Raw genomic sequence first — 144,179 nt, 5'->3', positions numbered from 1 at the left:
TCTCCAGCTATAGCACTGGGAAAAAGGATTAGGATTTGCCCTAGAAAGAGTTTCCATTTTCAAAAAAAGAAAGGACCTAAAAAAAGAAAACTTCTCTGATATCTGAAACACTGGGCAAGAAGATTAACACAGCAGCAATGGAAAATGCATTTAAGTTGAAAAGAGAAAAAATACAGCGACTGCTTGGGAAAAGGAGAATCTTCTAATGCAATAAACATCAGTGTAAGAGGGCAAGATGAAGTTGCACAATATTCTCACTCCAGCAAAGAGTCTGAGCAAGGAAGTTATTGATCATAACTGGACACCACCCCTGCTGTTATAGGGAATTGTTCTGAACATTTTCTGGTTAAAACGGTGTTATATTTGGCAGTTTATATAATATGCCAGATAGAGCTTGTAGCTCAAATGTTATTTCAAAGCACCAACATCTACAGACCTTACTCAGGCAAAAACTCCAAGTGTATCAAAATATCTACCTGTCAAATCATCTGAAATTTGACCACAAAATAGAATAACAATGGCTTTGTGTAATAACAGGCTTTAAGAAAGCACTATATTAATTTGATGAGGGCTTTTTAGTTGCTTGGCTAAATGAAATAACTGGAATGATTATTCTAGCTCTCTACTAAGTAAATCAGAAGTCTGATGAACATAGAGTAATGACTACCTAACACTTATTTCATCTGAGTTTAACTGAAAATTGATTAGGCAGCTGGAAAGGTGCTAGATATTAATAGTCATTTGATGAGTTGTTTTGGAGAAATAAGAAAATCTCTTGCAATATAATGAGGCTTCTGTGCTAGGGATAAAAACTATTGTCAGGAAGCCATCTATATCCTGATTCTGGATTTTTAGGTCTAAAGGCTGTGCCAACAGAAAATGGCCTAGTAAAACTAGTTCTTCTGGGGTCTTTTTTTTTTTTTTTTTTTTTTTTTTTTTTGCTACTGAGCTACTGACCTATTATAGTCTGTACATTTTTATAATATATTCCATTTCACAGTGTTACAGTCCCTTCACTCTCACTCAGGAACAAAACTTTTCCTTTTTTAAAATATTCTTTAAATGTCTTAATGTGCAGAATATAAAGCAGTGTACCAATTTTCTTTTACCTCTACTCTCTTGTAATGCTCTCATTTTCTAATACAGATGGAAATAAAGTACAAACATGTTACTCTTCCTTGATTTTGTGGGTCCAAGAGTAGATTTTATTATGGGTTTTCCTGCACTGGGATGCACGCTCAGTCTGAAAACAATCTCAAAATGAGAGTATGTAGTACTCATACCCCTAAATTGTTCCATCTTTCTTCCTGTTACCTGTTTTTGCCTAAGTCTGATGTTAATGGTAATTATTTACTACCTGAAACCCTTGGTAGAATTGAGGTCCTGTGCTCTTTATATTTTCATTAGCTTTCTCTGACAGGTTGTAAGGCACTGGGGGAGAGGCTGGGACAATTCAAGAGGACTGGTGGCTGTGCAAATACACTAACCTTAGCTTCTGTGAGTGCATGACCCTCAATTATTTCTGTAAAAACAGTGAAGTGGCTTTGTGTTTTCTCCTCATTTGTAAAAGTCTCTGTTCTTCCCTAAAAGCCATTTTGATTCAACTTTGCTGAAGGAATGTAAGGACAGCACTTGTCCTGTGAGTCGTAAGAAAAATCTTTCTTGCCTAGGGATATTTTCCATGGAACAGTTCACATTTGTGTTGATTTAGTGGTGTATCCTAATGATTTATAGAGGTCACAGTCACCTTTTCTCCCTGATTTTAATTTTATTATTGTGAGTTTTTAAATGCATGCCCCACAAAATTAGTATGGCAAGTTTCTTTAGCTCAAAGCAAGGAAAGAGTGTCCTGCCTCTTATTGAGCTGAAATTTGTTACTTTGCTAAAAATTGACATAAAATAATTTCCAGTGTATCTGTCAATTGAAATTCAATTTCCTTTATCTGCAAAATGAATTTCATTGCTCATGCATGATGAAAGCTGGGTTTACGTATTAAATAGTTTTTTTTAAAAACAAACTGTGATTTTACAGTTGAATGGATGTTGATGGAATATGGAACATATATATCTCTCTCTCTCTGTATTCAAAGGCCTCTGTTACAATGACCTTATTTTCAGCTCAGTCTGGTCAAACTGCAAATCCTGCCTAATGGAAAAAAACATCATGGAACAGTGATGTTGGCAATTACTGAAGTCAACTTCAATTATTGTTAATAGTAAGTAATCATCCTTCTTCTAAATAAGACTTACCTAGAAATCATTAAGCAAAGCCTCTATCTGCCATTAGTACAGATTCCTAACAGGTGAATCTACCTCATACTAACAAAGAGTTACCCTTCCTCAGAATATATTTTACTGTTCTAACTTAAGTGAACCTATGTATAATCATGAATAAAAACTATTCAATATTCAGATTAATTTGTGAGTTCTCAATTTGGGCAATAGGGTAGCTTTTTTGTGTGTGTTTAATTTTTATTTCAGATATCCTCATCTTGTTTTGCAGTGGCAGACTTATAATTTACGGAGTCATTTTATATAGGGAATTTATAGAATTAATCTGTGTCTAGTTTCTCCCTGTATTTTATATGACAGAAGTAAGAAATAATTTCTTACAGTTTGTGAGGTAGTGGTCTTTCTCCCTTCTTTTTAGCTTATAACACAATAAGGATCAAATTCTTTCATAAACTCTTTGATTGTGGCAATATACAATTAATAATAGTAATTTTTTTTTTTTTTGTCATACATAATCTAATAGGTATTAACAGAAGAAGATTTTTACTATAAGCATGATGAGTATTCTCCTTAAGACACTGTTTAAACTCAGTGCTTATTAATTTTTTTTCATGAGGACTGGAAGACTTTCCCGTTTTCAGTTAACTACCTTATTTATGATTTTTCCCAAATGACTTTGATGGTTAAATTTATATATAATGAGCAACAGTTATAATTTCTCTAAAAAGATCTAAAGATACCTAACAGCAAAAGCTTGCATGGAACAGCTGATTTTAAACAGACAAGTACAAATATATAAATGTTACATTGTTTGTAACAGGTTAATTTGTCTAAGTAAAAAACTACATTTGTGGTTTCATTTACGTTGAGAAAAAACACTTCTGACCATGCCATATTGGGTAGGAATGTGATGCTGTTGTCCATTGTGGTTCTCATAAATCTCAGTACGTAATACTTTCTATTGAGTATCAGTTGGACTGCATCTTTATTGGTATATCTGTTTGTCGTTCATTTGTCAAAGGCATTGAGATGAATGACAGAGACATTTGTATGTACTTCACTGCAGTGAGTTGATATGCTCTCCAGCTACCCCTTTCTCTCAACATTTTCCTGGCGCCATGGGAGTTCCCATCTGGAACAGCAAATGTGAGTAAAAACTCTCAGCCCATCTTGGTATACAGATCACTTTTGATGTTGGGAGAGCTTATGGTGTTGAAGAAGATTAACTACTTGCATGAACGTGGATTATCATAAATTTGAAGTGTTTTAGGTCTTTGGTCTCATAAAGGCAGAAGTCTCACAGATATGTTGTCTGGACATGTAGGAATGCTGTTAAGAAAGCTAAAGCTCAGCTGAAGCTGACATTTGTAAGGGCAGCAGTAACAGGTTTTCTAATGTTACATTTCTAGCAAGGCCGAATAAGGAGAAAACAGGTCAGTTGCTGAATAGCGAAGGTGATTCAGTGAACACAGTCACAGATAAGTGTAAGGTACCAGATACCTTCCCTGCCTTGATCTTCACCAGCAACATCTTCTAGGCATCTGTTTTTAGAGGCAGAATAATTACGAGTAGTAGAAGGGGATCTAGTCAACGATTACTTATGAGAACTTGACACACACAAGTCCTTGGGACTGGATAAGCTGCATCTGAGGGTGCGTCAGAGTCTAATACTCTCTGACCAGGTTTTTTTGGACATTTCATGTGTTGAAGTTGTAGATGTTTAAAATAAAATTTACTTGTTTGTAAACAGTTGATGTTACACAGGATTTCTGATTTAGCAACGGGATACAAAGTATACTGAAAACACAATACAAATATAAGTTACACTTAGCAAAAGTATAGTGATTACAAAACACAGTTTAGTCACAGTACCAGTGTGATTCCCATTACTGGTCTCTATAACATGCACACTGTTGTGACACGGGGCCTCCCCAGTCACTGGGAAGGCATACATAGGTTGAAGCCAGCTCAAGCCTGTTGCTGTTTTCAAAATTCTTTGGCTAGTTTTCTGGGTTTTATACTCTATGCTGGGCTGAGCCACATATTTACTCTCCCCATGCTGGTCTGGCTTACTCATGGAGACATTCAAACTCTCTTACTAAACTCAGGGAGAAAAATTTACACCACCACTTCATCCACTCAACTGTTTATAGCTGTCTACCTAAAACAAAGGGCACCCTCTGGTCCCTTCTGTGCGGAGAAAAAGTCGGCTTCTTTGCAACTGCTGTGGTCAGCCACACCGTGCGTTATTCCCTGAGCTTCATGGGCACATCACGGCTGCCCATCTCCTCTGAGCCTTCTTCCGTGGTAGGGGTTAATTGGTCAGTCACAGCAGACATGGATATTTTTTTCTTCTTTAATGCTTTCTCTGCTAAGCTAGAGTAGCTGTTGCATTTTGAGTTTTAATCAGCAAGAAGAGTAAAGATACCAGAAGAGAAATACCAGAACTCAGGAGAAGACAGGAAATCATGACTGTTGTTCGGGAAAGTGATGCAATGTTCAAAAGAAAACAAAAACATGGAAATGCGTGCGTAACATGGGGCGAGGTTCCTGGAGTGGAAGTATGATGAAAATACGGTGCAATGTCCTTTACCTGACAACTGTGTGAATTTCAACCTCTGATTACCAAATGTTAAAGGTTGAAAAATTCAGAAGCTGTCATTATAAGCTTATCTTTAAGGAAAGGTGGCTTACTACTATGAAAGTTTAATTTTTTTTTTTTTAGAAGGCTTTCCTCTGTTACAGGGGCTGGAAATGTAGCCTTCATTTTTGCTAGGTTAATGAAGGGGTTGAGATCGCCAAACAAAAAATGAGCATTATCTAATATTTACCCTATCACTAATCAATATATTTGTTGCTCTATTTTGCATTACATTCATTTTATAAAATTGGATTATATTCTGATAAACTTTTATTTGGGTTTTTGTTTTGATTAAGTTGCTTTAATAGCTATCAGAGAAAAGTATTACTTACTTTTACAGATCAGGGACAGAGGCAAAGAGCTCAAGACAAGAAGCATCCAGTAATTTAGAGGTGTGATTTACAAGACAGCTAACACCTGTTTTTTCAGATTACGTAGTATTGCATAATGCTTTGCATTATGTGCAAAGCACAAGGAACTGTGAATTAATTGCTAAAACCAGAAAATGGAACATGATATTTTAAAATGAAAAACAGGTCTACCCAGACAGGATTTAAAACCTACAATTTTCTTTCTGACTAAAAATATAAAATTGACAAAGTCCTAAAAATGAAGATTTCTAAATTGTCTTTTTTGATGAGATGATGATATCATTTTGCCATAAGCTTTCTAAAATGATGTTAATCTGATGATGGCTGAATGATGAGTGTTGCTGCAGGTCCTTCTACTTGGATGTTTTGTATAAATTTTGTCTGAACTTTCGATAAGAAGTATTGTCGTCTGCTGCCCCACTGGACATGCCAGCTTTTAGAAGCAATTTCCTACGGTAGTTTTTAAATGTGTTTTTAAAGAAGAGTAGAGAAGGAATAAACTACTTCTGATGTCAGGGTAACAGTATGGTCCTAGGTTGTGATTACAGATCAGAGAGGACAAGTTCTCGCTTGAAACAAAAAGCCATTCAGGCTGAATTCTGCCATCATTCGATAGTTGGCTGTTGTTAACTTGGTCTTTGCCACAAAACAGAGAGGGAAACTGGGGAAACTCTATTTCACCAGAGTGAAATAAAAGGGGAGAAAAGCCCCTCAAAAGAGGTCATTGATTCGTGTCAGACTGCTGTGGCAGATTGCATGAGAGCGAATATGAATTCTTCCCGAGCCTGAGGAGTGTGGTAAGACCCCGGGAGACCTCCCCGAAGGCGGCTGCTCTCATGCGTCGTGTGGGCTCCAGAGAGAGCCCGTGTCTTGCAGCTGGGTTCTCCTCCCAGGGCAGACCTCTGGCCCACTATGCAGCCCCAGAGCGGTGGGGCCTGGCCTGCTCTCGCTGCTTTCTGCCTGCCTGCCCACAGAGGCTCACCCGGCTCTGCTTCTCCCCAGGTTCCTGCTGCGTGCCTGAGGCATGCAGGATCACCTGTGGGCCTGGCACGGGGACCTGGGTCTTGATTTGGCGCCTGGCAGCAGCTCTTGGTGCCAAACCCAGCAGCTGCCTTCTGTCTCTCCCCTCATCTTGCGTGGCTGGCTTGGCTGCAGAGCGGTCACGGAGCGGTGCGTAAGAGGAGGGCGAGGGGCCCTGGGAAGCACGGAGAAGACGCGCTGCCATTTCTGCGGGGTTCACTCGCAGCAGAGAGGAGCTATGCTGGGGAAGTCCTGCAGAGGGCATGCGATGGCGAGGGGGTGGAGGTGGTGGTGAGGGGTGCTGGGGAACTGACGGTGCCCATCTGCCGAAGAGGGGTGCCTTCCAAGTCGGGGAGAAGAAATGTCAGCGCCAAGGCTGGAGCGGGAAGAGTGGGAAGAAAGCCTGTGCTCGAGGGCAGCAGCACGTTCATCTTTCTTGGATCGTGCAGGGCCTCTTTGCCCCGAGCGGAGCGCTGTGGGGCCTGGCCCTCTGCTCTCTCACTGCCTCTTTCCCCAGAGGCGAGCACCATGGGGCCTGGCCTGGGTCATGCAGGGCCTCTTTGTCCTGCTTCGAGTGCCTTGACAGTGCAGGAGCCGGGCCCCGTGGCAGCCTGTTCATGGGAAAGGGGCCCTGCCAGGCCATCGTGCCCAAATCAGGGCAGGGAGGCTTTGCATGAACGAGCAGTGGGCCAGGCCCCATGGTGCTGCAAGGCCCCCAGGCACCTAGATCAGTACTCAGGGGCCCTGCAAGGCCACACAGCCGACCTCCATGGCGCTTCAATCAGGGCCGAGGGGCCCTGCAAGGGCAGAGGGCCAGGCCCCATGGCACTCAAGTGAAAGGAAGGAAGCCCTCAAAGACCAGCGGGCCAGACCCTATGGGACATGACTCGGGGCTCAGCATCCCTGCAAGGGCACAGGGCTAGGCCCCAGAGTGCTCCAGTCCAGAGAAAAGAGGTCCTGCAAACCTGTAGTGCCAGGGCCCGTGGTGCCCAAATAAGGGCAAGCCCCCTGCAAGAGCACAGGGCCAGGCGCCATGACGCCCTGCTCAAGGGAAAGAGGTCCTGCAAGAGCAGCGGACCAAGTCCCGTAGCACTCAAATGAGGGGAAAGAGGGCCCAGCAAGACCAGACGATCGGACTCAGTGGCGCTCAGATCAGTGCAAAGAGGCCCTTCAGGTCCATAGGGCCAGCTCCCATGGCACTTGGGTCAGGGGAAAGGGCCACTGCAAGGGCACAGGGCCAGGCGCCATGGCACCTTGCTCAAGGGAAACGGGCCCTGCAAGAGCAGAGGGCCAAGACCCATGGTGCTGTGCTCTGGGGAGAGGTGCGCTCAGAGAGCACAGGTCCAGGCCCCACGATAGTCAAAGCAGGGCAAAGAAGGTGTGCCAGACCAGAGGGAGAAGCGCCATGGTGCTCTTCTAAGGACAAAGAGAGGAAACAGTGGGCATACCACCAGGAAAAGGGGGAGAAAGCAGCACGGGTGGGGATAGCAATGCCACCTGCATTGTTAGTAACAGCGAGACTTTTTCTGCAGCTTTCATGCCTTTATTTTCTTTGTCTGATTGTTGGCTCTAGACTACGAAGGAGAGCCTTCTGATCTTCCTGGGGGCTGGCACACACCCCAGCTGATGGCCCAGCCCTGGTTTCAGCGGCTCCTGGCATGTTCTTCTAGTGTTGCCAGTGGGGTGGCCTCTTGTTGGGTGGTGAAGAGGCCTCAGGGCTGCCGGCCCTCCTCTTTGGGGGTCGCCGTGGCCCCCCAGGGGAGCATTCCCTGCTGTGTCTGGAAGTGGAGGGACCTGGTGCAGCCTCCTCTGGCTCCTCCTGGGGCTCTTCTTGCTCGCCAGGAATGGGAACGGGGGCAGAGGGGGGGCTGCCGGGATCCCCACCAAGGGCAGCTGCGGAGGTGCTGGGGAGCTCGTCCACGCTGTATCTGGCAGGGCTGCCGGAGGGGGCTGGGCTGGGTGCGGGAGACCCTCCTCGGGAGGCAGTGGGGCTGAGGGCAGCCCTGCGGCTGCCCTCCTGCCCCCCGGCAGCATGGGCGTCCTCCAGGCCCAGCAGACGGCAGGCCTCCCTGCTGCACAGTCGCACGACGGCGTCGATGAGCTCGTTCACAAACGTCGCCGTGCGGTTATGAAGGAAGAGCCCCAGCAGCCGGACCAGGACATCTTCGTCCGGTCCAGAGAGGACCAGGCTGGACATGATGATGTCCTCCACGATGGCTGCCTGCAGACGGTCGTCCTCAAAGATCAGCCCCAGCACCTGATGCAGCCAGGGCAGCAGGGGCTCGAGGAGAGCTGGGTGGTCCCAGAAAAGGGTTGCCCAGGTGTCGGCCTGGAGGCTGCCCACTGGAGCACCGGGCACCTGTCCAGCAGCCCGTGGTGGGGATGCTGCAGGGCTGTGGGCGGCCGACGATGCCGTCGGTGGTCTGACGACATACTCTTCAAAGTCATCGTACGCCCGCACCGAGTGCACGATGGAGCTCACCCTCCTCCTGCAGAGGGGGCACTCGGGCTTGCTCTCAGCCCACCGCCGGATGCAGGTGAAACAGAAACGGTGGCAGCAGGGCATCACGTAGCTGGCCTCCTCCCAGCTGTCCAGGCATATGGGACAGCGGTTGTCCAGCTCCGTGGCCATGCTCTCCACGTGCTGCGGTGGGCTGGGGGGAGCTGGCGATGTCGAGCCGCTCCCTCTCACTGGCGCTGCAGCAGCAGGTGTCACGCTAGAAAGGGAAGAGAAGTCATTGCTGGCCTGGGCAGGGGGGGAGAAAATGTCAAGGTCCCTCAAGAAGGAAACCCTCCCAGCTCTCCAGGGTGAAGTTTCCCCGTACAGCTCACCTGCGCTGCTGCGAGCACGCCTCCTGGGTGCCCCGGCTGCCCGGACCTGGCAGGGCGGGGGAAAATCCTCCGATGGCTCTGGGAACGGGCACCGGGAGCTGCAGTCAACAGCTCTCCGGGCACGACACCAGCACCAACTGAAAGCCTCGCGCAACGCTCCAAACCTCGCGGACTCACTCAGCTGGAGTGGAGGCACGGGCTGGCTGGGTGGGACTCGCCACCCAGATATAAGCAGCGAGGGACGCGTTGTCACGGTCCATCCCTCAGTGACGTCAGAACCCATCGCTCAGGGACGTCACAGTCCATTCCTCGGGGACGTCACAATGGGCCGTCCTTGCCCGCGGCGCTCGCCCCGGCAGCGCTGCAGCCCCAGCACATGCGTCTGGGGTTACCACAACGCCACTGCCCACTCTATCCCCCCCATCTCTTGTCTTGCGCTCGGCACCGGTGTTCCATGCCAGTCACTGGGGTCTTGGCTGTGTCTTCCCAGGGCCTCGTCGGGTTGCTCTGGCCGTGGTACACATCTCCAGGCACACCCGGCAAGAGGGTTCATTTGGTAACATCCCATGTCTCCCTCGGAGGCTGCAGGACAAAGTCCCACAGGCTCTCCTCACTCCAGCACTGATGGCCAGCCCCCTGGGCTCCCCTGGTTCCTCCCATGGGGGGTCAAAGGCAGCACTTGGCTCTCTCAGAGGGATTTTCTCCCATCTTTCCCCCTTAGCCAGGGGGCGCAAGGGAGATCCCCTCTGCTCAGCACCCATCAGGCCTCATCCGGGCACTATGTCCTGTTTGGGGTCCCAGACAGGAGAGACGTCGGAGACATCAGAGGGGCTCAGGGGAGGCCACAGAGACAGTGGGACTGGAGGACTCACCCTGTGAGGAGGGTCTGTGGGGCTGGTTCAGCATGGGGCAGAGAAGGTGTCGGGGCACCTCACAGCACGCCCCGGTGCCTGTGGGGAAGGGACCAAGGGGCTGGGGACAGGGTCTTCCCAGAAGTGTCTGGCGGGAGGGTGAGAGACAGTGGCACCTCCTGAAACTCAGAGAAGTTCAGGCTGGAGATAAGGAAGAAAAACCAAAATCCCTGTGAGGATCATTAAGCACTGCAGTGGGTTGCCCAGAGAGGCTGTGGGGTGCCTGAGCCTGGAGGTTTTCAAGACCCGAGTGGGCACAACCCAGAGCACAACTGTCACTAGCCCATGAAGGGATGCTCTGTGAAGTCCCGGAAGAGAAAGCATTGCCAGCGGGAAATGTGGCAAAGGTTTCCAAAGGTGCAACAGCTTCCAGAAGTTGTGATGTCAGAAAACCGCTTTCTTGTTCATTCTGTTCAGCAGCTTTCCAGAGAATTTTTAAAAATCTGGAGGGGGATCTAGGGGGTAGTGGTGACTATTTCCTCATTCTGTTTTGCTTTCAAAAGAGGTTTCTGCAGCCAAAAAATCCGTGTTTGGGGGGCTGCTTCGATCTGACAGAGGAAAAGCGGTAAAAGCCACAAAAAGCCGTTCGGGATGAATTCTGCCATCATTCAATTGTTGGCTGGTGTTAACTTGATCTTTCCCGCAAAACTGAGAAGCAGACTGGACAAAAAAACCCAACAAAAGAAGAAAACTCAAATAATCAAAAACCCGCAGAGGGGTGGGATGGGAATTCAGATGTGGCATGTTTTAGTAGATGTGTTATAAACAGATGTCAGAGTCCAATACTCTCTGACCCGGTTCTGTTAGATAGTTCCCACCGTGGAGGGTGTAACGTTTAATATCCTTATTTAGTCGAGGTTACACGGGATTTCTGATTCGGTGGAGTGATACGAAAATCATATTGCGTAACACAATGGAGATGTGAGCAACTGACACAGCTGTCTACCTAAAACAAAGGGCACCCTCCGGTCCCTTCTGTGCGGAGAAAAAGTCGGCTTCTTTGCAACTGCTGTGGTCAGCCACACTGTGCGTTATTCCCTGACTTCATGGGCACATCACGGCTGCCCATCTCCTCTGAGCCTTCTTCCGTGGTTGGGGTTAATTGGTCAGTCACAGGGTGCTGAGAGTACATGGCTGATACCATAGTGAGGCCACTTCCTATCATCTTTGAAAGGTTCTGGACATCTGATGTCCTCAGCAGCTGGAGAAAGGTAAATTTGCACCAACCTTCAAAAAACGGCAAAAAGGCAGTCCAAAAAATAAAACCAGGGCACTCTGCCTCTCCTTGGTCCCTGGGAAAATCCTAGGGTGAGTCTTCTTGGAGTACATTTCTGAGCACTTGAAAGAGAAGTTGACTGGGAAGAACCAGCATGGATTCACCAAGAGTAAATCATGCTGGACTAACATGATTGCCATCTAGGCTAACTAGGCTGGATTTATGGAAGAGGAGAAGGTAGTGGATGCCATTTACCTTAACTGTAGCAAGGCTTTTGGCACTCGTCTGCAATATCCTTGCAGCATGTTTTGGTCTGGATAGATAGATGGCTGGATAAGTAAAAAATGAATGAAATGATTGCAAAGAAGAGCTGCTGGAGCACCCTACCAGGCTGTGCTAAGCTGAAACTAAGTATGGATATGTGTGCACTTTGGAATACCAGTCAGGAATGGGTTTTAGGCAGGCATGGGAAGACCTGGAAATAATGGAAGGGTGTCCTGGATCAGACATAAACTTTTTGCAAGCTGCCACTCTATATAATAATTTCCTTCCTGCTGCAATAGGAAAAGAATCAAAGTAAGCCCTTGTACTTAAGGCAACTTTTCCACGCTATTCCAAGTAACTGCTTTTTCTGAAACGATAACACTGAGCATTTGACATTGCAGCTGCTTTATTCTGGTGACAGCTAATGAACCTTAAACTTCCACTGTGCACTTTGATGACTGTGTTTTATATCTGTGGGGTAGTTTTTATAGCCAAATGCCCCACACCAAATAAATTTGTCTTGGCACCTTTCTCAATAAAAACAATGGGGTGATTTTTGTAGGGTAAAACAGCTGACTGGAGTAAAATATTGCAAAGAAAACAAGCTTCTTCCCATCCCCTTAGTTTTGACAGTGATTAGTTAAGAGTTCCTAGCATTACATGCTACTTCAAAGCATTGCAGAAATTCATAGATTCTTGTGCACAGAATTAATGCTATTCTCCAGCTCTGCCCTGCCTGGCCTTGGGCCCACCCACAGGACCCACGTCCTGGCCCGTCCCCAGGGAGGTGCCTTATTCCTGGGGCTGGGACTACCCCCGGTGCCCCCTGGCTGTCCTGCTTCCCAAACCCAAAGATGTCTATGCATACTCAGTTTCATTTTCTAGGTAGTAGACCACTGGCTCTCCACCATCGCTTTGGAATATCTGCAAAAAGTATTGTTGTGAAGTATACTGAGTAATTTTCAATAGTGATAATTTACAGAAATGATGGTTTCTCAATGTCTGGTGTAATATCTGTCACAAGCATCTATGCATTGCACTTACTGGCTTTTCAATTAAACATATAATCAAAATAGGGTGTGTATGGAATGGGGTGGGGAGATGGGGCAGCTCACCTGCAAGAGAAGTTACAAACAAAAAAGACAGAATGTGGTAGTCTGGGAGGAAAAATCTAATGCTGACTTTAAGTGAATAAGAGTGATTAAAACTAGGGCTCTTCCTTTTATTCTTCTTCAGTCTGATTACCTGAAGAAAAATGTTTGCCTAATGTTGATGAACTTTTCAATAAATCTATAAAAATGACCCATTTGCACATGGAAGGTGTAATTGCATGTAAGAAGCAGACAGTTTAATGTGTAGTTACCTGTTTTATGCATGTAAATGTACCACTGAGTCCCATTGAAATTTGACGCTATTGATGAAGCAGAATAAACAGCTGAACTTCTAGTAATCATGGTCTTTAAAAGATGTCTGCAGTTGAATGAGACTGCTTTTATGCAGCTGCCTTTAAATATAGCCTGCCTTTCTCTATTATATTATCTCAAGCCCCTAAGACTGCATTACAAAAGGTAATGGTTTCTCCGCTCCACTGAACTGCATGTTCAGCTGTTTTGTAGAACTACAGAGGAAAGGATAAATTTTAATTATTAATTGATACGTCTTTTTCATGTGCCTTTTTCTAATGCTATTTATGTGGTGCAATTAGTGATGGTGGTGAAGGGTTTTTCTGATTTTTTTTTTTTTAACCAATGAGGTGTATTATATCACGTTTTCATCTTTTTTTTTTTTTTTTTTGTATGTGTAGCTACATAACATTAACCTTAAAAGCACTCTTAGCTCCTTGGATGTATTGGCATCATTAATCAAGACATTACACAATTATTCACTGTGCTGGGGAGAACATCAGGTGATAATAAAGTTACTGGAAACCAAATAAAATATGTTTTTCCTACTGCTGATCTGCTTGTGTGAGGAGATTGGGAATATTCTGTTCCATTACTTTCTTAGCCATTCTGCTCCCTGTGCCTCTGATCTCACCTCTGGGGATCACAGAATGACTCAGACACCTGCTGTAGGTATAGGAGTAGTGAAATGAAACAAAGGAAAATTCTCCATTTTATGGTATATCCCCAGACTACAAGAAAGGTAAAATAAGTAGATTATTGTTGTATACTGAAAATGCAATTTCTGAGAAGGAAAATTAATAGTAAAAAAAAAAAATCATTCTGTGCCTTGTAAGCTGTGGCTTCACCTAATTAGCTGCGACTGCACTACCTTTTTAACCTTCCAGAAGATATCTTCAAAAAGTCACTTTTGGAACTTATGATATCTATAATAGCTGTACTGACTCAATGGTAACATAAGAAGCGAGTTAAAACCAGCACAAATGTACCATTAGCATCCTGTTCTAATTGCTTGGATGATTCTGTTAACTTTTTCATTATTATTTTTATACCCACCAGGGAAGATAGTTGCCTTTATCTACTCTGTGAGGCCATTGAACAACAAGTACACCGAATGCAATCATTACCTTTGGCGCATTCTGCTGGCATCTTGCTTCAGTCTCCATGAGTCAGTATAGCCTTTCTAGAAAGTAACCTTTCTTTTAATTTTAAAAGCAATTACCAATGACCTATACCTGAACATACCTTGTAATACCTCTGCTGCTGTTTTGGGTTTTTTTTGTAAGCTATTGTGTACAGAGGCTCAGCCATCCTCTTATGTCTCCAAATCCATCCTATTTTGTTCTATATTTGTTTATTTTTGGCCCAGGCCTTTTATCCAAAAAAGGGAATGCCAAAGCCAAAAAGTTCTTTATGTGACAAAGAAAAAGAAATCTCTTGTGAAATGGCTTTTCCTGTCTGATGCTGAGACATTATTTTTTCCTTTACATCTGACATGGTGTTCATTCATGCTTAGTCCATTTAGTAAGTAAACTAGCAAATGTGCCAAACAATGTGAAATACAGTAGTGAATTCTTTGGTTTTAACCTGCTCATTGCAGGATGGGACTGGATTAAAAATCATTCTGTGTGGTCTATGACAATAGTTAATGAGAATATTCAGAAACTAGATTTGTGAACTCCAGGTTTGGCATGGAAGGATGGCATTCTACTGTGGAGAAATACCACTGTCCGAGTATATGCTGATGCATTTTAACATGTCTACTGCATTTTCACCAGCTGTTTTGTTTGGAATCTGTAATGTGTGTGTGTGTGATTGCAGGCTGAGAAAGGGTGCAGGGGTGCTCCAGAATGTGCCCCAGATTTATGAGGAATGGATAGGGAGTGTTGCTTTCAGAGGGAAAATCAACCTTTACTGCTGCCATGATCAGAAGAGTTGCACTAGGGTGGGCTGAGTTTCAGCCAGCACAGCTAGGTGAAAAAAACCCCTGCTGTATTCACATCTTTTTTGTGCACAACATTCCTATACAGGAACAAGTTTAAAGAGAAGCAATCTCTCCCACCTCCCCACAATCTGGCTGATTGCACTTCAGGAACTTGTCAGCTTTCCCATCACTGTTAAAAACAAAACACAAAAAGTGCAGGATCAGGCTTTATAATTTAGATATCTTAGATGTTCATAGAGTTTCCCTGTAAGTTCCCTTGCTTAGTCTTCATGCTGGTGTGAACATAAAAACACAGAGTGGCACAACTTCAGCTGCCAGTTGTGTTTTATTACTTTAGGATTATCAGTGAGAGTTAGGTCAACAGTTAGCTATTTGTCAATATCACGGTAGATGTGAAAAAAAGCAGGTTTTTTATTTGCTTGTAATGGTGTAATTGCCACCACTATATTGGGGAAAACAAATGGTACACTTCCATGGTGTTAAATGGCTATGCTGTTGAAAAGAATAACTGAATATAATGAGCTTCGTTATTGCAGAATTTTCACTTCATCTTGGAGCTGACTGGGAATTTATGCTTTCAAGAATGCCACTTCTACCATTTCAATTCTGTGTGAAAATTGAATAATAACATATTATTTGTTTGTGCTCTTTCTATGAAAAGGTAATATTTTAAATTGTTCTTTTATGACTAAAATGTGCTTCAATTATTTATAATCTTCATTCAGTTTAGTTTTGTCTTTCTAAATTGTTTCCCTCCCCCCAGCCCTACAGATAGTTTTAATTGGCTTAATTGTATTAGGCAAATGATAATTGTAAAAACGAGTGATGAGCTTCTAATGAGATTGATGGCTAATTTTCATGGAATTAACAGAGCTTGTACTGGAGACTGCCACATGCAGTATCGCTTTCTAGAAGGGTGATAATTAAATGTAAGTTGTGTAGCTACTGATGCCTTTCATTTATTTTGCCTGGCACTACTTTCTGCTCTTTTCTAGGTGAAACTGTTCTGATGGAATTACCGACTAATGTGGTGATAACTTATAAATATTTTTTAATTGTATTACCCTATCTGGTCTCAGGCTTTAAGTACTTTTTCTAACCTCTGTCTTCATCAATGGGGATAAATAAATGAGATGTTGAGAGAGAGAAGCCAGAAGAGACTGCTCTAAGTTCCCAAGAAGAGTGAGAGTTATTTGCATGAAATAAATCAAATTAAAAATAAAACAAAACGAGAAAACACTTAAAATCTTAACTCACTGAAAGGCATGTCTCCCATGTGGTGAATAGTTTCCTCTTTTCTTTCACCTTTGAATTAGTAATAAACTTGTGGCTGAGAACATGGCATTTAGGATTCTTCATTTTGATGGAGGTGCTGTATAAAAATAAACACTTCATGTAACAAAGACATGTTTTAGAGCTTTTTTATCATCTCTTGGGGTTCTGAAATTATCACTGAAATTCAGAGCAAATGACAAAAGAATGGGATGGAGTTTTCTGTGGGTCTGCATTAGCTTTTAATGCAAATTGAGAGTAACTCCAAAGTATCTGATGTGCAAAACTACTGTAATGTAGAAAGAGAAGAGTTCTGGATTCATTTTTTTAAATTAAAAAATGGAAAATTCTTTGATAGTTAAAATATTGTATGTAAATATGTATCTCAGAATCAGCAAAATGGTATGTAATTGGTGGTCTTCAGCTTTAAACATTGTTAGAACTAAAGTAATAAAATTACTTAATCGAATTCCATGTAATGAGTGGCAAAGTTTAAATTATAAACAGCAACAACAATCAAATTGGTAGAGATGTTTCTGTCCTCCTTATCCATCTTATGCATATATACATTTTATTTATTATCTTCCTGATGTGAGAAGAAATGTCTGTCTCTGGCAGCAGAAAAAACATTTCTTTGGATTAGTAATATTACTGAACACCTTTCCACAGTGAATGCTTACCTGCTTCTTGGTAAACATGAAGCTGAACAAAGCCAGGCCAAGAATTAATTCCATTCTGAGAGAGAACTGATACTTGTACAACCTATCATCACATTTTTGTTAAAATACTTTTATTTGCTGATGTTCACAAACCAGCAGACATTTCTTGATAAGGCAGAACCTTTATGAGAATGAAAATCAGCAATTCCAATTGAAGAATTCAATGTTTTGTAGGTTCATGCCAATCTATCTGAGTCTAATTTTCTTCCCTGACACTGAGTAATGTAACAGTAGGATTATTTCCATGGTGAAGTATTACTCAGCATGAATAAGGATGAAAGAAATGGATCCTAAATTAATGTAATGTGAAGAAAATTCAAAAGGCAAGGGTGCTTATAACATGGTAAGACCTCAGTTTTCCCAAGCATCAGTAAGGTATGTATGGATGATATGTTTATGGATTTGCTGTAGGATCCATAATTACAATACTCAATTTTGATTTAACTGGGACCTGAGATTAACTGGGGCCTGAGATAAACAGGGATGTAAGGACTGTCTTCTGTGAGAAACCGCATAAGTTGCTTTGGTGGGTCTAACTCCATGCTTAGATTGGGTAACCTTTATGTATATGCTGTAATGCAGTGAATATATATTGCTTCAGATGGCCAAACCACCTTTGGGCTGCACAGGTAAGTAATCACTCTGTGACAGATAAAGATTAGTACAGAGTGCATTTCAATTTAGTCTGTTCAGGTTCTTCTATAACACTAACCACTGTGAGCATTTTCCAAGGAAATAGCGGTGCATGTTATTTTCAGAAAGGACGTGAAGAGTGAGAAATACATGAGGAAATACTACGTTATACATCAACAAAATACAGATTTGCCTGAGCACCCACCAGAGATGGAAATCAGGGCTTTTAAATGTGTCTGGATAAAGAAAAAAAAAACCACCATAGAAGCAAAGAAGCTGAAATCATGAGAATTTAATCTACTTGGGAAAAGATGGATAAGTTTTGTTTTGTTTTGCCTTTTTATTAAGAATTAACAGGAGCATTTAGAAGGCATGACCTGATAATGTGGAATTTAAGCTAAAATAGGTATTTTGGAAAGGACAGGAGAAAAGCCATGCTACCTAGTAACTTCCTGGAATATGTTAGGAGCAAACTTGTGTCAGAATGTGAAGGAAGTCCATAGAGGAATGCAGTTTACTTATGGTTTTGGGTGGAATGACACAGGCATCAGATGGTGGAGATACTTCAGATGGATCTTCATAAAATGAAGATTGTGACAGATGCAGAACTGAGGAACTAAATAAAACCTCCAAACAAAACATCAGCTAAAGTAGGCATTGAGATGCTGGGAAGAAATTTCAGTGGGAAGAGAAGCCTATAGAGAAGCTAACAGATTTTAAAGGCTCTGAGAGGCAAACTGCAAAAGTTTGGCATTCTCAGTTGTCAACTCTGATTTTTCTCTAAAGCCCACAAACCACATATGACAGAAGTGGGACATGTTTAGGTCTCAGCTTCAGCCAGCTTTACTGGTAGTTTGAAAGGAGATGGTAAATGATGGCTGTTGAAGTGTACACCATTTTATTTCATCCTCACACAGGTGACAGGACATTTTAGAACTGGTAAAATCTTAAGCTTGCACAGCTAAACCTGCTGCAATGTATCTGTCAGACCCCTATAAGAGTGGATGATAAAGGCTCAACAGAAAATAACCCCAATTCAGCAATAAATCATTAAGTACATATAGCAAAGACCTTCTGGATTGTGTAAACAGATCTGTAACTTGGAGAAAAGGAGGGAAACAAGGATGCCAAGAAATCAGTATTTTGTGCCAGGAATGAATACAAAAGAATAACACAAGCATAGGCAGAGAGAATCAGAAAAATGAAAAAATGTAACCAGCCAAGGATCATAGAAAAAACAAAATCTTTTATAAATATTAGAAATAAATATACAAAAGAAAGAATGGTTCAAAACTTAACAAAGCTTCTAAGTAAATGCCAAATAATAAAATAAGAAGCTTTTTGGGATAGAGGTAGGAAAGGGAAGTTTCATCTTGACTGGACTCTTAACACAGTTAATTTAAATTACAAAGGAATTGAAGATGTTGGCCAGAGTAGGGGAACACACTAAACAAGTTTTAAGTTAGCTAAACATGTTTAACTTAAATAGGATGGGTGGAAATTAACCTTAAGTACTTAAAGAATTTTATGGAACCATGAGCTGTTGTTTCTGAGAATTCATGGAGGGTGAGTGATGCCCAGAAACCAGAGAAGAGAAAGCACAGAGTATATCTTAAAAGGGGGAATGGAGATGTGTGCAAAATAGAAAAGTGAGCCTAATGTTACTTGCAGACAGATGCAAGCTATTAAACTGTATGTATGTTAATGAGAAGACGAGAAGAGCATGCTGGTTCTTTTAATATGTAAGTCAAATTCAACTTTTTCTTTGGCAGGATGTGGGAACTCATGAGCAATGGAGAAGCAGTCATAAGCTTCAGTAAGCTTTATCTGCTTTTCACATTCTCTCATGCAAGTTAAAAAACAAATACAGAGATGAAATTACTGTTGTGTGAGTGCATAGCTAGTTCAAAAACTATACTCAGTGTGTTGTCACTGGCGGCTTTCCGTCTAGCTGGTGGTCATGCCTATTTGGAAGGACATACCAAAAGAGGTTTCAGGGTGCTGTTCCATACTAATATATATAACTATATGTAACTGGATACACTTTTAAATTCGTGGTGGATAACAGCCAGATAACAAGGTTTGCAAGTGGTTTGAGAAACAAGATTAGAATTCAAACTGATTTTGATGCACTGGAGAACTTTTCTGAAGTCTGTGAAAAGGAATTCAATAATAGTAAGTACAAAATACTTGGTTTTAGGGGGAAAAAATTAAATAAAATATAGGTTTATTTTGTTTAACTCAAAATAAGATTATGAGGAAAGATTCCATTTTAACTAATTTGTCTCTGCTGTGTGATTAGCATAGGAGTCTTAATGCAATAATTAATTTGAACACAAAATTAATTTTTTGAGTACTGGCTTATCTGAGCTTCCTGTTACCTAGACTGACACATTCTCCACTGAATCATCCAACCACCATATGAATTTATTTAACCTTGTGTATTTAGCTCAAAAGAAAGACTGTGGCAACAACTGTGTTTTTTTCCTCACCATTTTTTTTCTACTTTGGATCAGCAGCCAGTGAAAAGGCAGAAAAATAGAAAACAGAGTTGGAGATGAGGAATTTCCTTAAATCATACAGTAATTTATTCTACCCCAAGTCAGGTTTAGCTACATCTGGAATAACTCAAGTTCATCACATTGGTAGACGTATTTTTATTTTTGAAGTTGCTAACAAAAGCATTCTGAACACTTAATTGTATTCACAATAAGTTTCCTTTTCTCTCTTCCTCTTCAAGAAAGAGACTAAATGAACTGTCTTGATCTTAAATTCCAAAGGAAAATTATTATGAAAAAATCTACAATAACATATATGAGGGCTCCAATAGCTGTCATTTTGAAACATGCTTTACAATTCTGAAAAAAAAATATTTTTCCATCTGCTGTTATCACCATTTTTGTGATATTTTTGATGATTTTTGTTTATATTTCACAAGATTTTTTTGTTTTTTTTATATATAACAGAGAAACATTTTAAAGTTATTATGAAAAAGTGGAGGTTTTAAGCCATGGTTGGGATAAGACTATATGTGGACAAAGCTTCCTCCATTGTAAATGTGAAATGGCTGGAGAAGGCATGAAATTGGAGCCAAGATATGGGATTACCATGATAGACCGTTTACCTTGGTAAATTTTAGTTTTGGTAAAATTTACTTTTTAGATAACATTTAATTTGCAAAAGTAGCTGACATTTTATTTTCCTTATGGAATCATTTACAATGAACAATTACACTGCATATTTTTCAGTATTTGAATGTGAAGAAGCAAATGTCATTTTGGGTGGTAATGCATAATATGATTAAAAACAGGTACCGACTATAAAACAAGGTTCAAGTTGCTGCATATCTTCTTTTTCCTAAAATATTTTTTTATGTAAGTCTTGTCTGCCTGAGTGCAATTATCAGTGATGAAGATGATCTTACCTCAGTAGATGCTAATGTTGCATTAGGTATCTTTGAGGCAATGTCTGCTTCTTCCCATTCATGAATGAACAGCAGGTAAATACCTTAAGTGGCTGCTTCACTGATATGGCATCACTCAAGGAAAGACTGTGAGGAAAACCTTTTCATGGCTGGACATTGAAAAGGTGTGTACAACCTGTGTGGCAGAAATCTGATCTAACACAACAGAATAGTTTCACCATCAGAAAAAAATTCTATTTACTACACAGTGTTTTTGTATCACTTTAAGACACCTTCTGTTATTCCTCTTTCTCATACTTGAAATTATTGGCTTCATAACAATAAGATAAATATCTGTGAAAGTAAAAATACAATTTTGATGCATTGATTTGGTCAATGCCTACCACAGTTATTCAGTGCTTTCAGACATGTAATAATAAGACAGAAAGAATATGCATGCAGAATGAGCACCTAAAGTTGGAATTATTCTTAATCTCTGGTATCAAATCTGCATCAAAGTTATTCAGTCCATTAAATTATAATTTGAAGCTAAATCAGCAATATAAGCATAAGGTACATAAGATTGCAATCTTAGAAGGTTAATTACCGGGATGGAATTGGATCATAACCTTTAATATGACATTTGGAACCGTAGCTTTCCCACTATGTGATTTTTTAAGCTGTTTTTACAGAGCAGATATTTTCCATTCTGAAGTGGAATTTCCATTCTATATGGCAAAAAATAGTGAAAGCAATGACTTTACATTCAAAATGCTGTAATTTCTTTAGCATAAAATATAACAGATTTTCTTCAGTAGAAAATATAACTGGTGATTAACTTGACCATAGGAAAACAACATTCATTATTATTTTTGCCCAGTAAGTAGGTTCTAAGGAACATATTTGCTGCAGGAGATTGTGCACATGAATCCTGATTCAAATCCCTAGAACATCATGGAAAGGCTCTAATTTCCTCGCTGTTAAAGACTGTGGGTAGCACACAGATTAGGAGGTGCTGCACTTAAGTTGGAAAACTCATGGATATACATAGATGCTCCTGCTTTTTTACAATTACAATACACCTAGTGCTGACAAAGCCTGTTAAAAGGCATTTTGTACAAATAAAATTTGCTGCAGCTACATCTGTCCAACCTATTACTTAAAGAATTCTGCCATGGTAAAGCAGGCAGCTGCATTTATGTAGAAGCCTACTGACTGACTTTGTATGAACTCTCCAGAGGCATCAGTGGAGTTTTCTGAGCAATCTAATGAATTCTTATTTCAGATGAGAAATTTTCTGTCTGCAGAGAGTATAGGAAGAAGCACAGAACTTCTAGGGATCTCTGCACCAAGAATAACTGTCATTATCTTTGGAGAAGAGGAGATGCAACTAAAACAAATGTACCTGACCAAATCAGATTTAGATTCCATACCACTTGTTTCCATATATTCTATGCAAATTAAACATGTGGTCAGAAAGACACATACTGACAAGCATAGTTGGCTTATACTAGGGAATAAACTTTCATCCTTTATGGTGAATTAATCTTGAGCCCCAAAGAACAACTTTCACCTTTGAAATCATCCTCCATTTACAGACATACAAACATTTTGAAAGAAAATCCCTATGTCATTTTGTAAAAATAATCACAATATATAAGATAAAATGTGGCATTTTTTTTCTCTCCACTCAGACTGAAGGTGGTCTTCAAATATTTTCAAGAATTGGAATTTTGTCAAAACAGTTTTTTCAGATTTAAAAAAAAAAAATTATCACATGGATGATTCTTAAAAGGGAGAAAATGCAAGGGCCTAGCAGAAGTGTTCCTGTCAAAGCAGTTAAAATTGGTAATTTTTGTGAGATGTTTTCTGTTATTGAAAAAAGCAACTGTAGCTGAGTCTGAAACCTACTTTTTTTTTAGAATGATTTGTGGAACAGCAGTTACTAATTTGGGGTACTGATGTTAGCTAAACTAACGGCAGTTAACTAAACTATCCATGTGTTGTGTAAATGACATATCATTAAGAGAAAAAGACAAATGTGAACAGTGCAGCATCTTGTCTATCTAGCAGGTTGGCCATCCAGTGAAGTGGTGGGCAGTAAGACAGACATCCTGCAAGCTATTCTGCATGGGGGGATCCAGGCAGCCAAAGCAGCATGTTAATTTTGACTTTCCTGATCTTCAGCCTTGTGCTGCTTCCTTCAGACTACTTATCCATGAGAAATAAGAGAGTACAATAGTTTTTTAACTCAGTCTGACCATTGGTTCCTAATTGCTGGCACCTTTACATTATTTAAATCTAACCTTCCTTTACTAAGGACTGTGAGGGAGAAATTTAGCTAGACATTAGTTTCAGCTGAGTTTTTAAAATACTTTAGATTTCACTCACCCTCTACAACATACTCTTCCAGGCTTTCTAATTCTTTCTCAGGCCAGAACAAGAAGCATTTGACAGCAGCAACTACTATTTCTGGATGTAATCATTACCTTCAGTAAATCCTCCACAATAACAGTCATTCTTGATATAGCATCAGACCAGACCCTAATTTATTATGTTATTGTGAGACATATGTCATTTATGAGAATCAATTACACAGAAAATAAAACAGGTGAACAAATTACTTTTGCTTTGTATGTAATCCTTTTGCTAAGATGTTAAACTACATCATGCTACTTTCTAATTCACAAACCAAACAACTCCCCTTTGTTTTAGCACTTCAATTCTGATGCTGTAGTTCAGGAATAATGTGGAGGTACCTGACACTAGTGACTTATGTGTAAAACATAAATATTCTTTTTATCATTTGTTTGGTTCTGAGTGGTGAATTGCTAGTGAACTGAATGTGGAAATCTGAAGGCATGCATTTTACATTATGCATGGCAGCATGGAATAATATTAGGAAGTGACTGCCATAACAGCACAAGTAAATAATAGCACTTTAGGGAACAGCAACTTCACAGCAAAAATCATTGCACCAAGAATCTGTGTGTTGTCTTCTTGACTTTTTTTGGTTATAACTTAAAGTGACTAAATAATTTGATTTCAGATTTCAAGATAGGAAGGTAAGAATTAATCCAAGATAATCAGATATCAGACGATATCAGCTGGCAAGAGACACAAAACCCTAAGAAATGTTGAATATAACTTTCCAGCTGCTGTGGTGCTCATTGCTTTTTGTTTCTTTTAATAGATTTGCAATACTTGGCTTTGCTTAGGTTTTGTACCACACTTGGTGCATTAGAGAAAGTAGAGTAAATCTGCAGAGCTTGTGCAAAGACACCTGGAATTGCTACGGGAGAATCATTCTTGCAAGGAGGAGTATTGAGTGGAGTGCAGTAACATTCAAATTGGTTTTGGAATAATATATAACCAAGGTCATGCAGATTTGTACCCATTATATCAAACCTAACAAGTTACATCTCAGGAAAAGACATCCAGCTTTTAAGTTCAAGCTGAAATACTTTTGTGGGCCTGAGCCCCATTGATAATGGATTGGACTAGCACTATGGATCTCAGTACCATACTCCTGTAATGTACTGTGGCAAGTGTTTTGTTATGATTGTAGTAAGAAAAGTACTTTGACTTCATAAGGCATTGTTTTAAAATCCTGTGTATTGAAGCTAACACTACAAGGAAAAAGAGTATACTCTTATGTTCTTTCAGGTGCTGGAAACCCTGACTTTTGCAGCATCAGACAGACTTCCAGTCAGGGTATGGCACACTGTACAGATCCTTTCCATGGAGGCATTCTTCGGCATTATGGTCTTTAGAGCTCTTGTAGGATTTTATTAGAAGAAAACAATCCAATTCATCTTTTCTATTGTTAAGAAAAGGATGTTCACATGAGATCATGCTGTTTCAATCTAAGATAAAGACAAGGACGTGCAGGTGGTGCCAAGTGGGAACTGCCTACAAACTCCTCCACTATGATTAGCTAGCTAATTTCATCCTACGGCCAAGAGATATCCACAACACAATGCAGGCATGAAGGAGAAGCTATGCATGCAGCATAGCACAGTGTAGCACAGTGCAGCAACTGCCTGTGCCTACTCAGGTTAACTGCTCTGTGATCAGTAACTGCTCAATGTACAACAACCTCCCAGCTAGGACCAATAAAGTTCATTACTCAATGCAGGCATGCCCTTTGAAGCCTTTGTAATCTCAGTCTGATTCCCCGTCTTCAGTCTGGCATGACTAGGGAAGGAGAAGCTGTGCTTCCTGAAGTATATTGAGAGACGAGTGTTTCAATTGTATAGAGCTCAATGATTGTGATGATGATACGGTTGAGTGTTTATGGGTAAGGATGAGGGGGAAGGCCAACAAGGCAGATATCCTGCTGGGAGCCTGTTATAGACCACCCAACCAGGATGAAGGGGCGGATGAAGCGTTCTACAAGCAGCTGGCACAAGTCTCTCAATCACTAGCCCTTGTTCTCATGGGGGACTTCAACTTCCCAGATGTCTGCTGGAAATACAACACGGCAGAGAGGAAGCAGTCTAGGAGGTTCCTGGAGTGTGTGGAAGACAACTTCCTGACACAGCTGGTAAGTGAGCCTACCAGGGGAGGTGCCTCGCTCGACCTGCTGTTTACAAACAGAGAAGGACTGGTGGGAGATGTGGTGGTCGGAGGCCGTCTTGGGCTTAGCGACCATGAAATGGTAGAATTCTCGCTTCTTGGTGAAGAAAGGAGGGGGGGCAGCAAAACCGCAACCATGGACTTCCGGAGGGCGGACTTTGGCCTGTTCAGGACGTTGGTTGAGAGAGTCCCGTGGGACACAGTCCTGAAAGGCAAAGGGGTCCAGGAAGGCTGGACGATCTTCAAGAAGGAAGTCCTAAAGGTGCAGGAGCAGGCTGTCCCTGTATGCCATAAGAAGAATGGGCGGGGAAGACGACCGGCCTGGCTGAACGGGGAGCTCCTGCTGGGACTCAGGAAAAAAAGGAGAGTTTACCGCTTGTGGAAGAAGGGGCAGGTGACTCAAGAAGAGTACAGGGATCTCGTTAGGTCATGCAGAGAAGAAATGAGAAAGGCAAAAGCCCAGCTAGAACGCAATTTGGCCGCTGTCGTTAAAGACAACAAAAAATGTTTTTACAAATACATTAATGACAAGAAGAGAGCCAAGGAGAATCTCCATCCTTTATTGGATGCGGGGGGGGACATTGTCACCGAGGATGAGGAAAAGGCTGAGGTACTTAATGCTGCCTTTGCCTCAGTCTTTAACAGGCAGACCAGTTATCCTCAGGGTACTCAGCCCCCTGAGCTGGAAGACAGGGATGGCGAGCAAGATGAACCCCCCATAATCCAAGAGGAAGCAGTCAATGACCTGCTACACCACCTGGATGCTCACAAGTCTATGGGGCCAGATGGGATCCACCCGAGAGTGCTGAGGGAGCTGGTGGAGGAGCTCGCCAAGCCACTCTCCATCATTTATCAGCAGTCCTGGTTAACGGGGGAGGTCCCGGATGACTGGAGGCTTGCCAGTGTTGACGCCCATCTACAAGAAAGGCCGGAAGGAGGATCCGGGGAACTACAGGCCTGTCAGCCTGACCTCGGTGCCGGGGAAGATTATGGAGCGGTTCATCTTGAGGGCGCTCACAAGGCATGAGCGGGACAACCAGGGGATCAGGCCCAGCCAGCACGGGTTCATGAGAAGCAGGTCCTGCTTGACCAGCCTGATCTCTTTCTATGACCAGGTGACCCACCTAGTGGATGAGGGAAAGGCTGTGGATGTGGTCTACCTGGACTTCAGTAAGGCCTTTGACACTGTCTCCCACAGCATTCTGCTAGAGAAGCTGGCGGCTCACGGCTTAGACAGGTGGACTCTGCGCTGGGTAAAAAACTGGCTGGATGGCTGGGCCCAGAGAGTTGTGGTGAATGGAGTTCAATCCAGTTGGCGGCTGGTCACGAGCGGTGTTCCCCAGGGCCCAGTTTTGGGGCCGGTCTTGTTCAATATCTTTATCAATGATCTGGATGAGGGGATCGAGTGCACCCTCAGTAAATTTGCAGATGACACCAAGTTGGGCGGGAGTGTTGATCTGCTCGAGGGTAGGAAGGCTCTGCAGAGGGACCTGGACAGGCTGGATCGATGGGCCGAGGCCAACCGTAGGAGATTCAACAAGGCCAAGTGCCGGGTCCTGCACTTTGGCCACAACAACCCCATGCAGCGCTACAGGCTTGGTGAAGAGTGGCTGGAAAGCTGCCTGTTGGAAAAGGACCTGGGGGTGTTGGTTGACAGCCGGCTGAACATGAGCCGGCAGTGTGCCCAGGCGGCCAAGAAGGCCAATGGCATCCTGGCCTGTATCAGAAATAGTGTGGCCAGCAGGAGTAGGGAAGTGATCGTGCCCCTCTACTCGGCCCTGGTGAGGCCGCACCTCGAATACTGTGTTCAGTTTTGGGCCCCTCACTACAAGAAGGACGTTGAGGTGCTAGAGCGTGTCCAGAGAAGGGCAACGAAGCTGGTAAAGGGTCTGGAGAACAAGTGTTATGAGGAGCGGCTGAGGGAACTGGGACTGTTTAGCCTGGAGAAAAGGAGGCTGAGGGGAGACCTCATTGCTCTCTACAACTACCTGCAAGGAGGTTGTAGCGAGGTGGGTGTTGGTCTCTTCTCCCAAGTAACTAGCAATAGGACGAGAGGAAATGGCCTCAAGTTGCGCCAGGGGAGGTTTAGATGGGACATGAGGAAAAATTTCTTTACTGAAAGAGTGGTGAAACATTGGAACAGGCTGCCCAGGGAAATGGTTGAGTCCCCATCCCTGGAAGTATTTAAAAGACATGTAGATGAGGCGCTTAGGGACATGGTTTAGTGGGCCTGGTGGTGTTGGGTCGACGGTTGGACTCGATGATCTTAGAGGTCTTTTCCAACCTTAATGATTCTATGATTCTATGATCATAAATCTTAGTTATGTTGTGCTTTCCTCCATGTTTTAAACACTAAAGCAGTTGGAAATAGTGGCATTTGCCACTGTTTCACAGGACATCTGAGATTAACTTAGATCCAGAAATTCAGACAGGTTTCAGTGCTTCAGTTACTCTTCATTTAGAATTCCAACCCTCATTCATCAGCTATGGTGTTTGGATTTGAATAAAGACACATTTCAGTCCATTAGAGGAGAAAGGCTACTCAAAGGCTACTCAAAGGCCACACCAAAGGCAAAATTTATAAGATGACCTACCAACACTGAAACAACTGAAGTACAACTGCTTCTGAAAGTTGAAGGGTTGCAAAGACAATATACAAGGTAAAAATGCCACACATTTTGCATATGTTTGCACATTTTAACCAGTCAGGATACCTATTCAGTAATAATAAGCAGTGAATCAAGTTGTGATACTATTTATAAAGCTTGGAACTCTGAAAAGGAAAGGAATCACTAGGCAAATTGTGTTTTGCATATAAAAATACATACGTTGAACAAATATTACTGTCAACAATCTTACTGTAGCATCATAGAGGATGATGGCATCTGGAAATGAATAGGTGGAAATTTACATTCAAAAACTCAAGGACTATTTACTGTCACATCTGAAAATCATGATTTATGTGATTCAGAGAAGCCCAGCCAAGGTTTTCCTTCTCAGTCTGTACTAGGACGAGGCTTAAACAGTCCCTCTTCTGCACTTCCGTGAACAAGATTTTCACGCTTTTTGAAGATATTTTTGTCCTCTTCTGAAGAGATGTGTTACAGCTATGTATCCACCAACTGATTTATAAGACGCAGAAGGTGGCTCTGTGATCATTAGCAAAAACATCAGTGAATATTTACAACATGTAGGAACAAATTCTGAGCCTGCAGCACTTCTGATTCCTTCCTTGTTCTGGGTACCCAGTGCAGTTGACATCAAACCGGTGTTGGAGCTATCGCCCAGTGAGTTTCACAGAAATTGTCAGGGCCCTGAGAGCATCTCAGCCCCACTACTGGGGCTCAGGGCCATATGGCAGTGATAGTGCAGCTGAGCGCTGCCCCTTCCCACTGGTGGTCTTGGAGAGAGACTCCCAGGCACCACTGCAGGGAAGCTGCAGCCAGGGGCAAGCCCCCATCCCTGCCTGTGTTATTGCCATGGCTGTCTCCTGGCTCTCCATCCCTTGCAGAGCAGCTGGCCCTCACTGCTCCATGACACTGGGGCCCAACATGTTGTAATTTAACATTAGTTTTCCTCAAAAACATAGAAGAAATTTCATTTTCCTAATGACTAGCCATGCCTGATTTGCTAACTACTTCTCTTATCTTTTCTCTGCTCCCTGTAAGATTGCTGCTCCCATAAGGAAGTAGCTGTTTCCTTCATTGCTGCTGCTTGACCCATTACATTTAGTAACTGATTGTCTGCAACAGATACTCCTAAGTCACCCAGTTTTTGATCTTCTTCAACCTGTTCGTAGTTTGGCTGTGTATGTGTAGTGCTTGGCAGAGAAGCCTGTACTCCAGGTGCATCTGGTTGTTTAGGGAACTAAGATCATTCCTCTTGGATATCTGTGTAAAGGGGTAGATGGAGCAAATTTGATCAGATAAGGCAAAGACTAGATTAGTTCAATGGGCCCTGCTAAAAATTCCTCTTCAATCTCAGCAAGTATGAATAGCAAGAAGGTGGAAAATAGATATTTCTAGGAGTAGGTTATAAGGTGATGGGAACTATAGCTTAGGGGTTCTTCAGGAAGGATTTCTGTGGTTCTATTCTGTGCTGGGAGATGTCTGCCTCTGTTAATACGGTATGTGCCCATGAGTGAGTGTGTACTGAACATACACGTGGCTCAGTGTGTTTGTACAGAATTTGGTGCTTGGGAGAGACACAGTCTGTTTTTCTTCATCTTGGCATTTATTGCCAAAAAAGTATTTTGGAATACTTACAATTCCTCTTTGTTAAATTAAATAAGGATTTATGCTAGTTATGAAAGTGAAGTTTTTATAGAGCTGGTCCTGCTCAGCTAGTGATTGAGGAATTAAGACTGGTGTAAAATTATGGAGAACATGGCAGCTCTGTACAGTATAAGGTGAGAAAATCACCTAATATCTACACTAACGCTGCCTCAACATCTCAGCAGAACTTGTATTGCAGGACAAAAGCAATAGTTTCATTAATGATTGGTGGCTGACAACATTAATACAGGATGTGTGTATCTACTAATAATTTACCACACTAGAATATAGCAGGCAAATGGTATCCCACTAGCATTATATTAATGACAATGTTAAGTTAATATGTTGGTTCTTTTTCTGAGAAATCTTTGAGAAGCTTTATAGCTATATCAGTGAAAAATAAGTTGCATTAAACGTAACAGTGAATTTGTTCCAATGTGACACTAGATCTCCGATTACTGAGATTAATTAAGAAAAACTTGAGATAGACTAATACAATGTTCTTCTTAGACAAGAAGTGTTAATTTCACCTCAAATGCCTTTTTTGTAATACCATGGATTATAATTATTGTATGAGATCTGAAAGTAGTAACTATTTTAAAGCTTTTTTTTCTTTTATTGGTGCAAAGTTGAAAGAACTGTTCAGCCACTCAAGCAGATTTTTACAAACAATGCTTGTCTCCTTTTCTGAGTAGGAATCCATACAGTTTTCATGAACTCTAAGAAAAGCTATCACTTGAACTGAGTGCCAGGCTATTGCTTCTCTTTTATAAAAGATAATGTGCAAATCACTGTGCTACATAGAATCAGCAGAGCAATTAATAATCCCAGTTTAATGGACTGTCTAGCTATAGTGAAATGAAACAGGCAATAATGATTACATGCAACTACAGACTGCAAGTGTTGTGGTAAACCATAACCATAAATGAAGGGAAGCACTACAGTAAGTGTATTCTATGATAAAAATGTAGATAATTAGACTCAAAGAGTCATCACTTTAATAAGCTTCCTAAAAAGTAATTAAAAGTTTTAAAAAAATATTATCTAAGAATTATTTTTACATTACAAATATAAATGTGGTGCAACTCTAATTCAGTGTGTGACTCCAGATTCACCAAATTGTGACTGGAAACATAGTTTGGCCTACTGAATACAATGAAATATTTTCTGTTGACAGTAACACTTATTTATTCTATTGAAATTCAGAGCAGTTTGCAGTCATCAAAAGCATCTGCACATAGTGATTAGAACCACTCTGTGTCAGGGATAAATAGGGGAATGGATTTTAAGAAAGAAATTCTCAATAATTCTGTAGAATAAAATTTATGTCCAATTTTTAATTAGTTTTAACTAGCTCAGGGATAGGATTAAAGGTTTTAAGTAAATGTGTTTACTTTATCGCATTAAGGAATGACTGAAACAGCTTAAATGTAGAAAACTTGAGTGACCAAACCTAATTGTTTAGTTTAATGTCATATAAAGTACATGTGGTGCTTAGCAGATAACATTTTCTCCTTCTAGACCACAGCACTTTGAATAAGTGTACTGAAATTCTAGGGAAAGTTGCAATGTTTTTATTGCTTTGATCTGTTTGGACAAATATTTATGTTATATGAAAAATAATGTTAGTTAAGTATCTGTTGCTGTGATTACCTGTGTGTATCAGTGTATTATGAATTTAGAAGCAGCTGTATAAAAAATGAAAGCTTTGTGTTTTTTTAAAATTGGTCAGAACCCACCAGTAATGTTCTGTGGAGTTTGAAGGATGCAGAGCATATAATAGTCTGGCCACTGTTTAGAAGTACGCCGACTAGAATTTAAATATGAATATACATAAAAATATGTTTGAGTGAATTTCTTTTAACTTCTGGAAGTTCAACAATCCATTGTACGTAAGTAGTTACTTAAAAAAAAAAAATCTAGGACATGCAGTTGCACTTTAGGAACTTTGCTATCAATGAAGCACATTTATTTTCTACTATGTGAAGGAAAAGAGACTTATGTTTTACTTGTCTCCTAAAGTTAGCAATTAAAGTTCAAACCATCTCTTAGTGTTTAGGAAATATGAAACAAAGGAATTACAATATTTAGTATTCCTAACACTTACATTCTTTCTCATTTTTATTTGGCATTTTTAATGTTTCTAGAAGTCTTGCAGGAGCAAAAATTCATATGATTTGAAAAAAATATGAATTTCAAAGTATACTAAACACCTAACCCTGGAAAATCTCACAGGATTTTTTTGTTTGTTTGTTTGCTTGCTCATCCCCACAGTATCTTACTGAAAAAAACAAATATACGCTCATAGCATTTTTAAGAGATTTGAGAAACACTACTCCCATTTTTTTCATAAAAGAACTGAAATAACAGGGAGACAAGAAACTTCTGAAGGTTTCATGGGAAGTATATAATTGAACCAGGCCCAAATGTATATACTATATAACTTGTTGAGAAAGTCAAGGCTATGAGTAGTGCTGTTGGTGGTGGTGCTGGGAACCTTAATTACATACAGCTGGCATTATGGACGGGGAAGTTCTTGGACTGCACCTTCTTACTATATGTCCTGGGTGTTCAGTCGCACTGATCTCATTTAATCTAGCTGATTTCCTGTGAGTTTTTTGTAGGTGCCGCAGGAAGTCAGATCTGAGATTTAAGTGGTAACAATGACAGTAGTGTTAATGTATTTTTATTCACCTATTACTGTATTATCTACTTGTGAAACTCATGGGATTGCTTAGAACTGGCTAGGTTTTCCTGACAGTGCTTTTATTTATTTAATTATCCACTAATCTGCTGTTATTCTCATCATTCCCCTGGAGGGAAAGAAGGAAGAGCTGGTTACTCCTGTTAATCCTTTGTTTTACTCAATGTACATTTTTGTTCTAAGTGTTGCTCCTTCTTCTGCAGCACTCCCTTTACAACCACTTGGACAGAAGGAAGTCCGACAGAGTCTTGCAAAGAAAGGGCCTAGCGCAGGGGAGTGCAAGGAGTGCAGTCTGTGACTACTCGGGTCCCCTCCTTCTGAAATTTGGAGCCTTGCACAAATCATTCAACAAGCTTTCTGTGGCAGCACTTCTCAGAGAGGTGGACACACTTTACTTATTATTGTCAAACCTCAAATACCTAATTTGTTTTCAAAGAGCTTGTGGAGTCATTTTAGTGGTGCAGAAGAGCATATGCTTTTGCTTCTGAGGATCAGTTTCTCTACCGGGACCAGGACTGCAATTTCTTTAGTGTTCCACCATTGAAGCATCCTAACACTGGGAGAAAAGGTCCCTTTATTTGTGCACTGAAGTATTCTTGTGCTCCAATGAATATCAGAGACCTCTTCATGAGTGCTGAATTGGCAACCTATTATCATTCTTTTCCATGGACAGGGCCATCTGTTTGTCTGTTGATAAATCTTTCTTCTGGAAAATTTTGACTTTCTGTGGTGAAATAAAGTCTGATAATATAACCTGGTTGTTTCCGGGAATAAGGAAATACTGGGAGTGAAAGTCTGGCTCCATGAAAATCAGCAGAACTTTTGTTAAGGAATTCAGAGGAGCCAGGACATTATGTTCCAAGAAGGACCGTTAAAATGTGTTTTCAGACACACTTAATAGAGAGCAGTCAAATGCAAAATGCACATAATTTGATACTGAAATGCATTTCTTAGTTGATGTTCCTTATCAAAGCCTTGTGGTGTGAGCACAACTAATACCATAGTAATTCTAAAATATACTTGGATGCTATGAAGTTGAAGAGTATATATAAAAAAGATAGATATTTAAAATTGTTGTATCGTTTTACCTGGTGTATGTGTAGGCAGGTGTTTGACTGTTGTTCATATAAACCATAGGGCTTAGGGATAGGTGAGGGTATGGCACAAATTTGTTAAAACCTATACCAAATATTTTACCCAGTTGCCTCCTTTTTTCTTTCCTGCCTTCCTCTCCATTTATATCATTATATTATTTTAACTAACTTATATGTGAAATTAAGAACGGTCACTGTTTGCTCTCACCAGTTGTTTCTGTGCTTGTATTTTACTATTTGCAGGTCAGATTCTGCTTTCTTGTACAGGCTTCAGAATGAAAGTTAGTGCGTGTAAAGTGGTACTGCTGCCACTGAGCCTTTGTTGGGCTTTTTCCTTGAGTTTCATATTCTCCTTTTATTGTATTCACTTGTATTTTTCAAGTGAGTGAAAATTTTCAGTGTGTGGCTTTGGTTTAATGACTAGATTACTTAAATACTTCATTGAATAATGTGGAAATATTTTATCTGGGAATACCAAAGGATAAATAATTTCAATGGAAAAAGCACTCATTAAAACAATGGCATTGCAAACTCACCTTTATTATAAATGTAACCCTGGAAACGAGGCAGATGGTTTGGTATAGTGACATTGTAGGTAATAAGTGTTTGTGGTAGAGGACCAAAGAAGCAGGGCTGAACAGGATGATCTCATAATGGAGATTAGATGTGGTTAGGTCAACTTTCTAAGCTCCACAAGAATGCACTAAGACTGAGTCAAACAAACCATTTCAAATGATTCAGAGCTATGCTCAGAGGTAGTCTGTTCTGTTTGTTTTATTTACTTTTCTTTACTGCTGAAAGTGTGTAAAATACGTGCTTGTGCTTCTTAGGTTGTAAAGGCAACATTTATTTTATGATTGAGAGATTATTGGTTCTAACTGAGTGACTATCCAAACACCACTCTTCTCAGAGAAGGAAAGGGAGATCTCAGTGGTTCTTAGCAGTCAGATATCCTCATCACAAAAGCACAGACACTATTGGCAGCTTCATTAACTGTCATCACCAAGAGCAAAATGAGCATAAAAAGAATCATACTTCATCACTTAAGGTGGTGTATTTATGTCATAGCTGAGGTTTATGAGGGATTTTTCTTGGTTCCCTTTCTGTAAATGTTCTACAGCTAAACCAGTACATTGTCCTTTTAGAACCCTCCATTACTTCTTGAAGTTTTAGTGGCCGTAAGAACAGTAAATAAACCTATATCTCAGTATTTCCAAGTAAGATAGTTTCATTCTCATTTGATATGGGTAAACATTCCAGTTACTCTATCACAAAAATATTGAATATCACAGAATATTGACGTACAGTGCAGTACTATTCTGTATTTCACACATATATCAGTGTCAATATCTGAAAAACGTTTGAAAGTCTGCAAATGTTGGAATGTTCTTCTCATGCAACAAACGTCTCTACTGAAATGGCAATTTCAGCTAGTGAAATGGAAAATACACTGGAAGCTAAAGCTTCTCACTGTATATGGTCAGTGCTATTGTTGTGGGATAATGAAGACTTGTCAAACAGACCTGCTGACCGGCCTACATGGTAGGTCATGGTAGATATCCATCTGTGGAGATGTTCAAAACCCAGCTAGGACAGGGTCCTGGGCAACCTGCTCTAGCTGGCCCTGCTTGAGCAGAGGGGTTGGACTAAATCTCAGTAGGTCCCTTCCTGCTTAAATTATTCTGCATTCTGTGATTAGTATTTACAGGTGTTCAACAGTAGGAAAAACCTTTGGAATATGACGTTGTAAAGAAGCACTGTCTGTCAGCTTGCATGTGCTTAATTTCCAAATCAAGGAGTAGATTTGTCACTATTGTGATTTCTGTGCTAAAAATCTGTGATTTGTTTTACTTAGTGGAATAATTTTGGCTGCTGCTTTTGTTCATTTTCATTTCATTTCATTTCATTTCTACCTTAAACTAGAAGTCAGAGCTGTTGAGAGTCTCAGTACATTGTTTAAATGAGTCCTTTCTTGGGCAAAACTTACATTGGAAGGAAAATATTGCCTACATTTACAGTGAAAAGAGATGCTGGCATTTACCTGTTTGCTATGGAAACATTAGTATGGAGAAAGGAAATATTTTGTGTATGAACTTATTAGAGAAATGGAAAAATAAAAGACTATTCAGGCTTAACCCATGTGTGCAAGGTGTGGGAAGAGGCAAATATCTACAATCTTGTTAAAATTGGAGTTCTGTGTTACCTTTTGTTTGATAACACAGCTGCAGGATTTTCTTGTCTCTGCCAAAACCTCCAGCTGTTGTTTATTACCCCCTCAGCTGTCCTGATGCACTGTTTGCAAATCACTGCAAGTTTGATTATTGAAATGACAGTGGTTTTAAAGAACAAAAGAAGTCCTTCCTTCCCTTCCCTATTCTTTTTGTGAACAGGTCACTGAATTTTTTTCATGCTTTTAGAGATTTGAACAGTGCCCTTTGTCTGTTGTCTTACTAAAAAGATCAAATTAAAAAAAAAAGAATGACTAGAAATTCTGACTTGGTTAACAAAGAGCAAAATCTAATCCCCATGTGTCTGTTTGCTGAACATAACACTGGACTAAGCCAAAATAAATTCTTGTTGAAAAAAATTCCATTCCATGCAGATGTAGTAAAGAATCTGAATGTGCTGTAGTTAACCTGTCCTGTTGAGAGGATGAATCTGGCCCTTAATATCCAGCTTTGATTAGAAGCTGCAAGGGCCAGAAATGCACAGCTTTTACTAATGTGATAATATACATATCATTGGAAAAGCTGAAAGCTAAATTTTGAGCAGTGGATAAGTGACCCTGCAATGTACAAGTGAAGCTTGAAAGGATGCTGTACTACTGTATTTTAAACACTAGACGTTTTTGTAAGATGCTGTTTGAAAGCAGGCCTAGTTTTGTAATTGTCTTAAATAACACCAGGGAAGTTCTATTACACTGCTATCAACACACATTACTAATGCCTAAGTCAATGCAGCGTGCCTCACAGAACTTTTCCTTAAATGCCATTCGTTTCTTGGAGCTTTTTTGGACTACAGCTGTTCATACATTATTATAATATTTTAAATATTTTAAAACAAAATTTGCATGTAAAAGTTTATTATTTTATTTTATTTACATCTATTCAAGCAAATGGGTATTCTTTCTTCTGAAGAGAAAAATAATGTGAGTCTTTTAGGTCACTGAGTGACCTTGAAAAAAAGTGTCCTTTCATTTTCCAAGGAAGTTATAAAAAAAGACATTTTATTGTGTTACCAGAAATGATGGTTTCCAATTAGGATCTATGGTTGTCCAGTAATTCTTTTTATAGACTGCTAGCTGCATGCTAATGCAGTTAAATAAAGGACAATGCTGAGGACTGACATAATGACCATCTTTTTGGCAACATAAAGACCTTCTTATTGATGACCTATGCAAAAATCAAACAAAACTTTTAAGCTTTGTTAAGCAGGATGTGGAAGAATATACTTAGATTAGGTAAAACAAATTATCACATTAAAAATAATAATAATAAAGTAATTTTGTGTAAGTTTTGTTTGGGAACTGTTGATCTCTACAATCTTATAACCAATGCTCTTCACATTTCATATATAAAATAAGTTGTCAACATCACATGTATAGTTCAGTGTCTGCTTACCAATTCTGTATATCAATATCATAGATTGACAAAATGTCTGGCAATCCAAGGTGTGTTTGGATGCTTGACCGGAAAACCAGAGGCTCTGGACAGGCATATAGTCCAGTGAAGTCAATGAGATCTCTTATTTAATGTTGAATTCCTTTGTTGACACAGTTTGTTGGCAGTTCTCAGCAAAAGGCAGAGGTTTGGGTCACAGATGAGACCCCTGAAACTCACCAGGTATATAAATAAAGAATCACAAGCAGCGACATTGGGGCCTATGTCACAAGTGTCTGTTTTAGATGGTCTCCTGTGAGGGTGCTAAGACAGATCACAGATGTACCAATGAACATTCAGTATTTTGAAAAATTTAATAGTGTTTACAGAAAAGACTGATACATACCAGCTTTATAATACCCCAAATAAAGTGCTAGTGCATTCTGTTGTAGGGTAAAATACCTGCTTTCAGTCAGAAAGGGCTTCTGCACTTAGTTCTCATCCATCACTGGTGAATACACTAGGCTGCAAGAGCACAAGTGTTCTCTGTTCTGCTAAGTGCATATGCAGATCTTGTGAATCTAGACCCCAAAGTTGAAACTGATTGCTTTTGCTTGTTGAATTACAGTGATTTCTGGGACTTTATCCCCTTTTACTCAGAATCACAGTAGTACATTAGGAAAAAAAAGAATTGAAATGTTATGACCTCTTGGCTAAAGATCAGCTTTTATAGTCAGGTAAAAAAAATTGTATGTTTTCATTTGAAGAAACATTTTTTATGAAAAAAATTAAATCAATATTTTATAGCTTGAGAAACATTCCAGAAATAAAGTGTCATTTGAATTTATTCTTGTCCTTCCTATATTGTGTCAAAATTATTTATTATCATTGAATATCTATGTACACTGGCACTGAGGGGGCAGAATTATGTTGTATAAGTTACTGAACAACCACAGAGAAAGACAGGTCTTGTTCTAAACCAAAAGAGAGAACAAAAAGATACTTGGAACAGTGTGCACCTTGAGAAAGCAATGGTAGCTTAGTGTAGGTCAGCATGATGGATTTTGATTTTAGCTCATCAACAGTCTAAGCAGGGTTTGAAAGAGGACATGCAATAAATATGCAGCTGTCTAAAAATCAGGGAGATCATTGCAGCAGAATTTGTATGAAAATTCCACAGAGGGAATCAAGACAGATAGCTATTCATCAGTCAAATGTGGATATTAACAGCTGGTAGTGTGGAAGAGGTGAAAACTCTTTCTACCTGCTGTTGCAAACTTTGAGTTAAATCTACTTCCACCATCACTTCTGACTGTTGGTGATCCCATTAGAATAGAATTTTATAACCTCCTCACACTTCTGCTTGCTGTACAATATTCTGTCCATCTGGTAGGAGAGCAAATCCATTGTAATCCAAATAAAAAAAGTAAGAAAGGAAGTCAGTAAGGCCACCCTCTTCCATAACAGTGCAGTTCCAGAAACTTCTTTTCTATGCCTGAGCAAAATAATTTTGAGTTTAACTAAAAACAAGTAAGTATTGTTATCATTACAGAAATGATTTTGTATGATTATTCTAAACTTTTGGCAAAGCTTAGTTATTGTCTCAGCTTGATGGCACACGTCTTCCTTGTCAGAGGACTATTCCGATCTTATGATGCAATTGATATCATTGATCTGACATTATTTCTGATTTGTCTGATCCTAAGCAACTAACAGCACAGTGAATACCATTTAATTAATTGACAAAATTCCACAACATACACAAATGTACTCATCAATCCTTGTTGAAAAGAATCAAACCAAACACATTTAGTAGGTACTGAATTGATTGACTGTGTTTCTAGAATACCACAACTCATGCATGATTAGCTAGTTAAGGTGAAAATAAATAATTCATTATGAAAGTGAGAGGAACTGCTCCACAAGACCAATCACAGATGGCTAGATAGGAAAACTGTGTCATCTTTCCTATTTAAAAACATAAGAAGATACTATCCTAAGCAGCAAAATAGAAGAAAAAACTGGCTATTATTAGCAAAACACTCTCAAAGCTACAGAGGAAAGACTTAAAATGACTCATCGATAAGGCTGAGTAATTATCTGCCCTTTTTTACTTTGAAAATTTTCATAGTAAACTTTTGTGCTAAGGTGCTGTTACAGCAAGGAGCAGACTGGAAAGTAGAGTTTCACTCTTGACACTATGTTCTCTTGTTAAAGACAATTTTCTAGCAAGGCCACAGTCACAGGACACTGAAGTAGTTGAATTGTCCAGTTAACAGTGAGATTCACTGTAGGCACGGGTGTGCCACTCTCCTTCCCCATCTCTCCTAGGGTTCTTCCTCCTTTATTCCCTCATGCACTGAGACAAAGCAGCTCAGTTTGTGAGTAGATAAGAGCAAAAGTTTTCTGCACCAGTGTCAGGAATTCAGAAGTGCAGATTTGGAACAAAATCTTCCCACAGTAAAGGAAAGGAAGGAAATTAAGTCAGTGAAACAGTGTTTTGCATGTGCCATCCTAACTTCTTGTTTTCCTTTGAAAAATGGGTCTCACTTTACAAGTTTTGTTTTGTACCATAACTACTGCAGTATGGTGAAACAATCCTAGTACATACAGTAACTTAGCAGAACCATGTTAGAGCATTTTGGAAGATGCAATATTTGTCACATTAAAGACTTGTAGCTCTGCCTGTGCAATATGGTCCTTTATAGGTAAGCTTATATCCTGCAATTGCTGATTGCAAAGGAGGTGTCTAAATATGGAACAGCTAATTCCTGTGTGGAGCCCAACAGTAAAGGTTTTGTAAACATTTTTCTTACAAAAGCAAAAATCACTGAGAGAATAAAAATTATCCACAAGAGAATTTTCTGACTGCCTGTAAATACTGTGCAACATTTAACACCCACCCCCTCCACCCCTCCCTGACGCTCCTTTCTGCCAGAGGCCTGTTGTGAGGCTAAAGAACATTATTTAAAATGGAGACCCCACTATGTGAAGCCAAGCTGATCACTGGGAGCATTTTGTACAGCAGCCATGCTTTGGAATGAATTATGTACTCCTCTCTCCCGCAACCTTCAGTCTTCACTCTAAGTTTAATGAACACTGCTGGCTGTTACATTTTCTCTATTTTTGTTGTTTGCCTTGTAATGGGAAGTGGCCGGCCAGCTTAATAATATTACTTTTTTTTATTAAGAAACACTGCTTTTGATGCTTTCTTAAATTTCTTTTTAACAAGTCTATATATAATACACCAAACAATAGGCTGTTGAGTCTTGGTGGTTTAGAGATCTGCAAAGTTTTACCTCATGACTTAGACTATGATTCAAGTCATCCAAATTTAGTTAAAGATTAGTGTAACTAGTTCTGTGATTCATCCTACATCTTTGTACAACACATCTCTCTTAAACATCTCTCATAATATTTCTAAAATCAGGTGAGGTGTATTTAGCTGTACTCAAATCACTGTGAAATCATTTAAGAATATATTAAAAGGAAAAAAAAACCAGAGATATTTCCTTTGTTGAGGAGACCAAGAGGTGAAACAATGGCTTCTAGAAATTGTGCTTGAAACTTTTCCTCTTCCCATACACCAGCAAAGGAGAAAGAAAAAACACACACAGAAAGTACTGTCTCTATCTTATAGTGGTGTAATACATGCTCAGTGCCTGAGAATTTATTCATTTGCATGAGTTTTAGGAATTGGAAGAGTGGCTATCTCAGGAGATGTGGAGTTTTAATTGAAGTATTAAGCAAAAATTTAAGCTGTCCTTTAGGAGGGAAACTCCAGAATGTATATGGGAATTGAACTGACAGACAGTTGAAATTTGGCTGTTGATTTGACCTCAGGCAGTGTAGCTATAATGTGTGGCCACTTACTTGAGGAAAGCCTCGGTTCTAGTTGCTTGTGGCACTGCATGAAGCTACAGATGGAATAGGAAAGAAAATTGCTATTAACACTGGCAGTAGCTCATTGATTATTTTTTGCTAAAAAAGCATTTGCCTTTTTCTGTCCTTGCGTAGGCAAATAATGTGCTTTCAAATCACAGAATCACAGAATGGTTGAGGTTGGAAGGGACCCCTGAAGGTCATTTGGTCCAGCCTCCCTGCTCAAGCAGGGTCACCTGCAGCCAGTTGCCCAGGACCATGTCCAGATGGCTTTTGAATGTCTCCAAGGATGGAGATTCCGCAACCTCTCTGGGCTACCTGAGGTTTGGCTTTCCTAACTGCATCTCTGCATGCTCGAACAGAGTCTCTGCAGTCTTTGGAGGTTACTCGTCCACCTTCTGTATGCTTCCTTTTTATGTTTGAGTTTTCCCAGGAGTTCCTTGTTCATCCATGCTGGCCTCCTGGTATTTTGCCTGATTTCCTGTTCATCAGAATGGACTGCTCTTGAGTTTGGAGGAAGTGATCCTTGAATACTCACCAGCTTCCTTGGACCGTCTTCCCTCCAGGGCCATATCACATGGGACTCTACCAAGCAAATCTTTGAAGAGACCAAAGCCTGCTCTCCTGAAGTCCAGGGTTGTGATCTTGCTTTTCATCCTGCTTCCTCCTCTCAGGATCCTGAACTCCACCATCTCATGATCACTGTAGCCAAGGCTGCCTTTGACCTTGACAACACCAGGGAGCCCCTCCTTGTTGGTGAGTATAAGGTCGAGCAGAGCACCTCTCCTCATTGGCTCCTCTATCACTTGGTTCAGGAAGTTGTCATTGGTGCTGTCCAGGAACTTCCTGGATTGTTTGCTATGTTGTCCCTCCAGCAGGTATCAGGGTGGTTGAAGTTGTCCATGAGGACCAGAGCCTGTGAATGTGAGGTTGCTTCTAGCCATCTCTACAAGGCCTGATCCCCTTGTTCTTCCTGGTCTGATGTCCTACAACAGACAGCCACTACTATGTCACCCACATTGGTCTGCTTTTTAATCCTTACCTATAATCTCTTGGTAGTCTCCTCATCTATCCCCAGGCAGAGCTCCATGCATTCCAGCTGTTCTCTCACATAAAGGGCAACTCAACCTCTTTGTTTTCCTGGTCTGGTCTTCCTAAGGAACCTCTATCCCTCCTTGGCAGTGTTCCAGTCATCAATATATTTTACCTTAAAAAAGTCTGGCCAGCCATTTTATGATGGCCTGGTGTGGGGCTAACAGACTTATATTTCCTTTAAGAAGTTATTATCAGCAGGAAAACATTGTGTCTAGGCATGGGAGTCATGCCAAACAACACCAGGTCTAATTATGTATGCAGAAGGCAAGCTAACTGACTCTGAAGAGTATTGTGAGCTTATTCCTAATCATATATGGTCCTAAGTATTCCCTGCTTATAAGTTTCATTTCTCAATTTCCTTTTCCAATCAATGTGTTGCTTCCCTAATCAACTTCAGTTTATTTATTATACTAGATAATAGAAGAATAAGACTGTGCTGTCAAATTTGATTTAAAAATATATTTCTATCTCTGCCCGGTGGTCAGCATTCATGAGTAAAGAAAATAGATAAATAATACTGATTCATCTCCAAAACATCGATATGCAATAAAAACCTATTTCAAGTTTAAAAAACACAGACATTTTGCATTTAGACACGTCATGGCTTTGGGAAAGGGTAGGTAGAGTAGGGAATGAATTTTTCCTTCAATGATTCTTATTAAAATAGTTTTAGTTATTAATCATGCACTCAGAAAAGTCCAGAACTCAAAACTTTTCAGTTTTGAAACTGTGTCCTGTTCCTGACTTCTACAGAATATTCAATTCAGATCATAAGTAATATTCATTTTTTGTAAAATGTTATGTCTGTAAAGAGTAAAATTGACTAGAGGAACCTTTTTAGAATCCAAAGAATCAAAATCTCTTGCTTCAAGATGCTGAATTCTGTCAGAACTTCAGGAGGGAAAACAACTCCTGAGAATGCTAAAAAGTTTCATCTCACATTATTTTTGTTTTAATTTTTTAGTTATATGATAGAAAATATTTAAAATGAGAATTTCAAACAGTTTTTATCTCTGTGAGGTGTATTTTCCCCCATATATTTCAAAGGAAAATTTAGGTATACAATGTCAAAATAAATTTTCCTTTTACAAAGATGTTCATAGAACTGACTGGGTAAAATGTTAAGATATCATAAATGGTAAGGGAATTGTTCTGTGTAAATGTTACTATGGAATGGTAATTAATATTTTCTATATTAAAATCAGGTTCAAACTGAGAAAAAGTATGAACTCCTCTATGATGTACGTGAACTATTTAGGAATTGCTGTGTTATTCTCATTGTCTGAATGACAAGTCTGTTTGAAACCCACACATGATACTGAGTTGTTATATATCATATTCTGTGATACTGTTGTCTGAAGATCTTTCATGGTAGTTAGGGTGACATTACTTGCATGTGCCTGTGTCACGGGTAACAGCCAACCAGTGTAGTCAATATAGGTCATACATTTTCCTGCTACATGTATATAAAATTGTGAGCCCATTTATATTTGCTTACAAGTTCATACACCATACGTAATGTTTAATTCTTTTTTTTCCATGTTCTTTTCCTTGCCTTTCTTTTTTTTAAGTTGTTGAAATTGTCTATTAATTCTGTAGGAAACTATTCATACTTCACTTTATGCGTTATCAATATTCTTCAACATTGCTGCCCTAATTCTGAAAACACTGAAGATTTGGATGCACATTTTACACCTGGTTTTCAGTAGAATATTTGAAAATTGAGGTTGTTACCATGTTGAGTTTGAAACCATGAAATACTGAAGTTTATGGAGATTTTGAAATGAAACAAAGGTGGCTTTTGCTACTGAATCACTGATGTTGAAAAACAGAATAGTCTGTATTTCAAGCTTTTGAAGAAAAGTGAAAAAAAGAAGAAAGAGCAGCATCTGTACCATGTTATTAAAATCTGAACTGCAATATATCATACCTGCTAAGAAGGCTCTGACAGTCTTTTCTCCAGTAATAGCACAAAGCTTCTCCTTCTTTCTCTATGTGATGTAAACTTTTTTTTTGATCCAGTTAATGAAGGACAGTAGTAGTTCTGGAGGTCTCAAGAGGAGATACGTGTATGTGAATTTATGATCTGATGAATGTTAGAGCTTTCTGAAAGCAAATTATCACTCTGCAAATGATAGTGCATACAATAATATAGACTAGGTGTTCGGGACTTTGACAAAGTACCATATGTGCCTTAATATTTATGTGTACACAGGAGGGAGCAGGATTTAGGTAGCAGTGGCAGGTGCTGAGGTATTTCAAGAGTCTCAGAACAGTTGGAAGATGTTCTGAACCATATGTGCAGAAAAAGCACTTGCAGTGGTATAGTGACAAAAGTGAAGGGAGAGGGAAAAATAGATGTTGTTTTGTACTTGTCCATAAACATTTTAAAAAATCTTCCTGAAAGAGTTAAGATCATGGGTAACCTTTGTTTGAAAAATAAAGAAAAAAATTAAAAGTTTGCTAGACTGCCTAAATAAAAAATTTGACATCATTCAGTGACAACACAGAATTAACACTGCAAACTTCTTCATCCAAAGATTTTGCATCCAGTTGTATTTGTTCATACATACTGATAACTGATCAATGAGGCAAATGTTGGTACAATAGGATCATAAAGTGATCATAAAGACCTGAAATAAAGCAACTATGTTTCAGAACAGTCATGAGAGTATTGAATGAGTCATGAGGACTTAAACTGAAAATTTTTGGAATAAAGAAATAAGACAAAAATGATCCAACAAAGGGAGCATCCAGTAGTTCTTAGATGGCGACATCCAGTCTTAAGATTACAAACATCTATCCATATCAGCTGCCACAGGGTGTTTAACAACAGACAACAGAAACACATTTTCCTTGCTCCACTGATGCAGAACTATCTGCCTTGACTCTGTTTGAAAGTGACACAATTCACAAGCTGCATAAGGTAGGAGAAAATGCATCCTAGATGAAACTTGGAGAATAGGGAGTGTATTCAGTTACCAAAGATAGAAACATTTGTCAAGCCTCATTAATATTCATCAGTGGCAGCATAGGTTCTCCATTATTATCTGAAGATCACATTATGGAAGTCAGCATTTTAGTCCTTGTGTCTCAGGTTTATCTCTCATGTTATGACTTTTTTGAGCCAGATTTATGCTACTTTATGTCGTGTTTTTTAGAATATTTTCTTGTTCTTTTTTTTTTGGTGAGCGGAAGTAATTTTCTTAGACTGAAAAAGTATGGTGTTGTACCTTAGAATCTCTTAGGAGTTGACACAGGTGTGGTACATAATAGTCACTTACTATTGAGAGGGTAGAAGAGCGTATTTTACCGGGAGCGTTGATGTACTTCTGTTAGTAGTTACAGTGACTGCCTCGTGGTCTCCAGATGGAATTTAAGATGTTTGTTATGACCCATAAAGCCCTAAATGGCTTATCAGGAATTAAATCTCTCCTCATGCCGTTCTGCCACAGCTGCTACGAACTGATATATAAGAGACATGGTGGTTGGCAGGACATCACCCATGAAAGCTTCTTCTCTCATCCTCAGTTCAAAGTAATCTGAAATTGGCAGATTTCTGGGAAGTCTGCAACAGATGTGTGATATGGCTTTTTGGAGAGGAGTAGAGGCAGAAGCAGGAGGAAGCAAGCTTCTGCCTGAAAGTTGTGGAAGACACTGAAATTCAATTGAGATCTTAAGTGTAGTCATTGTCTGATTAATTATTTTAGACTGCCATGTAACAATAAAGAAAATAATGGTATCTCAACAGTACAACCTTGCTAGTTGGTAACTGGAAAAGCATCAAATGCTTCACTGTTCTTCCAGTGTATTGTCATATTTCTAGCCTTGCCTTAGAATAATGATTAGCAAAAGATGGCAGCAAACAACGTACCAAGTCTACAGAGTATTAATAAAATAGATTTTCTAATTCACTTTAAAGAATGATTTAATCTAAATTACATTTGTCAAAACTATCAGTGTTTTCATGCAGTGTTCTCGATCTTTTCTTATTTGCTTATGTACTGGTCTATAGAGATAGGACAATTTACAAAATGAGTACTAGTCAATATTATGGAATAATGATTATTCCACTGTGTTCTCAGAAGCTCTCAGAAGTGCAGCTGTCTGAAGTTAGATTTCCTCACCTATAAGAATACAGTTACCTAGAATATTGTAACTGATTAAATCATATCTGGTTTAAGCCACTAAGGACACATTTGTGATTGGTATCTGATTTTATAATGCATATATTTTATTCCATTTGAAGAGTTGGGGGAAAAGTACAGTTTCCCTATCCATGCCCAAACAAATCCATAATAAAATCCACTCATGCAATTCAAGCTAAGGAGGAAATGAGTTGGGTTGCTTGGCAGTGTTAGGGAAACAGAAGCTGTCAGACATATTTCCATATTATACAGTATATATGAGCAAAGCAGGTTTTGCATTTTTGCCTCAGAAATAGAAGACATCTTATTTCACAGTCTAATTAATTTTAAAAGAATGTGGATCACCAGAGAGTAGAATGCCAACAGATAATGGAAGCATTCAGTAAGTCTAAGGCATTCAGTAAGCTTGAGGCACTATACAGATATGTATATTCAAATATTATACGAAAAACAGAAATAAAAATTACCTAGCAATTTCTCCCCTCTCTCAGGACAACAGATACCCCAAAGATGAGCTGGATATGGATACTTCCTGTATCTATCTTAGCTGGTAAAATGGGGTTTCTTCTGGACAAGAACAAGAAAGCAAGCCCTAGAACCAGATTTCACAGAAGTAATAGATGTGGTTTCATAGTGCAGCATTGGATCAATCTAAACAGAAATAATATTTGGAGTTTCATGTAGGTAATATTCTGGCTGTAGCTAAGTATATTATGGTTAGTCTCTGGGTAGGTTTTGTGAAAGGAGAAACCCTCAAGAGGTTAGTGGTTTGCAATTTTTGGGAACATCAAATTCACAATATTCTGAAATGCATGAATTCTGACATGTTAATAAAAATTTAGGATAGCACTTTTAAAAAAAACTGGTTGAATTGTATCATCTTTTCATAGATTCAGTTAAATAATATTCAAGTTTTCCTTGGAAACTGGCCATTTCTGCATTATTTGTTAAGTAAATAAACTTGCTAAACCCATGGAAATTGGGACTTTTTTATTTTGATAAATGCTGTGTCACTACTTAATCATCAGTGATGTTGTATGTGTTCAAGACTAGTTTGCTTTCAAGTTGCTGAAAAGTTCAAAGTTAAGATGAAGAAGTGATTTTAAGATTGTATTGCAACAAAAATGACACAATATTGCTTGAGGGCACTATATTCAAAGGTAGACTAGTACAATAAAACAAAGGTATTATCCTGGAACCTTATTGTTTACCTATTCTGAGATTACCTCATGTCTCCCAGTGGATATATTTAAAGCACAACATTTATAACTTCTGCTTAGAACTGTAATATGTGAATTTTGATGGCCATACATTTTAGCCAAGTGAAAAAACATACTTCAAAGCCTCATAGAACAAAGCTAACACCCTCTTTTTCAGGTGTGCAGGAATTCAGTCTTCAGGAGAAATGCAGAGGCTGACAGAGAATAACACGTTATTGTTAATTATTGCCAGCATGAAAGGTGTCTTTGTAGTGCAGGACCTCTTACAAACATGGCCCTTTATGTCTTGCTCACATTACAGCTTATGCACTTTATGTTTGCAGACTGCTGACGTTGAATAAGCTGTTGTTACTCCTATCACAGAGTAGAAGGTGCTCCTGATTTTGTCTCACACAGGGTATTAAGTGCAGTCCAGTTAGGTTACGGTTTCATCACTAGATGGGGGTATGACTTACACAATGCTGCCTTTTTCAGGCTACCCAGAAGTGTTTTTCGGTAGGATACCACAATGTGCTAATTACCAAATGGCAGGGGTCAAGTCCCAAACAGCTAACTGCCTTTAAGTCTAATGTAATTAAACCTATGTAAATAGTTTAGGACTGAACCTTTTGTTAGCCGTGTGTGTATTATTGGAACGAAAAACATATTAGGTTAAAAAGCACTTTCTCTAGTAATGGTCCAGCTCCTATTATATTCTATTTCTGTATCTGCTTTGGCCTGATTCCTCCACTCCTCCTCCCCCCCCGCAAGGTGCTATAATCAGTTGCCTGTGAAATACCTGCAACTTCATGGTAGGTGACATCTTACAGAGCTGAGATTTGTTTCATCCTCACAATCTGTAAATCTTCCCTCACAATAAAGAACTTGTTTTGCAATCTACAACCACTTCCATGTTATTGTTCTTGAAATTGGTTTCACTCACTGCTTTGTCTGCACAACACTAAGCAAACAGAAGCAAATTAAACAAAATACAATATTGCTTGGGTCACGCCAGAATTTTTCAGAAAATTACCAATTTCTTCTTGAAAACTTTTACTAGTTTTTCCCCATCTCATTTTCTATCATGCACAATCCAGCATATATGCAGCTGTAACACATTCATAAATGTTCAAGTCCTTCACCTGTGCTCAATTCACCATGGATGTGATCGCTTTTCAGCTACAGAATCTGGAATACAGAATCTACATAGCTCAAACTTTACTACTTTAGTCCCTTAGCTCTGCAGATCTCTAGCTCTGTCTTCAGTCTGTTGGCCAGAGCAGTAGCTAAAGTGCATCTTTATACCTTAATATTTGACTCAAGGTTAGAAAACAGTCTCTGTCATCCCTTGCCAAAGATGAGAATGATAAGCAAAATTTTTCTTGTAAGGTAAATCGTGGCATTTGAAAGTATAATAATTCATGAATATCACTAGCCAAATACACTATATAATAATAAGAATCTGGGAAAGAGTGGTGACTATGAAAGAAAAAAGGAATTAATATACTAGTACAATCTAACATTTATTTATTCCTAATACTCTGAATATCTGTTGGGCCATTTCCAGAAGTTGTTTGTAGAAGTGATTTTATATAAAGTTTTCGAAACAAGGAAACTAGTGAGTAGATCTCTTTCTATTACTACAGAAAAACTGGGAAGGATTTTTGAGAAAGCTCTGCATCACTTTAAATTTGGTGACTGTTACCTGATCTATACTTGTGTCCACTTTCTTAAGGTCATTTGCTATATTCTATTCACAAATTTTGGATCTCACTTCTCAGTTTAGGAGGGCAATAATCTTAGATATTACTAGTGATGTTCACAAGCCCACTTAAGTCTGGTTCCAAAGAAACTGGAGTAAAAGATGAATACAGTATAAAACTAAAGCTATAGATTTTGAATTCTTAATTCATAGCTGGCATTTGAAGGATAAGCTAGAATAGCTTTTGATATATGTGCTGGGTCTCTGCAAAGACACATTGAACTTTTTCCTGTATTGAAGGACATTCCATCTGTGTTATAAACCAGGTGCCAATTCCATGTCTCTTTGCACCAAAATTTTCTTTAAAGTGGCAGGCATGGTAAGTTACTTAAATAATAATCACTGCTGCCTTACAATTCTCCTGTTTCTTTCTATTATATTTCATTTCAAAAAATTCAAAAGATTTCTGAATCACCCTTAGGAAATGTAGCATGAACTGTACACCTGAAAATGCTTTTTAATCAAATGATGGTATGAAGAAAGTGCTTTGTCCTCCTTACTGACCTTTCATTTCATTCCATCTTTACACATTTCGATAACAACTTTTTCATAGTTTATGGTTGCATCAGAGCCAGCTAGCCATCTTTCTGAGAACAGCAGTTTGTTGCCTTGTACAGACTCAGAAGAGAGTGCCCTGGTGACCAGGGTAGCTCAGGAGTTACAGTACCAAGCACCTTATTTTCCATTTTACAGCTTACCCTCCCTGGGAAAGTCATTGATACCATCTGTCGCAGGTGAATTATTAAGAGAAGTCATCATTATGGGGTTAACTAAAAGGTTTTATTAATGATTAAACAATGATCATATGACAATTATTTGATGATTGAGTGATCATTAAATGATAATTGAATGGCGAGTAAGCAGTAATTGGTAATTAAACAGTGATTTAACAATGATTTAACAATAACTAAGGATAAATAGGCGGCAGTCAAACACTCTACTACTTACTACACTTCTAATAATTAAGCTATAGCTGGATATATAAATGTCACTAGCATACTTTTAGGCCTAATGTAAAATGTTGCTTACCTCGTTATAGGTATCAGATGCCAGGTAAGGGGTCTCTCAGCCTCAATGAGTAACCTTGAGGGGCATCCCTGCTAAGGGGGGTAGATCACGGCCATGCAGCCTGCTGCCATACCAGAGAGCTCAATGGGCTCAGGGGGGACTGCAAATATTTATAGCATAAAGTGATTGACTCATAGTCAAAACGCCCTTTGGTGTATGTGCAAGTGTGCAGCTGTAGTTTTGTGCAGTTTTAGTTTTGTCTAGTCACAGTTCAGGCTGGTACTGTTAGCTCCTGATAAGACACAGCCTAGATTCCTTAGTTTCTGAGAAGACAGGCCTAGCACAGTTCTCACGGTTTGCACAGCAGGGCTGATTTCAGCCAGGTGTCCTTGTCAGTGGTGCCTGAACCAAAGTACTTGTCACTCCATCAGAGTGGGGGCATCTGTCACACCACCTGAAGATGGTAGTCTTCTCTCTACAAAGCAACAATTTCCTAAACTTCTCAGAAAGAAATACCTTCAGGTTTGGTTATGTAGGAAAGAGTGGCTGCACTTCCACACCAAGATGTGTCCTAATTTGAATTAGTGCAAATTTATTAAAAAACACTGTATCTGTGCAAGGGCAATGGTGCAAATTTTCCTAGCAGATAACGGGACTGGATTATACCTTGTTTGCACCTCCTGTGAAGAGGAAGGCAGCCAGTTTTCTTTCTTTGCACAAATTCCTTTGAGGCAGTTGCAATTACAATTCCTCTGCCTGCAGCATTTATGGAGTGGTGGGAGCTGGCCGTATGAAGCTGAGGTTGAAGTGAACTATGAATATGCATTAGCAGGCTCTGTTAGAAATTGATGTTTCTGAGACAGATCCAAATTCATAGCATTTCATTGCCCTGGCATAATACTGGTTCTTAAAGGCATCAACGAGCACTTCTGTAATCTCAGAATTAAAATTTATTTCCGTATGACAGTGCTAAAGTACTGTTAAATAAGAGAAACTATTATTTTCTTATTAATTTTCTAATGCTGAGACATACATGTGAACAAACTTCCTAATTCTCCCTCTTCCTTCTTTTAGAATTTGTGATCTGAGGCTTCTTCTGCTTCTTTCTGTTACAGACAGAATATAATATGTACATAAGATAATATGTACAACAGGTACACAGCAGATTTAACCTTTCTTAAACTAATCCACACAGTTTGTCAGACACTGCACCTGTTGATCACTAGGGTTTTTTTTTAAATTTAAGGTTATATATCACTACAATTTTACCCATGTGGGGATTACTGTCACTGTATGTTGATGTGAAAAAGAACAGGTAGAATTCTGAACAAAATAGCAGTAGAAAGTACAAATAAAAATTACTGTTCAATGGGTAGGTAGGTTGTATCCCTCTGCATCCATTCAGACTTTTTTCTAGGTGTAAACTTTGTTTCAAAGTTTTGTATATTTGTCTTTTGAAATTAATTGGACTTAGGAGCCATGCAGCATACATTCACAGGTAGCAAGGAAAAGAGCAGGTGGGACTTTCTTTTAGAAACCAAGCAATATAGACAGTATTCCTTTGAAAATCTTCCCTGTACACACTGCGTACAGGAAAGTCTATGTTTACCATATAGCAATACAGAGACTTCTCAGAAGACCCACTTTTCACTACCTCCTTCTTATGAAAGTGTGAAAAGGTGCACTTCAGCAGAAATACTTCTTAGCTCATTGACAGAAGTTAAGGGGTTTTTTATTAGTGTGGGCTTTTCCTGTGGTCAGTACCCAGTTCATCTACTTATAGTGGACCTTGATCTGAAAGTTATCTTCCCTTGGCATTAATTGCTGCATCTAATAATATTTTAATGAAGTTTATTCTTTTCTGAATGTGTTTTTTTAATGTTTGCTAAAGCACCAAATACCATTTCACAGAATATTGTAACTAATATATGGTATGCTGAATGACTTGTTTATATTATCTGATTAAATCCCTATTGATTTGGCATGAAATATCTTCTTAAAAATATCTTTATTATACAAGCAGTATTATAGTTACCATTACCATTTATTCACGAAAATACATCAATTAAACTTGTAAATAGGTCATCTGGCATTCTTACGGTGCTCCACAGTTGAAGGGGAGACAAGCTTGGTTTCTATACATCTGTGTTATCTGCTGTTTATGTGATGAGTGCCCAGCAAAATCAAATCTCAGGTAGTCATTGACAGTTAAATAAAAATAATAATAATAAAAAATTCTATATATCACTTGTTTATGTTTTTAAAAGAACAATAACAAAACCCCCATAAGAACCTTGGAAAGACAAAACTCTAAGAATGGAACAGAGGTATTGCAAATTTTCTGACTACAAAGAACAGTGAAAAGCAGGTAATGATGAATTGATATGTTTCTCCATATTGGTGCAGGACCATTGGTTTTCTGCTGTTCATGGAGAACAGTTGTTAAGTGGAGGTCACTGTTGAAAGTTAAAGCTAGTAAGTCCTACTGTTGCAAAGACCAGATGAGGCAATTCTCTGCTGCAAATTTGTTGTTGCTTTTGAGGAATGTAAAGAAGCTGGGTATGAAAAAAAAATGCTATTGTTTCTGTTTCTTATTCAGTTATATGAGAGATTGTGCTGATTTTGGCTCAGATAGATAGAGTTAATTTTCCTCATAGAAGCTAGTATGAAGCTATGTTTTGGATTTGTGCTGGAAACAGTGTTGATAATACAGGCATGTTTTAGTTACTGCTGAGCAGTGCTGACACAGAGTCAAGGCCTTTTCTGATTCTCACACCGCCCCACCAGCGAAATAGGCTGGGGGTGCACAAGGAGTTGGGAGGGTGCACAGCCAGGACAGCTGACCCAAACTGGCCAAAGGGATATTCCATACCATATGACATCATGCTCAGCATACAAATCTGGGGGAAGAAGAAGGAAGAGGGGGACATTTGGAGTGATGTCATTTGTCTTCCCAAGTAACCATTATGCGTGATGGAGCCCTGCTTTCCTGGAGATGGCTGAACACCTGCCTGCCGATGGGAAGTAGTGAATGAATTCCTTGTTTTGCTTTGCTTGCGTGCATGGGTTTTGCTTTGCCTATTAAACTGTCTTTATCTCAACCCACGAGTTGTCTCACTTTTACCCTTCTGATTCTCTTCCCCATCCCAGCGGGGGGGAGCGAGCCAGCGGCTGTGTGGTGCTTAGTTGCTGGCTGGGGTTAAACCACGACAGAGACAGAGAAAAGAGCTGCAGTATATGTTTGCAAAAGAGTAAAAGAAAACTTTATATAAATCTAGGTTTGTACACGGTGGGACTGGACTCTCTGAGTTAAAGTCTCCTCAAAGCATATGCTATGAGAAGTCTGTCTGGCACTCCAGACAATCAAATTCACTTTTTTTCTTGGGCACGACCTCAATTTATCAGTGGATACTGGTAATTTCTTAAGACTGAATTCTGAGTGTTTCCTGACATCTTAGTTTTTCTCTTTTTAACTAGTAGTCTTAAATGCAATTTCAACTTTCATTTTAACAGCTAAATGTCCTTTGAGAGCCTTTCACTGAAATCCTAGATTCAGTCCACATGCAGAATAGTGTTCTGTCTACATCTTTAAGTCAGAAAATAATAATTGTTCTAATTTGTGGAACAGCAAAGGACAATTTTAATTTCTTCACCTTCCATTTTTTTTGAGGACAGTTCAAAATGGACATATCATGGACAGCTCATTCTCTATCACCAGAATTTCAATCAAGTTACAATTGACCAAAGTGAGCCACATAAAAAATTGAATTGAGAAGATGACTGTTTCAAGAGCTTGGGGATAGATTGAAACTCAAGGAATTTCTCTTAAATACTGTACCAGACACTATTTGATATTTCCACAGTGTAATTCTTTTCAGTTCACTTATTTGAATATAATTCAAATTTTATTTGAATATAATTTAAGTAAAAATGCATAGTTACCTGACATAAGAAATAAAGTTATATAGAAAACACTGAGTAATAGTACCTAATATTAAGCTGTAATTTAAGTTACCCATAGTATTAAGGTATTATGAAGCAAGTTTTCAGAACCTGTAATGTGAATGATGGGATTATAATATATGAATATTACAATACATTTATTTTCACAGGAAGAATATAGAGCTGACTGAAACATTTTGATGAATAATATTGTTAAAGAAATACATAGCTTGAGCTAAATAAAAATATTTTCTGAATCCATTCAATTTTAACCAGTCTTGAAAGTAATTAATTCAGTATCTGTGCTTTGTTGAGAAATTAACAGTTTATTTAAGTTGAAGTCAAAGCAACACATTCATTCTCAGTCAGTGCTTTTGTGTGTTCATGATTTCCATTCCATAGACAATAAACTATTGCTGTAATTTGGAAGAAGAGATTTAATTTCATGATTTAAATAAAAAGAGAATAAATTATTAAAGATCGAGCTCTCCAAGAAACAGGAATTTTGCTTTTATCTGCAGATGAAGTCAGAGAAGCTAAAAATAGGAAGCCAAACTGAAGTCAAAGCAGAAGTCTTTCAGTGGCTTATGGAGAGTTTCAGAGTTATAGAACAGACAAAAGTATTGCACTTTTGCAACTGATACTTCCAAAGAATAAACATAAAATTAAGTAATCAGGTATTGTTTACTTTGTGATCTTGTAAGACTCTGTATTTTACTGAGCTGTGAACCGTTATGAAGATGAAGAAATGCAGCTGTATGTGGACCTACAGAGACAAATGTCTCTTCAAGCACAAGAAAAATGTCCCTGATGAACTTTAAGTTAAAGTTTGGATTTATAGGCGTGCTGAGGGGACTGTAGAAATAAGAGCATTTTCAATCTTTCTGTTAAGTTTCAAGCAGCATTTTGGGCATTCTGCATTACTATAGCCTTCAACTATTTTCTTTAACTAATTATTAGGTAGTTTGTCTCATGCACAAACTTTCAAGTCTGAAATTATCATCATATAAGAAGCCAGATTAGCTGAATAAGTCAACTATCAAATTTTAATATTTTTCCTCCAAATAAGTCTGGAGTCTAGGTGAAAAGTATATTTTTTATTAGGCTAGAAAAGCCAATAAACCTTTTATAAATATTTGGCTTATTTCTCTTTATACCTCTTACCTTTATAAATGGTCGTCTTTAGAGAGGCTTTTCATTTACCATGCCCTACTTGCCTTTTATATATGAGCTGGTACCATAGTATTTCCCTGGATTTGACTACTGTGGTGAAATCTGTTAAATATTGACTCTTTCATTGATATGCCAGCAAGAAGTGAGGGGAAGAAACTTCAAGTATGTAGAATTAAGTTATGGCTCTGTATTTCTTTGATATATACTTTTCATTATGCAATTGAGGCAAATCCAGAAATCAGCTAAATTTTCAGGGTTCAAAGGAACGTTTATGCTTTCTAAAGACAGCATATTGTGGCCTTACCTGAAAACATACTATAAATCAATCATTTTCATACAGGATGCAGTGTTGTAATGTGTTATGTTCTGTAGCATGCCTTACAGCTTTTTCCATGCTTTCAAGCTAACTCTGTTGATAAACGATGGGAGATGGACTGAAAAGCCTATAAAGGTAACCTTTATATATTCGTGTAAAAAAAAATAACCAGATAGTTGACCAAACTGGCAGCATATTGGGAATTCATTACATTGGCATGAAAAGTGTAAAATACTCTGTAAAGTACAACTGAGCTGCTTTATTTTGTTAATGCCATTTCTTTATTGCATGTACCAAATTCACTGTAATAATGCAATTTTCTAATAATATGAAGCCATATAAACTTGGAAGTCATTATGCAGTCATGAGCTGGCAAAAAATTCCTTTGACTGTAATTAGAGTTAATCCATCCAGAGAAGGAAGTGTAGTTATAAACACCTTGTAAACACTATGTCTGCATTTCTTGATTTAGCTATTTGGTACTATGTGAAGACTGCTTAGCAACTTCAGTATTTTGATTTAACAACAGAGGTCATGTAGAGGAAACAGCATCTCAAGTGCAATTTTGACCCTGGCATTACTGAAAAACAATAGGAAGCGTTGCTAAGCTGTATAAAGTGTTCATTAGAAGAGGAAAGATAAATTTGATAAATGAATATTTCATACATATTTGCACATGAAATAATAGTGACAAGGGATGGATATGCATTTATGACATCAAAAAAAGGTAAAAAAATTTTCGTAAATTGTGCAATACTAATGGTCAATTCTCAATGTCAACCTGAAATACCTATGATTGGAGGGCAGGGGGCGTGCAAGAAAGAAAACTTGTTTTGACTAATGTAGTAAGATTAGATTTCTAACAAAAATCCCTTTTTTTGTTAATAATAGTCCAAGGATAGAAATAAAGATAATAAAAAACTGACATAAAATACTAAATTAGAGAAGGATTCAAAATGTGCTGGCCACATAAAAGTTGAGCAGGAAAATGATTGAGCTGTTAGCTGGTTTGACAACCTACTTCCACATTCCTACATTCAGTTTTGTTGTTCCAGGAACACATCATCTGTCTACCAAAAAGTTTGAATGGATTGCAGATAACTTGAAAGATGACCAGTTTTGAAGGCTCTGTTTTCTCTCAGGACCAGGTTAAGTAATTTTAAAATATTTTTATATTGGCATGCCAAATTAATCAGACTGCTTATGTAGAAGTAAAGAGATAAATATAAAAATAAATATTTTAAATAAATATGGATAAAATAAATCCGGTTCATTCTTTCATAACTAAGTAAGCATTTATATAAAGTTTATAGATCCTCACATCTGTTTAAAGAGCTAGAATATTTTTCACTACCAGTTACCAAAACTACCAAGTACCCTGATAAACACAGACATGATTGTGTCTGCAGTAGCCTTTTTACTGCACCGTATGTCACTGATGCAAACAGGGAATCTTGAGTCTGTTGACAATCTGATTAAATGGAGACTAACTAGGGACCAGTTAATACCTATTAACTTTGCTAAGTAAGTCTCTAGTCAATAGTACTATAAATAATGTAGTAAAGCAGCAGCTTATGTATGCAGAAATCAAGACGTGTAATTAACTTTTTCTTATTAAAAACAGGACAGTTTATCTGTACCATGGACATGAACAACATGAGGTGCAATAGGGTACAGAAGCCTGTCCTCTGAGGAGAGATTCAGTATGCCTTTTCTGAATTTAGATGTTAATTTTTGAGTAAGGTATAACTATGTAGGTTAACACAGTAATCTCTTAGTGGCTGTATAAATCACTTTCATCAGCTTTACATCAGCCTAACTATTATTTTAATTTTATTATAACAGTATAAACTTTTTCTTCAATACTAGACGTAAAACAGCACTAGCTAATAACACAAGCATTCTATCTTAACCAAAAATACCTTGTCTTTATCACTTTTTCAGCAATAAATGAGAACATGATAATGTTCTGTGTAGGAAAGTAGCTTCTGACGAAGCGTTCCTGACGAGCGGCAGCTCTGACTCAGCGTGGGCGGGGACAAGAGGGGCGGCAGCCAAACCCCCTCACTTAGAAGAGCAGCCCCAGGGAGCGCGAGCGACCCGGAGCGCGGCGAACAGGGCGGGCAAACAGGACGTGGCGCGTCAGAAGGGCGTGGCGCGGCAGTTTGCGCAGCAGTTCGCGCAGGGAAGGCGAGCGGGCAGGGCGCAGCCCCGCTCCCGGCTCCAGAGGCCAACTCAACTGGTTATCGTAGGCTTCCGAGAAGAGGACCGGCTATGGTTTCCACTCGGCCGAAAGCCGTCGCCAGAAGGAATGTGGCGACCCAGACGGAGCTCACACGCAAGCATACAGCTGTCCAGGTCTCTGGCTGCAGGGAGTGCCTGAGCCTGTCAGCTGTACCGGAGGGCAGCAGGGACACCACCTGTGTGCGGTGTGACCAGGTGGATGATCTGCTCAGCCTGGTGGCAGAGCTGAAGGAGGAGGTGGAAAGGTTGAGGAGTATCCGGGAGTGTGAGAGGGAGATAGATTGGTGGAGCCGCACCCTACCGTCCCTGAGGCAGAGGCAGCAGGAGGAAGCTCCGCGAGAAGCAGAGGATCCCCTGCCTTCTTGCCACCAGGTAGAAAGAGGGGACCTAAGCGACGGGGGGGGATGGAAACGGGTCCCTGCTCGGCGTGCCAGGCGAACCCCCGCCCGGCCTCCCTCACCTTCCCGGTTGCCTTTACACAACAGATATGGGGCCCTGGAACTTGAGGGCGAGGCAAGCGAGGATGTAGACGAAGGTCCATCCGGGGGGTCGCCTAGGGTGAGGCAGTCAGCCCCACGCCTTATGACTGCCGCTGCTAAGAAAAAAAGGAGGGTAATTGTCATAGGAGATTCCCTCCTGAGGGGAACAGAGGGCCCGATATGCCGACCGGACCCGTCCCACAGGGAAGTCTGCTGCCTCCCTGGGGCCCGGGTCAGAGATATCACTAGGAAGCTCCCTGGTTTGGTACGGCCTTCTGATTACTCCCCGCTGCTGGTTATACAGGCTGGCAGTGATGAGGTTGCAGAGAGAAGTCCTGCAGTGATCAAAAGGGACTTCAGGGCACTGGGGCGACTGGTTCAAGGATCGGGAGCACAGGTAGTGTTTTCCTCAATCCCTACAGTGGCAGGGAAGGATACTGAAAGGAACAGGAAAACACACCTGATCAACGCGTGGCTCAGGGGCTAGTGCCACCAGAGGAATTTTGGCTTTTTTGATCATGGGGAGGTTTACATGGCACCGGGCCTGCTGGTGACAGACGGAGTCCAGCTGTCTCACAAGGGGAAAAGGATCATGGCTCATGAATTGGCAGGGCTCACTGAGAGGGCTTTAAACTAGGTTCAAAGGGGGAAGGGGATAAAACCAGGCTTGCTAGAGATGAGCCTAGGGGTGGCGTGCCGATGCCGGGGGCGAAATCGATAGCCCAGCTCAAGTGCATCTACACCAATGCACGCAGCATGGGCGGCAAGCAGGAGGAGCTGGAAGCCATTGTGCAGCGGGAGAGATATGACTTAGTCGCCATCACAGAAACATGGTGGGGTGACTCTCATGACTGGAGTGCTGCAATGGATGGCTACAGACTCTTCAGAAGGGACAGGCGAGGAAGGAGAGGCGGTGGGGTGGCCCTGTATGTTAGGGAGTGTTTCGATTGTCTAGAGCTCAACGATTGTGATGATGGTACGGTTGAGTGTCTATGGGTAAGGATGAGGGGGAAGGCCAACGAGGCAGATATCCTGCTGGGAGTCTGTTATAGACCACCCAACCAGGATGAAGGGGCGGATGAAGCGTTCTATAAGCGGCTGGCAGAAGTTTCTCAATCGCTAGCCCTTGTTCTCGTGGGGGACTTCAACTTCCCGGACGTCTGCTGGAAATACAACACGGCAGAGAGGAAGCAGTCTAGGAGGTTCCTGGAGTGTGTGGAAGACAACTTCCTGACACAGCTGGTAAGTGAGCCTACCAGGGGAGGTGCCTCGCTCGACCTGCTGTTTACAAACAGAGAAGGACTGGTGGGAGATGTGGTGGTCGGAGGCCGTCTTGGGCTTAGCGACCATGAAATGATAGAATTCTCGCTTCTTGGTGAAGTAAGGAGGGGGGACAGCAAAACCGCAACCATGGACTTCCGGAGGGCGGACTTTGGCCTGTTCAGGACGCTGGTTGAGAGAGTCCCTTGGGAGACGGTCCTGAAGGGCAAAGGGGTCCAGGAAGGCTGGACGATCTTCAAGAAAGAAGTCTTAAAGGCGCAGGAGCAGGCTGTCCCTTTACGCCGTAAGAAGAATGGGCGGGGAAGACGACCGGCCTGGCTGAACGGGGAGCTCTTGCTGGGACTCAGGAAAAAAAGGAGAGTTTACCGCTTGTTGAAGAAGGAGCAGGTGACTCAAGAAGAGAACAGGGATCTCGTTAGGTCGTGCAGAGAAGAAATGAGAAAGGCAAAAGCCCAGCTAGAACGCAATCTGGCCGCTGTCGCTAAAGACAACAAAAAATGTTTTTACAAATATATTAATGACAAGAAGAGAGCCAAGGAGAATCTCCATCCTTTATTGGATGCGGGGGGGAACATTGTCACTGAGGATGAGGAAAAGGCTGAGGTACTCAATGCCTTCTTTGCCTCAGTCTTTAACAGGCAGACCAGTTATCCTCAGGGTACTCAGCCCCCTGAGCTGGAAGACAGGGATGGCGAGCAAGATGAACCCCCCATAATCCAAGAGGAAGCAGTCAATGACCTGCTATGCCACCTGGACACTCACAAGTCTATGGGGCCGGATGGGATCCACCCGAGAGTGCTGAGGGAGCTGGTGGAGGTGCTCACCAAGCCGCTCTCCATCATTTATCAGCAGTCCTGGTTAACAGGGGAGGTCCCGGATGACTGGAAGCTTGCCAATGTGACGCCCATCTACAAGAAGGGCCGGAAGGAGGATCCGGGGAACTACAGGCCTGTCAGCCTGACCTCGGTGCCGGGGAAGATTATGGAGCGGTTCATCTTGAGGGCGCTCACAAGGCATGAGCGGGACAACCAGGGGATCCGGCCTAGCCAGCACGGATTCATGAAAGGCAGGTCCTGCTTGACCAACCTGATCTCCTTCTATGACCAGGTGACCCGCCTAGTGGATGAGGGAAAGGCTGTGGATGTGGTCTACCTGGACTTCAGTAAGGCTTTTGACACTGTCTCCCACAGCATTCTCCTCGAGAAGCTGGCGGCTCACGGCTTAGACAGGTGGACTCTGTGCTGGGTCAAAACCTGGCTGGATGGCCGGGCCCAGAGAGTTGTGGTGAATGGAGTTACATCCAGTTGGCGGCCGGTCACGAGCGGTGTTCCCCAGGGCTCAGTACTGGGGCCGGTCTTGTTTAATATCTTTATTGATGATCTGGATGAGGGGATTGAGTGCACCCTCAGTAAGTTTGCAGATGACACCAAGCTGGGCGGGAGTGTTGATCTGCTCGAGGGTAGGAAGGCTCTGCAGAGGGACCTGGACAGGCTGGATCGATGGGCCAAGGCCAACTGTATGAGATTCAACAAGGCCAAGTGCCGGGTCCTGCACTTCGGCCACAACAACCCCATGCAGCGCTACAGGCTTGGGGAAGAGTGGCTGGAAAGCTGCCCAGCGGAAAAGGACCTGGGGGTGCTGGTTGACAGCCGGCTGAACATGAGCCGGCAGTGTGCCCAGGTGGCCAAGAAGGCCAATGGCATCCTGGCCTGTATCAGAAATAGTGTGGCCAGCAGGAGTAGGGAAGTGATCGTGCCCCTCTACTCGGCCCTGGTGAGGCCGCACCTCGAATACTGTGTTCAGTTTTGGGCCCCTCACTACAAGAAGGACGTTGAGGTGCTGGAGCGTGTCCAGAGAAGGGCAACGAGGCTGGTGAGGGGTCTGGAGAACAAGTCTTATGAGGAGCGGCTGAGGGAACTGGGACTGTTTAGCCTGGAGAAAAGGAAGCTGAGGGGAGACCTCATCGCTCTCTACAACTACCTGAAAGGAGGTTGTAGCGAGGTGGGTGTTGGTCTTTTCTCCGAAGTAACAAGTGATAGGACGAGAGGAAATGGCCTCAAGTTGCGGCAGGGGAGGTTTAGATTGGATGTAAGGAAAAATTTCTTTACTGAAAGAGTGGTGAAACATTGGAACAGGCTGCCCAGGGAAGTGGTTGAGTCCCCATCCCTGGAGGTATTTAAAAGACGTGTAGATGAGGCGCTTAGGGACATGGTTTAGTGGGCATGGTGGTGTTGGGTCAACGGTTGGACTCGATGATCTTAGAGGTCTTTTCCAACCTCAATGATTCTATGATTCTATGATTCTATGATTCTGTATTTCAATCTGCAAACAATTTACTTCTATCAAGCCGATCTCCTAGGCTTTATTTTTCCCAGTTTGTGTTTCAAAGGAGCTAAAACACTTCAGTAGGGTCAACATCAAATCACAAGGTGAAGACAGAACAAAACCTGCATGGGGTGCGGGAAGGAGGAACTATTAATTTTCTTTTTTTTTTTTTTTTAAAAAGTCTTCTTAGTACTCCAGCAATTCAGAAGTCCTTTTGTCACTATCTGTAAAAGCAGAAACCATCAGTATGAAGAAAGGGGCTCAGTGATGTAAAATACCTGTAAGAGTTCTTTATGGAAACTCTTCCCCATGTAGTATATATACAGTGTCTGGAATTAAGGGCCTAATAGGGAATAAATCCAATTTGCTTATATAATTCATTAAAGAATATAATTGCCTTAGAGGAAACGTCTCCAAATAAATTAAACAAAAGCAAATGACCTTGATAACACAGGTGTCATCTGCTACCATGGGAATTCCTTTTGGAGGGTGATCTGGAAGACCGAAGAATTACTTGCCTTCAAATGAGACAAAATGGAAGAAGGGTGACTAGTTTCATCTCCTTCACAGCAGATGAGAAAAGGCATTTAAGCAAATGACAGATGAAGGCTACTGTGGATGAAAGCACCCATGAACAGTTTCATAAATATGAGATGCTTGCTTCTACCAGCAGCTAGAAATGAAGTCCAGATAATTTTCTGTTGTATTATTCAGAGGATCTTATTTTATTTTTAAAAAGTTACAGCTTTTTCTGAGTGCCTGTAGACAAATTACTTTGTGTGAATTCCACAAAGGGAATCTGTTGAATTTGTTATCCTCAATTTTTAATATTGTTCAGAGCCCAAAGAGTAGGTTTTATTCATGCATGGGGATTAGCCAAACTAGGAGAGATTTGAGAAAGACCCACTCAAAAATACAAGATAAGTAAGTAATTAAGACATTATCTTGGGAGTTGGGACATCTTCATTCAGGTTCCTTTAGGGATAGCTGGAATTTATACCACAGTTGTCCTTCAGTCCTGGATGAAGGACAGGTATGGCATCACTGTCACCCTGCCTGACTGACAGAAGCAAGCTGTCCAGATCTTCCAGACATATTTTAGGGGATCTGAGATTATTAGATTGGCTTTGCAGGAGTCTGGGAAAATGACACATTTTGATTTCTAGTAGGGCTTAGGCACAGGACTCCCCAGCACTGTCAGAAAGTAGGCTGATGTGGTGGTCAGATGGAAACATTTAGGTGACTGTTAGTGGATGAATACACAGATATGTGGGAAAGCTCTGGCCTTCAAAGAGACAAAAGTAGCAGTACCTCAGTTTTGAGGACATGGATTTGAAATATAGGCACTCAACTCTATTTGTGGATCTAGCCCAATTTTGTTTCTCTATCCATATCTGTAAATATCAGTATGTCATATCATATGATATGACATCCCTATGAAGAGGATGAATGAATTAATATTTGGAAGAATTTAGTAGGTCATGTGCCGAAGAGCACATGTAGAAAGGCTTATAAATAAACATCAGCACATAAGCAGTTAGCGTATTTGTTGTGTTGATGTTTGCATTTGCATTGGGTTGCAAAGTGGTTCAGTTGCTTCCTTGGGGCAAGGGCAGTGGAACCAGTGGGGGCTCCCCATGGGGCAGCCATGGAGCAGGGCAGGCCGGAGGGTCAGCTGAGGGCAGCTCCAGCCCAGTGAATTAGGCATCTCCCCAGGGATGAGGATGGGCTGAGGTCAAGGCAGATGTGCAAGCCAGCAAGTAAGGGCGAGGATCATGAACATATTTGAATTGTCTTATTAGCTTCACTGAGCAGCCATACACTTTCTGACAGTGGGTGATTTGGTGCATCAGTAATGACCTTAGCACTACCTGTACCAGCCTTCCTATGCTATGCAAATATAAACAGAGACTGAGGTATAGAATTTTGTAGACAAGGAGAGAAAAGCTGCATCCTATCTTTGTGCTGAATTGTCTTATATCTTTAGAAGAAAAATTATCACTCTTAGGGTAGCTATTGGTATGTCTACTGTCAATGAAAAGCTAATAATGAGCTAAAAGCATTTCTTCTGAACAGATATTTGTATAAAGTTTCTTAGTTAATGTTGGCATAAAATGAATGGTTCAGTAGCTGGAGACACCTTATACTGAAAGATACATGTTGAGTCATCCAAAAAAGCAAAAGGGAGTTTCACCTCTTACTAGATTCATTTGGTTTCAATCCTCAGTCAGTTTTGTATTCAGCTTGCTTCTTCATATCAGATCTGCTAACCTTGTAGATTAGTCTTTTGTGTGTTACGCTGCATTGAAAGCTTTCTTGAACTGTTGGTAAATTATGTCCTCAACTTTCACCCTGCCAACTCTTTGTATTAGTTCTTCAAAACATTCTGTAAGATTTATTACAAAACCTTTTGCTTTTCTGAGTCCATGCTGTGACTATCTTAAATCAAATTGTGCCTCACTAAATGCCCTTCAGTCATATTCCTTGTTGGTCCTTCTGGTATTTGCTGCTAAAGTGAAGTCAGTCTTACATTTCTCTAGTCCTAAGGTCTCACCAGGTAATCTAGTCCTTAGGAAAATGTTGCATTTTCCATGTTATTCAAAATGTATTTTATAAAGGACAATGAAACATTACAATCACTAATAGCTTTTCCCCTGCATTCAGAACAGTGGACTATAAAAGGGCCTAAAAGACCCTTTTCACATGGAATGATCCAAAGCTATGTAAACATTCACAGAATCACACAGAATCTCACAGAATCACAGAATCACAAAATCACAGAAAGGATGAGTTTGGAAAGGAAGTCATCTGGTCCAACCCTCATGCTTGTCTAGGGACATGAGTTGCCCAAGACTGTGAATATCTCTAAAAAGGGAGACTCCACAACCTCCCTGGGCAACCTATGCAAGTGCTTGGTCACCCACACAGTGAAAAAGTGTTCCCTGATGTTCAGCTGGTACTTCCTGTGTTTCAGTTTGTCCCCATTGCCTCTTGTCCTGTCACTGGGCACCACTGAAAAGACCCTGTCTCCATCATCTTTGCACCCTCCATTCAGGTATTTTTATACATTAAGATCCCCTTGAGCCTTCTCTTCTCCAGGCTGAACTGAGAGCTGAAAGTCCCCAGTCTCTCAGCCTTTCCTCATAGGAGAGATGCTCCAGTCCCTGCATCATCTTAGCAGTCCTTCACTGGACTCTCTCCAGTATGTCCATGTCTATTTTGTACTGGGGAGCCCAGAACTGGACACAGTGCTCCAGGTGTAGCCTCACCAGTCCTGAGCAGAAGGAAAGGATCACCTCCATTGACCTAATGCAGCCCAGGATACCATTCACCTTCTTTGCAGCAAGGGCACACGGAAGGCTCATATTCAGCCTGGTGTCCACCAGAACTCCCAGATCCTTTTCTGCAAAGCTGCTTTCCAGCTGGGTAAGCCCACAGCATATATTGATGCATGGGGTTGTTCTTCCCAAGACTCTGCACTTCCCTTGTTGAACTTCATAAAGTTCCTGCCAGCCCACTTCTCCAGCCTGTTGAGGTCTCTCTGGATGGTAGAACAACCTCCTAGTGTATCAGAAACTCTTCCCAGTTTGGTGTCATCGGCAAACTTGCTGAGGGTACACTCTGCCCCATCATCCAGCTCATTAATGAAGATGTTAAACAGGACTGGATGCAGTATTGATGTAGTGGGTACACCACTAGTCACTGGCCTCCAACTAGACTTTGGGCCACTGATCACCACCCTCAGTGCCCAGCCCTTTAAGCCAGTTTTCAATCCACCTCACTGTCTGCTCATCCAGCTCCTATATCAGCAGCTTCTCTATGAGGATCTTATGGGAGACGGTGCCATAGGCCTTACTGAAGTCCAACTGTTTTCTGAAAACTTATGAAACAGTGAAAGTATACACACCAGATATTACTTTATTTTTTTAATGGACAGAAGGAGCACATGTACATTCACAGAAGTAAAACTTTATTTTAACTTTCAGTACCTTCTATAAGAAATAAATAAAATGAACTCTTGCTTTATATAAAATAATATTTTTGGATTAATTTAATTTTATGTGTTCTAAGTATTCATTTTGAACACATAAAGTGATTTAATTAGCTTGCTGTTAAATTCAGGAGTTTATCCATAAATGCTTTGTGAATGTTTAATATCAGAGACTCAGCATTTATCTATAGCAAAATGAAAGCTTTACTTTCATCATAGTCAGAACAATGATGGAATGAAAATCTAGTAATGATGGAAGATTTTAACTCAAAGATTCAGAAATCAGTTATTCTAGTATGGGAAGAAGCATATAGAGAAATCTGAGTGCATGCAGAGGCTGACAATAGGACATTAGCACCATGTAGTCATGTATGCAGAATATAAGTTTCAAAAGAGTACAGCACAATGTGACTGCAACAACAGTGAAGGAAAGTAACTTAACTTGCAACAAAAAACAATGCAGAAGCATAGTCTTTGGAACAGGTATTCCACAGAAGAACATAACCCAAAAGAATATACAAGTACAAAGTATTATGACATCCATCATGCTATTGCTTTTCCTTAAAGTTTAGCTGTAGCCTTATAATACTTGTCAAATGTTGTTAAATTACAGAGATCCAAGTCCAAAGTAAAGAACTGTTTCTAACTGGGCCAGTTGTTGCCTTCTCTATTCCAGAACATCTGTTCCACTTTCTGTCACAGAAAGTAAACCCAAGTTTCAAGGGTAATTGTCCCATTGTTTACTTTCCTGCTCAGTGCAGTCATATTTTTCCTTTAAAAAACACCTGTATACCGCCTGCCCTTTTTGTTCACTTGAAAATGTCTGTCTTCGATTGAAAATCTCTCATTTTCTTTTTCAAAATCTGGAAAGTCTTATGCAACTACTTTGAATAATTTTATATTACTCTCATTTTGGTTACTTTGAACTATGTGTTCCTCTCTAATAAGGTGACCAGAATGGCATACATTATTCTAAGTTAGTCTCACTAATCCCTTATGTGGTATTAAATATAAATTGGATGAAATTATTCTAATATCTCTATGCAGTCTAGTGTTTCTATTGTTAGTTACTCTGTACGATAATTCCGCATTTATCAAGTTTCCAGATCCTTCTCACCCCCTGTATTTGTACAGAAAGTCAGTTTAATTTGTTATACTTCCTTCTGCACTGACTCTTCCTTTCCTTATCATATCTAGTGAATGTTGCTGTTATCTGTCATATTACAATTCTTATTATTGCTATTAATAGCAATATTTTGGTAGCTCCACAAGGATTTGATCATGGTCTGGATGTTGTAAAAACACCACCTGTCCAAAGAAGCTTGTAACTGAAGAGCTTACATTCCTAAAATAATCACACTTGTATAGAATCTATATTAAAATGGGTTGTTTGTTTAACAGTGACCTATTTCCAGTGAGAAGCTAAAAGCAGTCATTATTTAGACTGAATTGCAGAGCTGGGGGATTTCATGAATAGTAAAGTTTGCACAAGTTTGACATTGCACAGTTTAAGGAGTGCTAACATCAATAGTACTTCATATTATTTACATTCACATTTTTTAGAAAGTAGTGCTTGCACACATGCAGACAAGGTATAGTAGCAATTCTCATTTCAATATTCCTGTATAGAAGTGAGAAATGAACAAGTCTCCATATAAAACTCTGCCCTATTTCCTGTCAGGAGTGATTTCATTATATGAAGGCAGGAGCTGAGATTTTTCAGAAATTAAGTTTTAAAGTGCATGACATGTTCCTCTGTCCATGTTTGCTGGATTAAATGAGGTGTGACAAGACAGAAACTAAATATGGCCTTTACAAAGTAGTACCTTGCAAAAGAATACAGGGATGTATTCTGCTTTCAGTACAGATGAAAAGCATCTAAAGTTGAGCAGAGAGATCTGAATATCTCCAGAATATGATTCTTTCCCAGAGTAATCAGCAAAAGTTTACTATGCCCAGGACATAATTTGAAAAAGAGGCAAAAGAAGTCTGTGCATGTGGATCCAAGAATGGAGTCTAAAATGAGGTGATTTTTCTGCTCATTGAGTTTTCATTGAAACCAATTGGATGCATACAAAGCCATGGGACCCGATGGGATGCACCCATGAGTGTTGAGGAAGTGACTGATGTCATTGTGAGGCCCCTGCCAATTTTCTTTGAAAGGTCATGGCAGTTGTGGAAGGTTCCTGAGGACTGGAAGAAAACAAAGGTCACTCCTGTTTTCAAGAAAGGCAAGAGAAAGGATTGTGGGAACTACAGGATAGGAAGTCTTCCCTTGATCCCTGGGAAGGTGATGGAGCAAATTCTCCTGGAAACCACTTCCAAGCAGATTGAGGACAAGGTGACTGGGAGAAGTCAGTATGGATTTATAAATGGGAAATCATGCTTAACCAATTTGATTAGTCTTCTGTGATAAGATGACTGGCTCTGTGGGTGAGGGGACAACAGTGGATGTTGTTTGCCTTGATTTTATCAAGGCCTTTGACACTGTCTCCCATAGCATCCTCCCAGAGAAACTGATGGAGTACGGATTAGATAAATGGACAGTACAGTGGATCCAAAAGTGTCTGAAATGCCATGCCCAAAGGACTATGATCAGCGGCACAAAGTTCAACTGGAGGCCAGACACTAGTGGTGTGCCCCAGGTATTGAGACTGGGGCCCATACTGTTCAATATCTCCTATATGACTTGGATGATGGGACAGTGTGCTGTCAGCAAGTCTGCAGATGATAAAAGGCTGGGCGGGGTGGCTGATACACAACATGGTTGTGCTGGACCTGGACAGGCTGGAGAAACAGGCAAAGAGGAACCTCATGAGGTTCAATAAAGGGAAATGCCAACTTTTGCACCTGGAGAGGAACAACCCCAGGGACCAATGTATGTTGGGGGATAACTGGCTGGAAAGTAGCTTTGCAAAAAAGGCCCTGGAGTTCCTGGTGTAGAAGGTCAACAGGAACCAGCAATGAGCTCTTGCAGAAAAGAAGGCCGAGGACATTCAGGGCTGCATTACAGCCTACTTTAACAAGACTATTTTAACAAGAGCAAGTGCCGGATTCTGCACCTGGGATGGGGTAATCCTGCTTATAGAATCATAGAATCATTAGGGTTGGAAAAGACCTCTAAGGTCATCGAGTCCAACCGTCGACCCAACACCACCAGGCCCACTAAACCATGTCCCTAAGCGCCTCATCTACATGTCTTTTAAATACTTCCAGGGATGGGGACTCAGCCACTTCCCTGGGAAGCCTGTTCCAATGTTTAACCACTCCTTCAGTAAAGAAATTTTTCCTCACGTCCAATCTAAACCTCCCCTGGCACAACTTGAGGCCATTTCCTCTCGTCCTATCGCTAGTTACTTGGGAGAAGAGACCAACACCCACCTCGCTACAACCTCCTTTCAGGTAGTTGTAGAGAGCGATGAGGTCTCCCCTCAGCCTCCTTTTCTCCAGGCTAAACAGTCCCAGTTCCCTCAGCCGCTCCTCATAAGACTTGTTCTCCAGACCCTTCACCAGCTTCGTTGCCCTTCTCTGGACACGCTCCAGCACCTCAACGTCCTTCTTGTAGTGAGGGGCCCAAAACTGAACACAGTATTCGAGGTGCGGCCTCACCAGTGCCGAGTAGAGGGGCACGATCACTTCCCTACTCCTGCTGGCCACACTATTTCTGATACAGGCCAGGATGCCATTGGCCTTCTTGGCCGCCTGGGCACACTGCTGGCTCATGTTCAGCCGGCTGTCAACCAGCACCCCCAGGTCCTTTTCTGCCAGGCAGCTTTCCAGCCTGTAGTGCTGCATGGGGTTCTTGTGGCTGAAGTGCAGGACCCGGCACTTGGCCTTGCTGAATCTCATACACAGATGGCACTTGGGTCAGGGGAAAGGGCCACTGCAAGGGCACAGGGCCAGGCGCCATGGCACCTTGCTCAAGGGAAACGGGCCCTGCAAGAGCAGAGGGCCAAGACCCATGGTGCTGTGCTCTGGGGAGAGGTGCGCTCAGAGAGCACAGGTCCAGGCCCCACGATAGTCAAAGCAGGGCAAAGAAGGTGTGCCAGACCAGAGGGAGAAGCGCCATGGTGCTCTTCTAAGGACAAAGAGAGGAAACAGTGGGCATAGCACCAGGAAAAGGGGGAGAAAGCAGCACGGGTGGGGATAGCAATGCCACCTGCATTGTTAGTAACAGCGAGACTTTTTCTGCAGCTTTCATGCCTTTATTTTCTTTGTCTGATCGTTGGCTCTAGACTACTAAGGAGAGCCTTCTGATCTTCCTGGGGGCCGGCACACACCCCAGCTGATGGCCCAGCCCTGGTTTCAGCGGCTCCTGGCATGTTCTTCTAGTGTTGCCAGTGGGGTGGCCTCTTGTTGGGTGGTGAAGAGGCCTCAGGGCTGCCGGCCCTCCTCTTTGGGGGTCGCCGTGGCCCCCCAGGGGAGCGTTCCCTGCTGTGTCTGGAAGTGGAGGGACCTGGTGCAGCCTCCTCTGGCTCCTCCTGGGGCTCTTCTTGCTCGCCAGGAATGGGAACGGGGGCAGAGGGGGGGCTGCCGGGATCCCCACCAAGGGCAGCTGCGGAGGTGCTGGGGAGCTCGTCCATGCTGTATCTGGCAGGGCTGCCGGAGGGGGCTGGGCTGGGTGCGGGAGACCCTCCTCGGGAGGCAGTGGGGCTGAGGGCAGCCGCAGGGCTGCCCTCCTGCCCCCCGGCAGCATGGGCGTCCTCCAGGCCCAGCAGACGGCAGGCCTCCCTGCTGCACAGTCGCACGACAGCGTCGATGAGCTCGTTCACAAACGTCGCCGTGCGGTTATGAAGGAAGAGCCCCAGCAGCTGGACCAGGACATCTTCGTCCGGTCCAGAGAGGACCAGGCTGGACATGATGATGTCCTCCACGATGGCTGCCTGCAGACGGTCGTCCTCAAAGATCAGCCCCAGCACCTGATGCAGCCAGGGCAGCAGGGGCTCGAGGAGAGCTGGGTGGTCCCAGAAAAGGGTTGCCCAGGTGTCGGCCTGGAGGCTGCCCACTGGAGCACCGGGCACCTGTCCAGCAGCCCGTGGTGGGGATGCTGCAGGGCTGTGGGCGGCCGACGATGCCGTCGGTGGTCTGACGACATACTCTTCAAAGTCATCGTACGCCCGCACCGAGTGCACGATGGAGCTCACCCTCCTCCTGCAGAGGGGGCACTCGGGCTTGCTCTCAGCCCACCGCCGGATGCAGGTGAAACAGAAACGGTGGCAGCAGGGCATCACGTAGCTGGCCTCCTCCCAGCTGTCCAGGCATATGGGACAGCGGTTGTCCAGCTCCGTGGCCATGCTCTCCACGTGCTGCGGTGGGCTGGGGGGAGCTGGCGACGTCGAGCCGCTCCCTCTCACTGGCGCTGCAGCAGCAGGTGTCACGCTAGAAAGGGAAGAGAAGTCATTGCTGGCCTGGGCAGGGGGGGAGAAAATGTCAAGGTCCCTCAAGAAGGAAACCCTCCCAGCTCCCCAGGGTGAAGTTTCCCCGTACAGCTCACCTGCGCTGCTGCGAGCACGCCTCCTGGGTGCCCCGGCTGCCCGGACCTGGCAGGGCGGGGGAAAATCCTCCGATGGCTCTGGGAACGGGCACCGGGAGCTGCAGTCAACAGCTCTCCGGGCACGACACCAGCACCAACTGAAAGCCTCGCGCAACGCTCCAAACCTTGCGGACTCACTCAGCTGGAGTGGAGGCACGGGCTGGCTGGGTGGGACTCGCCACCCGGATATAAGCAGCGAGGGACGCGTCGTCACGGTCCATCCCTCAGTGACGTCAGAACCCATCGCTCAGGGACGTCACAGTCCATTCCTCGGGGACGTCACAATGGGCCGTCCTTGCCCACGGCGCTCGCCCCGGCAGCGCTGCAGCCCCAGCACATGCGTCTGGGGTTACCACAACGCCACTGCCCACTCTATCCCCCCCATCTCTTGTCTTGCGCTCGGCACCGGTGTTCCATGCCAGTCACTGGGGTCTTGGCTGTGTCTTCCCAGGGCCTCGTCAGGTTGCTCTGGCCGTGGTACACATCTCCAGGCACACCCGGCAAGAGGGTTCATTTGGTAACATCCCATGTCTCCCTCGGAGGCTGCAGGACAAAGTCCCACAGGCTCTCCTCACTCCAGCACTGATGGCCAGCCCCCTGGGCTCCCCTGGTTCCTCCCATGGGGGGTCAAAGGCAGCACTTGGCTCTCTCAGAGGGATTTTCTCCCATCTTTCCCCCTTAGCCAGGGGGCGCAAGGGAGATCCCCTCTGCTCAGCACCCATCAGGCCTCATCCGGGCACTATGTCCTGTTTGGGGTCCCAGACAGGAGAGACGTCGGAGACATCAGAGGGGCTCAGGGGAGGCCACAGAGACAGTGGGACTGGAGGACTCACCCTGTGAGGAGGGTCTGTGGGGCTGGTTCAGCATGGGGCAGAGAAGGTGTCGGGGCACCTCACAGCACGCCCCGGTGCCTGTGGGGAAGGGACCAAGGGGCTGGGGACAGGGTCTTCCCAGAAGTGTCTGGCGGGAGGGTGAGAGACAGTGGCACCTCCTGAAACTCAGAGAAGTTCAGGCTGGAGATAAGGAAGAAAAACCAAAATCCCTGTGAGGATCATTAAGCACTGCAGTGGGTTGCCCAGAGAGGCTGTGGGGTGCCTGAGCCTGGAGGTTTTCAAGACCTGAGTGGGCACAACCCAGAGCACAACTGTCACTAGCCCATGAAGGGATGCTCTGTGAAGTCCCGGAAGAGAAAGCATTGCCAGCGGGAAATGTGGCAAAGGTTTCCAAAGGTGCAACAGCTTCCAGAAGTTGTGATGTCAGAAAACCGCTTTCTTGTTCATTCTGTTCAGCAGCTTTCCAGAGAATTTTTAAAAATCTGGAGGGGGATCTAGGGGGTAGTGGTGACTATTTCCTCATTCTGTTTTGCTTTCAAAAGAGGTTTCTGCAGCCAAAAAATCCGTGTTTGGGGGGCTGCTTCGATCTGACAGAGGAAAAGCGGTAAAAGCCACAAAAAGCCGTTCGGGTTGAATTCTGCCATCATTCAATTGTTGGCTGGTGTTAACTTGATCTTTCCCGCAAAACTGAGAAGCAGACTGGACAAAAAAACCCAACAAAAGAAGAAAACTCAAATAATCAAAAACCCGCAGAGGGGTGGGATGGGAATTCAGATGTGGCATGTTTTAGTAGATGTGTTATAAACAGATGTCAGAGTCCAATACTCTCTGACCCGGTTCTGTTAGATAGTTCCCACCGTGGAGGGTGTAACGTTTAATATCCTTATTTAGTCGAGGTTACACGGGATTTCTGATTCGGTGGAGTGATACGAAAATCATATTGCGTAACACAATGGAGATGTGAGCAACTGACACAGCTGTCTACCTAAAACAAAGGGCACCCTCCGGTCCCTTCTGTGCGGAGAAAAAGTCGGCTTCTTTGCAACTGCTGTGGTCAGCCACACCGTGCGTTATTCCCTGAGCTTCATGGGCACATCACGGCTGCCCATCTCCTCTGAGCCTTCTTCCATGGTTGGGGTTAATTGGTCAGTCACAGCAGACATGGATATTTTTTTCTTCTTTAATGCTTTCTCTGCTAAGCTAGAGTAGCTGTTGCATTTTGAGTTTTAATCAGCAAGAAGAGTAAAGATACCAGAAGAGAAATACCAGAACTCAGGAGAAGACAGGAAATCATGACTGTTGTTCGGGAAAGTGATGCAATGTTCAAAAGAAAACAAAAACATGGAAATGCGTGCGTAACATGGGGCGAGGTTCCTGGAGTGGAAGTATGATGAAAATACAGTGCAATGTCCTTTACCTGACAGCTGTGTGTGGTGACAAATGGATACGAGTATCTTTCAGAAAGCTGGGATACTTACTTAGTATTTGTAGTATCTATAGCTACCTTCTTGCTTCCTCTAGCTAAGTAACACAGCCTTCCTATGTCTATCCAATCTGGGGAACAGTCACCAGTTTATTGGTGAACATTATTATGTAAAAATACTTAAGATAAACACAGCTGAGAAAGAAGTGAAACAGACAACAGTTAGGATTTTATGCACAAAAATAATGTTTTTCTGCAAGAATTTTCGGCTATGAATTATCTTATGGATCCAGCTAGTTAGAGTATGTTGGGGCACGATAAAAATATGATCTTACATATACATGGATATGATTTTACATTATACCAGCAGACATAGAAGTAATAAAAACTCTAGTTTATGAAAAAAAAGGTATTGGACCTAATAAATTATTTTTAAGAGCACATCCTATACCGATGAAAAACTTGATCTTTTGTAACAAGGGTAGATTAAAAAGCTACCATAGTAAATAGAACAGACACAGAACAGAACAGAACAGAATAGTTCAGTTGGAAGGGGCCTAGTATGACCATCTGGTCCAACTGCCTGGCCACTTCAGGGCTGACCAAAAGTTAAAGCATGTTATTAAGGGCATTGTCCAAATGCCTCTTAAACACCGACAGGCTTGGGGCATCGACCACCTCTCCAGGAAGCCTGTTCCAGGGTTTGAGCACTCTCTCGGTAAAGAAATGTGTCCTCATGTCAAGTCTGAACCTCCCCTGACGGAGCTTTGAGCCATTCCCAGGCCTCCTGTCACTGGATCCCAGGGAGAAGAGATCAGCACCTCCCTCTCCGCTTCCCCTCCCCAGGAAGCTGTAGAGAGCAATGAGGTCGCCCCTCAGCCTCCTTTTCTCAAGCTTTGACTAACCCAGAGTCCTTAGCCGCTCCTCACAGGACATGCCTTCCAGCCCTTCCACCAGCTTTGTTGCCCTCCGCTGGACGCATTCAAGTGCCTTAATATTGTTTTTAAATTGTGGGGCCCAGAACTGCGCACAAGACCCAAGGTGAGGCCACGCCATCACTAAATACAGCGGGATAATCACCTCTTTTGACCGGCTGGCTATGCTGTGTTTGATGCACCCCAGGATGCGGTTTGCCCTTTCGGCTTCCAGGGCACACTGCTGACTCATATTGAGCCTGCTGCCAACCAGCACCCCCAGATCCCTTTCTGCGAGGTGGCTCTCCAGCCACTCCTCTCCCCATTTATACTTGTGTCTAGCGTTACTCTGTCCCAGGTGCAGAGCCTGGCATTTGTTCTTGTTATATTTCATGCCATTGATGACTGCCCAATGCTCCAATCTATCTACATCCCTCTGCAAGGCCTCTTGTCCCTCGAGAGAGCCAACTGCACCTCTCAGTTTAGTATCATCAGCAAACTTACTAATGGTGCATTCAACTCCTTCCTCCAGATAGTTGATATTGACCAGAACTGGACCTAGAACTGAACCCTGTGGAACACCGCTGGTGGCTGGCTGCCAGCCAGATGTAGCCCCATCCACTACAAACCTTTGAGCCCTGCCGTTCAGCCAGTTCATCACCCAGCGCACCATGTACCTGCTCATCTCACAACTGGACAACTCGTCCAGAAGGATGCTGTGAGGGACAGTATCAAAAGCCTTACTAAAATCCAGAAAACCGACACCCACCGCCTTCCCTTCATCCACTAGGCGGGTGACCTTATCCTAGAAGGATATTAGATTAGCTAAACAGGACTTTCCCTTTGTGAACCCATGTTGACTGTGCCTGATGTTTGCATTGTGCTTTAAATGCCTTTCAGTAGCACCCAGTATGATCTTCCCCCTAGTTTTTCCAGGTGCTGAGGTTAGACTAACAGGTCTGTAGTTTCCTGGGTCTTCCCTCATGCCCTCCTTGTAAATTGGAATAATGTTGGCTAGCTTCCAGTCAGCGGGGACCTCCCCAGACTCCCAAGACGATGGCGTAGATGATTCAGAGGGGTTCTTGCTGTAACATCCGCTAACTCCTTCAGTACTCTGGGATGAATCCCACCAGGCCCCATGGACTTATGAACGTTCAGCTGATGCAACCGGTCCCTTACAATTTCAGTGTCCACCAATGGAAAGTCACTGTTCCTGCAGTCATGCCCTCCTCCAACTCAGAGGACTGGGCAGCCCAAGGTCTATCAGAATTGCTAAAGACTGAGGCAAAAAAAGCATTGAATGTCTCTGCTTTTTCTTCATCCCTGTTTGTCAGGTGACCATCTTCATCAAGTATGGGTCCAATATTTTCCTGAGACCTCCTCTTGCTATTAACATATGTAAAAAAGCCTTTCAAGAGACTCTTTCAAAATGGGGGGTGGGGGAGAGGGGGGAGGAGGGAGCTGACTCTTTGCTTGTTCTGGTTTGCTTTCAAAAGAGGTTTCTGCAGCCAAAAAAATCCATGTTTGGTGGACTGTTTAGATCTGACAGAGGAAAAGTGGTAAACCCCACAAAAAGCCATTCAGGCTGAATTCTGCCATCATTCGATAGTTGGCTGTTGTTAACTTGGTCTTTGCCACAAAACAGAGAGGGAAACTGGGGAAACTCTATTTCACCAGAGTGAAATAAAAGGGGAGAAAAGCCCCTCAAAAGAGGTCATTGATTCGTGTCAGACTGCTGTGGCAGATTGCATGAGAGCGAATATGAATTCTTCCCGAGCCTGAGGAGTGTGGTAAGACCCCGGGAGACCTCCCCGAAGGCGGCTGCTCTCATGCGTCGTGTGGGCTCCAGAGAGAGCCCGTGTCTTGCAGCTGGGTTCTCCTCCCAGGGCAGACCTCTGGCCCACTATGCAGCCCCAGAGCGGTGGGGCCTGGCCTGCTCTCGCTGCTTTCTGCCTGCCTGCCCACAGAGGCTCACCCGGCTCTGCTTCTCCCCAGGTTCCTGCTGCGTGCCTGAGGCATGCAGGATCACCTGTGGGCCTGGCACGGGGACCTGGGTCTTGATTTGGCGCCTGGCAGCAGCTCTTGGTGCCAAACCCAGCAGCTGCCTTCTGTCTCTCCCCTCATCTTGCGTGGCTGGCTTGGCTGCAGAGCGGTCACGGAGCGGTGCGTAAGAGGAGGGCGAGGGGCCCTGGGAAGCACGGAGAAGACACGCTGCCATTTCTGCGGGGTTCACTCGCAGCAGAGAGGAGCTATGCTGGGGAAGTCCTGCAGAGGGCATGCGATGGCGAGGGGGTGGAGGTGGTGGTGAGGGGTGCTGGGGAACTGACGGTGCCCATCTGCCGAAGAGGGGTGCCTTCCAAGTCGGGGAGAAGAAATGTCAGCGCCAAGGCTGGAGCGGGAAGAGTGGGAAGAAAGCCTGTGCTCGAGGGCAGCAGCACGTTCATCTTTCTTGGATCGTGCAGGGCCTCTTTGCCCCGAGCGGAGCGCTGTGGGGCCTGGCCCTCTGCTCTCTCACTGCCTCTTTCCCCAGAGGCGAGCACCATGGGGCCTGGCCTGGGTCATGCAGGGCCTCTTTGTCCTGCTTCGAGTGCCTTGACAGTGCAGGAGCCGGGCCCCGTGGCAGCCTGTTCATGGGAAAGGGGCCCTGCCAGGCCATCGTGCCCAAATCAGGGCAGGGAGGCTTTGCATGAACGAGCAGTGGGCCAGGCCCCATGGTGCTGCAAGGCCCCCAGGCACCTAGATCAGTACTCAGGGGCCCTGCAAGGCCACACAGCCGACCTCCATGGCGCTTCAATCAGGGCCGAGGGGCCCTGCAAGGGCAGAGGGCCAGGCCCCATGGCACTCAAGTGAAAGGAAGGAAGCCCTCAAAGACCAGCGGGCCAGACCCTATGGGACATGACTCGGGGCTCAGCATCCCTGCAAGGGCACAGGGCTAGGCCCCAGAGTGCTCCAGTCCAGAGAAAAGAGGTCCTGCAAACCTGTAGTGCCAGGGCCCGTGGTGCCCAAATAAGGGCAAGCCCCCTGCAAGAGCACAGGGCCAGGCGCCATGACGCCCTGCTCAAGGGAAAGAGGTCCTGCAAGAGCAGCGGACCAAGTCCCGTAGCACTCAAATGAGGGGAAAGAGGGCCCAGCAAGACCAGACGATCGGACTCAGTGGCGCTCAGATCAGTGCAAAGAGGCCCTTCAGGTCCATAGGGCCAGCTCCCATGGCACATGGGTCAGGGGAAAGGGCCACTGCAAGGGCACAGGGCCAGGCGCCATGGCACCTTGCTCAAGGGAAACGGGCCCTGCAAGAGCAGAGGGCCAAGACCCATGGTGCTGTGCTCTGGGGAGAGGTGCGCTCAGAGAGCACAGGTCCAGGCCCCACGATAGTCAAAGCAGGGCAAAGAAGGTGTGCCAGACCAGAGGGAGAAGCGCCATGGTGCTCTTCTAAGGACAAAGAGAGGAAACAGTGGGCATAGCACCAGGAAAAGGGGGAGAAAGCAGCACGGGTGGGGATAGCAATGCCACCTGCATTGTTAGTAACAGCGAGACTTTTTCTGCAGCTTTCATGCCTTTATTTTCTTTGTCTGATCGTTGGCTCTAGACTACTAAGGAGAGCCTTCTGATCTTCCTGGGGGCCGGCACACACCCCAGCTGATGGCCCAGCCCTGGTTTCAGCGGCTCCTGGCATGTTCTTCTAGTGTTGCCAGTGGGGTGGCCTCTTGTTGGGTGGTGAAGAGGCCTCAGGGCTGCCGGCCCTCCTCTTTGGGGGTCGCCGTGGCCCCCCAGGGGAGCGTTCCCTGCTGTGTCTGGAAGTGGAGGGACCTGGTGCAGCCTCCTCTGGCTCCTCCTGGGGCTCTTCTTGCTCGCCAGGAATGGGAACGGGGGCAGAGGGGGGGCTGCCGGGATCCCCACCAAGGGCAGCTGCGGAGGTGCTGGGGAGCTCGTCCACGCTGTATCTGGCAGGGCTGCCGGAGGGGGCTGGGCTGGGTGCGGGAGACCCTCCTCGGGAGGCAGTGGGGCTGAGGGCAGCCCTGCGGCTGCCCTCCTGCCCCCCGGCAGCATGGGCGTCCTCCAGGCCCAGCAGACGGCAGGCCTCCCTGCTGCACAGTCGCACGACGGCGTCGATGAGCTCGTTCACAAACGTCGCCGTGCGGTTATGAAGGAAGAGCCCCAGCAGCCGGACCAGGACATCTTCGTCCGGTCCAGAGAGGACCAGGCTGGACATGATGATGTCCTCCACGATGGCTGCCTGCAGACGGTCGTCCTCAAAGATCAGCCCCAGCACCTGATGCAGCCAGGGCAGCAGGGGCTCGAGGAGAGCTGGGTGGTCCCAGAAAAGGGTTGCCCAGGTGTCGGCCTGGAGGCTGCCCACTGGAGCACCGGGCACCTGTCCAGCAGCCCGTGGTGGGGATGCTGCAGGGCTGTGGGCGGCCGACGATGCCGTCGGTGGTCTGACGACATACTCTTCAAAGTCATCGTACGCCCGCACCGAGTGCACGATGGAGCTCACCCTCCTCCTGCAGAGGGGGCACTCGGGCTTGCTCTCAGCCCACCGCCGGATGCAGGTGAAACAGAAACGGTGGCAGCAGGGCATCACGTAGCTGGCCTCCTCCCAGCTGTCCAGGCATATGGGACAGCGGTTGTCCAGCTCCGTGGCCATGCTCTCCACGTGCTGCGGTGGGCTGGGGGGAGCTGGCGACGTCGAGCCGCTCCCTCTCACTGGCGCTGCAGCAGCAGGTGTCACGCTAGAAAGGGAAGAGAAGTCATTGCTGGCCTGGGCAGGGGGGGAGAAAATGTCAAGGTCCCTCAAGAAGGAAACCCTCCCAGCTCCCCAGGGTGAAGTTTCCCCGTACAGCTCACCTGCGCTGCTGCGAGCACGCCTCCTGGGTGCCCCGGCTGCCCGGACCTGGCAGGGCGGGGGAAAATCCTCCGATGGCTCTGGGAACGGGCACCGGGAGCTGCAGTCAACAGCTCTCCGGGCACGACACCAGCACCAACTGAAAGCCTCGCGCAACGCTCCAAACCTCGCGGACTCACTCAGCTGGAGTGGAGGCACGGGCTGGCTGGGTGGGACTCGCCACCCGGATATAAGCAGCGAGGGACGCGTCGTCACGGTCCATCCCTCAGTGACGTCAGAACCCATCGCTCAGGGACATCACAGTCCATTCCTCGGGGACGTCACAATGGGCCGTCCTTGCCCGCGGCGCTCGCCCCGGCAGCGCTGCAGCCCCAGCACATGCGTCTGGGGTTACCACAACGCCACTGCCCACTCTATCCCCCCCATCTCTTGTCTTGCGCTCGGCACCGGTGTTCCATGCCAGTCACTGGGGTCTTGGCTGTGTCTTCCCAGGGCCTCGTCAGGTTGCTCTGGCCGTGGTACACATCTCCAGGCACACCCGGCAAGAGGGTTCATTTGGTAACATCCCATGTCTCCCTCGGAGGCTGCAGGACAAAGTCCCACAGGCTCTCCTCACTCCAGCACTGATGGCCAGCCCCCTGGGCTCCCCTGGTTCCTCCCACAGTGCATTGAAAAACAGGCAGTCTTCCACCTAAGGAGTATCCAGGAGATGTGAAGGGGCCTCCAAATGTTGTGTCTCTTGTCCTCTGTTTCACCTCAGGTAATTTTGTCCAGACTAAATGGAAATACACATTTAGCTGCTCATAAGTGTTTGGATATGCCAGTATACATTTGAATGGATGAAACCAATTTTATTTTGAAATGAAAATCTTCCTCCCCTCCTTGCTTTGAACTTTGCAACATTACTGAGATTTGTTACTACTGTTTGCAACAGAGGTTTTTAGGTGGAATGCCCTGAATACCCCAGGAAATGCTCACAAACTCTTTGTAGAGACCCAGTGATGCAACATGATCTATGCAATTAAAGGATGAGATTACTTATCGTATTGCATGGCCCATCCCCTTTCTCACAAAGGATTTTGGGGGCAGATTCTGATTCAGGAGTTAAAATCATTCCATTTATAAATGAATACAGTGTGCTGTAGGGAGTCTGAAAGAAGAGCATATCTTCTGCATGGTTGTCTACAAAGTGTGAACTTCCATCTTAAATCATGGCTTCTTGTGCAGCCACTCAGTTTTAATAGTTTGATCAAAGAAGAGATGATTCTTTTATTTCTTTCAGAAAATTTGCTGTCTAAAGCAAATTAAATTGAATTAATTTCTGCGAACTCAATCTTAAACTCATTTTAATATGCAGTGGAAGGGTTTTTTTTCCCTTAAATCTATTTAATATTTTTATTTCCTTAGTAATTCCTGCTTTCAATTCAAATGATTTATTGCTCAACAAAAATCCTTTCAGCTGAAGTACTGTAGGAATCATAATCTTTGACATTCAGTTTAATCTTAGTGAAGAATTTTAAATTATTTTTATTACACTTCACGGAAATCTTTAATTGCTCGTGCAGGTATCTTCTCCTTGCCTTATTAATGAAAAACAACCCTGTTTCCCTCTTCCACTGCCAAAATCCTACAACTATAACATTGCTCTAAGAGTTTATGTATAATTTTTTTATTTACATAGTTAAATAAAAGACAGTCTGACTTTCATCCTGCAAATATTTGTGAAATGCTTCCTTTGTCAATTAAATGCCGATTTTTATAGTTTAAAAGGGATAAGGGTAGGGCCATATAAGTAATTGCTATTTTACTGACAAAGCACAGAGAATTTTTTAGATCATTTGGACTGACCCCAAATATATTTATTTCCATTTTGTCATTAAATCATAAAACCCAAAATGTTTATTTCAAATTGAATGAAATGAAAGTGGGGAGATAAGGGGTGAAATTCATGTTGCTACCAGTACCTCAGTGGTAACAACAGTCACCTTATATATAAAAAATTTACCACAAGGAGACTGATTTGAATCTTCTGCAAAAAATTCCTTCACTACAAGCTATGGGCATTTCAGTAGAGCAATCTTACTAATGTGTTAGACACTCTTCAGTATACTGTGAGATGTAAGACCTAATTTCTCTTCATCATGTGAGTGAATTCAAACATCTCATCAAACATGTAAATGTTCTGAAAAGAAGAATTGTCGTGATTGTCATGATATTAGTCTCAGGGAAAAAAAATCCACGTCAAACTATTAACCAAACTAACCTGAAATCACAAATATAATGGATCTGGGGAAGTTGGAAAATAGGAGGAAAAATGGGATGTTGGCTCATAAACCATTTGCTGTTTGATAATTTTCCCTTGCTTTGGCCTTGGTGAAATGAAGCACAACTCCCTCAGAATTCAGTTTAGGGAATATTGTTTCACAGCTGAGAACAATGTGTTTCTATACATCAGTCAGGTTTGACTTGAAATAATACATTGAAGTGTTGGATATATCCATGTAACATAGTCATTCAATCATGAAATTTGCATGTCTCAGGAAATTTGTATTCCTGAAACCACAGGCTTATTAAAAGACTGTCTGTGGACATTGAGTATCTGAATGTCTAGATTTATCTGGTTTGCAGAGCTTCTGCTGTTTAAAACAAAAAGGTCTACTGAATATAATATCACCCTATGACAGCATTACTTAGCATGTGTCAATGTATTCCCCAGTACTTAAGATATCCTGTATATCGTGTGTGTATCTGTGCATATATACCATCTTAAGTACCGTGGTATGAAAAAGGATGATCCCACTGTGATTTAGATTTAGATCGTTTTTTATTTCTTTGACTGATTGGCAGGTGACCTGGTATTAAAATGGTGTATTTGAAAAAATGAAGCAAGTTAGGTGGAGCAGAGAAAAATAACTAATATGAGATTAAAATAATATACAGGGAATAATGGCTGAATCAGAGTCTGAAAAGGTGGACAAATTAAGCAGAAAAAAAGGTTAATAAAGTAATAATCCAAATGGAATTAAAGGGTTAGCCTACATAATGATCTGCAGCTGAAGGAAAATTTCAAGCCTATAAAGTTGCAACAGACAGTAATCTCTCTCCTATAAGGTTATCAGCAACTACACAGAAGGAAGGATTTTCCAAATATAACTTTACTACTTGAGTATATTAGCAGCCAGGACCTGGCTAATGAATTACAGCAACAAGTCTCAGCTGTTCTGTAAAAGGGTAGGCCTGTGAGCAGTACTGACAAATGACATCTTGCTTAGCAACAAGTATTCTCTCAACAGAGTTAATCGCTGTTTCTACAGTGGGAAACAGAAAAGGAAGCAGAGAACTAGAGAAAGGACAAGGGGGAATGGCTTTAAGCTAAAGGGGGGTAGATCTAGACTAGATATAAGGAAGAAATTTTTTATGCTGAGGGTGGTGAAACACTGGCACAGGTTTCCCAGAGAGGTGGTGGATGCCCCATCCCTGGAAACATTCAAGGTGAGGTTGGATGGTGCTCTGAGCAACCTGATCTAGTTGAGGATGTCCCTGCCCACAGCAGGGGGGTTGGACTAGATGAACTTTAGAGGTCCCTTCCAACCCAAACTATTCTATGATTCTATGAAAAGTAAATGTGTGTGTATGTATATATGCTCACAATACATAGCTTTCTGGTGTGCCAGGTGTGACTACTTGCAAGGCAGGATTTTGTTTCTGTAATAATCTGCATCTGGTTACTTTATAATGTCAGAAAGAAACATCAGAAAAAGCCTCAGACAGCTCTTTTACACCTTTCAACAGCAGTTGAATTCTTTTGTAATTTTATCTTTGATAGTGAAAATTGAAACTCTGGTTCTAATTTTCACCCAGTTGCATGAAAGATCAAACATTTAATGGACAGATGTGCCTAGACATGCAGGTGAGGAGCAGAGTTCATCATTCTGTGGCAACTGTATTGCACTCTTAAAACTGAGTGCAGCTGTCGCCTCTATTTTTAAAAATAAGGCTCTAAATTTGCAGCTGTTCAAATTTTAAGTGGTTTTTTTTCTGTATATCTTTTGTTTGTTAGTTTTGTTTTTTTTTTTTTTTTTTCATTAAGTAAATGGAAGTTCAAATCTTTTTTCCTCTTTTGGTACTGTTTTGGTACAGTTTTTGTACTGGAATGAGGCTTTTTCCTTCTGTCTATTCCTTAGGGATACTAGATAGTGGTGGCTTATATTGCTGAAAGAAAGATCTACTCTGAGATATATCTCTCAGATATGTGGTTTGGTATTATTAGGGTTCAGGTTCGCTGTTTGCAGCTTTCAGCTTTCTGCTACTAAGTTCTTGAAATATATCTCAGGGTACCCAAATCTGATTGAGATGTATGCTAAAACAAAAGTAATACAATAAAAAAGGGTATGTTTTATGATCAAGGTTTTACATAATAGGAATAAAACATTTTTAAAAGGAGAAAGAAAAACCTAAATAAAGAAAACCCCTGAAGATGAAGCAAACTTCTACGTCTACTAACTCAGTACTTCTTGGAATCTCTTCAAGATGTTCCAGCTGCTGGTTCCCTTGCTGCCTGTTCTGGTTAGTGTCTCGCTATTTTAACTTTTTACACTTTGTGTATTGTGTTCTTCAATTCATGCTTTTATAATAATCATCTGAATTGCATGAAAACTCTTTATTACAACAGCATTCTTGAATTAAGTGATTAATGTAAATACATGACACTAGAAGTAAGGCATTTTATGTATTTTAATTTTGTGTGTGTATATGTGTGCACATACACACGTACATGCAATTTCTTTTTATGTTCTTAGCTTTTGAAAGACTTTTGAATTGTAAGAGACCATTTTTAGACATAAGATCTATCATCTGTGAAAGCCCTAAGAACCAGGACTACTTCTTGGTAAGTCTGTAAGGACGAATTGTACACCCATCCTTTTGTTACATACATGTTGTTCATTATTTATATAACAACTCACTGAGCTGGCTTTCTGTAATGAAAAACTGTTTGTTATTGTTTAACAGTTTATAATTGTTTAAAAGTTTCCTTTCAAGAAAGCTATCCCCCTGTCTCTGTGATTCTCATTTTACACCTGAAGGCACTGATGATTTTTATCTTCCTTTTTTTTTTTTCCTTACATCTGTTTTGCAATGATGGTTTGAGAAATGGCATGAAGTAATGAAGATACAGTTTGGTTATTTCAGGTTTCTATATTATTTTCTACATGTTTTGTAAATAAAACTGTAGAACATAATTTTTATAACTTGTACAAAATTGTATTAGTTTTAGAATATAATTATGTATTACCAGTCAAGAAGCAAGAGTCTTGACCTTTATGACAAATGTGTGTTTTTTCATTCAGTTTCTCAAAGCAAAGATAGCTACATTGAAATAGTCAAGCTTTAATGTGTTTGAATCTTAGAATTTGTTTTCTTGGAAAACTTAATTTGTTTTAGGTGTTACTAAATGTATGATTTCATATAAATCTTATGCATTTTGTATTAAAGCCCTAACTTCAGTGATTCAATTAGATGAATATTGAAACTTTATTTAAATAAAGAGACCAGGTATTTATTATATTTTTAAGTAAATAAGTTCCAAATCTTACAAACTTTTGAGGGCAGGGCATCAACGCACAGATTTTCAGTGTTAGGCTGGTAGTAATAGTACCCTGAACTTTTTCTGTAATTTATTTCACTTTAGCTTAGAAAAGTCTAGTATCTGTGGATGTGTAAGGGATGAGGCCTAATTGACTGTGCTGTAAGCACGGACAATGGCCCCAGAGAAAGCTCCAGAAACCAGCCACGGGAGGGGCCTGGTGTCACTCTCCTTGACTGACTGATGTCTCAACCACTCCTGAAACCGGGGTGAGAGAAGATTCTAGAAACCTTAGGCTGGGGCCAATAAACAGGGACACACACGAGCCTTCTTGGGGCGCTCTCCATACCAACACCCCCCGTCGGCAGGTCCGATGCTGGATCGGTGATCACTCCCCCCCCCCCCTCCCCCCCCCCCCCCCCCCGTTCTCTGTTCTTGATGCTGCAAGTAACACAAGGCCTACCTCAACTTCTCATAAAACTGCTTACGTATTGATACACCGAGGGTTGATGCTTACAGAGTGTTCGTTCCATTAAAGTTGATGTTCATGTTTGGACCTTGAGTGTTATCTCACCTTAATCCACACCGAGGGGATTTGCAGACCTCAGTCACTCTCCCCTTCTCGTAGGTGGGATGTGACAGGATGATAATTAGTCCTTTCCTTGCATGCAGATAAAGCATAGTAAATGTCTTTAAAATAACATCCTGAAAATGATCGTTGCTATATTATTGCTGTCACTCTTAGGATGCGTTTATCTCTTTGCCACTCTAAAATATCAGTGTAATAATTCAAGAATCTAGGTAATCTTAAAAAAAAAAAATGGAATTTGAAATTTCTTAACTTTGATCATTCTAATAAAACCATCAGCAGATGTTGTGATGAAAATATCTTTTTATAAAGCAGAATAGCAGTTTCTGTATGCTATTGCTTTGTATTGGTTAGTCTGCTAGATTCTTCAGTTTATGTAGAGGTCATTACCTGTGTAAGCCAAAACCTGTAAGTTTTTTTTAATGCACTGACATGCTAAGGAATATTAAAGTGAAGGTATTTTTAAATACCAAAGGCACCTGACAGAAATTTAAGGTCACAAGTGGAAATGGGTTAAACTGATGAAACCCCTTAAGTTTACAGGAGTTTTCCACCAGTAAGGACTTATTTATATTCTTATTTAGGTAACACAATTAAGTAAATATTAAGGTCTTATAACTTACCCAAAAGTTTTATGTTTATGCACTGTAGTCTTTTAGTTGCTTATTAAAATCATGTGTGTGTTGACCCTAAATCTTCATAGAGCTCTCCAGAGAGATTCCTAGCTGATTTTCCTTGACTGTGCTATGTAGAACCAATTAATTTGTATTAATAGTTCAAACTCTTCCTCCTCTGTGGAGTACTTTGCATTCTTTATGTGTAATTTCTCTTGCAATATGATGCTTTGCAACATACTTTTAAATCCTTATAGTGTTCCTTATAAAACTTCCTGAGATTAATCAGTCAAAACTATTTGATGCCACTATCAAATTTTGCTATCTTGTCTCTTTACTTCCCCATACTAAATACTGTTTTTTGCTGTAGATACTCTCCTAAGGATAATGAGAACTGATATTCCGCAGCACTTTCTGGGCAGTATTTAGAGAAACCATTAAATTTTTTGAAAGTATGCAAGGACATTGACAAGGGTGATAATCAAACATGGATAGATAAATAAAATGAAAAGAGTCTTGCATGGAGATGTGACTTACAGGTCCTGAACGTATTATTTAGTAAACATTCAATAACATTTATTTATTTATAAGGATGTATTTTGATCTTCAGCAGCAACAAATTTTTGTTGGTACCATACAGCTATATCCTGCTTGAATTTTCTAGTTCATTCACAGCTGTGGGTTACCTCAGTAAGTCCTATAAAACTGTCCAGAGCTTCAACTACATAACTGGTAAGAGTGCTCTCCTCCTGATCAGTTGCAAGTGTTGCTCAAAACTCTGTTACTGGTACCTGTCCGGACTATGGTTAATAGCATCAAGATAACAGTGAACTCAAAGGAAACGTTATAGTATTTGTCACAGAAAAATGTCACCAGAGATAAAACATCCTATCAGCTGGAACAGACTTTAATCTTATGTGGCTGTTGCCATCTATCTCTGAGAAATTGAAACTGAAAACACAATATTTTCGTTGTTTTTCAAAGTGAGACATCTTCTAGGGTTGAAAAGTTAATACACTTTAGATGACTTCAGGATTTTCTTTTAGAAAATTTATCCATCTGGAGAGTAAACAACCATCAAAAGAAAGGGCAGGATACTTTCTAAGAGAGACAACCATTTTCAAACCTCAGTATCATTAGAAAACTTGATCAAACAGAGGCAACATAGAAGGTCTCCAGTGTAACAGATTCAGCAAAGGGATATTTTTTCTGAACGCAGAAATTTTTTTTTTCTGAACGCAGTAAGGAGCTATGTGGTGGTATTTTAAGCTCTCGTTCACAGGGGATGGAGCAATGGGACAGTCTAGCTGTGGGACTGTTACCCAGTTTATCAGGTAGATTCAATCTCAAAAATAGAAAGATAGCACTCCTCTGATCTGAGATAGCCCACTTAACAGTCTGAGCAATCTGGCATAATGCTGTGAGCCAGTAACCATGGCTAGTTTGTTAGCACTGGAGTTTAGAGGGTTTAGTCTCAAGTCTCAGAGGTACTTAGATTCTTATCAGTATAATGAATGTTCTGGCAGTTAGTGCTTAGAAACTCTGGAAACACTATTCCTCAGCTGCTGACCAGACAAATTGTGAAAAGACCCAAGGAGCCTGGGAGTTTAGGATGCTAGAAGCTGAAGGCCCTGGATTTCCACCTTCCTGACAGCTTACCAGGATGGGGCCCTCCGGAACTTGCCAGGTGGGCTGCCAAAAAACTTGTCACATTTCAAAACCAAATTCCCTCCACAAAACATTTCTACATTGACAAAGCAGTAGTCCTTTGTAGAACGGTGTTCATACCTGAAGCTGTAGGCATTAGTCTCCTGCACGTACTGGTTGACAGGATGAAATAAGAGAACATGAGATGACTGCTAGGTTGGATATACTTTTCCTAGAGTAATTGGCCTTGTTTTATGTATGGTATATTGCTTGTCATTGTGACAACTACAACCCTGAAGAGTTCCATTCACAGCATAGCAAATTTAGAGATTCTTAACCAGCACAGTGACATGAGGCTGATAAACAGCCAAAACAGAATTAAAAGCTGCATGGTTATATCTAACAGAATACAGCTGAAATGTCACCTTTTGGCAGTTTGGATATACATTGTTATTATTTAATACTGACAAGTCATTCTTTTTTTAATGAAGACACAGCAAGCCTAGATTTATTATACTTGAACTAAAATTTTAATCTTGTAATGCCTTGAAAGAAAATAGGATTTTAATTCTACTTTTCTAGGAGTAAAGGTTTTCTTCTATTATCTTATCTCCTGGGAGTTTTCAGGTCTTTCGTCTATAGCTCTTTACTATCAGGCCTTCACAGATAATAAATAACAGTGGTGACATTAATATAATATAAAGAAGAAAAGTTATTAACGATACTATTATGACACCTGAAAAAGCATGCCTCACTGCAGCATTTTTCTTCTGATTTATGAAGATCAGCCCTTTTGAAGAATGTCAGTGTAGACATTAGGGACCTTTCAGGTAGCTGTGTACTTCTTTCTAAAACTCAGTTATAGTTAGTTGATATCATAAGTCCAAATACTAGCCATAACTTTCTTAATCCTATTAATATAATTTTGTTCGTTTGACATGTTTTTGGATATTATAATAAGCAATTTTAATTTTCTAATTAAAATTAATGTTTCTTTGCAGAACAAATAAGGCTTTTTCAGTGGTTCATGCAGATGCATTATAAACATTTGAACATTTATATCAATATCTGCTGGGTTTTTATTTAAAGTAACAGAGAAATTTTTAACTCAGTCCTGACCCAGTTAACACTTTCAAACTATTTCAGTAGGCATTGGCATGTTGTTATTACATATGCAGAGAGCTCATGCTCCCTAAAAACAGAACTTTCTGTCTTTGTGTTTCAGCTGAAAAGCTGTTTGGGGACTGGAGACAGTAGTTAGGTAGGTCTAGCCATATAGTCACATTATGACTGAAATTTTCATCAGATGCTTTCCTGTACAGCAAATATACCTTCTTTTATGTAACTGATCGGTGTTTTCAGGTGTCTGTGGAGCTACTGCATTGTGTGATTCTATTTAAAAAGGAATATCATCTTCTTAAAACAAATTACAAAATCCCTGGAGGGAGTTTCATCTCCCTTGGCATATCGTGAAGCTTGTCATAGTTTGGTTACCTAAGTATTTTGATGTGAGCTTGTTGACATTTGTACTTGACTTGACTCTAGGCAGTTATCCTTTCTGTGGTGCCCAGATGAACTTGTTTTAAGTCTAGTTCACATGTACTTGCAATACATTCCAACTACACATTAAATGGTAGCAAAGACCTACAGTTATTGTTTGTTTGCCAGGAATAAAAGTGCTGCTTTGGCACCATGACACTGGTTCATTTCAACCAGTTCAATGAACTACTGGTAGTGCAAAAAAGGGGAAATACTCTCATCTATGTTCAGAAGTATAGGGAGTTTGTGTGTGGTTTTTGGATCTGCTGATCTTCATCATGTCATTTCTTCAGACTTATATATCTAATTTTATTCTTTATCTTTAGCTGTCAAGAGTTTTCATCTTCATAGCAGTTCTTCCTAAATGCTAATTGAAATGACTTTTATTTCTCTCCTCTTAAAAATGTAAAATCTGTCAAAACTCCATTCTGTTGCTTTTACTCATAGCATTGGATCTGACTCATGCACATATCTCCTGAAGTTAGCTTTTAATGTGGGTCAATAGCCTTGACTTTTTGTTTGATACTCTCTGCTCTACCTAAAGAAAGCAAATCTTACAGATGAGCTGATATTTTCAACTGCTAGTGTGACTGTCTTAAGATCTAAGGCAGGTCAATTTTATACTTCTATCTTTGTGATCCCTCTACAGCAGCTGTTCCTAGATTGACTGGTCTTGACTTCTGTATGCTTATGAGATCTGTAAAGTCTTTGTTCTGTCTCTATTTAATTCTTTCTCAGTATGATTGAAGCTACCTCTTAAAGAGACTACTTATTGTGATAGTCACCCCTGCATTTTTCTTTGAATTTAAAAAGTCTCCAGATACTGTTTCTGTCTGTCAGTGCAGCTTACTGCTTTGGACTAATACCTTTTACTCTTCCATTATTTGATTAGCCAGTGCAGGCAGTCTAATCCAAGCTTTTTACGTGTGTTCCAAACCGACAATATGTTTAATGAGAGACTTTCACAGTGGAGTCAATCTTGACAAACAGTGAATCAAATGAATCAATCTGCACTCAATTTTAGATTTATATAACAAATGTAGTATCCAGCTCATGTTGTGGCTAAACAAGTTTATTCACAACATAATCTACTTTAATATACTTTTGCAGTTTTCAGTTTTACTTTTCCCCAACTATCATGGTTTCATGTCTTGTCATCAAAGTCTACCACTTCTCTCTCACTGAAGCATAAAATGGCAGAGATGGGCTGGTAGTGTAAGTCATTTCCAAAGTGATTACAGCTGTACTGTGGGACCCAGAGGAGGGAGAAGCACTCATTACTGCTCATTATATTTATCACTCATTGTGTGCTGGGCCTGTATAAGCACACAGAGATATACAATGCATACAATATGTAGGGAAAAGAATGATTGGACATCTTTCTACAGTAGAACCTTTTCTCTTAGTGAATGTGTCAGTATAAAAGCCGGGTCTGAAGGATTTTTTAATGTTACTATCCAGCACCATTTATTTTTTTATAGCTTCTTGGGTGTTACTGTGATATTAATAGTTAAGGTTCTTGTTTGTGTGTTACAGGTAATGTTCTTCCCTTTTGGTTGCAAGTGTTGTAGCATCCATTCTACTCTCCGAGGTTTGTCAAAAACCTTAATAGCTCTCCCATCCACTACAGTCAGGTTTGTTAAAATTAACTTGAAATCTTTTATGCAGCCTTTTTCAGTCTTTCCACACTCTTAATCAGTTGGAGTTTTTCCTGACACAAATTCTGTGAAGCCCATTTTTTCTTGCTGTGTCCTAGTCCCCACAGACTTCTCTTCAAAGCTCTGTGGAAAGCAGCTCAGCTCTTTCCTGCATTTCCTTCTTATGTGTATTCTCAGATCTCTTCTTCAAAGAGTCTTCTCCCTGAGCACAGGAATAACCTGGTACTCCCTCCAACCCTGACTAAATAGGGAAGAGTACAGGAACAAAACAAGCATATAGTGATGCCCTTCCCAAAAATACTCTCCTAACCTATTCCTGTAGGGATTTTCTAGGCAGAGTTGCCTTTTGTAGGTAAGAATCCATGATAGATTTCTATTTTATGGACTTTTTAGTGTCCCCTTGAATTCACTTGTCAGTTTAGTGTCCACAACACCTTGTGGCAAGCAATGTCACAGATTAATTACAAATTGAGTGAGCAATCTCCTTTTGTCTTTGGAATTTCACTGGGTTATTCTCTGCTGGTCACCTGTAAAAGGCAATCTTTCAGAAACTCTCTGCTTCACTGGAATTCAACTATCTTGACAACTGTCTTTTTAAAGCAACTTCAACTGAGAAAAAAATACGGTACACACGCCCTATCACAATAGAGACAAAAGCAGGGTTACCCATACAGCAAATCAGATCTGAGACATAACTTAGGCATCTGGAATTGTAGCAGCTATAGAGAAGGCCAAAGGAGACTTGCTTTTTTCTGTTCTCTCTGAACCTCTCCATAGCACTTAATTATTGGGGGAATAATACTCTTATAGCCCAGGCATTGGAGTCCGGAGGACCATAATTTCATTTTTTACTCTTGTACTTCTCCTGAGTTGACTACAGACTTCTACTTCTTTGGGCTTGCTTCTTTTCCTGCCGTGTCATGTAGTGCATGTATTTCATATAAGTTGAAGGGAAAAAGCTAAATGTTTTGAAGAATTGTTGAACAGTTATAAATGTGAAAATTTCACAAGAGAAAATAAAAATCTATACAGTGAAGTGAAATCCTGAGTGTACAATCGACTAGAATTTTGTAAAAAGAACTCAGACCTTCTCTGACCAGAAGCCATTGGTGGTATGTCCCCTAGTAAAGAGAGGACTTGCCACCTTCCTGCAATGTAAACCTGTCATTAGACATCGGACTTACTTTTGTTTAACTGAATGTTTGAATTTTTTTTTGGACAATTTCCTGTGAATAGGAGATGTATTATAAACAATTTAAAACACTGACGTGTGAACATACATATACTTGTGTTTGGGGAAGAGCGGTGTGTGTGTATATATAGATGCATACACACAAGAATAATTACATCTAGCAGGTTCCATTTTAGTATTATGAAACACAATGAGGTATGAAGTCTGTCAATTGTCCTTTTAATATTATCTGCTGACTTTCACTGCAGTGCAATTCTAGGGAAGAAAAACATTACCTTTTATTAAAAAAAAATTTTTTTTTTTTTTCCTCTTCTTGATAGCACCCTTTTTAGTCTTCATGAGACTCCAATGTTTCAAGACTCCAAAAGCTTGGAGTAAATTTAAGAGGAAAAAAGTTACGTTGAAAAAGACAAGCTTAGTGTGTGAAATCACATAGCTCTGCAACTTTTGTGGATAGATAACACAGAAGAACATCATATCTGTTTGCTCTGTGTGTGGATTGAAGCACATTTGCAAAACTGCATCATGTGTAGACTCTCTATTAAGCAGTGGAATATTATATACCTACATATCTATGTTACTTTTATTGCCCCACATAGAAGGACTAAAGTAGACCTTTTATTACTCATGAGCACATTTGTTGAAGACGTAGTGATGGCCAGTAAAATATCAGCATTTGTTAATAACTGCCAAAACACATTTTATCATATGTACAGCAAATCTGAATGGCTACTATTTACACAGCTTTATTTCTCTCTGGCTCTGATTTATCTGGAGTTATTACTAATTTTTTAGACTAGTTTTGTCCAACTCTAATTCATTGGGTGGTGCAGAAGAAAAGATTCACATGCCTGACATTTGAAAAGCTATAAGGAGTTTTATATGAGCAAATAACCTGGTGTTATGTCTTCACTTGCTTGAAAAAGCTCCAGTAGCCAAATAAAATTAAATAGAAACATGCATTTCATGTAATGGACTTTGTGATAAAAATGACATACAATAATTCAGTGAAGAATTGGATATTATTATTGTGCTTATTTCATTCTAATGCACTTTGAATAAAGCAGCTGATGATGGATGAGAACCCAGGGGTACTTTAGGTTGTATGAATACCTGCATCTTTTTACATGCCACTGTGGAGCAGAAATAAGAAAAAAAACTTAAAAAGTTCTGTGCTTTTGACAACTTCCACAGGATGCTAGAGCATGCATTTACTACTACTTTTTTTTTTTAATGCTCTGTCCATAACATCAACAACCTTCCTGTGAGTGACATGGATGATATACTGGGCTTAAAACCTCACTTCCTCCTGCATATGAACTATCACAGCGCCTGACTTCGTTTTCCCTAGGAATGCTATGGAACTTGATTGTTAGCCATGAATTCCACCAGTAAAGCCATCATAGTTCAGCTTTCATTTCCTCCTGCTTTGCTTACTATTTTGTCTACTGAGTCCTGTGTTTTCCCAGCAGTCCATTCATACTGCCATGAGTCTAGGTAGTTTTTTCCTAGGTAGTTTCTGAGTCCTCCAAGCTGCATTTAATTTTCAGAACAGTTCTAACACTGAGAAACTTGTTTATTTCTTCTCTTGCTTCTGCTTACAATGTTCCCTCCTATTGTAAGACATGCTAAGCCTGTTTTCTAGCATATGCTGTTTCCATGTTTATCTCATTTTTTAAAAAAACCTCTAATTCATCAACTTTCTTGCCATTTTCTCCACTAGGAAAAAACTTGCTTCCATTATTATCAAACTATGTTAGTAATCATCCTAAACTTAGATCATGATTTCTACTTCTAACTTCAAAGCCCAGCTAAGACTATTCATACGCATTTTTTAAAGTGGGAATAGAAGAGTCAATTCTGTTTTTAAAAACCCAACAAACAAAAAAACACTAGTCCATCAGTCTTAACATAACAGAATCATTTATAATCAGGGTGCTTAATGAAGAGACTCTTCAAATAAGTCTAAAAAAAGGCAGAAGAAAACCAACAATTTCATACTGGCTAGTTTGATGCTGGACTTAATTCAATTCACAACACATTCCTCCTTTCTTACATTTTACAGTCCAGAGTGTCTCTTGAGTTTAGTTTGCTCCCTCATGGTCCCTGATTCAGCCTCCCTTTCTAGCCATCTTTACAATCACATAAGCAATTCCCTCCTCAGTCCTAAAAAGTGTCTCTACAAATGCATAAATGCACAGATGTACCATGCACAAGTTTATAAAGCTTGGAATAATAAGAAAAACATAAGGAAAGTGCAGTTCACAGATAAAAGGGCACAGCATTTAATTCCTTATATTTTAATGTTTGTATCTCCTATCTATATAGACAGAATGGAGTAGTTAAAGGTAATCTCATTTGGAGTTTTTCTTTGAATCCCTTCAGCTGAAAAAGTACAATATATTAAAATGAGACATAACAGAAGTATTGTTCTAAATCTGTTAGTTTTAGCAGAGAGAATATAAAAACAATAAGAGCTCCCCCCTGTACTGTCTAAACACAAAGTTTCTCAGAGGCTTAGTTTTGAATTTGAACTCACATTATGAGCACAATGAAGCAGACTTAATGTTACTGCTGTTACGTATTAATAACCATTTTGTTTTATAGTAGAAGACATGTAGCAGAGTGCTATAATTACGTGCTCATTAGAGGGGCCAATAGGTACCATGGTAGTTAAAATCAGGCAAGGCAATTTAAACCTTCATGGGAGTCTTCAGTTGGCAGAAGATATGGTTGTTACATGTGACTTCTTTGTAATATTTTTTTGGGGGGTTGTATTTCCGTGGAGTTTGTATCTCAGTTTGGAATTCTTGATTCACTGTCTTATAGCTTGCTTTTGTAATCAAACACTGTAGAGAGTGCCACTCTGATAGTTCATCTTCAGGTGCTAGATGAAACAGAATTTTTACTGTTTCCTCTTATCTAGACTAATTTGAATCATTTGCTTTGAACCAAAAGGAATCAATCAATGTGTCTGGTTTAAAAGGACAAAATTGCTGGGTGGTTCATTATTGACTACTACTGGAATAACAAGTCTTTTCGAGGATGAGTGCAATAACATTTTATCTTTTTATCCAGCTTTTCAGTATCAATTATTTTACTCTATGCACAATCCATTAGTGACTTTGTCATTTAACCCCTGCTGACAGAAGTTGAATCGGCATTTTACAGGGTGGAAGTCTGTGGACCTTCATTTATTGTCTCTCACTTCTCAGACTAGTCAGTGTGAACCATGAAAAGTGCCAGTTAAAACCTTCAGAAACACAGCCTTTATGTAAGAAACTTGTTAATACCACATATACAAAGTGGCAGCTGGCAGGATTTAATTATATTACTCTTATCAGGTAGCCCTCATTTTCACTCTATTTTGGCAATAATATCCACAGCTTTATATGAGCTAGTATAAAAAAAGTTAAGGAAGTTATCTATTACAAAAAAAAAAAAAAAAAGAATAGTCTTAATCTTATATATCCTAATTACCCTGCTCATTTTGTAGTTCCTTACCCATTATGGAGAAAGGCCAGTGTGAAATGGCTGGCGCTCTGCTCGCAAAGCTTCATGTATTGTAAAACAGGAAGGAAATATCACAAAACCTTACTCCTGCCTGTTTTCCTTATGTTGGATATATGAATGGCTTTCAAAACAGGATAACATAGGATACAGTGCAGAACATGAGCTTCTGCTGGGAATAACTTTACTTCAGAAGTAGGAGGTATGTCTTTATTTGGATCTGTCTGTATACTGATTACAAGCTTGCTGATGTATTAAATGCTTTAAAGCAACAGCATTAAATGCAAGAGTAAGCCCATGAAGAATGACTCATGAATGTGACTAACAATTTTGGCAATAGGTGATTTCCAGGTGGATCAGTAAAGTACTATGAGGTTCCTTCATCACAGGAGGAGAAGGCACTTGCTGTTAACAATTTAGCATAAATAGACTTTCAAATACAATCTAATTTAATAAGTCTAGAAATGCTTTACTATATGCTGATAGACATGCATAGGCTCACTACTGAGAAACCTTAGGTTACAGCTTCCAAGCACTGCAGCAGAAGGTGCTGGTGATGCTGGTTTTCCCTCCACAGTCTTCAGAAGTGTTTCTAATTATTTATTGGGTAAACCTCTTTATACTAGTGTAGGAAGAGATATTCTCATGACAGCTACTAAAAATATTTAGCTTTTCATATTTTTTAAAAGTTTGGTCATATTTTTAGAGTTACCTAGGTTCCACAGTTAAGATACTGTGAGGAGGATGTTCCGTTGCCTGTCTAGTAACCCCTTTTGGTATACAATCTTACCTGTAACCACCTTTTCTTGTTTTCTATGTATAGAAATATTTCCAACTCTTATTTCTTCTCTCCTTGCCTGAAAGAGATGAAAGATTCAAACTTATAAATGGGCAGGGGTATTTTTCCAGATGTCAAAAGTGAGTCCCTCTGTGATGCTTTAGAACTCATGTTCTACTCTAGAATCTTGAATGCATGTTTTAGGAAAAAATTTAAATTTGATTTTTTTTTTCCTACTCAATTTCTTTGTAAAACTAGAATTCTTTGGTCAACAGCTGGTTTTATTTTTTTTCGAGTTTTTTTCAATTATTGTTGTTCAAAGGAATGTTGCTTTAACCTATAGTATGCATTTTCCTTAACTTCAATGCAGTAGAAGCTGCACAGAAAAGAAATGTGCTCCCATTTAACACATGACATGCTTACTACCTGTGTTTGTAAGTTTACAGATTAATACTTTTATGTTTTATTATTTTCTTTGTTGGAATTATTAAAAATGTTATTGTATTATCAACTTTTTCATATCACCCGACTAAAAATCACTGGAGGGAGAAAGGAAAACTGTATTCTTACAGTAATTACTCAACACAACTTAGTTATTAAGTTTCACTTCAGCAGCTGAAGACAATTATGGTACAAGATTGATGCTCAGAAGCGGAAAAACTATAGTTCACATTTTTTATTTGAGACACTTGGAGTTCTGCATGTTCCTATGTGTGCGCAAAGTGTTAAAGAAAAAAACACACAAGGAAGTGGTACACTGAGTTGTGTTTTACTATTTATGAATATATAGTATGCTATTTGAATGGGCTTTATAGTACTTGTGCACTAAGTTTAAATATGCCTCTGCCTGTGTCCCATGTCTTTGTTCCCCTCAGATAAAAAGAATTGCCCGTTCTTAATATCAAGGGCAATAATTTTCTGTTGCCTGTGTATTGAGAACAGCAAAATAAAACTCTTGCTGAAATTTAATTTCTAATGGTTGAAAGAAAATTATACATATTTTATGCTGCTAGAAATCAGGAGGATGGCAGTTCAAAGAGCAATGAATATTGAAAGTGTAGTTTTTTTGAAATTTTAAGTTGACTTCCCATTGAATTTTTCTTATATATATTTATCTCATATGACTATTATTATAATCTTACATATATGTTTTTTTATATATATTATGTTTACTTTTTTATCTCCATATTGATCTCCTAATAAAAATTCCATAGTTCTAGGGGCCTGTGAGCTCACATTCATATCATACGAATGAAAAAAGTACTGCTGATGTTCAAGTAGATCACCTGTAGCAAAGGAATTTGCTACCCCACCTCCCTGAAGAGAAGCTCAGCTTCAACTTTTGAGTGGCAGCAGTGAGAGAATCAGGATAACTGATCTTCAGAATTCCTGTTGTTTGGGTTTTTTGGAATTCAGACATGGTTGCCAGAGAAAACAGTGTGTAACAGTCAAACTAAGAAACAACTAAATGTTTTCATAAATAGCCTTTTATCTGAGAGCTCAAATCACTTTCCAAACTCCTAATTCTTCATTTTGCAGATAAGTAAACCTGTTTATCTGCAGATTAAATAACTTATTTGAGCTAAAACTAGTTACAAAGTTACAGAGCTAGGAAAAAAACCACTTTTGTTCTTAGTGGCTCTAACTTCTAGGGCTATCTTACCAGACGATGTAGATTGATCTGGCAACGGAAAGTAAGCTTCAGAAAATCTAAAATCTGCAACATAAATTTAGCTAATGCTCCACATGTGTTTCATGTATGGAATTGCTGTTTACAGTAAACTGGAGACATTACTATTATGGCCAGATTGTAGGCTGACAGATGAAAGAGAGGTGTCCTGGTTTCGGCAGGGATAGAGTTAATTTCTTTTCTAGTAGCTGGTACAGTGTTTTGGATTTAGGATGAGAACAAAGTTGATAACGCACCGATGTTTTAGTTGTTGCTAGGTAATGCTTACACTAGCCAAGGACTTTTCAGCTTCCCATGTTCTACCGACTGAGAAGGCTGAAGGTGCACAAGAAGCTGGGAGGGGGCACAGCCAAACTGGCCAAAGGGACATTCCATACCATGTGACGTCATGCTCAGTACATAAACTGGGGAAAGCTGGCCGGGGGGGCCGCTGCTCGGGGACTGGCTGGGCATCGGTCGGCGGGTGGTGAGCAGTTGTACTGTGCATCACTTGCTTTGTGTATTATTATTATTATTATCATATTATTATTATTATCATTTTATTTCAATTATTAAACTGTTTTTATCTCAACCCACGAGTCTTTCTAACTTGTGCTCTTCCAATTCTCTCCCCCATCCCACCGGGTGGGGGGGAGTGAGCGAGCGGCTGCGTGGTGCTTAGTTGCCGACTGAAGTTAAACCACGACAGTCCTTTTTTTGGCGCCCAACGTGGGGCTCGAAGGGTTTGAGATAATAACAGGTTAACCGGAGCGTATTAAAGAACTTATATCTGTTAGTAGTTGTGGGTCACAATGTTGGTTTCTCTGTTCTCAATATTGATTTGTATAATCTGCATCGCGCTCTTTTTCCTGCTGTACATGTTAAAGATTGGTGTTGGGTTTTGCAGTTTGCTGTGGTCTGCAGTGAATAGTAATGTCTCGCTTGTGAGGTTTGTTTTTAGAACATTGACCTTGACATTAGTGTGGTATGTAAACTTCGCAATGAAGCCGTTACTGTACCACGGAGATCATTTCGTGGAGACAACTAGCAATTGCAGTAACTTTTCTGAGAGTTTTTTTACGGAGGAAATACAGAATGGCAGGGTCACTACCTTCTTCTATAATGTTTCCTCCTTCATTACAGTAATTTTTCAGTATTTTGAACATCCTTGGGCAGTTAAGATACTTCTATTAATACTTCTTGGGAATACTGTTTCGGTTTTGTCTAAAGTTGGTAAGCAATTTAAGAATATCATCCAGAGATCTGCCCCAAGGCTGAATAATTATGAGTGGCAGGGTGTGTGGGACAGGATGGGCAAGTACCTAGGCCAATGGGCACCCCCAGTGTTTTGGAACTTCACCCCTGAGCAAGTGCAGAATCCTGAAAAGTTAGTGGAATATTTGGAAAAAGTATGCTGTCACCCTGGCAACTCCAGAGAGATGCAGCTCATTGCAACGTGCTGGGGCCTGGCCCATGCCTACCGAGCCCTGTTCAACACCATTCAGTGCCCTCAAAGGGAAGGGAAGGTCTCTGGCTCTGACAGTAAAACGACAAGCTTTTGAACAAATTAAACGGGAGATAGTTCATGCAGTAGCCCTGGGGCCAGTCCGGGCAGGGCAAGAGGTAAAAAATGTGCTCTATACCGCAGCCGGGGAGAACGGCCCTACCTGGAGCCTCTGGCAGAAAGCACCAGGGGAGACTCGAGGTCGACCCCTAGGGTTTTGGAGTCGGGGATACAGAGGATCCGAGGCCCGCTATACTCCAACTGAAAAAGAGATATTAGCAGCATATGAAGGGGTTCGAGCTGCTTCAGAAGTGATCGGCACTGAAGCACAGCTCCTCCTGGCACCACGACTGCCGGTGCTAGGCTGGATGTTCAGAGGGAGGGTCCCCTGTACACATCATGCAACTGATGCTACATGGAGTAAGTGGGTTGCACTGATCACACAACGGGCTCGAATAGGAAACCCCAGTCGCCCAGGAATCCTGGAAGTGATCATGGATTGGCCAGAGGGTAAAGATTTTGGAATATTGCCAGAGGAGGAGGTAACGCGTGCTGAGGAGGCCCCAATGTATAATGAACTACCAGAAAATGAGAAGCAATATGCCCTGTTCACTGATGGGTCCTGTCGTCTTGTGGGAAAACATCGGAGGTGGAAAGCTGCTGTATGGAGTCCTATGCGACAAGTTGTAGAAACGGCTGAAGGAGAAGGTGAATCGAGCCAATTTGCAGAAGTAAAGGCCATCCAGCTGGCTTTAGACATTGCTGACCGAGAAAAGTGGCCAGTGCTCTATCTCTATACTGACTCATGGATGGTGGCAAATGCCCTGTGGGGGTGGTTGCAGCAATGGAAGCAGAGCAACTGGCAGCGCAGAGGCAAACCCATCTGGGCTGCCGCATTGTGGCAAGATATTGCTGCCCGGGTGGAGAACCTGGTTGTAAAAGTCCGTCACGTAGATGCTCACGTACCCAAGAGTCGGGCCACTGAAGAACATCAAAATAACCAGCAGGTGGATCAGGCTGCTAAGATTGAAGTGGCTCAGGTGGATCTGGACTGGCAACATAAGGGTGAATTATTTCTAGCTCGGTGGGCCCATGACACCTCAGGCCACCAAGGAAGAGATGCAACATATAGATGGGCTCGTGATCGAGGGGTGGACTTGACCATGGACACTATAGCCCAGGTTATCCATGAATGCGAAACATGCGCTGCAATCAAACAAGCCAAGCGGTTAAAGCCTTTTTGGTATGGAGGATGATGGTTGAAATATAAATATGGGGGGGCCTGGCAGATCGATTATATCACACTCCCACAAACCCGCCAAGGCAAGCGCCACGTGCTTACAATGGTGGAGGCAACCACCGGATGGCTGGAAACATATCCTGTGCCCCATGCCACCGCCCGGAACACTATCCTGGGCCTTGAAAAGCAAGTCCTATGGCGACATGGCACCCCAGAAAGAATTGAGTCAGACAATGGGACTCATTTCCGAAACAACCTCATAGACACCTGGGCCAAAAAGCACGGCATCGAGTGGGTGTATCACATCCCCTATCATGCACCAGCCTCTGGGAAAATTGAATGATACAATGGACTGTTAAAGACTACACTGAGAGCAATGGGTGGCGGGACGTTCAAACATTGGGATACGCATTTAGCAAAGGCCACCTGGTTAGTCAACACTAGGGGATCTGCCAATCGAGCAGGCCCTGCCCAGTCAGAACTTTTACGTACTGTAGATGGGAATAAAGTTCCTGTAGTGCACATAAAAAATATGCTGGGGAAGACAGTCTGGGTTATTCCTGCCTCGGGCAGAGGCAAACCCATCCATGGGATTGCTTTTGCTCAAGGACCTGGGTGCACTTGGTGGATAATGCGGGAGGATGGGGAAGTCCGATGTGTACCTCAAGGGGATTTGATTTTGGGTGAGAATAGCCAATGATCTGAATTATGTGATGTTAAGTACTAATTATAGTTATAATAGTTATACTAATAATACACAGATATACTAATAATACTAATAATATTATATGCCATACTAATGTTATTACAATAAGAATCACCCAGACTAATGAAGAATAACTTCAGTGAAACCAAGCAAAGCACAGTGATGATGGTACCAGAACTGACTTCAACATGGAACAATCCAACACCACATACCATCTCCATTTTTCCTGCCCTGAAAGATTATTATGACAGATGGAGCCCGAAGTCATGGACTAAATGAACTCACCGAACATTTTAGAGGGATGGCCCACAGACGAAGGGAATGATATCTCTGTGTGTGTGTATATATATATATATATATATAAAGGGGTGGTGATTAATGAAAATGTACTGGAAAATATGAGACTTGAGCATGACGCAGATGGTATAGAATAAGGGGTGGATATTGTCCTGGTTTCGGCAGGGATAGAGTTAATTTCTTTTCTAGTAGCTGGTACAGTGTTTTGGATTTAGGATGAGAACAAAGTTGATAACGCACCGATGTTTTAGTTGTTGCTAGGTAATGCTTACACTAGCCAAGGACTTTTCAGCTTCCCATGTTCTACCGACTGAGAAGGCTGAAGGTGCACAAGAAGCTGGGAGGGGGCACAGCCAAACTGGCCAAAGGGACATTCCATACCATGTGACGTCATGCTCAGTACATAAACTGGGGAAAGCTGGCCGGGGGGGCCGCTGCTCGGGGACTGGCTGGGCATCGGTCGGCGGGTGGTGAGCAATTGTACTGTGCATCACTTGCTTTGTGTATTATTATTATTATTATCATATTATTATTATTATCATTTTATTTCAATTATTAAACTGTTTTTATCTCAACCCACGAGTCTTTCTAACTTGTGCTCTTCCAATTCTCTCCCCCATCCCACCGGGTGGGGGGGAGTGAGCGAGCGGCTGCGTGGTGCTTAGTTGCCGACTGAAGTTAAACCATGACAAGAGGGAAAAAAAAAAGGAAAAAAAAAAAAGAAAAAAAAAGATTATATGCAGTGTTGGACCCATTAAAAAAAAAAAAAAATCTGAATTTTCAACATCACAATAATTATGATTCCTGGAACTTATGACCATCTTTTTACAGTGTTTTTCTGCTTGTACAACAGAAGATGAAACAACTGTACACACTACTTTGATATTCTATATTCAGATAGCTTTAGCCACCATACTTGGATTTTCTAGTTACCGTATACCTGGGTACAGTCTTGCAATGCAGCACTTATTTTCTCTGTAAAATTTTCTATGGGAAGAAAATGGAACAAGAAAGGCCTTTATTGCAAATGAAATGTGCAAATGATATGCAAAAGCTGAGAGCACCTTTTGATGTCACGTATGGTTTTTCCATAACCAATGACATTCCCCAGTCATTGTCTCTCTCTCAAATTTACAAGCATCTTTTTAAGATTTGCCTTTCAATCCCATTCTCTTTCTCAACATTACAATAATTTTTACTTTAAAACTTGCATGTAGAGTTTCTCAATAAGTTATCCAGCTGATGAGAAAGGAGGTCTGGAATTTATTTTGTTTGTAAACCCTGACAGTTTGAAGAGAATATGAGGACCTTTTTCTCATAACAAATAAATCAATTTATCAGTTTTATTGAAGACAAAATAAGGAACATGAGTAATTAAGATTCAATAATTAACTTTTGTAGGTTTTGATGTTTCATGAATCAAAGTAATATGGTTATATACATTATGCATAAGGTAAGCCTTCCAATGGCCTTTATGTGGTACTCTCCTAAATTGGATGAAAATATTTTTGTATTTCTTTTATTACAGGCAACCATTGAGAAGGCTAGAAAATAGCATATACATGATAATTATTACACCAAAATGTATCACGTTCCTGAATATAGGTGCTTATATATATTCTACTGTCATCACTCTTCCTTTGCCGTTTAGACTCAAATTATCAAATAAGAACAGTGTATATTCTTTTGTGATGCTTCAATGATTAAGTTACTATAAAATTGAAATCTACATTGGGTTGTATCAAAATACAATGAGTTAGGTGAGAAAACATCACATTAATTTATGAAATTAATTTGTATTATTAGAGAGTTTTCAGAACAGTGGTGATTTGAAGTCAAGCAGCTCATTAATATTTTACATCCCAGAGGTTAGTATGAAACTTAGGCTAAAGGGCAAGTTACAATACAGCAGTTGGAATTTAGGGTCCTTCTCCAGTAAGCTCTGCATATTTTTTTGTTCGAAGTGTCTATAAACCTAGAAAATACATGTAATTAATTAGAATCCTTGCCTAATTAACATTGTAAATTACTTTGGACTAGCATTAGTTTTTCCTGTTTGAAAGCATAATTCTTAATTATGATAATGTTTTATTGTTTACTGCACTGTTAAAGGAGAGCTGCTAGGCAAATGAGCTAAATTAGAGAGTCTTTCTGTGTTCGGGCATCTGCTTTGTTATGTGAATTGGACAGAGCAGGAACTTGAACTTGACTGTTTTCATGTTAGCAGTTGGATCTGCCCTCAGCCTTGTATAAATGAGATAGTCAGCTGACAGAACCGTTATCTGAGGATTTCTTAGAATATTTCCAGAAACATCTTTCCTTGAAGACTGCTTTCCTAGATTCAGTAATGTCAGCTTGATGTGATGCACATCCTAAGAGCTTGCCATGGACAATGATTCATTAGGTTTAAGAAGCCCATTTCTAGCATATAACATTTTAAACTGGCTGGTCAATCAGTTATCTAGAAAGTTGCTTCTCTCACATTTACAATCAGAGCACTAGTCACTCTATAAATATGAAAAGGGGAGTTATTACTAACTCTGGCCACTGGATTTGAGTTCAGAAATATTTAAATTTAATTATAATGTATATCAGGTCCTTTTCATTTTTGTTCTAATGTTTTAGCCATTTCATGGTGAATTTCACAGACTGAGAATAGTATTTGTGTATAATCAAAAACACCAGATGACAAACTGCACTGGCATTTCTGAGAGGATATTTATCTACTGTTTGAAAAAAGACAAATACAAGTGGACTATTGCAAATTAGATGCTACATAATTGATGTCTGCTGTATGCCTGACGGACGATTCTACTATTGAGACATCTAAGGTTGCTACCGGCTGTTCTTGCTCTAATTATGAACACTGGTTTCTTTTGAATTTAGCATTTTGCAGAGAGGTTTGAGTCCCCGATTCTCATCTCATCTACAGTACTTTTAGATCAGTATCTGAATTAGGTAATTTAGTGGAGGAACACAGTCTTTTTGATCCTTATTCTTCTAAGAATGCTCCACACCATCACCTTTTGATTTAGAGGTGGCTTCTTATTTGTAGTAGAGGAGTACCCAGGCAGATAGTTTTCAATCTGGTCTCCCTAAAGCCTCAGCCTAGAGAGGAGAAGGCTTCGGGGAGACCTTCTTGCAGCCTATCAGTGCTTCAAGGGGGCTTATAAAAAAGATGGTGGCAAACTTTTTAGCAGGGCCTGTTGTGACAGGACAAGGGGGAATGGCTTTAAATTAAAGGGGGGCAGATATAGTCTAGAGATAAGGAAGGAATTTTTTACGATGAAGGTGGTGAAGCACTGGCACAGGTTTCCCAGAGAGGTGGTGGGTACCCCATCCCTGGAAGCATTCAAGGTGAGGTTGGACAGGGCTCTGAGCAACCTGATCTAGTTGAAGATGTCCCTGCCCATGGCAGGGAGGTTGGACTAGATGACCTTTAGAGTTCCCTTCCAACCCAAACTATTCTATGATTCAATGAGTAAACAATTAGTTTTATCATCAGGGCTACCATGGTTTAATGTTTAATTATTCCAACTTTTTCCTCCCTGCTCTGTATCTTTATATACTGTTAAATGGCCATTTAGACATCATCTTTGAACATTTATCTAGGCCTTCATGCCTAATCATATGGGCTCCCTGGATCGCCCTCACCATCTGCTGCTGGCACTGTGGGACACTAATCTGCCTCCAGTAAAGGAGTCTGCTCTCCATTGACTCAATAATTTGGTTTCTCTGGTAGCCAGAATGGCACTTAGAGCTTGCCAGAGAAAACTCTAAAACATCATGAATGTGAGGTTCTCAAAAATGAACTTGCAGCTTCTTGATTCACCACTTGTGAGAAATAGGAGTGCACACTGTTAGCCAGATCTCTTGGGCTGGGTCTATGCTGATATTCTTCTAATGTTGAAGATGCATCTATACCACCTAGCACTTAGCTTGTGGCCTTCTCTGGACCCCATATAGTGTCTGTGGTCTGAAAGCATAAATGTGTGTGCATGTTTTTCAGGTTCACAATATGTAAAATGTGTTCTGATTCAGCCCATTGCAATGGGGTTTACACATTCTGAAACAAGAGATATTCCAGTTTCTATGGATATCCTAGTCTGGATATGACAGAAAAGTGCATTATAGAGTCTGAGGATTCAAAAGCTTACCATAGAGTTGGAGGTAGTGGTAGCAATCGTGCAGTCAGATTCATACTCCTACTATAGATAGTGCCCATGTTCCCTGAACCATGTCGGATATTGCCCCAGTGAATACTACCAGTGAGAGACAAAAACAGTGTGAGGTAACATGGAATGCAATATGGATGATCAGTGCTGCAGTGTTAGGGGTGTCTCCCTGGCTTTATTCTACTTAGATGTACAGGCATCAGTATACGCATACCTTTAAAAATCACTGTGTGGCTGGGAGAGATCAGGATGTGATATTGATAAAATGTAGGATAAATATTTGGTAATAAAATTGGAAACAAAGAAACAGAATGGAAATAAAACAAAAAGCACTATTAAGAACTATCATTATTAAAATCAACCAAAAATTTAGCTCTGTGAAACTCGGGAGCTTTTCTTATGTTGGCACCTACCAATCATTGATGTTAAAGGGACCATTTCGGTCTCAATTCACTGTCTCAGTTACTTTGTAAAATTGGCTGCTTGGTTTCTAGTTATAACCTGCTTCATTGGGTAACAAATAAATAGAAATTAATGTGAATTAATTTCTAATTAATTCTCAAATTAATTAGAACCTCGAATCCTGTTTTCTTTTCCTTCTATTAGTCCCTGTGTTACTATCATTGTATATTGGTTCTATGTACAATGAAGATGAGTGAAGCATTTGTTAGGCTCGTCCAGACACAAAAGGCAGCAGAAAATCTCTTTGAAATGCAGGTTTGATATCTCTGAATTGCTGTTCTGCTTACACTTCCATTGTGTTCTTTAACTAGTCTGCTTTCTTGCTTAGACAACTCTGGTTCATTCCGCCCAGCTTGTTTCGTTTGTGATATGCTGTATAAAACACCAGAAGCAATTGCAGTACAAATGTCTTATTAGTCTTGCAATTTTCAGTTCCTGTGGCCTTTTATAGACACCAAATTTGACACAGCAGTATAGAAGAAAAGTGTTAGGATGACTCAATAAACTTCTACCTCTTCTTTTGGGAGATTATTGCATTGGCTTATTCATCTTTGAGTGTGGATACTTTAGGCTACAATGCTAAAGAAGTTTGACTGTTAAAACAGTTTGGTGTGTTGGAATTTTTTTTTGTTTGGGCATAGCTTTTCCAGTTTTAACTACAGCCAAAATCTGCATTATGTATATCCAGTAGTTTTACTAGTTAAAATCGGTAATATTCAGCTCTAATCTTCTTACAGGGAACCTGAAGTAATCATATGTGGATAACACTCTAAATATAATGGAGCTATTTTAAGCATTAGGATCAGGTAATACTACTATTATATTAATGTGAGATGATGAAGTAGAAACAGATTGAAAAAATCCTTCTTAATGGAAATAAATTTAGCAACATATCTTTTATATGTTTTAAATCTCTTTTCACCTCCAAATTTGACTGATCTTAACCCAGCCCAAACTCATTAAGTTTCTATTAACTCTCTATTCCAAGGCCATATTTATGGTTCATGGCCAGAATTTTTACCTTGATTGGTAAAACTGACTTTATTTTCTCCAAAATAGATGAATGAAACAGCTGTAATACTTTCTTATCCATTACCACAACTGCAAACTCTGTTCATAGAGAGTTTCTTTGTGCTCAGTATCAGAAGAAAAAACGCAAACAAAATGTTCAGCAACAAGGTTCAGATTTGCCATAAAGGTATGACTGGAAGGTTAATATAAAATGTTCATAGTTATTGATTTCTGGTAGGAATTTTTTATATAAAGAAAGAGTATTATTGAAACCATGAAAACAATCTGGGTTCCATGTGGTTAAAAATTCCATGTTTTTAGAAATTTCAGCTTAGGTTTTTGTACTGATGTGTTGATCAGTGTAAGCTCCCCTTCTTCACACTCTGTGGTTGCAAGCTTTTTTTCAGACCATTATAAGCAGGCAAACAGAGCCAGGTTTATAAGCACACTGAGATGGAAGACCTTTTGCTCAAACTGTAACACAGTCAGAAGCACACTTGTTTGTTTCATGCATACTGGAGAAAGTGGCCTTGTTTATGTGCATATACACATTGAGTAGTTTAAATAGCATCAGCTGGGTGCTTAAGTAACTGAAAAAGTAAATATGTGCTTCAAACTTCCTACAGTGAAAAAGGGTGTTCCTATAGTTTATCCTAAAAAATGACTTTGCAAGACACAGAGGTACGTGCTTGACTCTCAATCACTTTTTTTATAGATGTCTCTTGAGTGTTAGTCCTCTTTTGATGACAGATTAGCTTCTTGTATGTTGTTCCCTTTTTCCTTCTTCCCTTCCATATCCCCGAAGCTATTTAGTCTGACTGTATAATGGAGACGATAGGCAAAGGTTTTGATATGTTACGTCTGCAACATTTGAGATGACCAAAGTTTGCTTTTGCTGTATTCAGTTTGATTCTAAATGTGATCTGACATCCTGAACCAGAGATACTGTTAGAACAGTCCTACTAGAAATAAACAGAAAGTAATGAAAGTAATTCTATGATCAGTACATTATCAACTTTAGCAATCAGCTTATGGGAGCATCTAATTTTTCTCATTGCTGGAGAAGAAAACTGTATGTATATCTCTAAGCAAAGTATTTATTTCTATTTATCAATGTGCTTCATACTTCATAACCATGGAGAATTTAAATTTTGCCTACAATGAAACACTGGTACATGAGACCTGTGAGACACAAATGGCATGCTGAATTCTGTGTACTCTGTTTCAGTAATGCTACATGGCAACTTTGTCTTTGAACTCCCAGGCAGTGGCTGATTTTTCCTGGAGATTAATTTAAAATCAGTACCTTATTGCTTTTGGCACTAGATAAATACCTGCAAAGATATTCTCATTGCTGCAAAAAGGTTACAATTTAATGGCAGTCAGAGCTGAAGAAGATAAGGCTATGAACAGTAGGAGGATTGGGTTAGTGGGGGGGTAGTTTTGTTTTCAGTCCCATAGTTACTTAACTAGATTACTTCTAGCTAATTCTAATTAATTCTAAAGCTTATGTTTATTGAAAGCTGACAGCCAGTCATTGAAGGATTTTTAGAAACAGGATTTTTAGACTCAGGATCATTAGTTTGTGCATTTCTATGAGATTTTACATGAGTGAAAACTGGTATTGTAGCTATAGGTGTTATGGTGGAAATGAAGGTCACATAAATCTTTCCCCTGTTTTTTAGGAAGTCTTGGATAACAGATACTTGATACTATTTTACTTTCATGACACAGGAATTCTCAGGCATGAGAATAATCCATCAACTTGAAGAAAAGAGCAAGTGAGTAAACTACTCTCCCCAAGTCCCCGAGAGGCTGTTTTACTTGAGGATTGTACTGTATATGCCTTCCTGTTTACCTAAGCCTGTACAATGCCATGTGTCTTTGACTTATTTCTGTCTAACCCCTAGCATCTCCTTATGCCCTATAAAGAACAAATTAGTACTATTCAAAAGTTATACTTATCTGGAAAAAAACCCAAACATTTCTTTAACCAAGATAAAATGCAAAAGGCCCTTGTGCTAAGCTCTGGAATATGCCCCTATTTTGTCTCAAAGAAATATGAGTCAGACAGTCATCTTCCCTTCCAATAGGCTAGGGAAAAGATGCAAAATTCTGTTGCTACATAGAAACCCAAAACGGTTTTAAAAAAAAAAGCAGCAGCATCTGGATATCCTCTGGCAATATTAGATCTCTCCGATAGTGTTTTGGTCCTGAAAATGTCTGTGTACTTCTGCAGGCTGTCTTTGATACTGGAAAAATTATTTGGAAAGGTGCTCAACACTTCTAGAATTGGAACATCAAATCTAAACAACTGTTGATTCTCTCAAAGATCAGACAATCACTCCAAAATGAGAAAACCATTTTGTCTTTCCAAGTGCCATAGTTATTTTGATGTTCATTCCCCTTCCAACTACCCAGAATAATCTCTAGGGCTTTGGTACTGGGCTAGCCAGAATAGCTTTGATATCTGATACACAGGACAAGTCTTTCAAGCATTTTTAATAAGTTTAAAAGGATGTGGTTTTTTTTTTTTCTTTTTGCAAATTGTCTTTAAAGGAAAAAGAAAGTAAGTTCTTTCCCATTTGCCAATCTTAAGCATTATGTTAGCTTGTTAGCATTATGCTAGTTCCTCTTGCCAGTAAGCATACACATGAAAAAAAAGTCCAACACAACTGCTTGGCTGTTCTGTGCTCAGCTTGTCTGTTTTAGAAATGACCTTGCACAAAACCAATATCTCTGATGTACCTTTGTGTAAAAGCATCAATGCAGATAAAGCATGGAAATAATAAACAAAAAGCTAGCCAGTAATACAGATTAAAAAAGAGAATTTAATCTACATTTTATCTATTATTTGTCTGTGTATAATCTACTCGCTATTGAATAGATGAATGATCCTAATTTTCCTGTTTAATTTTCTCTGTTTTTACTTGATAATCAGTTATTGCTTGGGTTTTCTATGCTATTAAATAGTATCAATATAATTTAATGTAAATGTACAATAGAATGACATAAAGCAAATGTTACATTTCATTTATATTATGAATATATTAAGCTTAAAGTAAAAAAAAGTCTGATTCACTTAGAAATAGTATGTTGATCAATTAAACTGGCTGTGTGTAAGAAGCCAAACATATAGACACATCTATTTTCTTTGCTGCTATCTAGTAAGCAAAAATTAAACTTAGTGCATTTCACACAGGTTTGCCAGCAAATACGTTTTTATCTCTGCGCGAAATTTTAAAAGTGTACTTTGGGCAAACACATCACTTTTACTGATAGTACCATTTTATGGCTCAGTTTGGATGTGCTTTCATAGAGGAACCATGATTTACATTTTCTTGCATTTATTTTAATGACTATTTTTAAAATGATGCAACATGTTCTGTATTCATGAATATTTTGCATGGATTTATGTAGATTAGCACTAGTAGAGGAGAAATAAATATGCTTTATTTTTTTTATTCTTTACGCATCACACTGTAAAATTGTTGAAGGCAAAATAGTTCTGTGTTTGCTAAGAAGAGACGCTTAGACATCCCCATCTGTAACTTGACTTATCTGGCATTGCTAATAGATACAGTCCTATAACAATAAAATCCATGGTGCAAAAGTTATAGCATTTACAGTCAGAATACTCTGATGACAAATCAGAAGTTGATGTTTTCTACTTCAAACAGTTTGTTCTTCAAGCTGATTTTCTTGGTGTTAAAGTGTTATAACACTTCTATTGTCATCTGAGTTTTTAGTGACATTGCTACACAACACTGTAACAAAACCAAATGCAACTGAGGTATTTAAAAAAGACCTTTGATATATATGGTATTCCAGAGAAAATATCTATTTTTCTTTTATTTCTTTTTTATTTTAAATAAAACTTCCAGGACATAAGCAAAAAGAATTTTCAAATATCAGTTTAGTCTGTACGTACCATAATCTTAATCAATATCTCGGTTTTCATCTTAAGACTAGACAGGTTGTCCTGCCAGCCCTTCTAATTGGAAGGCAATCAGAATGTTTTGCTTACTTATTTTCTGGCCAGGATTTTTTCAAATAATACTCAATTATGTATGTTGTGCAGCATTTTGTGATTTCATCAATTACATGATCTTTTCATGCATTAATGGTAATTGCATAGTAATTTGCCTTCATTTTCCTCCATCTTTCAAATGCTGAATACCTCTAAAGAGAGCATTTACAAAGTTCATGCAGTCATTTGTTCTCCACAGATTTTAATGGCAGTTGTTTCAGTTAAACCCCCACTCAGTTCTCTGAAATACAGGGAGTAAGTTCTTTCCATTAGGCAAGAAAAGCACCCTTAATCACACCTCTATTCCTGTTGCTCTGAACACTCACTGGCCACACACCATATAAACCCCAGGGTTAGCCATGATATTTACAAGGCCTTTCATTTCTCCTCCTGTCTTCAAAATCCATGTTCATTCTCATTCTTTCCATTTCTGCGTTTTATTTGATCACTGTGACTCTCTGCTTGCAAGTCTAACACGTTTTAGACCCAGAATACTAAACACACATCACTGCTGGAAAAGCAAACACTTTTAGTGAATATCTAAAAACAGATGGACACTTCTCAGCATTACTGTCTCTGAGCATTTATAAACATATAATTCCTTCTTTGCTCTCAGGATTAGTGAAAGCAAACTTTGAGTTACATTATAATTTTACTTAAATTTGTGGTCCTTAGTGTTCTCGTGACTTTTTGTTCCTCTATTGTGCTGTACATTACAGATTATCTATCCGTTTACTGTACTTAATACCTTGAAACTCTTCAATTCACTGATGTGTGTATGCCCTTAGTAGACCGCTTCACTGAGCCACAGGCAAGTGTCTCCTCTTGTCTTAACCTCACCTGGGAATTCAGTGCAGTGGATAAGAACTGATGTATGACAGAAGCTGGAGTTCTGCTGAGGACCACTCTTCTGACCTCCTAAAACAAAGTGCTCAGCCATCATCATGCACAAGCATTCAAAAACAGCTTTATTTACGGATGGTTGTATTTGTTAGAATGATTTTAGCACAATTGCAGAGGTGTTAAGCCACACCCGAGCCCCAGTCCCCATTGCTGCCCCTAAGGGACTAGGTAGCCTGCAGCAAGAGACTGGGGACCGGGAAGGGCGTAAGGGGAGGTTTCGCAGAGGCAAGGGTTGTTTTCCCAAAGTGCTTGTTTTGGCTTTTTTTTCAGTGCCAGAATTGGTGATTAGCACTTTGTTAATTGATAAATTGCATTGACTGAAATTCCCCCCAAATTAGTAAACTGTCTTTTGCCCATCGCAACTGTATAAGCATGTATTTTATTTGTCCAAGAATTTCTGAGCAGTCTTCTTCATTGTTTTTTATTTTACAGTTAATCTTTTGATAATTGATTGTGAATTTAACACATCACTAGATGTTATAAACACACTAAGGACTGCAGAAACACACAGCACAGTTGAATATGAATGTATCAGTGAAAGGGAAATGTGAAAGGTTACGAGCAACGTACTTGCCAGATGGACTTTTTGACAGCTGATACGCTATTGATTGAAACTTCAATCAATCAACTGTTAGATCTGTGACAATATACTTAAAAAATGCTCTCATTTTCTATCTGTCTCTGTGCTAAAGATGGGAAAAAGCAGTTCCTAATACAAAACACATGTGACTGTCAATAGAGTAAACAAGCAAAAGGTACAAGCAGAGGAAATAGCTCTCTTCTTTTCAGTTGAAATAAAAGATTGCCCTGAGTGATGTGAGGAGTCTGCTGCAGAGCCAAGTGGTCAAATCCAATTCACTGGAATTTAGCAATTGCTAATCTTATTTACAAGTTTCTTATGTCTGATCATGGACTGAAAAATGATCATTACATTTAAGTGTTATTTCAGATGCAGGTATTATGAATTCATAAATTGTATGTGGGTACAGTATTCTAATACATACAATGCTGATTTACTGAATAATAGAGCTCTTCCAGCTACAAGAATAAGAAAATAAGAACTGAAAATAATGCAGAATGCAGTTATTTCATACTGCAAACAGTGGTTAGAGATGATCCAACACAGGGATCCTGTAATCATAAGTTGAAGTGTTGGCCTATGAGGATGCTGCCAACTATATCATCTCACAAGATGAAATGTTACACTTTGAAAAAGAAACTTGCTACAGGACAAAAGGGTAAAAAAAAAAAAAAAAGACAGTTGGGAGTTGGCTATCACTAATAAAACATTACATGAGCTGTTAAAGGGATGTTAGTTGAGAGCGGCCTTCACCACCAGTTGCTCCTGCCCAGGACTTGCCCCTGCCTGGCCAGTCACACGCACTGCTGCAGAGGAGGCCCTCCGACAGCACCCCCACAGAGGACTCACACAAACACAGGGGCAGACAGCCCAGCCCCCTCCTCCTCCTGGGCTGGCAGAGACAGAAGGTCACTAGTGCGGCACACGTGGGACACCCTCCAGCTTCACAAGCACATGCACGTTCGCGAATCCCCTGAGTACCGGCACAGCCCCTCTGCCCACCCAGCACCCCTGCCCTGATCCCGGACCCCTTTGCCTGCCTGACAGGTCCCCGACTCACCAGCTGGTCCAGCTCGGTGCTCGCTGCAAACGCACAGCACTCATGCACTTGCCCCACAGCACCCCACACTCGCGGGTCCCTCTGGGCACAGCAGCACAGACCCTCTGCCCGCCTGAGACCCCTGCCTGACCCAGGGTCTCCTACTCGCTGGCTGGTCCAGCTTGAAGTTTGCCGGTGATTACCCACGCACACCAGGTTTGGGGAGGATACAGACACTCGCCCACCCCAGCAGCTGTCACCAGGCACACAGGCTGTGGTCTGCGGTCCTGCTCCAGCCACCGGTACCGAGTCCCTCACTCACCTCACTCGTGCTGGTGATCCCCAGCAGCTGGTTTCGGGAACACACACCATTCCCACCCCATGGCTGGAGGTTAAAGACCCCCCTACTTGTTCCAGCTGTTGGCACTGAATCATAGAATCATACAATCAGTTAGGATGGAAAAGACCTTGAAGATCATCGAGTCCAACCGTAAACCTAACACTGCCAAGTCCACCACTAAACCATGTCCCTAAGTGCCACACCTACACATCTTTTAAATACCTCCAGGGACGGTGACTCAACCACTTCCCTGGGCAGACCGTTCCAACGCTTGGCAATGCTTTTGGTGAAGAAATTTTTCCTAATATCCAATCTAAACCTCCCCTGGTGCAACTTGAGGCCGTTTCCTCTCATCCTATCGCTTGTTACTTGGGAAAAGAGGCCAACACCCACCTCGCTACAACCTCCTTTCAGGCAGTTGTAGCGAGCCACTGAGACTCCCCGACTTGCTCCAGTAGCTGACACCACAGGCCAGGGGTGCCCACATCCCCAGTCTGACTCCAGCACCTGGCACCCAGTCCTCTCACAGTGGTCCCCCAGCAGCTGGCACCGAGTCCTTGCAGCATTCACACACATGGGATAGAAAGTGAGATTACGCAGAGAGGTAGTTAAGAAAAGATTTAATGGGGAGTTAGGACAGACTGTGGCAATCAGGCCCAGGGCTCAGCCAGACAAGCCTACTGACCAGCCACAGTTTACACGCGAGCGGCCCCTTTTCTGTCTGTTCCTCTTTTCTTCCTCCCCTGCACATTGCCTCATCAGTTTTGCACAGTCCCATTGACTCCCCTCCAACATCCCGGACCCTCAGTTCTGCATCCTTATCAGCCGCAAAGTCCCGTTTGCCTGAAGTTTCTTGATAGCCCATGAATTTCTGCAACTGACCAGGTTTGTTTCTGGTTATTTTCATTAACACTGGTCGGGTTTTATGTTTCTGAGCCTTTCTCTCTCTCCCTTTCCTCATCATCCCAATTTGGCAAGGTCCTTAGTCAGATAAACTTACTTAAAAATAAATATTCCCACACTTGCATATCCTTACCAATTAGTGCAGCTGACCGGGTTTGTTCTCTCACTGCCTCCCTTATCATTTGTCAGTCAGATTTGTGTCTCTCTGCATTCTCGTTTATGGCTTCCTCCTTTTCTCAATATCCCTTTTTGCATTGAAAAAGGTCCTTGACCAGATACCCTTAAAGGAGCAGACACTCTCCTTCCACATATCCTTACATGAACCACTGCAGTTAGGGCTCTGCATCGCAGGCCAGATACTGATAGCAGGATTCCTTGAAGCTGAATTATAGGTTTTTTTAAGACACTAATAATTTTAAGGATACTAATTAACTTTGCCATTTTTTTCCAATGTGCTGAAATTGTTCCTTAAAACTTTTAGAAGTTCCAGGCTCTCAGATCAGTCAAGTAGAAATTTTTGAATATATGATCATAGGGACATCTTCAAAGTCAGGCAAGCAGTAAAATTTGAAATTGAACTCTTTATTTACACATGCATTTTTTATTAGAGACATATTTACCCAAATTGAAGAATGAATATTGGAAAGCATAAATTGAATCCACTGCATTATCTTCACTCAAAGTTTAAATAGTCCATCTGAACTTTTACTATTTAGCTGTGGCTTTCAGTGCCCCAAGTGATTTTCAGTTTGAATTTCTGGTGTTTATAGTAACGCTACTGGCTAACAAGGTTCTGTTGCTAAAGGATAAGCTTCCAGTGTTGTGTACATTGGCTTAATATAACAGCACTCCGCTTGTCAGAAAAGCACTTTTAATCAGATAGGAGATACTGGAAGTATGTCATAGTTGTTGCTGCTGTTATTAATAAATAGGCATCCACACAGCTTTTACAATTAGCAAATAATGCAGTCCATAATACTAGACTAGAGAACAATAGTAGTATTGTTCTCATCTTTAAAAAGATTTACTCCATTTTTATTAGTTCTTTGGGTGAATATCTCTGCTGACTTCTATTTACTTCTGTAGATGGATGTGCCATTTAAAGTTATTCTTGTCTCATAGCTCCTGGTTTCCCTATGTCAACCGGGTGTTAGCATGGCCCATGTTACCACATTTTAACCACTTTGGAACAAATCCACTATATCAACTGATCAGCTGTTTAGTCCAACATGGCCAACTTTCCACTGAACCAGATGAGTGGCAATTGCATAGTGCTTCTTGCTTGCTCTCTTTGCAGCTGATTCTGCAGTGAATATTTAACAATAGTCCGAGACATTTGCTAACTCCACTAGCTGTGATTTTATCTTTGTTTTTAGCTAGGTTCCTAGCACTTGCTTACAGATAGGAAAATGTCCAAGTAGACAAGTTCTGAGTTGGAAACCAATCTCATTTCTTATTAAATTAATATAAATAATAAAAGCATCTTCAAAACATTAAAATGGCTGTTCTTGTCCTGTAATTCAAGTTTGCTACTTGAAAATTGTCACCTAAGAGTTTAATCTTGCTAACCAGGTAAGTGAGAAGATTATCAAAGCTGAAAATCCAGCTAGTGGAACAAAATTCTATGATGTTTATATGCACAAAAAGAAATGAGGTTAGTGTGTAACTAATTCTGATGAAGAAAACACCATAAAAAGTGCAGAGATTGGAGAAAGGCAGAACTTAATTCAGTTTTGAAACTAATCAGGAGCACAAAAAAAACTTTCTGAGGAGAAAACCCAGGGAATTTTAGCTCTTTTGAAACTTCAGAAGAAACAGAGGAGTCAGATGAATGGGTGTAATACTGTAGGCCCTTTCTCTAAAGAATGCCGTGGGCCATAAAAAGAAAGGACTGCAATTTGGAAGGAAGACTAGGAAAAATAAAGCAGGGCTGAAGATTCTATAGAAGAGGTATTTAAGGGAAGAATTGTTCAAAGCTCTGAGAGATCTCATTTATGTGTGTTTTTGTTTGACAGAGCCTTTAGAGAAGATTTTCTATTATATATGTCAAATGTAAACAGCACACCTATCCCCAGTACTTGATAGCTGACTTTAAAAAGTTAGAAATTAAATAATCATGCATACTTTCACATGTGATTGGACCTGAATGTGCTGCCTGGAGCTTCATGTTCACTCAGAGGTTGAATAAAAGAGACCTTCTTCCTCTGAATTCAAGCTCTGAGTTAATACTGAGAAGCATGAGAGACCTGGAATAAAACATTGTGTAGCAGTCTTATGCAAATCAAAAACTCCCCTGGAGTTAAAAACTTCTGAAACTGCAGGGCGATACTAAGTCTGGTTCAAAGTTACACTTCACAGTCTGCAAAAACCAGATACTAATAATGAGGAAGATGTTTGGCAAGTATATCTGACAACAGCTCTTTCTGAGGTGTTTGTTATTCCTAAGAGTTTACAGTAAATTGAGATGAAGAGAGAACTATAATCAGTAGTGCTTATCTTTCAGGATAAATGCTTCATGTAACCAAGAAAATTTTAATATTTAAAAGTAGATAAATAGGTATTGCTATTCTATGGCTAAAGAGTCAGCTTTGTAATTTGGGGAACCAACTCTTAGACTCCGTTATACTAAAAGGGGCTGCTGACTGACCTAGAGTCTACTTAAGAAGTAAGAACTGGTTGAGAAGAAGCAATCATCCACCCAGACTGAATCACCTTGGAAGATGGTTGTGCAGAAAAAGGACATCAGTATTTTAAGTGCATCAAATCTATGCAATATTGAACAAAGTATAAACAGAAAGTGTTTGCAACTCCTTGGACTTTTCCATTTAAGAGCAAGGATCACACTGCTTCAGAATGTGGAACTGGGCAAATAAGCTAACTGACATGTCCATAATCATCCTCATTAACACACACAGTAGTTTCACAAGAGCTAAATACCATTCTGAAAATTCCTAATGCATCTGTTTTATTCAGTTTTCCTTCCAAGTACATTTCTGTAGTCCTGCTTAGGTGCACCCAGAATTCTAGCCTTTAGTGTTAACTTCCAGGTGGATACGTGAGAGGTCCATCCAGGTTCTGTCCTATAATGCCTTTGACAACACAAATCTTTGCCGTTGACTACACTGTTCTTCATACGTGCTTTCTTTTTGCTCAAGCTGAGGCTCTGGGCTAAAAATGGGTAAAAATGAATTCAGGTAACCAAAATGGGTAAAAATGAATTCAGGTAACCTCTGGAAAGGAAAGTTTATGCTTTAATTTTAGCCCTTTGAGAGAGATTATGATGGTATTGTGACATTAAGAGCGAAAGAGGATATTACAAAGATAAATGTCCTTACATAAATCTTTGATACATCCTAATACCAAAATATTACTAGTAATATTTCACTCTTTTCTAGTCACAGATTAGAGAGGAGAGATATCCTATTTTAGCCATCTAATAGCTGAGTGTCTGGTCCAAGACTTATTCGGGTTCTTTCCAAAGCTGGTGAAGGAACAGAATGTCATCTTCAGAAAGGAGTTCATTCTGTTTATTTAAACAGCAGTCTTTGGCATCCCTAGATGATGGCTCATCTGTCTTCACTGCTGAGGTGGTTTTAAAGACTAGTTTAAGATTGCACAGACAATTTAAGGATGATTGTAATTAAGTCACTTGAAGTCCTATCCATGATCTAAAAAAGTCTAAACAGATAATAGGCCAAAGGCCTAATAAAAAGGCCAAAACAGGTAATTTTGTGTATTTGTGTATAAACACATAACAGTATATGTGTTTGAGAGAATGTCCTACTATAACAATACTGAGTCACACAGAGAAAATTTTGAGTCTAGAAAGAAAAAGGACTGACAGGTGTATAAGAGAACCAATACTCCTGTATTCACTAAATGAAATTAAGAGCCAACATATTTAAAATTGAGGAGAAATAGTATTTCCCTGTCAAGTTGAAATTGATCTGTTGAACTCTCCATTGTGGAATATTATAGTGACAAATCACTTCGTAAATGTAGGCAACTAAGAGGATTAACCTCAGCTCTATTCAGTAAGGGTAAAAGGGTTTTATACCCTAATTTTTCAAGGTATAAAATGCCATTAGATAATATTTATTGTCCATATTATACCATTGTAGTTATGAATGCTGATGAGACTTTATGCCTTCCTATGGAGGCATACATAATTACTCAAGGGGGGATAATTATTCTTCACAGTATTGTGTTAGCTTTTATAGTCTGACTACATTAAAAATTGTTTAAAAGATTTACAGAAAATATTTGATGAACGTAAAATATTTACTCAGTTCATGGTTTTGTGGAACTTCTCCCAACACATACACACACGTGTGTGTATGTGTCTGTATGTGTGTACAATCAGATACAGGTTCATTAGAATTAATTCAAGTACCTATATTTAGGAGCCTGTTGCTTAAATGAGTAGGCAAATTTTAAAAAATCCTGTAAGCCTAATATGCTTATTAAAGTCAGAAGAAAGTGAAACGGAAAAATTCTTCCTACTCTCATGAACATATCGATATATGTATTTAGATTCATTAGATTAGTAATTTAGAATAAGGAGTGATAGTATTTAGAACAAAAAAAATTTGACCAACATATTTTTGTATGGCTGTTTGCCTCTTGGGCCATGTGCCACTGCTGCAGAGAATCATCTGTTTCTTCTGGTAGTTGGTTTAAAAAAAATTGGACTTTATGGTAAGAATGATCATCAAAAATCATAACATCATTCTCACCCAAGAAAACAGACCAGACCAGTATTCTTGTACATCCCATCCCAAGGTATTAGTGAGTGTTAGCACAGCTTGACATCAGCTGTGGAGGGAGTCACAGGTGCTCTGTACCTCTGAAAAGCCAAGTCAAAGTGGTTTTATTTTACAGTCCTGTGGCTCCCTTAACAACTATGTCTCATGGGATGTGTTTTGCTGCAAATCATGGATTTGAAGGGAGAGTAAGAAAGAAGAATGTGCCTCTAACACTTTCCCCAAAACTATTGTTCACTGGAGAAAGAAAATGAAGAAATTACATGATCTGCCCACTACTTGTTACAGTACAGATTAGATTAACTCAGATTAGATCAACCCAAGCATGTGCTAAAGTGTGTGAGTTCTTTAGGAAAGTCACTAGTCCTGCCATCCAGTGAGATAAATGAGTCTTGGGGGTTTTTGATTAGGTTCTGTTGTGAAAGAGGCTGGAAGAATGCACTATGATACAGAATACCTAGCAGTAGGTTTCATAACACTGAATAATTCAGATAAGCATCTAGCACATATCTAAAACTTCAGTAATAAACAAATATTAAGTAAATTCTGATGCTGAAGAAAATGTGAAATATTCTAATATATTTCAGTTTTACCCAATGTTCTACCAGGAAGATATGTGCTTTTCTAATTATTTTTACTATCATGAAGCTGCTGGGCAATCAAACTAATAATGGTTTTTGTTGTTGTGAGGGTTTCTGTTTTTTTGGGGGGTCGGGGGTGGGGAGGGAGAGGTGTGGCCTATATAAGAATGACACAATACTTTCTTAAAGAGGAACATAGGATCAGATTATTATTCATGTTCCAAATTCTGTTTAGAAGGAAAAAAGAATGTCGAGACAGAAATTACTTATGGCTCTGAGGTGCATACATAATGACTATAGGACAGGCCTGCAGTCTTCTACGTGAATGCTAGTTTTCATGTGGCCATTCCACCATTGCTACTGCAGCAGTTTCCCAGACGAGTTCAGCTAAGGAAAGCACTTTGTGCTGGTTTGTTTTGGTTTGTTTTTTTTTTTTTTTTTCAGGGAGAAGACAGGTTGTCGTATACAGCAACTATGGTATTAGCAGATACTGAAGAATGAGCAAGGTTTATTCCAAGAAGCTGAATTACCATCAGCCAGTTCCATTCCCATTCTCATTTTGGCATTGTGAAAAGAAGACAAGTGTCCTGCCACCGCATTGATCTTCTAGAAATCAGAGACATCGTATCTTCTTTTAGTATTGGGGTATGGCAAGTACCAGAAGGATTACTGCCTTTTGAAAATTGTAAACTTAAAATAAATCTGTTTTCTTAAACTTTGCATTATTTTTTCACCTTAAAATCAATGAGATTATTACTTTTTTGGTAGAAGACTAACAAAATAATTTATATTGCACATTTAAACTTTACTGTATAGTCATTATTATGTTATTACTGCAAAACACTTTGTAGATAAAGAGTCTTTGTGTTAAGTTAAAAAATAGAGGGCTTAAGGCATACTGTGAGGAGAAAATGTTCATCTCTAGGAGAGAACAAAAAGTGAGGTGTTAGAAAAATGATGCAACTTTTCTTTTATGTAGATGTCTTTTTAAACCCACTAACAAAGGAATTTTTCCCATTGAATCAAGGCTTTGGCATATCCATTAGAAGATGTCTATCCCTGTTTGTTAGGTAGGGTAAACCAGAAAGGTTTGTATGATGTATGCATATTTCCCTTCATGCGCAAAGATGATCAAAGACATTTTTTGAAAATGTTGCTTTTAAATAACACTGACTTGCAGTAAGAAAATCAATATCTTTTCCTTGGGAAGGTGAACTGCTAGCTTAGAAAAAACAAGCTCAGCTTTTCACTTTGCATCTTCAATATTTGTGAAAATGTACTTCAAAATGAACAGCAACCCGTTGTGCCTCCACTGAAATACACTCCGTGCCTGTTGCCTGCAAGACAGCATTGTTAGAAATACAATGTAACATACTACTGTTGTTCTTCACCTTGAGAAAAATGTTAGGAAGCCCTTAATCCACATTCATAAGTGAAGATGAGACCTTTAAATTGGGCTTTTTGCCTTGCCAGATATTCTGTTTATCACATTAAGGAATAGAGTGTGCTGTCAGAATGAGCTGCAGCACTGCATGAGATGAATGGTATGAAGCTCATTAATTTTAAGCCTGTCATACTGAACTTTCCTATAAATACTCATTACATTTCAGAAACACTTTTTTTATTTAAATGCATCAAAGCCCTAATATTAAGAAATATTCTTTTCTTTCTCAAGTTTATAGAGCTGTTCCAAGTCAAGTCCATAGAAATATCTTTGCAGAACTGGGGACTTCACCACCTGGGTTCTCAGCCTGTGTATTACAGAAGTTGACGAATGGTGCTGGAAGGGTGACTGCAGGACTTGGGTGAGAGCTCCAAGGAGTTTTTAGGTCATTCAGTGAGAGCAGGTGTACTGGATCTGGCTGGGATGGAGCTAATTTCTTCATAGCAGCCTGTAGGGTGCTGTGTTTTGGATTTGTGACAAAAACAGTGTTGGTAACACACCAATGTTTTACCTATTGCTGAACAGTGCTTGAATAGCATCAAGGACTTCTCTGTTTCTCACTGTGGCCCCACCAGTGAGTAGGCTGGGTGTGAGCAAGAACCTGGGAGGGGACACAGCTGGGACAGCTGACCCAAGCTGATCACAGAAATAATATGAGGGCTTACTCAGCAATAAAACTGGGGGTGGGGAGCTTTTGCAAAGTGACCGTTGCTTGGGAACTGGCTGGGCATCAGTCTGCTGGTGGCGAGTGATTGCTTTTGCATCATGTTGGGTTTTTTTCTTTTTTTTTTTTTTCCTTTCACTGATTAAACTGTATCTTGACCCACAAGTTCTCTCACTTTGCCTTTCTGGTTCTCTCCCCCATCATGCTGGTGGAGAGTGAGCGAGTGACTGAGTGGGGACTTACCTGCTACTCTAGCTCTCATTCTAGCTTGTTCTTTTTTAGCTCTTGGATTATACCTGCCTTTCTGTGAAGTGGCTCAGTTTCAAACAAAAAGTTGGAGAGCGACCTATTCTTTTTGCACATTAGGGGACTTCTCTGCAACTGGAAATGGATGGTTTGAGTTTACTTCATGTTCAAGTGAACCTAGAAATCAAATTCTTATGTGTGAGGTGAGAGCTTTATTTGTTATTCTAAATTGGCTTTTGCTATAGCTTCTTTCATCCATGGTTTGACCTGGGCTCTGTGTTATCTGAGTTTATTAAATATCTTTAGACTAAGCTAAGCAGGGATTTAGATGGAATTTTGGTGTTTAGCTGTGAATTGCAGCAGCTGTGAGGCTGTACTGGGCATGTGCAAAAGACCGAGGTCCAACACTTGCATTTTAAACCTGAGGGCTGCCTTGATTTAGGTAACCAAAATAGTTCTCAGGGCCTGACGTCTGCTTTTTAACCATCAGAAGTGGCCAGTGTGAAGTCACCAGTCAGAGTCTCACAGCATTTAATCCATCTGAACAATGATTGAAGGCCTACAATTTAATTTTATTTGGCACTTTCTTTATATTAATCTGGTATCTTCCAAAAGAAATCTTCATATCTCATTCACCTATGAGACAACTATCCAGATGTCTTATGAAACCAGAGTCCTGAAACTTCTTTCTGGTTCCCAGACTATGAGTGGTGCAAGCTACGAGGTAGCTAGCACAGCTTGCTCGTACCACAGTAAGTGTTCTCCTTCTGATTAAACAGCTAATGTCAGGCAATTTGTGCTGAGTTGGATATAGCTATAAATAAATCATCTGACTGTGCGGACTGACCTCTGGCCTCTGTTATAACAGGAAGTCATAAACTTCTGTAGTCTTTCTAAATGCTCCATTTTTTTAGGGTGTTCATTTCTAAAAAAAATTTATGTTGCATTGATCTGAATTTTTTTTCCTAAGCGGCTAGTCTCTGGGGAGGGTTTATGTCTGTAAGTATGGATAACCCTATGTTATCCATATCTATGGTGAGGAGATGGACTCTTCCAAGCTTACTGTTGTTTATATAGCTTTGAAAGTTTGAGAGAAACAGTGTCAATATTACCCTTGAGTTTTAGCTAGTGGCAGTTACCCAGGTAGGTTTCTGTCAATCCACCCTTCTACAGATGCCTTTTACTAATCACAGCTATGTAATATCTAGTTATAAACAAAACAAAAAACATTTGATAATTTCATGTCTTATGGTCCTTTCCACTGATCCTACATTTTGTTCATGTCATTGTAAAGTATTCCTTTCTTAATGTGTATTTACATTCTCATGAAAAAGTCATTTTTAAGACTCCAGCATAGCTCTGACTTTGTCTTAGCAGAAAGGTCCTTCCAGGTTTGATGGCACTTTTGAATGAATGCCATTTAAGAATGTGTTATGGTATTCTTTTGAGTTCAGCTCACTAAAAAGACGGATATAAACTTCCTCAGATGGACATGGAAAACATGTTTTTTTTATCCTTCAGTGGCCCCAGTAGCTATTTTAAAGAAAAATTTCCTATTCAGGAAGACCTGGTTTAGGAACACCTGTTTTCAAGAATGTAAGGAGTTAATAGGAAACAATATTTTATTTAAGCAAATACCATTGCTCATGTTGGTATTGTACTTGCCAGTTTTAATGTAAATTAAGATGACCTGATGATGTGCCTCATAAGTTAACATATTTGACTTACGTGTGAAGCAATAACCCCACGATATAAATTTGCTATCAGCATGTTTTTTCTTACTATTACAAATATTTGAGATGAGACTGCTATTTTTTTTATCTTCTTCCACGTGCTCCTTTTATTTAAACTGACATTCATCATCTTTGCTAATTATCTGGAATTCTTTTTTATAGTGTTCCTATGGCTATTTCAAGATTTTACTTTTTCTGACCATTGTTTGCCAGTGTCTAATTATGACAGGAAATTTATGCCTAGCCAAAATATCTAACATTCAAACACCTCATAAATCAAGAGATACTAAACATTTGGATCTATGAAATGAGTCGTTCGCTTATTTTACTAAAAAAACTATTCCTTATTTTTTCTCTTCTCTTTGTTCCCTTGGGGTTTCAAATCCTAATCCATAAGATACCAGAGATGTTCATGTTCTTATTATAAAGATATTTTCCTTTTACATATTCTCAACAGACAGGATAGGTTTCATATATAGCATTCTATCTGTGAATTGTTTGATTCAAAGCCTGTGACTCGTTAATTTAGTTTTAGTGTAGAAGGTCATGATAAAGACTTCTCAGATGAGAACTCAGGACTGAATTGTTCAAAGTTTTATGCTGGCTTTACCTCTACGCCGTTAAGCTTAGCATCATATTTCTATTGCAAGTCCCACAAGGCTTAATGAAAGTTTTTCCAAAATCCCTAATCCCTGAGACACTTGCTTACGTAATAATGTAAGCTTTCATTTTAAAAAGAAGTGTTTATAGACATTGTGGTTGCAGAGAGAAACTGGAAAACACAAAATCAATCCTTCCAAGTGAGTCTGCTCATTTTTTTAATCAAACCATATATTTACACCATAAATAAAGCACATAAATACTTAAAATTGTTACTCCCAAGCTTGAAAATTATGGCCTCTTTAGACAAATCATACAACAGAATGGTTTAACTTCCCTGTAGCTGCAAATCACTTCTCCTTCCAGCATCTTCTAGCAAGATCTTTATTACTGACCAAAGAATTAAAGCTTTTTTCCCCCCAGATTTTCCTTAACTTAGGGTAGATTTGTTTCCCAAAAGGCCTTTTTCTTGAGCATCAATACAGCTTGTGTCCTCTAGACACATCAAAGAATATATTCTCATCTAGTCTAATAATTTTTAATCTGTCAAAAAAATTACTCTAGCTAGTATGCTTTTTCCATTAATATTTTTTGTTTCTTTCTTTGTCATTTCAGATTTTCTGTAGTGTATTTCCTTGCTATGGTTTATTTATTGATTTTTGAAGTTTTAATGGAAATTCCTCAATATCCTGTAACTTAGAAATTACATTTGGCCAAATTCTTCTCCAAGTTTCGGTATTATTCCACAGTGACTTTGTTGCCTGCTCTAGTAAATAATTAAACACAAGAATACTTGTTTTTTTCCTTTTTCTTAGGTTCTTCACTGCACTACTTTTTTAACCCACATAGAACACAAAATAGTTGAGAATTGGGATATAGGTAAGAGACAAATTTTGAACCATAGTCTCAAAGCAACAGCTCAGTAAAAATTTTAGTCTACAGATGTTTGTGTTATTATTTTTTCTTCTGACTGAAACTTGAATTGCATACCCTATGTGTCAGGGCTTGAAATAGCTTTCCCCAAAAAGACCATCAAAGGCTTATTAAAAAAAAAGTTTTCATATTCAATCTTAAATGCAAGTTTGCCAGTCGTGTTTTTTCTAAAGAAGGACCAGATTATTCACTGGATTAATGAAATCATTAGCTCTGAAGTAGATAATAACAATACAACCATGTATCACTCAGCGTTCACTACAACAGTGCATGAACCATGGTGTTCAAACAAACAAAAAAATATCAGTCTAAATCTGGGTGAAAGATTTATTAAACCTGATAAGTTCTGTTCATGTTTATCAAATTCTCTGCTTCTGGATAAATTCTGTAAGATTATGAAATATGATGAGCTGAGAGTTATGATGAGCTAACTGAGATCCTATGGTAAGGATACAGAGCAGACCTATGTGAGTGACTTTGTAGTGTGTGTCAGCTATGGGTTGCCTGACCAGGAAGAACAAGGGTATGAGACAGGCAGCTAGAAGTAGTCTCATGTTCACAGGCCTTGGTCCTCATGGAGAACTTCAACCACCTTAATATCTGCTGAAGGGACAATACAGTATGGCATAAGCAATCCAGGATGTTCCTGAAGTGCATCCATGACAACTTCCTGACCCAAGTGATAGAGGAGCCAATGAGGAGAGGTGCTCTGCTTGACCTCACACTTACCAACAAGGAGATGCTCATTGGGGATGGGAAGGTAAAAGTTAGCCTTGGCTGAAGTGACCATGAGATGGTAGAGTTCAGGATCCTGATGGCAGAAAGGAGAGTGAAAAGCAAGCTCACAACCTTGGACTTCAGGAGAGCAGACTTTGGCTTCTTCAAAGAGCTGCTTGGAGGAATCCCATGGGATAAGGCTACGACAGAAGATGGGCCCAAGAAAGTTGGTTAATATTCAAGGATCACCTCCTCCAAGCTCAAGAAAGCTCCATCCCAATGAGTAAGAAGTCAGGCAAAATTGCCAGGAGGCCTGTGTGGATGAAGAAGAAGCTCCTGGGAAAACTCAGACTCAGAAAGAAAGCATACAGAGGGTGGGTAACCTGGGAGGAATACAGAAACATTGAGTATGCAGAGGCACAGTTATGGAAGCCAAAACCCAACTTGAATTGAATCTGGTGAGGAATGTGAAGGCAACAAGAAGGGATTCTGTAAGTACACAGATGGCAAAAGGAAACCCAGGTAAAATGTAGGCACACTGCTGAATGAGGGGGGGAGACCTGGTGATACAGGACATGGGAAAGGCTGAAGTACTCAATGCCTTCAGTACCTCAGTTTTTACTAGAAAGACTAGCCTTCAGGCATCTCAGGTCTCAGAGAAAGGAAGGGGAGAAGGGCCGGATCAAGGCAGACGTACCCTTGGTGGAAGAGGATCAGGTCAGGGAACACTTAAGCAAATTGGATGTACATAAATATGTCCATAGGACCTGATGTGTTGCAGCCATGAGTACTGAGGGAGCTGGCTGATGATATTGCAAGGCCATTCTCAATCATCTTTGAATGATCATGATGACTGGGAGAGGTGCCCAAGGACAGGCGGAAAGCAAATGTCCCTCCTGTCTCCAAAAACGTCAGGAAGGAGGACCCAGGGAACTACAAGCTGGTTAGCCTCACCTTGATCCCTGGGAAGGTGATAGAGCAGCTAATCCTGGAAACCATTTCTAGGCACATGAAGGACACGAAAGTCATCAGGACTAGTCAGCATGGTGTCACCAAAGGGAAGTCATGCTTGGCCAACTTGATAAACTTTTATGTTGAAATGACTGGCCTGGTAGACAAGGTGAGAGCAGTGGATACTGTCTATCTGGACTTCAGTAAGGCCTATGGCACTGTCTCCCATAAGATCCTCATAGAGAAGCTGTTGATGTAGGGGCTGGATGAGCAGACGGTGAGGTGGATTGAAAACTGGCTGAACAGCTGGGCACTGAGGGTGGTGATCAGCAGCCCAAGGTCTACCTGGAGGCCAGCGACTAGTGGCGTACCCCAGGGATCTATACTGGGTCCAGTCCTGTTCAACACCTTCATTAACAAGCTAGATGATGAGGCAGAGTGCACCCTCTGCAAGTTTACCAATGACACCAAACTGGGAGGAGTGGCTGATATGCCAGAGGGTCGTGCTGCCGTTCAGAGAGACCTCAATAGGCTGGAGAAGTGGGCCAACAAATCTCATGAAGTTTAACAAGGGGAACTGCAAAGTCCTGCACCTGAGGAGGAACAACCCCAGGCACCAATACATGCTGGGGGCCCACCCAGCTGGGAAGCAGCTTTGCAGAAAAGGACCTGGGGGTCATGCTGGTGTACACCAGGCTGAACATGAGCCTACAATGTGCCCTTGCCACAAAGAATAATGATATCCTGGGCTGCATTAAGAGCATTGCCAGCAGGTCAGTGGAGGTGATCCTTCCCCTCAGCACTGGTGAGGCCACACCTGGAGTGCTGGGTCCAGTTCTGGGCTCCTCAGTACAAGAGACATAGACATACTGGAGACAGTCCAGCAAAGGGCTGCTAAGATGATGAAGGGACTGGAGCATCTCTCCTGTGAGGAAAGTCTGAGAGAGCTGGGACTGTTCAGCCTGGTTCAGGAGGAAAATTTTCCATGTGCACAAATACAGAAGAAAAGGTGTAAAGAAGATAGAGCTAGGCTTTTTTTCAGTGGTGCCCAGTGACAGGACCAGAGGCAATGGACACAAACCGAAACACAGGAGTTTCCCTCAGAACATCAGGAAACACTTTTTCAATGTGAAGGTGAATGAGCACCAGCACAGGTTACTCAGAGGGGTTGGATAGTTTGAACACGGTCTCAGAAAAAATTTCACACATAGGTGTCTAAATTTAGGTAAATTGAAATAATAAAGCAAGTGTTCTATATTACAGAATCACATAGACTTTAGGGTACTGTTAAAACTGCAGAATTGTCTTTTCTCTTTATTCTATTGCATTGTTCTTTTTGGATTTCTGCAGAAGTTAGTAAAATCAAACTATATGTTGTTGTTTAATAAAGTAAAGAGTTATGTCGTGGTCTGTTTATATTCCAAACCATCACAGTAAAATTTAAACTGAATAAGTTTTTGCGTTTAAGCCAATAACTTACCTGGAATGGTGAAATTAATAAAGTGCATGGGTATTTCCATTCAAGGGAAACCACTGTGCCTAAGTATTCTGAGTTTTAAAGCAGCATTTATTTAAATTACACTTTCTACACACAGGTTTTTGGTTTTTTTTTTAATCATCTTGTCATAATTTTCTTTTTTTACTTTTGTATTATTTTTGTTTGCCTCCTGGCTTAAGTTTAATTCTGAATTTGTCAGTTTGAGCAAGGTTTTTTTGCTTTGCTATGATGTGGGTGTTCTCTTTTACAACTATTGTACTGCATTTGTAATGTTGCTACATAAAGCTTAGAGCCTGACTTGGAAGATTTCTTGTAGTGGAGGAAGTACTTTAATAGATAAAGCAATTTTGAAATTATTCAAACAGTTTTGGCAGTCGTCAACCTCTCAAGAGTTTCCTCATCATTTTCTGTCTTTAAAAAGAATTTGGCACAAGTTTAGTGAATTTACTCTATCAAGATTTCTACTCCAGAACTCTTTGCTTTCATCTAGATAATTAGAGCTAGTTGCTTTGATTAAATGGCATTTGTTTATTTTCTTAGGCCATTATGCAGATCCAAAATATGTTCCACCCCCACACCCCACTCCCCATTTTTATATGGCTTCCCCCTACCTTTCCTTGGATTTCCACAAAACTGCTTTTGGCTACCGAAAGAAATGTGAGGGGTTCTCATAGTGGGTGGAAAGGAAGGGAAAACAAGTATATACACTTCTGCAGTTGAGGAACCTTGGGAAAAGTTGGGATCTGCAATGCATTGGACCTCAGTTCCTAAATCATGTTATGTCTATGCTTTGAAATTTCTTTAGAAATTTTTTTTGGTCCTTGCATGCAGTCATCCCAAAGCAATGCAGAGGCATAGCCAGGCAGGACTTACCTTTGCTTGAGAAATCACAGTCTGAAAAAAAATTATTTAACCTTCCTCAGTTGTCCTGGTGCAGGACAGGTGTCCTTGGCTAGAACAGATGAAGCTACAGACTCAGGAGTTTCCCTGCAGAACTGGCCCTTGCAGAAGAGACTGCTTCATGCTATGCCAGGTCTTCCTCAAAAATCTTACCAGGTAGTCCAGTCCCTGCAAAGATAAATATTGTACCAAATTCAAGGCCTCCATTGCTCAGATTTTTCACTCAGAAGTGAGGGATCTGAAATATTTCAATCAGAGGAGATTGAAGTGCTGTAGATGATTCTACAGAAGGGAGTCCTCATAAGACATTCAATGCAACTGATATAAATTCAGCCTTTTAAAAATCGTGTCAAATGAGCAAGAAAAATACATGTCTAAGCTATATTATTTTTAGTGCATGCCACATGGTGATATGTCATACTTCACAAACTAAATGACAGCATATAAATAATTCCTCACAATGGACGAGCTTTGTGAGCCAAAAACAATTATTTGACTCATCAGCATCCAGTACTTTCAAATGGAGACGTTGGTAAAATGTCAGTTGGTACTTGAAAAAGTTTTAAAGCAAAACATACCATATTTAGAGAATAATGCATGCATGATTTTTACTCTGTTTTTGTGATGATCCCATCAAGTCTCATCTTCTGGCTTTACCCACTTTTTTATTACTTTAATAAATTTTCTAGAGAGATCAGCATTAACATTCTCTTCTCAGATATAAAACTTTCATTGTATCTCAAGCGACTCACCTGAAAAAAGTGCAAAAGAATGAGAATTTGTAAGCTTGTGATGGTTAATTTTTGTTCAACATTGATGTGCTTTTTTAAGAAAGTCAGCAAAATTTGCATTATAGATTTGTTATTTGACATAGAAAAAACAATACACTTTAGTTGTCATGATGGTAGCAATACAAATGCTAAATTTCTTTACTCTAATGATATCCTACTTCAGATAAAGGTTGCATTAAGGAATGAAAAATACCTAGACAAGAGCAATGACAGATGTATGTCAGAAATTTCAGTTTACCAAAACGTCAGTGCAGCCACAGGTTGAGTGTATTTTCTTCTCATTTCTTTCTGCACAGAAGTCAAGATTCACAAAAAGTCCTTAGCTAATTCATAAAGATGGTGCTGCCAATACTTCTCCTAATGATCTATTAGGTTCTAGGATGTGAAGAGACACAGCCTTATCAGAGGTGGATTTTCTGTATACCTAATACAGGGTGTGAAATTAGGGATAACGATTATCTGAAAGCAGAAAGGAGCAGAGAACAACATTTGTGAAATATGAGGGGAGTGACAACAGGCAAATTATTTAGTGAGGGCTGGCAACTGAAATTTACTTCAGTCTTTGGGAAAAGATGAAGAAAGTGATCAATAAGGACATGAGGATACAAACCAGACATCAAGTAGGAACACAGAAGAGGCAATAAGAAAGAATGAGCACAGAAAAAGATAAACAAGAAGAAAGGCAAGGGGAAGACATTAACTTGGACAAAAACTAAAGATAAAAAATTAAAAGATGTGAAGGCAAATATTTAAGTGAATGAAGTAGACAAATAAAAAAATTGAAACATAAACACAGAAAGGAAAGTATTTTAGGGCAGGAAAGGTGTGAAATGAGTGAAATTCAAAGATAAAAACTTCAATTTTAGAGGAAAAGAGAAAAAAAGATAAAAAGTTGAATTAATATGATGGAATCATTAGGTGTCTAGGCAAGCTCAGAGCCCTGGTGTTTGTTGGACTGTGAAAGGGCTGCCAAGAGAAGGTGAGGCCCAGCAACAGCTTTCAGTGCTAGTACCTTCCATGTGGGAGCAGTTGCTGGATGTTTTCAGTTTCGAAGCTGGGCTCTGGGAAGACTGAGAGAGTGTTGGGGATCCCATCTCGAAACTTGAAAACGTCCAGCAACTGCTTACACAGCGAAGGTGCCAGGACTGAAAGCTGTTGCTGGCCCTCATCTTCCCTTGCAGTGCTCTCACAGCCCCACCAACCCTAGGGCTCCGGGCTTGCCTAGCCTCATAACTGTCCCAGGTTACAGAGGAAACAGAGGTCTCTTTCCTTTTCTTCTTTTATTGAAGTGAAATTTCTAGTTAGCCCTGCACTTCATCCTCTGACCTTGAGTTTAGAATTGAATCTCCTCTCTTTTACCTCTCTGATCATGACCACTTGTTCCTCAAGTAGCTGATTAAAACCTGGTTATTCTTTAAAAACATGATGGACCAAAATTATTTTGACAAACAAGGAAGAATCAATCTTAACAAATATGCAAGAGCAAGTAGAGGAGAGAGGATACCTGCATTCACCTTTTTCAAGCAATTTAATAGAATCACATAGTTAGTTTAATCCCTAAATCACAGAAAAGGCTCTGATTAACAGTACTGATGAAATACTAAAGTAGGTGAAAATCCCAGTCCTTAAACTAAGAAACTGGCTAGTGTTGGCTTCCCGGTTAAACATTACTTTCTTTGTGAAAGACAGGTAATGATTTCTCTCCAGCAAAACGACACTTTCAAAACAGTTATTACTCCCCACAATTACATCACAAACATACAATAAAATAGTTTATTCTAAAAAAATTAAATATATAATACAGTGTTTTCTTTTTTGTGAACCAAAGAGCTGTATTGCAGTATTCCTTTTCCTCTGGATACAGTAGCTGAAATCCTGACTATTACAAGCTAGTGGTTAATATAATCTCTCCAGATGTCTCTTTCCCTCACCTTTCTCAGAAGATATTGTTATTTTCCACTGTGCAAGATTTTGTTCTGTGCATGGCATAGGTATTTGTTATACCACATCCATTATAGAAGAATTTTCCTCTTTTTTAGAAGGAAGAGATACCAAACCTCTCAAATCTAGAGAGATTTTAACTTTTTTTTTTTTAAATCACTGTTGTATTCAACATTTAATCTGCACTGCTAGAAGGCTCTGTAAATTATTAAAATCATTGAAATAATTGGTGATTCTTCATAGGTCTTAAACACAACTCAATGCATCATTTACAGCATTTAAGGCCAGAAGGCAGTAATATATCTTTTAACCTGACATTTTCAGTAACATCCACCATGGGATTTCAAATATACATCAGTCTATTAAATAATGTAATAAAAACAATATTTGGCATGAAATGTTAGAGATTATAAATCTTTGTTTTTGATAAATGATAATATTGTTGACCCTCTTTAAATGAGGACAAATCAAAACAAATATGAGGATACTGGACATAAGGGATATGTCCAGTAACTGAGCATTTTCACAGCTGAAATACATAGCCTACAGAGGGTGGAAGCAAGGACAGGTAGCCTGGGAGGAATACAGAGAAATAGTCTGAGCAGCCAGGGATCAGGTTAGGAAAGCTAAAGCCCTGATAGAATTAAATCTGGCCAGGGATGTCAAGGGCAACAAGAAAAGATTGTATAGGTACGTTGGGGATAAAAGGAAGACGAGGGAAAATGTGGGCCCTCTCCAGAGGGAAACAGGAGACCTGGTTACCCGAGACACGGAGAAGACGAAGGTACTCAATGACTCTTTTGCCTCGGTCTTCACTGGCAAGTGCTCGAGCCTCACCACCCAAGTCGCAGAAGGCAAAGACGGGGACTGGGAGAATGAAGAGCCACCCACTGTGGGAGAAGACCAGGTTCAAGACCATCTAAGGCACCTGAAGGTGCACAAGTCCATGGGACTCACTGAGATCCATCCGCCGGTCCTGGCGGGTCAAGTTTCTAAGCCACTATCCATCATATTTGAGAAGTCGTGACAGTCTGGTGAAGTTCCCACTGACTGGAAAAGGGGAAACATAACCCCCAGTTTTAAAAAGGGAAAAAAGGAAGACCCGGGAAACTACAGGCCAGTCAGCCTCATGACTGTGCCTGGGAAGATCGTGGGACAGATCCTCCTGGAAGCTATGCTAAGGCACATGGAGGACAGGGCGGTGATTTGAGACAGCCGGCATGGCTTCACCAAGGGCAAGTCCTGCCTGACCAAGCTAGTGGCCTTCTATGATGGAGTGGCTACATCAGTGGACATGGGAAGGGCTACAGATGTCATCTGTCTGGACCTCTGTAAGGCCTTTGACACGGTCCCCCACAACAGCCTTCTCTCTAAACTGGAGAGGTATGGATTTGGTGGGTGGACTGTCCAGAGGGTGAAGAATTGGCTAGATGGTCACATCCAGAGGGTAGTGGTCAATGGCTCAATGTCCAGATGGAGATTGGTGACAAGTGGTGTCCCGCAGGGGTCCGTATTGGGACAAGAACTGTTTAGTATCTTCATCAATGATATAGACAATGGGATCAAGTGCACCCTCAGCAAGTTTGCAGATGACACCAAGCTGAGTGGTGCGGTCAACATGCCAGAGGGACGGGATGCCATCCAGAGGGACCTGGACAAGCTCGAGAAGTGGGCCTATGTGAACCTCATGAGGTTCAACAAGGCCAAGTGCAAGGTCCTGCACCTGGGTTGGGGCAACCCCTGGTATCAATACAGGCTGGGGGATGAAGGGATTGAGAGCAGCCCTGCCAAGAAGGGATTGGGGGTGCTGGTGGATGAAAAGCTGGGCATGAGGCAGCAATGTGCGCTCGCAGCCCAGAAGGCCAATCGTATCCTGGGCTGCATCCAAAGAAGCGTGGCCAGCAGGTCGAGGGAGGTGATTCTGCCCCTCTACTCCGCTCTGGTAAGACCCCACCTGGAGTACTGCGTCCAGCTCTGGGGTCCTCAGCACAAGAAAGACAAGGACCTGTTGGAGCGGGTCCAGAAGAGGGCCACGAAAATGATCAGGGGGATGGAACACCTCTCCTATGAAGAAAAGCTGAGAGAGTTGGGGCTATTCAGCCTGGGGAGGAGAAGGCTTTGGGGAGACCTTCTTGCATCCTGTCAGTACTTAAAGGGGGCTTATAAAAAAGATGGCGGCAAACTTTTTAGCATGGCCTGTTGCGACAGGACAAGGGGGAATGGCTTTAAACTAAAGGGGGGGTAGATTGAGACTAGATATAAGGAAGAAATTTTTTATGCTGAGGGTGGTGAAACAGTGGGACAGGTTGCCCAGAGAGGTGGTGGATGCCCCATCCCTGGAAACATTCAAGGTGAGGTTGGACGGTGCTCTGAGCAACCTGATGTAGTTGAAGATGTCCCTGCCGACAGCAGGGAGGCTGGACTAGATGACTTTTAGAGGTCCCTTCCAACCCAAACTATTGTATGATTCTATGAAATAGATACTGAATATTTTATCCAAATGTTTCATAGCTCCTTGTACAATCAGTTTCAAGTTCTAATGGCTCATGAACACATGCTTTCCAGAGATGTTTTTGAGAGTTTTTTAATAATGGAAAACAATGGAAGGATACAGAGCTTGAAATTCTACATCAAATAGAACAGTGTAATCATTTAACTAGTTATACTGATTAAAGTAGTTGAAAAGTGTTGTATATACAAGTAGCAAGAGAAGTGGTTTGGTTGTATCAATATAGTATAAATACTGTTTCATTATATTGCCTAAAAAGAAAAACCTTTACTTGTCTCCACTTTACTTACTAATACCCAGCCAAAACACCATTTCCTTAATTTTTCCTAAATGTCATCTGGCTTTTTCTGTAAATGTATATTCAGTCATCTGGTTTATTATTCAGCAGTGGCCCTTTCCAGGAGAAGTTTCAAAGCAAACTGAACTTTCATCTGCCTTCCTTGGGATTTGCTGGGCAGTGAAAGTAACTGTCGTTTAGAAAGAAGAGTTTGTGGAGTATACTTTATTTAGTTTTCCATTATATGTATTCTGATGGATTACAGCCATTAGATGTGTTGGTATTGTATTATTGTGCAGTGTTCCAGAGAAAGGTTAGAAAACAAGATAACTGAAGACCTGTATGCATAGTAGGGTAATTAAGTTCACTTGTAGTAAATAATGATGCTTCCTACTACAGTGGAGCTGAAGAAGTTCCACACATAAATTTTGTCAGTATAATTTTCTGCAATTTTCACCAAACAGGAGTAAAATGACATATATCATAACATTAATAGAGCAAACAAGGATGCTGAGCAAATATGGTGGGGGTGATAACTAAAGTGACTTTATTAGATAACTGATTAATTAAAAGTTCTTAAAAGATGTTTTAGAATTTCAAAATGTAACTCCATATTTTCTACAGCTTCCAAATTCTTGTGAAAGACTGGCAGATTGAGATCATAGAAGAGAGCTTTTGTGTCGATAAGAATGAGTTAGTGGTTTCTTTGAAAGCACTGGAAATAGCACACACTGACCACAACCCCTGTGTGCCAGAAGTACCTGCACTGCAAAAGAAACATAGCAGGGGTATAATATTTGCCAGCTATAATAACGGTCATCCTCACGCTTTAGCAAAACTCAGGGTCTGAAATGTGAAATTATATAGATTTTAATATGTATCATGCCTTTCCCTTCCTCATTCTTTCACAGGAACGTTTTACAACACTCAAAGAGACCCACTAAAGACATGAATGCAAAAAAATCCAGTTATTTCCTCTTAATAGTCATCAGAAATATAAGGATGCTCACAGAGATCTGAAGCAGTGCTGGAAAATGGACAGGATCAAGTGTTGAGATCCACAGTTTCCCTTGGTATGTCTCAGGTGTCTTCTGTGGTATTCTCACTTTGCAGCTGGTCAGTGATATGCTTTTGATAGAAATCATAGTTCAGTGTAGAGTTAAAATGACAGACCAGAAGAAATCACTTGGAATGTCTCAGAGCCCTGAGGAAGATGGACCCCTGTTGGTAGAAACACATCCGTTTGCCAAGCAAATATTCAAACATTATTTTAACCAAGTTTTTGTATCAGCCATCCTTCTCAGATTTAGGTACATCAAACCATCTGGCACAAACTCAACCACCCAGTGCTTTAGGCAACTGCAAGGAGAAATCATAGAATCATAGAATCATAGAATCATTGAGGTTGGAAAAGACCTCTAAGATCATTGAGTCCAACCGTCAACCCAACACCACCATGCCCACTAAACTGTCCCTATACGTCTCTCCACTGAAAGATCCTGTTGATCTCTCATCTGGCCAAAATTTACTCTGCTTTCTCAAGCTACTAGGACAAGTTTCTCACACAAAAGCCAGAGATTACTTTCTGCAAATGAGGAAGGAAGCATAACAAACAAGGTGGGAATGCTATCCAAAATGAATTAACTACGTAAGTCCCGTGAACACTAACTGACATAGTTTCTGCTCTTTACTAAAGCAATTACTAGGTGCCTTGTTGCGTGAGAAGGGGAGGATCCTCCCTGCCACTCCCACCCACAATACCATTTGCTGCGGAGGATGGGAAATTTGATAACTCCCCCTCCCCAATCTGTGGAGTTGTGGGTTGGGTCCACAGAAATTGTCTGCACTCATACTTAGGGATCATCCTGAATTAATTGAAATAATTATCAGCTCTCCTGATACTGCTGTTCCCTCTGCAACATAGCAGTTTCTGCTTCTCTCTTGAAAGGGTAAAAGCATTGTAGAAGCTGCCAGGTGTTATTAGCCTGTATTTCAGCTTTTGCCTTTTTCAATTTCCTTCAATAACAGGTACTCGCTCATCACAGAATGACATAAGAATCCCCTCATTCACTAAAACTCACCATGCCTCTTCAAGCAGCAGCAGTTTGTCTCCAAGCTACACTGGGGACTGAAGGAGCAAGAAACTTCTGGTCACCCTTCATTACATACTTGCAACCTTCAGATTGGAGTAGAAAATAGGAGATCTCTTTGGAAAGTGGGGACATGGGTGATGGTGAGATAAATCTGGGGAGGGAGATGTGATTTACAGAGAGAGAATGGATGGAAGGAAGGGACTGTGTTTTGGGAAGTTCCCCCCCCGTGTGGGCAGGATTTGTCAAGGTAAATGTACATAGGTTGAGCCAGGTGATAGGGAAGCAGCTTATTAAAATACGAGAATTGAGGAATAGGAAACCTTAGGGAAGAGAGAACGGGCCTTACATCGATAGCAGTGATGCTCTGAGAACTGCTTCATGGCGTGGGGATAAAAAGAGCAGCAGGCGTTCTGTCAGAAAGTGGTAACATAACAAGAGTTGGCTGGAAGGAGAATGAGATTTTGTTGTAATAAGCATCTCTTATTTAAAGGCATTGGTCTCATATATGACTTAAGTTAGCAGTGTGTTTTGATTTCAGAGGGAGCAGTTATGGATTATGAGGGTGACTCTAAAAAATTAAAAGAAAGCCTTTGCTGGTCTTTCATCAAAAATGCAAACTATTATGTATTATAGATGGATCCATGTGATATCTGTCATATGGTATCAACCCAACAGAAATACTTGCAATCAAGAACAGTCACTGAGGTTCTAAAAGCTTGAAGAAAAATATATAGTTTAAAATAAGAAATCTATTAGGGTGTCTAAAATTAATGAATGGGTCAGAGTTTTATGAATCTGAAAGCGGTGTTTGTCAATCCTTTATTTCCAAATTAGAATTAGGCAGCTTTAATTTCTGTCAGATATTCTCACTTTCACCATGGCTGTATAAGAAATAATGAATAGCTAAAAGAACAAGAACGCCAATTGGACAGTGGAAGAATATATATATCTTTATAAATTTTTAATCTCTTCTTGTTTGTTTTTCAAGACACAGTTACAAGCAATATATGGACTTTATTAAACTACTTATAGAGGCCTTTTATTAGTGACGTTTTGTATATTGTTTTGCAGTTTTGGGATGATAATCAAAATAGATATATTGTCATACCGATCTTAGTTATTTCTAAATATTCACTCATGAGGCCTTTAAAAAGCTTTCTTTCCCTAGTACTCTGTGCTTCAACAAACAAACTGGTTTCTGTAAATATAAATATTTTGTAATCCTTATTTTTATGCTTTATGGTTTATATTTTTAATGCTCTTTTTTTTAGTAAAATATTGACCTTTCCATATATATCAACGTTTGTGTTGGATAGAATAAACATCCTATTTGTTGGTCTTTAATAAAACATATTACATTTTAATGATCAGGAAAGAAATGTTCACCATTTATTCTAAAAGACTACATATTAATTCCTGAAAACAAGTCTTAGGAGTTTCATTACAGTCCATTTTGCCTTATGTATCATATGTTTTTTCAATTTCCCAATTTAATTAGAGATGGTAATGAGATTCTAGTGCCCACTTAATTACTTGACTCCAGTTGCCAGTCTAATTATTCAACTGCCTGTAATACCCCCCCTCCTGTACGTATACCTTTTTATAAAAGTCTTACTTTGCAAAGCAACTTGTGAAAGGGAATTACCATGGCATAAGTTCTGTATATATACTGAGTGTAAAAGCAAAGCAAACCCTTTGCTGATCTCCTTGAAGAAGGGCAGTCTTGGGGGGTCAAGTAATTTGATGCAGAGATGGACACTGAATCATAGAAAAATGTATGTAACCATCTTTACACTATCTTTTAGAAATCCTGTAGTAATACTGAACTGTACTATTATGGTTTTGCTTGCAGGTTTCATAAATCTTTTAAATTGTACATGTTGCACTAACACTAAGGGTTGTCAGCTTGGACCCATTTGAAATAGCAGCCAAAATGGTTGCATTTCATCATTCATAATTTTTGTCAGAGCAAGAAAAATAGACCACCTTATATGCATGACAGCATGCTTTTTTACCCCCAGGAGCGTTGCCATCTCTGCCTTGCCTGCATGTCTACTCTTGTTGCAGCTGGTACGCCTGTATCACTCAGATACCTAGGGCTAGATCTTTCTTGAATCCTGCTGATCCTGGCGTGACATGAAACAGCATCATTGAATGAAGATAATTCCAGCTACACCTGTCTGTTTCAGTCCTTCCAGAGTATTTCAAAGGCAAGGTGAACTGTGACTAGCTTCCAATAGCCCAGATGTTCTGAGATTAACCCCGCAGTTCACTTGATGCTTTACAAAGTTTTGGGTTTCCTGCTGGAAATGAATGTTGTTTGGTTGATGTGAGCTGGCAATGATGGCAAGCATCAGATGTATGTGTCTTTTGAATATGTGGTATTAGTTGACAAAAATGTTTAAATTACTCATTTGCCACTATTTAAAATCATTGGATCTTAGGAGGACTGATGACAGTTCCCAAAAAATAACTCAGCCTATTGCCATAACAAGCTCTTCACAGTATCTATACTCAGATGTGTTCTGGTCATGAATGCTTTTTTTCCTCTCTGACTCCGAGAATATGCATAAACAACTTATTTTAAAATGTCCTGAGCACATCCCTTTCCTGAAACACTGAGATGGAACTCTTGCTCCTCTAGCATCTGATGCCAACTCTGAATAATCCTGTAATGTTCTGAGGAAGATACAGGGAGATTGTGTTTTAAACTATGAGCAAAATAACTTATTCTTGACTAACCAGCATGGAAACCACTAAAAAAGTTTCCAGAAATGATTAAAACTCTATTAATTACACGAGTTTCACCCTGTTCCTGGATTTTCTATACTGCCATGGCAAAGGAGTAAGTTCATGTGTACAAGCTACACTGAAGACTAACACTGGTTAAGCAGCAGGAAGTGAGTTGTAGGCAGCTGTAGTATATTGTCAGCTCAAAGGACCATTTTATTGCACAGTTCTTTTCTCATGAAACTTTCAAAAGTGTATCAAAAACTACTGAAAACTGGCCCAGCAGGACCACTGTGTAGAACTATTGAGTGCTAGTTAGTTAAGCACAATGACAGAACCTAGTCCTCGCTGATGTTTGAATTTAGGAATTTGGTACAAGGTACTTGAAAAGAAAAAAAAAAAAAAAAAAAAAAAGAAAAATATCTCAAAGCCTCACAGAAATTATCTATAAGATGCTAAATAAAAATCCTATTGATATTTTGAATGTGGTTCAAGCTGTTTGTTTTTTTTGCTCTGAAAAATTTTCTGAAAATTTCAGAAGATTTTTTGAATGCTTTCCTCCTCTATTCTTTATTTAAGCTGTATTTAAAGCTACATTTGTAGTATCTGAAATAACTCTTTAAAATCAAACAGTCTTTGTATTGAGGATTCTCATTGCATTTCTGAATTTGAGAGGGTACAAAATCATTAAACCCAAGATTGTGCAAAGGAAGGAAGCAAACATTTTTGATTCCACACTGCTTTAGCTCTACTTTGCCCAGAAAATGGAATACTTAACACAGAAAATCTAGATATTTTGAAAGCTGTTTTTAGGCATATGGTGGCAAGAACTAACAGCTTTATCTTTTACACATTCCTTTCCTCTCCTTTTGTTAGTTTATGAAATTATTTGGCAACCCATCTTAACCACTGTTGTATGAGTTCTAAACTTTTCCTCTACTTCTGTCTGCTCTGTGAAAGCCTTAATGGTAACATTTTATGATGTCAAGTGTTCACAGAGGATTACTGAGAGGAATAAATTCATTAAGAGCACTGACCTTTTGTTACCGCATTTCATATCGAATTGTGTATATGTGAAAGGAGAGTAAATCTTTTTTCTTATTTTAAAATCACGACTTCATAAAGGGTTTTGGATCTACTGCAACAAATATGTCGCATGCTATCAATACACAGCACCAAGAAGAAATAAAAAAAAAATCTTTATATTAATGTGACTTTAGCCATTTAGGCACTGACAAGGGAGGATCGTTATCTTCAATGTTCAGAAGCTCATAGAAATAGAAGTAAGGCAAGTCTAGCCCTGCCAATGTTTTCTCACTTTGATACCTGCTACAATGACAGAAGTTAGTAGCAAAAAGAAATAGCATTGTCTGCAGATAACTATTTCCCATTACTGGGAAACAAGATTGTTTAGTATTTTTCCCTTTATGAAATATTTAATCTTCTGGTAATTGGAAGAATTTAACTACAATTTTCATGGATATGGGATCATGAAAACAGGAAAAAAACCTCCAAAACTCCATAATTTTTATTTGTTATTATATTATGATAGAATTTGCATGTTGGTAATATTTCACGTAAGCTTTAAGTACCATACCTACAAGACAGCAGTCATGATTTGTGTCAGGACTGTACCCTCTCTACCCCAGCCAGAGCTGCTGAGCAATGTCTTATGCATCAGAAAAGCGCAGCAGGAGAGTTTTGTGTTTGTGATTTACTAGCTCTAAACTCTGTTTTGAGCAGTGGGGAGACTAACTCCTTGTAACTGTAGGACATGATCACTTGCAGTTTTCAGCTGTTGAACTCCAATTGAATTAAAACTCCTTGATACTTTGAATTCATTCATCTTGGTAACTACTGATTTAGGCTTTCATGAAAATGCAGATTGGCTCCTAAGGCATATGTGTTTGGGTTTTTGATAGCCTGCTGCTAAGTTTCCTAGGAGGCTGAAAAATGCGTGACCAATATTACCAGCAGGTGTAACTAGAGGTGGACACATAAGCAAAAGAAGCCCTCTTGGTGAAGCTAGTTGGTGCGGCTGGGATCTCAAGTTCAGGACCTGGTATTTCTCCCAGTGGGAATTGCATACATGAAAGACAAAATATTCCATGCGTCTTATATCTCATTGAACAGAATATAAGCCAACCCTAATGGTTTATATTGTACCGTCTTTCTCTCTCCTTTGCCCTGAATTATATCTATACAAATTCTGCAAGTCCAAAATATAAGATGAGTACACTTGAATGAAAATGGTCTTTATATGAGAATATTGACATAATAACATTAAACACTCTAAAAGAAGATAAAAAAGTTTGCAGGAATGATAAAACAGATTTTGTTAGGGGAGCAGTAGTGTATTACAGTAAGCTTAGAGTCAAATATTCAACAAGTACCAAAGAATCCCTATAAACTCAGAATCTAAAATTATTTTGTGTATAGACTAGGGCTATACCTTATTAGAATGATGCTAGTGATCACTTTGGAAAAGGATAAGGGCTTCAAGAAAAAATTAATAAGAATAGGCATTCACAAATATTTTCATATTTACAGTGTAAAAGCAGTGAAGCAGCAATGCAAGGGTAAAGAAAGTGGTTTGTTGGTAAGTAAAAACACATTTGCAATATCTAAACAATTTAAGTGCATTAGAGATGCATCAAAAAATTACAGTCATGACTATAATGCCTCAGCCTGTGTTTCTAATTTGACCCTTTTTCCTCAAGTGGTACAGAAGCAGCTGCTTCTCTCACATCCCACACATGAAAGAAATTATTCTTACTAGGCTCAGTTTTCCATTAATGGTTGATAATATTTGCTTGGGGAATGAAAGAGAGTATTAAAATGAGAAAAAAAAAGTTTCTAAGAATGCATGGATTGCATTAAACAAATTTCATATATGTCAGTGGCAGAAAACTGTTGCTAGGAAGGCTGGACAGAACTTGAGAAACTGGGATTAGTTTTCAATTTGGAGTCCTAATTCTGCATCAGTTCAGTAAATTTGTTTTTCAGATGAACCAAGCCATAGTGGACTGAATAATATTATTTGTGGACACTGAAAAAAAGCCTTAATAAAAATTTACATTCCTATAAAAGACATACCCTACGGTTTGTCTTCATATCTGTTGTTGCAGCAAAGACTTGCTGGAAAGCTCATTCTCAAAAATTCTTAGCATTTTGAGTAGTGTTCCGCAAGGCAGGGGAGAAGAATTCTCTAAGGCAGCAAACAGCAGGTTCAGCATTGAGAAGGCAAGCTAGCAACCTGTTGATGAATTTGGCTAAGGATAGTATATTATACTTGCATCAAACACAAGGGGACTAATTATCTTGAACAACCATATC

This window comes from Aptenodytes patagonicus, chromosome Z (genome assembly GCF_965638725.1).
Source record: "Aptenodytes patagonicus chromosome Z, bAptPat1.pri.cur, whole genome shotgun sequence".
Classification (NCBI taxonomy): domain Eukaryota; kingdom Metazoa; phylum Chordata; class Aves; order Sphenisciformes; family Spheniscidae; genus Aptenodytes; species Aptenodytes patagonicus.
The sequence above is the reverse complement of the archived record's forward strand: the minus strand, read 5'-3'. Positions refer to the sequence as shown.